Genomic DNA, 144,179 nt, shown 5'->3' on the forward strand with positions numbered 1-144,179 from the left:
GACAACCCCCCCCCAAAAAACCCATAACATAGATCTACCAAAATTAAATTGAATATGTTGAAAGGAATCCAAAACTGAAGATTATATCTAAGACATGTAATTGTAGAAATATGAAACAGTTAAAAACTTAAAAATGCAGAGTTGGTAAAATATTGTAGTGAGGCTGGAAGAGAAAATATATAGGAAATTTTTAACCTGAAAGGTAAACAAATCATAAGGAAAAAGCTTCTAGTTCTGTATACTATTTTCTCTCAGGCCTGGGGCTTTCCAGTGCTGCTTGGTCAGTAAACTTGCTCTTCTGTTCTTCCAGAAGTTCTGGAGGAGGGGCCTGCTGTGCTGATTCTAAGGTGTCTGGGTAGAGATGCCTGTCCTTTGGCAGGTGTCCCAGCTCAGTGTGAAGCTGTTTGTCCTGTCAGGTCTTTGTTCTTTTGAGGCCTTGCCTCTCCCAGATGAAAGGCAAAACAACCAACTGGCAACAGCCAGATATGCAGCCCCAGAACCAAGATCTCCCTGCCTATACTGAGCCACAGTCTGTCATTGCACACCACTGGCTCAGATCCTCCTGGGAGCAAGCACAGCAGCAGAGATCTGTACAAATTGCAGGGAGCCTAGTGGCAGGAGAGCTTTTGCTGTCTTGAGTCCTCCCTGGTTATCAGGGAAAGGAGGATAGCCGGCTTTGTCCACAGTGGCTCCCTGGGACCAAGAGTCCTGCACTGCTGGACTTGCGCTTCCAGGGTCCACGTCTCCTGGAGGGAACAGATAACCTGCCTTGGTCTGTTTCCCAGCTCTGCAGTAAAGAGAGCTCTGGTGCTGGCCTGCAGACCCAGTGCACCTCTTCCAGATGCCCAGGAGGGTTGCAGCATTCTAGCCTTTTACCATGATCCAACCAAAGTTTGTGGTAAGCTTTCCTCCAAGGTGCTCCTATTCTTACTCTGTCTCGGGGGGGAATATTGGGACTTCACAGCCCCTCCTGCAATTCTGCCCTATTTCCCCACTGAGCATTATTCAGTCAGGGAAGACTTTCAGGCACGGATTTCTAAAGTTCCCAGTTTTTTTTTTAATTTATTTTTTATTGGTGTTCAATTTACTAACATACAGAATAACCCCCAGTGCCCGTCACCCATTCACTCCCACCCCCCGCCCTCCTCCCCTTCCACCACCCTTAGTTCGTTTCCCAGAGTTAGCAGTCTTTACGTTCTGTCTCCCTTTCTGATATTTCCCACACATTTCTTCCCCCTTCCAAGTTTTGCGCTGAGATGCTTTCCTACAGCTACCTTCCTGCAGTGGCTTTCCACCTCTCCCCCAGTATATCCACCCCATTCGTCTTCTCCACCCTCCTATCTTGTCAGAAGTAATCACTTTTCCCTCTTTAGTGTTCCAGCTATTCTCTCTGTATATCTTAGATTGATTTCATAGGTGTTTAGGATGTTTTAAGTTATCTACCTAAGTTTGGGGGAACCAGATGTATTGAGGACCCCTACTCTTGTGCCACCTTGCCTCCCTTTCCTGCTTTTTGAAGGCATTTAATCCTAAGTGTTCCAAAGCTATCCTACAAAAGTCCCCAAAACCATAAAGAAAATAATTTATGTAGAAATCCTTTTGTTCAATGAGGCCACATGTTGGCTTAAAGAAAATTTTTTCCAATCCTGTTTATTCAAATATCCAATAATATATGTTTGGGTTGAATAATTTTATTGGGGGGAAATGAACATTTGTAAAAACTTTTCAAACAGACATTTTAAATGTAAATGAATAACAAATACCAGTTTTTATGTAAAATAACATTTTATAAGTGCCTACCAAAAATATACTGGAATTCCTTTCTTAACTGATTTTACAAGTTAAAGGTATTACAATATTTTTATTATTTTTCCATTTGAGGTTGAAGCCATATTATATATAGAAAAGTTTTTCTTTTGTCTTTCTATAATAAAAATGAAGTTTCTGAATATGTTCAAACTTGTATCACTCTCTGCTATCATTTTCATGGAGACCAATCTCCAATACTCATTATCTCCAGGGGTGTACCGATGCTAAAAGAAGAATTCAATCTTTGGATTCTGGGTTCTCTAGTTGAGCTAATGGACCATGTGTGACTTGGTCACACTTTATTATAATGTAGACTACTCACTAGAATTTTGGAGAACAGTTCAAATTCTACCAGCAGTCTAGGATGAGTAACAAGTACATTTTCATAAATCATCACAAAACCACTTGAATTAGATTTAACAGGGTTATTCAATTTACCACTTTTAATTTGGAAACATAAAAGAAAACTTTGAAAAGAAGATACTCTCATGGCACTTCTGTTTTATGACACTTATGCATTTATAGGAGTTAATTTCTTGGCCCAGAAGCACTGAAAGATATATCTATATGGTGCTCTTTTTCTAGGATAGGGAGTTTGTTTTCCTGAGGGATCATAAAAAACACATATACAAAAAAATTTCAATAAATTATTTGTTGCTCTTTCAAAGGCTATATCTAAACAAAAAGGGGTTTCTGATGTTTGATACACTAATGCAATTCATGTAACACTACCTTTGACACAACAATTTTATAAGAAATAACTTCACATTTTGCCATATTAAAGAAAAACAAAACAAAAAGTATAATGTGTTGAGCTTAAAGATAATCTGTTACAAGTTTTTTTTTTTTTTTACAAACACCACAATTGGTTTTCACTCAAAACGACAAAATTCAAGGAAAACTGTTTCCTTAAGGAGGCACCTAAGAGCAATACATTGACATCTCAACAAATTAGTTCCTTCCAATTATACATGCTGAAAAGTGTTCAGAAAAGGGAACATTGGATCAACAATACAATTTCCAATACTTATTACATAAGTTTTAACATTGTAACATATAGAATATGACCACAAAAATAAGTGAAAACAAAGCATCATTAAATGTATTTTCTTTTACAATGGTAAAGCAAATGAATCCTAAAGCACTTTGAAATATTGGGTTTTAGGCCTTTCCAAGATGGTCTTCATAAGACTGCTTATCAAACTTCAAACTGTAGTCCCACAAATTTCCCAATCTTGTTTTAAAGTTAATTTTACAGGCCAATACTTTTCTTTAAAATCTTCTATAAATGGAAATGCCATATTCATAGATCAATATAATTTTGATAATCATTACAGACTTTAAAACTTTAAACGTTTTCTCAATTATAAATTTTAACTCCCTATATTTTCAAAGTTGGATGAATATTTCCAGATAATAGATCTGCTGAATAAAAAGAGTTATAATCATATCTTGGGCATTTTGCATATTGCAGCTGTATAAATGTCTAAAAATAAAATATGGCTAAAGACAAATTTTAAAAACTTCTAATTTGCATACATTTTAATAGAACGCTTCTAAAATGATATTGAAAAATGGAATTTGGGACTAGGTGTTTTCCCAATATTTTTGAGAAGTGCACAACTGTTCTAGCTCTGATATTTTGTCTTTAATAATTCCACTAGCTTTTTGGAGTTAGGGGCACGTGGGTGGCTCAGTTGGTTAAGTGTCTGCCTTCAGCTCAGGTCATAGTCGCAGGGACCTGGGATAAAGCCCCTTGTGGGGCTCCTGCTCAGCAATGAGTCAGCTTCTCCCTCTCCCTCTCTGCTCCTGCCCCAGTTATTGCACATACTCTCTCTCATACTCATTCACTCTCTCTCAAATAAATAAAATCTTTTTTAAAAAATAAATAACTAGTTAAACTTTGTCTTCAATTTTCTTTGACAAACTGGACCTCAGTCACTATGAGAAGAATACCTCTAAATTTAAAAGTTACAAATAGTCTAGAACTTTGATAATAATGTGAAGACATCTGTGAAATGCAGTAATATTTTGGTTTGAAAATATGTAGCTATAACTTACACCAACTGTGTCCCCATGATATGAATGCTAGTACTCTATAAAATGGTTTTCTTTTTCAGTTTTGGTTAGGTTTCTGAGAAGAAAATAAAATAATTCCCAAACTAAGACCCAGTCTTGAACTTGTATAAAATAAAAGAGGAAAAGACAACATAATTTCTCTCTTGCAATGAGATGACATATGCTCTAGAGTCAAATTTAACTAACCTCTATTAACACTTTTCGGCCAAGAAGCTAGCACATTTTTCATAGGAAAACTCTTCCATTTATTATCTCTAATGAACAGAATGAGATAATACTGTCTTTAAGACAACTACCCTAATCCTGGGGAGATACTCATATGCAAAGGATAAATATTTTTGTTTGAAAAATTGATAAATATTTTTGTTTGAAAAAGCAAAATTTTGGGATCCCTGGGTGGCGCAGTGGTTTGACGCCTGCCTTTGGCCCAGGGCGCGATCCTGGAGACCCGGGATCGAATCCCACGTCGGGCTCCCGGTGCATGGAGCCTGCTTCTCTCTGCCTGTGTCTCTGCCTCTCTTTCTCTCTCTGTGACTATCATAAATAAATAAAAATTAAAAAAAATATATTTAAAAAAAAGAAAAAGAAAAAGAAAAATTTTGCTTCTGTTGGAAGCAAAGGACAGCCTCACTTGGTGATGGTATCTATAGAAAGAAAACCATGAAAGATAAACCTATAGCCTTCTCTTAGTGATGGCATTTCCATTCAACAGGTTTGGATTATCTCCCTTGAAAAAACTATATGACAATTCTGAGCTTTTCTACTATAGTGAAAACACATATTTGAAATGTCAGGAGGAAGCTGGTAGCTTTCAGGCTACCAGTGGGACTTAAAGCTTTATGAGAACACCATAGACAATTTGCTTTTTAGGGGAAAAGGTGTTCCAATTCTCAACTGGACCAAAGGAAGCTAAGGGAGCACATGGGGGAGGTTTCCAAGCAGCTTCAGAATTCTGATATTCAGCATAAAATACTATGGAAATACTGAATCTTTACCTATTATTACTATAGTTCTTTTATTCCTAAATACTTCTCCTATATCTCTTTGGAATTGTTTTTTGGTACTGTTAATATGCATGTACTCCTTCAGTTTCATGTGTAAGCACTTATACTAACTTAAAACTAAAGATTGTACTTTACTGCAGAAAGATAAATAATTTTTTAGCCAATACATTCATTGTGTTAATATATTACTGAATTTTCTCCTTAATATATTATTTATAAATCCTTTATTTGTCCCAAGCAAGGAGGTGAATCCACATAATGTTTAAAAGCTTCAGAGTTGTATGCTTGATAAATATGTGCATGTATATATACGCATAAATTTATTTTAAATATAATTCTTTAAAAATATACTGATGGCTAGTGGTGTGGTGGTATAAAATATCTTGGAAATATTGGTTATTTGAAAATACTATATTTTATGTACTTTCTTTGTCCAGTATTGTAATGCAGAGAATAAAGATTAAGCACAGTTTATAAGTGACAAATTCTCAGAATATGCCTCTTGGATCATACGGTGATGAAAAAGTTCTGATTGTCAATGAAAACTGAGATGGTAATAAAAAATCAGAAGCAAGTTAAAATTATGATATTTTCTGATGGTCTTCTATATCCATTCAGAACAGTTCCCCTTCTATCATCTCAGTTAATATTGGTCATGAAATATTTTCTTCCCATAATGAAGAAAATATTTTAATTTCACTGGTAGATTTGCTAGCAGCATATTTGATGTAGTGAGTAAATATTCAGATAACTAATGAACATATGCAATTGCTGGATGAATTATATTATTATGCAAAAACTCATATAAGGAGGCATTTGAGTGGTAAGTTAGAAACTGATGTTCAGTAAGAGCAAAATGAAAAAAAAGTTTCATCTCGCAATAATGAAAATATTTTCACTTACTAACAATGAATGTCTCCAGATATATTTTAAGATTTTAGACAATAGGTCATAAAAATGGTAAATACAACGTATGGCTAAAAGAAACACTACCTATTTTTTGCTATTTGCCATTTAGATAGGAAATATTCACATTCCATTCAGAGTTGGTCATTTTCATTCTTTTCAACTTATTCAGGGGGAAAAATGAAGAAAACTATAAAACTGATGACAGTGTTGGTTTTAGAGCTGGATGCTATTATTCTTCAGATCAACAAATTAATTTATTTGATAGCTGACAAATAGCTAATGTGCAGTGTTTTCCAGAATCAGTTTTTTCAGTGTTCCTTCAAACCATTCTAGGATTTTGTGTCTAACCCAATTTAATTTGAAAACAATAAGTGCTTGTAAAGTCCAGAGTTTTAATCTCTTCTGAATCGTTGTCTTTGAAATTAGGCATTTTTGTTAAGTATTGAAAATTCATTGATGGTGATATTCACTACAAAAAAATGAAGTGAATGAAACAAAGGAGTTGGTTTAATAAAAAAATGTGGCACTTTACCTTTGGATTTTAATACATGAATCTGTTCTTTTATATTTTAATCAAAGATGTAGGCATCTGCAATGTATTTGTCAGAGTAAATATGAAAGTCTTACTTAAGATTGAGTGAGGTTTGAAAATCATTTTAAGTGATCCACAATATTTGAAAATTATTAGAGCTAATAAATAACACTTGAAAATCATATAAAGTAGCCAGTTCATGGATGATATTGTATTTACTATAATGGTGTAAGCTATAATTGATGGAAAATAGTTGGTAACTGCACAAAAATAAAAATAGATCTTATATTTTATGGATTTTGGAAACTTGCTTTATGAGGTGTTTAATTAAAGCAAAGTTTCTGGTGTGTGTGTGTGTGTGTGTGTGTGTGTGTGTGTGTTTGTGTGTGTGTGTGTGTGTGTGTGTTTAAACCATACCATTTGGCACATGAAAGTGCAGTGGGTGGTATGGCTGAAAGAAAATAGGTGGTGGTCCAGATGTCACATAATAAGTAGGGTGCCCTCCCTCAGCAGCAAAGTATGGAGCAGGCTGATAAAAGCAAGTTACATTATCTGTATTGGGTAGGATATTCTGTTCTCCAAGTACTTTTAAAGCCATAAGGGTGATCATATTGAGCGTCTGCCTTCTTTCATGTCCCATGAGACAAACAGTGCTTTCATTCACAACTCCACGCAAGGTCATAAGGTAGTCATACTTGCTCTTTTCTTCACCTATGAAATGGTTACGAAGGTATGATTCAATCTTCATTTGCTGTTCTGCTACATCAGGAAAATCAATAAAGAACCTAGAACACATATAACGTTCCAGTGTCTTGATTTCTGCTTCACAAGCTGGCTTAAAGTCACGAACCAGCAAGTTGCTGTACTTCAGAAGGCCACCACCTCTAATCTCTTCAGGTTTTCTAGTAGATATAAGCTTGAATTGCAAATGTGTCATTGCTTCCCGGAAGTCTCCATACATGCTTTCAGCTACCACAACAGGATAGGATTCTTTGGTTAGTTTAGCATTTTTGTCACTGTAGAATTCTAACATGGGATCCAAAACAATTTGAAAGGAATCAACGCTAAATTCAAATTGTCGTCTGAGTGAATTCACAAATTTTAGCTCTACATTCTTTCCAGTGTTGTTTGAAAGAGAAATGAGACTCCAACGATCGTGCTTATTGCAAACTTTGACCATCTTTTGCACATAAGCCTCTCTCATGGTTTTCAGGGTGATCTTTTCCTTTTTCACACCTTTTGGTAAAAAGTCAAGTAGACAACCAAGAACTGCATCCTTAACAACTTGAAATTCCTGATCACTTGGTAGTTCAACACCAAAAATAACATCTAGATCCTTATAGCTGATTCCATTGTGACTTGCAAGTATATAACTTGCTGTGGAACCATTCAATCGGGTATCTTTAACAATAATTCCTTGCTCTATTAATTGCTCTTTCACAACTTGAATGATATCTTTTGGTTTTACCTCCAATGTGGGGAAATTCCCCCTTCCATGAATTGGAATTACTTCATCTAATACTTGATCCAGTGTTATAAGTTGATCCCAAATGAGATTGCTAAATCTGATTTCAGACATTGTAAAGTCAGTAGAACAACTAAAAAGCAAGCAAAACATTAAAATCAGTGTTAAACCTAAAGCATGTAAAAAGTTAACAGACTTCTCTCAACATAAAGCTAATGTTAGAAAGTTAATTATCACTGTACCTAATTGTGTTTAAATATATTTTTTAGTTTTTATTTAAATTCCAGTTAGCATACAGTGTAATATTAGTTTCAGGTGTACAATATAGTGTACACTTTAATAGTGTACACTTTAATACAACAGCCAGTGTTCATCACAGCAAGTGCACTCCTTAATCCCCATCACCAATTTTATACATCTCCCTACCCACCTCCCCCCCTGGTAACCATCAGTTTGTTGTCTATAGTTAAGCAAGTGAAATAAAACCCATTATGATTCTGTCAGAATTTTTAGATCCATTGGTATATGCAAACAAACATTCTTAGGGAATTCTTATAGTTGCAATTACTTTTTATATAAAATGGTGGTCTTCTCAATCCCCTCCATGTAAATACTATAATGATTATATTTGGTACACATTTTTTCATGAAATTACCATAGCATATCATTGATATTATTTGTCATGAATTTAAAGCGAGGTCAAAGAGCATGTCTATGTGTGTTAGATCCAGCTGACTGAAGGTATAATGTTTAGAAGTATATAGCATCTTTAATACAAAAACTTTAGGGCAATAACCGCTGAGCCACTCAGGTGTCCCAGACTTAACTCATTTTGAATTGACTTTGACAGTCCATACCATATATATATATATATATATATATATATATATATAGTATGGTTTCATATATATTATTGCTCAAATTTTAAAGACTATTCATTAGGCTATGAATTCCCTGAATTTGAGGATAAGGATGGCACCTAATTTATGACCTCTTCTACTATGTGCCCATAACCTTATAAAAAATGTTGAAGGAAATAATATGTAGTCACTTTAAAATGAAAACTAAATGAGGCAACTCCATGTGTCTCCAAAATGAGAGTAAGAATATATAAAACCATAAGATTCCTGAGCTCTAAACACATTTTCTGCAGATGTACAATATGACATGCTCAGAAAATTTTACAGTTTGGAGGTGTTAAGAAATTAAAGTTATAAATACTATGAATTCAATTGTTAAATATATTATTAGGTACAATTACAGTTACTACATGGATCTTCAAATACTCTATTAAGCTGTCTAAGCAAATAAATCTAGGAAAACAAAGTGTTAGTTATGGATGTAGCTTTGGGTTTAGGCTTCCTATCTTGAATTCCAGAAATAAAAAATACCTGAAATTTAAGGCAGATTTGCATAGAGTATTCATATTTTGCCTATATAAGGAGTTATTGGAAAAAATCTCAATATTTAGAATTTTGTGTTATAGAAATAGAGCAAATATCATTATATTTGACATATATAGAATCAACTTTTTTTCTTTTCTTGATTTACTTATTTGCTTGTTTGTTTATTTAATTCCAGTATAACTAGGGGGTACCGGGTGGCTCAGTGGTTGAGCATCTGCCTTTGGCTCAGGTAGTGATCCTAAGGTCCTGGGATCAAGTCCTGCATTGGGCTCCCTGTGGGAAGCCTGCTTATCCCTTTGCCTATGTCTCTGCCTTTCTCTCTGTGTCTCTCATGAATAAATAAATAAAATCTAAAAAAAAATAATTCCAGTATAACTAACATACAGTGTTAGTTTCAGGCACACAATATAGTGATTCAACTATTCTATACATTACTCAGCATCATAAGTGTACTCTTAATCCCCTTAGCTATTTCACCCATCCCTCTCATCCACTTCCCCTCAGGTAACCATCAGTTTGTTCTCTGTATTTTAGAGTGTGTATTTTTTCTTTTTTTCTTTGTTCATTTGTTTCTTATATTCCACTCGTATCTTGGACCTACTTGTTTTTTTTATTCATTCTTATTTTTTAAGACTTTATTTATTTACTCATGAGAGACACGGAGTGAGAGAGGCAGAGACATAGGCAGAGGGAGAGGCAGGCTCCATGCAGGGAGCCTGATGTGGGACTTGATTCCAGGACCCCAGTATCATGCCCTGAGCCAAAGGCAGACACTCAACCGCTGAGCCAGCCACCCAGGCATCCCAGACTTACTCATTTTGAATTGACTTCGACAGTCCAAGCATTTTTGCAAAAGGCCAATTAAGCAATGGCAAATCTATGTCAGTGGAATGATAACACTAAACCTATTCTGTTTCTGCATATGAAATCTCCATATATGTGAATTAAAGAAAACTTATTTTTATTAATTATGGGATAATCTGTCTCACATAAGGTATTCTTTGTTTCATTTTAAACCACTTTAATTACTAATGTTCAGAAAGTTTTATTGGCCGTGTCAATATCCACATCAATTACTTAAAAATGATTAAGTTGAATTGACTATACACCAGGCTGCTGGATTTTAGTTATTCACATATCAAGTGAAATGGTCTGTATATTGACATTAAGATATTGGAAAAAATAAAATGTTACACAAAGAATATAATATATAGCAAGAACTGGCATGCCAATTTCCTAATTTCTCTTCCTGGAATTATCACTGAATTGTTTTAAGCTAACAAACTTTGTTTTTCTCAAATTCTCAATCTAGAACATAACATTGGCTGGTTTCATGTAAAGGCCTAAACAAGATTAATAATTTGCTATTATTTTAGAAATATCACATGTAAACTATACAACTTTGATTGATATAGAAAAAGTTCCCAGGGATGCCTGGATGGCTCAGTGGTTGAGCATCTGCCTTTGGCTCAGGACATGATCCCAGGTCTGGGGATTGAGTCTCACATCGGGCTCCCTGCAGGGAGCCTGCTTCTCCCTCTGTCTATGTCTCTACCTCTCCCTCTGTGTCTGTCATGAACAAATAAAATCTTTAAAAAATAAAGTTCCCACATTTCTTTTTAATATGTAAAATTTTTTTTGCCAGCAGAAGTTTTTCCTTTCCTTATGGCAGATTTCCTTTTTCAATATTAGTTAAAAGTTTAAAATTCACTGGTCAAACACCAGGCCTACAATCCCCCTGTAAAGCTATACCTTTAATCACCAATGATCTGATAATAAAGATAATTTACATTGGTATACTGACATTATTAAAATTACCACATTCTTTCTCATACAAAAGTTTCCAGGATATTTATGTGCAAATAAAACCTCAAAGACATAACTTATCTAATTGTCAATATGTAGGAGTCCTTGATCAAAATGGTGTCCTTTAAATCAAGATATAGGAGGTTTTACTTTATATCTTAAATCTACTCATAGATATAAAAGGAGGAAGGGAAGGGTCAGAATTTTATTTCTCAGACAGAATCATACTGTGATCTTGCAAAGACAAGAAAAGGTCGTCCAAATTTTAACTTCACTATACACTAGAGAAGTGGTGTAGGAAAACTGATCATCATTAAGTAACTATTTAGCTGCTGCTTGATCACCTATGTTAATGATACCCAAACTTCTGTTTTTCAGAATTATCTAGAGAACTTAAAAGATACACATATTGAATATCCATCAATGCTCACCTCTATTAACATGGATAATTAAGATCTGAGAGCAATATTATACTTCTTTGGAAAGTCTACTATTTTCACATAATGCACAATATCAATATAATGTTGTAACTATAGGTTTCATATATGACATTAAAATGATAAGACTTATCTTCATGTGTGGGTTATTGCTCAGCAGTTAACAGTCATACTTCATATAGAAGAGTCAAATACTTATATATCAATAACAAAAACATTAAAAAACTTGGAAATTTTAATTTGAAAGAGCACAGCGAAATATAAACTTTGGATGACTACCATATAAACGATGGGAAAACACCAACAAAATCATTCACATTGCTTACGTTTGTCTTGGCACAATACAGTTCTTAGTTACTGAAAGTGAGTTTATTGAACATGAAATATAAAGCTATATTTTTCACGGACTAAAAGCTCAAATTCAAGGCAGAAATCTTTCACTATTGTGTAACATAAACCCAGACAGAAGTACAAAATCTGAAATTCCTAATTATTTTTCTCAAAGTATGGAAATCAACAGTAGGTCACTATTTTGCAGAGCATATAAATCTTATTCTGACTCTCTGATTTCTCCCAAAATAGTCATCTTTAAAGCTATCACTTTTTCTTTTTTTTATTTTTTATTTTATTTTATTTTGCTATCACTTTTTCTATCTAGCTTAACCAATATTAGTATGCCCATATTGTACCCAACTGTAGTAAACACAGAAAGTAGTTTCCATTATTCAACTGGTTATATTCACTGGAATTCAAGGCAAGATGAATGAGTTGGCAAGACTTCACAAAGAACTGAAAATAGACACCTGCATAATAAAGTATAAGAGTTCTCCCTATCACCATTCTATGGTCCTTCTGACTATAGGAAGAAAAGGAAAGCTTAGCCACTATTTTCATATTTATATTAATACTAGAATAATATTTTCAAAGAATTATAAAAGGCTTAAGACTTACATTGGAAGGATTACTTCAAGAATGCAACACAGTTGAATTAATATGATGATTTAGTGGATCCTTTAATAAGGATAGTAATTTTCATTTTATCACTGAATAAAATAATGAAACTTCCAGGAAAACTACAGGAAGAAAAAAATGCAACAATAGAGTTCTTCGATAAATGTTATATGCAAGCAATCCGGTGATCCCTTTTCAGTAGTCCTACAAGTTACATACACAGAGACACAGATACACAGAGAGATAAAGAGACAGAAAGTCTGACAGAAGAAATTATTTTAGCATACATAAGAATTACATTGACGGCCTGTAAACACACATATTCCTGAGTCATGCCTTCAGAGTTTCTTATCCAGATCAGAGGTAAGGCCTAAATATTTGCATTTTTACTAACTTCCCAGGTGATGTTGATGCTGCTCATCAGGAAACCACACTTTAAGAATCACTAATTTATAGAAAACTGAGAAAGAAGAGTAATCCCAATAGCAGTACATAGTCTCTCATAATTTGGCTAGTTCTATTTAATTTCAAGCATTACTTTGAATAATCTAGCTAATTCTAATAAAAGTAAATGTTCTTTTAGAATATAGGCTTTTTAAAATTTTAACAGTTACATATTATTTTCTCAACTAAATATTTAATAGAAAGTGTTTACAAACTTTGTATCAGGATTCTAAAATACAGGGACAGCTGGATGGCTCAGCGGTTGAGCTTCTGCCTTTGGCTCAGGGTGTGATCCTGGAGTCCCAGGATCGAGTCCCACATCAAGCTTTCAGCATGGAGCCTGCTTCTCCCTCTGCCTATGTCTCTGCCTCTCTCTCTGTGTGTGTGTCTCTCATGAAAAATAAATAAAATATTGTAAAAAAGGATTCTAAAATACAAGTCTAATAGTACCACTATCATAAATGATTGCATACAGAATTGGATTTCTCTGCTTTAGACACTGTCACTACATATATACATATATACCTACATATAGATAAACAGATTTTTTTTTCAAAACTTCAACATTAAATCAGGCCCTGGGCTGAAGGCAGTGCTAAACTGCTGAGCCAGCCGGACTGCCCAAACAGATTTTGATTATAATGTATTTTACTAGTTAAACGAACTGTTATATATTATTTCTCTATTGGAAAGAAGTATTGGATATTTTATCTGGTATACTGCTTTTGTTTCTAAGAGGAAATACTACCATCTGTGAGAAATGGTAAGAAGTGACAATCCAGTAATTTATTAAGCTATATTTTATTCACAACCAACCGTTATCTTTTAAAAAAATACAGATACCCATTTCAGAAAAAAATAGTATTTTGGTATATCAAGAAGAAAATATTATGGTTGCCAATTAATATTACTTTGATGTTTCCATGCTATATTCGGCAACACAGTGGAATACCTTGGATGACATTAATAGTATAATGCACTAAATAGAAAATAAAAAGAAAACAGTATCTATGAACAAAAAGTGTTAGTCATCTCTTAGAAAATTCTTGCACAGTTTTCACCCTGCTAAAAATAAAGAATGAAATATTACATTATCCTAAGAGAAAACTCCTACTGATATTTGAAATCACTTAAATCTGAAAGAATAGTTAATAATATATTGATTGGGACGCCTATGTACCCATAGTCAGGCCAGGATTGGGAAAAAAAAACCCTCACCCCATCATGGTCACTGCTTTGTGTCTGGTTCAGGGATGAAAAATGTAAAACATCTACTGTTTTGTGATTTTGCATTTCAATATTAAAGTTGTAATGTCAATCAAATAGTTGGTTAATCAAACTACACTTTATTTATTTTTTAAATATTTTATTTACTTATTCATGAGACACAGAGAGACAGAGAGAAAGAGAGAGAGGCAGGCGGAGACACAGGCAGAGAGAGAAGCAGGCTCCATGCAGGGAGCGTGACGTAGGACTCAATCCCGGGTCTCCAGGATCACACCCTGGGCTGAAGGCGACGCTAAACCACTGAGCCACCTGAGCTGCCCTCAAACTATAATTTAAAATTTACTGGGGGGAGGAGGGGCAAGATGGCAGAAGAGTAGGGACCCCCAATCACCTGTCCCCACCAAATTACCTAGATAACCATCAAATCATCCTGAAAATCTACGAATTCGGCCTGAGATTTAAAGAGACAACAGCTGGAATGCTACAATGAGAAGAGTTCGCACTTCTATCAAGGTAGGAAGACAGGGGAAAAAAGAATTAAAGAAACAAAAGGCATCCAAGGGGGAGGCGCCCCATGAGGAGCTGGGCTAAGGCCAGGGCGCGTGCCCCCAGGACAGGAGAGCTCTGTCCCAGAGAAGCAGGAGCATCACCAATCTTCCGGGGCAGAAAGGCACTCGCAGGGAGTTAGAGCAGGACCCCAGGAAGGACAGGGATGCCCTCAGGCTCCCTGGGACACTAACAGACACCTGCGCCCCAGGGAGAGTGTGCCAAACTTCCTAAAGGGCTGCAGCCCGCGCTCGCATTAACCTGAGAGCAGCACTGAAGGGCTCCGGTGGCGGGTCTGCGTGGAGGCGGAGGGGGCTGTGCGCCCCGGGAGCAGCTCGGAGGGGCTCCAGCGGCGGCTCCTCAGAGAGGGGGCTGCGCGGCCGGGAGCGCGAATCCAACAGCACAGGCCCGGGAGCACAGTGCAGGGACACAGCCCAGGATCCGGCCTCACCCCAGGACAGGCAGAGGCCAGGAGGGCCCAGGAGAGCAAGGACGCTCCTGCCCGGATCTGGGCAGATCAAGGGCCCCGCCCTCAGAGCATCCAGGCCCTTGCAGACCAAGAGCTCCTTAGTTACTGCAGGAGCTGAATCCAGGGCTCCAAAGCTGGCCGCCACCACTGTGATTGTTTCTCCTGGGGCCTCATGGGGTAAAAATCCCCCACTGAGCCCTGAACCAGGTAGGGGGAAGAGCAGCTCCCCCAAGTGCTACCACCTGAAAATCAGCACAACAAGCCCCTTCCCCAGAAGACCAACTAGACGGACAAGTTTCAGGGGAAGTCAAGGGACTTAAAGTAGACAGAATCAGAAGATACTCCCCCGTGTTTTTTCTTTTTCTTTCTTTCTTTCTTTCTTTCTTTCTTTCTTTCTTTCTTTCTTTCTTTCTTTCTTTCTTTCTTTCTTTCTTTCTTTTCTTTCTTTCTTTCTTTTTCTTTCTTTCTTTCTTCTTTCTTTCTTTCTTTCTTTCTTTCTTTCTTTCTTTCTTTCTTTCTTTTTTTTTTACTTTTTGACTTCTGTTTGCTTCCCCCACCCTTTTTTCCTTTCTTTTTCTTTCTCTTTTTTCTTTTTTTATTCCTTTTTCCTTTTTTTCTCTTTTCTTTCCTTCTTTCTCTCCTCTCTTTTTCACCTTTTCCCAGTACAACTTATTTTTATCCACTCTGCACTGAGCAAAATGAAACGAAGGAAAAATTCACCTCAAAAGAAAGAATCAGAAACAGTCCTCTCTCCCACAGTTACAAAATCTGGATTACGGGATCCCTGGGTGGCGCAGCGGTTTGGCGCCTGCCTTTGGCCCAGGGCGCGATCCTGGAGACCCAGGATCGAGTCCCACATCAGGCTCCCGGTGCATGGAGCCTGCTTCTCCCTCTGCCTATGTCTCTGCCTCTCTCTCTCTCTCTGTGACTATCATAAATAAATAAAAATTAAAAAAAAAAAAAAAAAAAACCAAAATCTGGATTACAATTCAATGTCAGAAAGCCAATTCAGAAGCACTATTATACAGCTACTGGTGGCTCTAGAAAAATCATAAAGGACTCAAGAGACTTCATGACTGCAGAATTTAGATCTAATCAGACAGAAATTAAAAATCAATTGAATGAGATGCAATCCAAACTAGAAGTCCTAACGACAAGGGTTAACGAGGTGGAAGAACGATTGAGTGACATAGAAGACAAATTGATGGCAAAGAGGGAAACTGAGGAAAAAAGAGACAAACAATTAAAAGACCATGAAGATAGATTAAGGGAAATAAACGACAGCCTGAGGAAGAAAAACTTACGTTTAATTGGTGTTCCCGAGGGCGCCGAAAGGGCCAGAGGGCCAGAATATGTATTTGAACAAATTCTAGCTGAAAACGTTCCTAATCTGGGAAGGGAAACAGGCATTCAGATCCAGGAAATAGAGAGATACCCCCCTAAAATCAATAAAACTGTTCAACACCTCGACATTTAATAGTGAAGCTTGCAAATTCCAAAGATAAAGAGAAGATCCTTAAAGCAGCAAGAGACAAGAAATCCCTGACTTTTATGGGGAGGAGTATTAGGGAAACAGCAGACCTCTCCACAGAGACCTAGCAGGCCAGAAAGGGCTAGCAGGATATATTCAGGGTCCTAAATGAGAAAAACATGCAACCAAGAATACTTTATCCAGCAAGGTTCTCATTCAAAATGGAAGGAGAGATAAACAGCTTTCAAGACAGGCAGGAACTGAAAGAATATGTGACCTCCAAACAAGCTCTGCAAGAAATTTTAAGGGGGACTCTTAAAATTCCCCTTTAAGAAGAAGTTCAGTGGAACAATCCACAAAAACAAGGACTGAATAGATATCATGATGACACTAAACTCATATCTTTCAACAGTAACACTGAACGTGAATGGGCTTAATGACCCCATCAAAAGGTGCAGGGTTTCAGACTAGATAAAAAAGCGGGACCCATCTATTTGCTGTCTACAAGAGAATCATTTTAGACTGAAGGACACCTACAGCCTGAAAATAAAAGGTTGGAGAACCATTTACCATTCAAATGGTCCTCAAAAGAAAGCAGGGGTAGCCATCCTTATATCAGATAAACTAAAATTTACCCCGAAGACTGTAGTGAGAGAAGAAGAGGGACACAATATCATACTTAAATGATCTATCCAACAAGAGGACTTAACAATCCTCAATATATATGTCCCGAATGTGGGAGTTGCCAAATATATCAATCAATTAATAACCAAAGTGAAGAAATACTTAGATAATAATACACTTATACTTGGTGACTTCAATCTAGTGCTTTCTATACTCGATAGGATTTCTTTTTTTTTTTTAATTTATGATAGTCACACAGAGAGAGAGAGAGAGACGCAGACACATAGGCAGAAGGAGAAGCAAGCTCCATGCACAGGGAGCCCGACGTGGGATTCGATCCCGAGTCTCCAGGATCGCGCCCTGGGCCAAAGGCAGGCACTAAACCGCTGCGCCACCCAGGGATCCCTCGATAGGTCTTCTAAACACAACATCTCCAAAGAAACGAGAGCTTTAAATGATACACTGGACCAGATGGATTTCACAGATATCCACAGAACTTTACATCCAAACGCAACTGAATACACATTCTTCTCAAGTGCACATGGAACTTTCTCCAGGATAGACCACATACTGGGTCACAAATCGGGTCTGAACCGATACCAAAAGATTGGGATCCTCCCCTGCATATTCTCAGACCATAATGAAATTAGAACTAAATCACAAGAAGTTTGGAAGGACCTCAAACACGTGGAGGTTGAGGACGATCCTGCTAAAAGATGGAAGGGTCAACCAGGATATTAAAGAAGAATTAAAAAGATTCATGGAAACTAATGAGAATGAAGATACAACCACTCAAATCTTTGAGAAGCAGCAAAAGCAGTCCTGAGGGGGAAATACATGGCAATACAAGGATACATTCAAAAACTGGAAAGAACTCAAATACAAAAGCTAACCTTACACGTAAAGGAGCTAGAGAAAAAACATCAAATAGATCCTACACCCAGCAGAAGAAGAGAGTTAATAAAGATTTGAGCAGATCTCAACGAAATCGAGACCAGAAGAACTGTGGAACAGATCAACAAAACCAGGAGTTGGTTCTTTGAACTAATTAATATGATAGATAAACCATTAGCCAGCCTTATTAAAAAGAAGAGAGAGAAGACTCAAATTAATAAAATCATGAATGAAAAAGATCACTACCAACACCAAGGAAATACAAATGATATTAAAAGCATATTATGAACAGCTCTACACCAATAAATTAGGCAATCTAGAAGAAATGGACGCATTCCTGGAAAGCCACAAACTCCCAATACTGAAACAGGAAGAAATAGAAAACCTGAACAGGCCAATAACCAGGGAGGAAATTGAAGCAGTCATCAAAAACCTCCCAAGACACTAAAGTCCAGGGCCAGATGGCTTCCCAGGGGAATTCTATCAAACGTTTAAAGAAGAAACAATACCTACTCCACTAAAGCTGTTTGGAAAGATAGAAAGAGATGGAGTACGTCCAAATTCATTGTATGAGGCCAGCATCACCTTAATTGCAAAACCAGACAAAGACCCCACCAAAAAGGAGAATTACAGACAAGTATCACTGATGAACATGCATGCAAAAATTCTCAACAAGATACTACGCAATAGGATCCAACTGTACATTAAGAAAATTATTCAACATGACCAAGTAGGATTTATCCCCGAGACACAAGGCTGGTTCAACACTCATAAAACAATCAATGTGATTCATCATATCAGCAAGAGACAATCCAACAATCACATGATCCTCTCATTAGATGCAGAGAAAGCATTTGACAAAATACAGCATCCATCTTTGATCAAAACTCTTCAGAGTGTAGGGATAGAGGGAACATTCCTCAACATCTTAAAAGCCATCTACGAAAAGCCCACAGCAAATATCATTCTCAATGGGGAAGCACTAGGATCATTTCCCCTAAGATCAGGAACAAGACAGGGATGTCCACTCTCACTACTGCTATTCAACATAGTACTGGAAGTCCTAGCCTCACCAATCAGACAACTAAAAGACATTAATGCATTCAAATTGGCAAAGAAGAAGGCAAACTCTCCCTCTTCGCCGATGACATGATACTCTACATAGAAAACTCAAAAGCCTCCACCCCAGGATTGCTAGAACTCATACAGCAATTTGGCAGCGTGGCAGGATACAAAATCAATGTGCAGAAGTCAGTGGCATTTCTATACACTAACAATGAGACTGAAGAAAGAGAAATTAAGGAGTCAATCCCATTTCCAATTTCACCCAAAAGCATAAGATACCTAGGAATAAACCTAACCAAGGAGGTAAAGGATCTATACCCTAAAAACTATAGAACACTTCTGAAAGAAATTGAGGAAGACACAAAGAGATGGAAAAATATTCCATGCTCATGGATTGGCAGAATTAATATTGTGAAAATGTCAATGTTACCCAGGGCAATTCACACTTTTAATGCAATCCCTATCCAAATACCATGGACTTTCTTCAGAGAGTTAGAACAAATTATTTTAAGATTTGTGTGGAATCAGAAAAGACCCCAAATAGCCAGGGGAATTTTAAAAAAGAAAACCATAGCTGGGGGCATCACAATGCCAGATTTCAGGTTGTACTACAAAGCTGTGGTCATCAAGATAGTGTGGTCCTGGACAAAACAGACACATAGATCAATGGAACAGAATAGAGAACCCAGAATTTGACCCTGAACTTTATGGTAAACTAATATTCGATAAAGGAGGAAAGACTGACTATCCATTGGAAGAAAGACAGTCTCTTCAATAAGTGGTGCTGGCAAAATTGGACATCCACATGCAGAAGAATGAAACTAGACCACTCCCTTGCACCATAAACAATGATAAACTCAAAATGAATTAAAGATCTAAATGTGAGACAAGATTCCATCAAAATCCTAGAGAAGAACACAGGCAACACCCTTTTTGAACTCAGCCACAGTAACTTCTTTCAAGATACATCCACGAAGGCAAAAGAAAGAAAAGCAAAAATGAACTATTGGGACTTCATCAAGATAAGAAGCTTTTGCACAGCAAAGGATACAGTCAACAAAACTAAAAGACAACCTACAGAATGGGAGAAGATATTTGCAAATGACGTATCAGATAAAGGGCTAGTTTCCAAGATCTATAAAGAACTTATTAAACTCAACACCAAAGAAACAAACAAACGAATCATGAAATGGGCAAAAGACATGAACAGAAATCTCACAGAGGAAGACATAGACGTGGACAACGTGCACATGAGAAAATGCTCTGCATCACTTGCCGTCAGGGAAATACAAATCAAACCCACAATGAGATACCACCTCACACCAGTGAGAATGGGGAAAATTAACAAGTCAGGAAACCACAAATTTTGGAGGGGATGGGGAGAAAAGGGAACCCTCTTACACTGTTGGTGGGAATGTGAGATTTGCAGCCACTCTGGAAAACTGTGTGGAGGTTCCTCAAAGAGTTAAAAATCGACCTGCCCTACGACCCAGCAATCGCACTGTTGGGGATTTACCCCAAAGATACAGATTCAATGAAATGCGGGGACACCTGCACCCCAATGTTTCTAGCAGCAATATCCACAATAGCCAAACTGTGGAAGGAGCCTTGGTGTCCATCCAAAGATGAATGGATAAAGAAGATGTGGTTTATGTGTACAATGGAATATTACTCAGCCATTAGAAATGACAAATACCCAGCATTTGATTCAACGTGGATGGAACTGGAGGGTATTATGCTGATTGAAGTAAGTCAATCGTAGAAGGAGAAATGTATGTTCTCATTCATTTGGGGAATATAAATAATCGTGAAAGGGAAAAGAAGGGAAGGGAGAAGAAGTGTGTGGGAAATATCAGAAAGGGAGACAGAACATAAAGACTCCTAACTCTGGGAAATGAACTAGGGGTGGTGGAAGGGGAGGAGGGCGGGGGGTGGTGGTGAATGGGTGACGGGCATGGGGGGGGCACTTGACGGGATGAGCACTGGGTGTTATTCTGTATGTTGGCAAATTGAACACCAATAAAAAATACATTTATTCTGAAAAAAATAAAATAAAACTTATTGGTTGCTGGGGAGTAGAAGGGTACCTGTAAAAGGAATAAAAGTATTGCAGTAGCTACGTAGTGATAAATAAAATAAACCTTTTAACAAAATTATCTTAAGAGGTTTATTTTTTCCTTTATTCTCAATAACGCAGAAAACTTTTTTCTTGCTTCTTTATTGTGCTATCCCAAAGCACAGAGATACCATCAGAGATGACAAAGCAGTGAAAGGCAAAGTAAGTGAGCTTCTGTAAATGGGATAAAAATCACCTCTGTATCAATAGAGAGTTTGGTGCCTTAGTTTCCTGATTATAGAGAATGCAAATTAGAAGAGGAAGTATCTTTCTAGTAGTCATTGTATTGATAAGAACGAGATTAAAAATTAATGCACTTAAAAAAAAGAAAATTAATGCACTTATAACCTACTTTGCATTATAATCCTAAAGTAATGCTTAAAATGGCCACCAAATCAGAATATATATCCCTTCAAAAAGACAGAGATGACTCCAAAGAATAGTTCAGATTATATACAGTTGAAACTAATAGCTAGATGTAATAAAATATAAGTACATGTACTTAAAGTTGACTGCATGTAGTCTGGTCTATTTTTAAATTAAGATTCTTAGTTATACCTTGAAGCAGACTCCTCCTCTATGGCTGTCATACTAATTTATGCTGATGACAGCTGAGGTTTTTTTTTTTAATTTCAGTATAATTGACACACAATGTTACATTAGTTTTATGTGTACAATAGTTATTCAACATTAGTATTAGGTGTACAAATAGTGATTCAACTTCTCTGTATCTTATGCTATGCTCACCACAAATTTGATGGCTGTAGTTTTTAAAATGGGATAGATGAAATTTTAAATATATATATATGGATTTTGTCTTGTTTTGTTATATCCAAACTGAAACTGTATGTCTTTAGATTGGAGTATTTACTCCATTTACATTTAAAGTAATTATATATATAATTATATTATTATAAATTTTAATATTATAATCATATAAAAATGCATATATATATATATATATATATATATATATATATATATACACAATATATATATCGGACAATGGAAGTTAAAAAAACTCTAAAGAACTAGTTTTTCTTTTCAATTGAATTAATTCCTTGTTCCACTAAAATCAGAATGGGCCTTACCTAAAAGGAAACATAAAAGTAAGTCTGTGTTTAGAATCCAATTGTAGATGCAAAATATTTTAAGGTAAAATTTTTTTTATTTATTTTTATTTTAATTCCAGTATAATTAACATAAAGTGTTATATTAGTTTCAGGTATAACATATAGTGATTCAATAATTCCATACATCACCCAGTGTTTATCTTAACAAGTGCACTCAAACCCCAGCAGCTATTTCACCCAACCCCCTACCCACCTCCCCTCTGGTAACCATCAGTTCTCAATAGTTTAGATTCTATTTCTTGGCTTTTTTCTATTTTTACCCTTTGTTAATTTGTTTTGTTTCATACATTCTAAACATAAGTGAAATCATATGGTATTTATCTTTCTATGACTGACCCATTTCACTTAGCATTATACTCTCTAGCTCCATCTATGTCATTGCAAATAGCAAGATTTCATTCTTTTATATGGCTGAATGATATTCCATTGTACTCTTAATAACTAGTACTAACATTAAGTTTTGTGGAAAATCCTGAAAATTCTTTTTATAAACACCATAATCACAATACATTCATCAATCTAAATAGGTGGCTATTTTATAATCTGTTAAAAATAAACATTCTGACTAAAAGTCAGTTCACCCTTGTGGATTATTCTATTAATCCACATATGGAATTTAAGAAACAAAACAGATGAACATAGGTAAAGGGGGGAAAAAGAGAGGCAAGTAAACCATAAGAGATTCAACTGTAAAGGACAAACTGAACGTTGATGGAGGGGGGGTGAACCGGGGATGGGCTAAGTGGGTGATGAGTATGAAGGAGGGCACTTGTGTTAAGCACTGAATCACTAAATTCAAATCCTGAAACCAATATTACACTATATGTTAACTAACTAGAATTTTATGAAAATTTGAAAAAAAAAGATTTTGATGGGATGAGCACTGGGTACTATACTATATGTTAGCAAATCAAACTTCAATTAAAAATGGATAGGAAATATCAGAAAGGTAGACAGAACATGGAAGACTCCTAACTCTGGGAAACGAACTAGGGGTTGTGGAAGGGGAGGAGGGCAGGGGGTGGGGGTGACTGGTTGGCGGGCAATGAGGGGGGCACCTGACAGGATGAGCACTGGGTGTTATTCTGTATGTTGGCAAATTGAACACCAATAAAAAATAAATTTATTATTAAAAAATTTTAAAAAGCATAAAGAATAAAAAAGAGAAAAAATGATTTAATTTAATTACAAAGAGATCTTAAAACATATTTCAGTTTAAAATCTGGCAAAGGGTGAAATGTTTTAAAAGAAAAAGTGTAAACATTTAAAAAGAAAGTTGCACACTTCCAACATGTTTAATATAGATAAATAGAATGGTCAAACTGTGGAAGGAGCCTTGGTGTCCATTGAAAGATGAATGGATAAAGAAGATGTGGTCTATGTTTACAATGGAATATTACTCAGCCATTAGAAATGACAAATACCCGCTATTTGCTTCGATGTGGAGGGACCTGGAGGGTATTGTGCTGAGTTAAATAAGTCAATCGGAAAAGGACAAACATTATATGGTCTCATTCATTTGGGGAATATAAAAATTAGTGAAAGGGAATAAAGGGAAAGGAGAAAAAAATGAGTGAAAATATCAGTGAGTGTGACAAAACATGACAGATTCCTAACTCTGGGAAATGAACAAGGGGTAGTGGAAAGGGAAGTGAGTGGAGGGTTGGGGTGACTGGGTGATGGGCATTGAGAAGGGCACTTGGCGGGATGAGCACTGGGTGTTATGCTATATGTTGGCAAATTGAACTCCAATAAAAAATAAAAAAATAAAAAAGATAAATAGAATGGAATGTTACCATAATATTTGTTTATAATTTAATTTAAAATGCTTATATGAAGTTTCTGTTATTGTGTGTATGCAATTTTTATATGATTGACCACTGTGCTTAAGTCCTAGAACAATACTTACATCACAAACACTGTATTAATTATCCACAATGCCCTACAGCAAGTTTATAGCATTTAAAGTTTTGAGAGGGACTTCTCAATACCAGTTCACTTTAGCATTAATCATTTTCAAATTTGGTGCTGAAGAATAAATCTCATCATACTGATGTTAAAACAGTTCCTATTTAGATTAATTTATAAATTATTTCATCTGTGATTTTACTAATGAAATAAATGGGTTCATATTCCAAATTTATAGTCTCTTACCAATGAACCTCAGATAATTATGAAATGAGAAAAAAGTATTTATTTTTAAATTTTCTTAATTTTAATGTTTTTAGTTATGTTAAAAACGTGATAATTTCATTTTTAACTACTAGTAGTGGCAAAGTGCTCTCAGAGATGTTATTGTGCTTATTATAATTAGGCTTGGCCCATGGAGGAAGGGGTAAAGAAACATGAATTTCTCCTGTACCAAAAGATGGCAGCAGAAATGTTCATTATTTCTAGTTTCTATTCATATCCACAAAAAGGCAGGCAGATAGATTCTACTTTAGTGTTACTCATATCCTGATCTGCCATTCTCTTTACTTTACGACCATCTCTTTTCGAACACTATGATTAGCTCCAATTTTTGTTCTAACAGTGTTATTACTAAGAATTAACATGAATTCCTGGTTTCCTGCCATTGATGAATAGGGAAATAACTTGTGCTTGAAATTCTTATATATGGATGGACCCATGCAAAAAGAGGGGTTTTCTATGGAAATCATCTCCCAAGTCCTTCCAGGTTTAGTGTCAATCCCTTATAGTGGGAAGTGTGAGAGAGCTCAGTAGCACAACTTTTTTTCTTTCCCACTGCTCCTTACAATGGCTGGTAGAGGCTGATAGCAATGCAAATTCGACAGTCAGATTTATTTTGCTTTAAGATACCTGATGCTTGGGGATCCCTGGGTGGCTCAGCGGTTTGGCGCCTGCCTTCGGCCCAGGGCCTGATCCTGGAGACCCAGGATTGAGTCCCATATCGGGCTCCCTGTATGGAGCCTGCTTCTCCCTCTGCCTCTCTCTCTCTGTCTCTCATGAATAAATAATTAAAATCTTTTTAAAAAATAAGATACCTGATGCCAAGAGTTGCTGCCTCTTCAAACTGCCATTAACCTCAAGGAGGGGATCTGGACAGAGAGAACTCTAGTTCCCTTTGGAGGGAATGACAGGGTAGGGAAATCACTAAGACTGAAGTACAATAGGCTCATAGGCAAGTTGTGAGCTAAAGATACCTACTGAGATCAAAGCTCCACCCCCTCTGCACTAGACTGTTCAGCTCACTATGACTCTCACAATATACTCAGTAACCAGGTAATCATTCTTCAAGTCATTCCAGATCTGTTACCTCTTTGTGGATAACCCTATCAACACACATGGATCAAGGATTCTCTGGAGGCTGAATGGGATTCCAGAATGATAGCCAACAATATATGTACCATCCATATGACTCAGGAACACTACCTGAAGAGGCAGTAAAGTAGGAACCTATCAGAATGCTCCAGGAAAAAGCCTTAGCATTAAAAAAATCTATTAGCTTATTTCCCCTTCTCCCTTCACAGCACCTTCTGGACCATAATAACTCAGTTCACCAACTGTTGCTCTCTTCAAGTCCATTCAGACAACTGCAGTGGGGCAGGGATATGGTGCTAGAATGAGGCTCTGGAGGGGGGCCTGCTGTTAAGCACAGAGGAGAAGGGGAAGGGTGGCCAAAGAAAAAACAAAGAGAAATGCAAAAAAAAAATAAATAAATAAAAGAAGGAATAAAGGCAGAAGGAAGGAAAGAAAGAAATTAAGGAAGGAGGGATGCCTAGGTGGCTCAGCAGTTGAGCATCTGCCTTTGGCTCAGAGCATGATCCCAGGGTTCTCTGCGAGGGGCCTGCTTCTCCCTCTGCCTATGTCTCTGTCTCTCTGTCTCTCTCTCTCTCTCATGAATGAAGAAATAAAATCTTTAAAAAAAGAAATTAAGGAAGTAGGAAAGAAAGCACAGACAGCAAGCACTTGTAACAGCTGCCAGGGCCCTTAAGCCACTGCTGTCCAAGGACAAGTGGGTACTGGCAGTACTTCCCCCAACAGACTCCTCCAGTCCCACTCACCCAGGCTCATGTCCCTTGTAGGGTAAAGCTATTTCCATGGTGACCTATGGGCACACAAATTAAGGTGGTCCATAATAGGAGTCATAGGAGTTCCACATACTCCAGGCCAGTGACCTCTCCATTAATTTCCTTTCTCCCTTAGTGTTGGACTTTGTCCAGTAGAATAATACTACCTTTTCTCTCTCCCCACACAGAAAAACAATCTCCTCTCCTTTCCCAAAATGCTCTGACAAATGTCTTTCCCCAACATACACTCTCCTCCTGCCTATACCTCTTCAATCATTGCCAGCATAAACACTAACTTAAATTCATGCTCAGAGGGCAGTTTTTCTGAAACAGGGGGCTTTTGGTCACTGGTGTCTTTTTTCCCCTTAACAATTTGTGTCATGAGGACTTCCCTCTCTTACTTAATACCTTCTGCTCTTCATTTGGGCTAGAAATATTTAGGTCCTTATGTTTCCTTCCATATGTATAGCCACTTCTAACAAAAGAAAACAGCTGGATGGTATTTTAAAAAGAAAGTTTCAAAATGCCGCCTTTAATAGCTTAAAGTAGAACTGCCTTAATGAAATCCACTAAGTTTATAATTAATAATATTAAATGTATTAATTGGGTTGTTTTTAAACTTTACTTCCATTAAAATTTTCTAACTAGCATAAAGTTCATTTTTAAGGTACCTAAAGACTATCCGAGAGATAACTAATGAGCGCTTTATAGAAGGAAAAATAAATCTTGAAAGGAAGTTTAGGATTACAGAAAAAATATATATGTAAATATTCCTGGTTAGATGGCTATAACATTCTTTCACTGATACATAGGAAACACACTTGATATCTAAAAAAAGTGAGGTACAGACTTTAATACTTCAATTTAGAAATGTGTGAGTTTAAGGTTTTCAAAATCATTCACTATCTGGCTATTTATTTAATTTAGGTGTTTTTATTTTATTTATTTATTTTTTTAAATAATAGATTTATTTTTTATTGGTGTTCAATTAGCCAACATACAGAATAACACCCAGTGCTCATCCAGTCAAGTGCCCCCCTCAGTGCCCGTCACCCATTCACCCCCACCCCCGCCTTCCTCCCCTTCCACCACCCCTAGTTCGTTTCCCAGAGTTAGGAGTCTTTATGTTCTGTCTCCCTTTCTGATATTTCCTACCCATTTATCTGGCTATTTATTGACATGTAAACGTGTTAGTCAATTAATCTGGAGGAGTTATAATTCCCTTACCCTAGAGCCATGAATTAACATAATTCTTGATACCACATCAACGTATCAGTTATATTTTGTTTCTCATGTATAACTGTTGACTTAAGCACAGAAAGTAAAATACAAAAAAATTACTAATGCCTTTTTCATCACACTGAGTTCAATTTTAGTCTTAATTATAGATACAATTATTAACAAAAGAGCTAATTTTCTACGAAATTCAGTGTATATTTTAGTTAAATAAGTTTTTGAAGGAAATTTAATTCTAATGTCAATTTCAATGTCTACTCATAGTTGAAACTAAAAGGAAAAGTAATGAAACTCCCTTTCTATGAGATTTCTCACCGTGTCTTTGGTTGCACACTTTTTTGAATTTAACACTACTATTTGGAAGATTAATTTTCTTCTCCAGAGTTCCCCATCAACTGATCTCCCCACATTCTCTGTACCTCACCTGCCACAACACCATGGATTCTGTTGCCAGGAGACAAAGAATATTACTGTTGCATCATTAATGCTCTTACAGTTAAAAAATATTTTCAAATGAGAAATTTGTATAAGGCAATTCTAAGTATGAAATCTCAAAAAAATCCAGTGCTACACAGGATATATTAAAGATTAAGAATGTATTCATTATGTTACTTTGAATTTAATAAAAAATAGTAACAATAAATAGATACCCATACAAAAGGAGAGAAAATGAGGGGGAAAAATCAGAGAGGGTGACAGAACATGAGAGACTCCTAACTCTGGGAAATGAACAAGGGGTAGTGGAAGGGGAGGTGGGTGGGGGTATGGGGTGACTGGGTGACAGACACTGAGGAGGCACTGGATGGGATGAGCACTGGGTGTTATACTATATGTTGGCAAATCGAACTCCAATAAAAACATATACAAGAAACCTCCCAAAAAGCCAAAACCAAAAACAAACAAACAAACAAAAAAAAAAACAAAACAAAAAACAAAAAGCCAACAGGAAATAACAAGTGTTGGTGAGGATGTGAAGAAATCAGAACCCTCCCCAGGGCGTGATCCTGGAGACCCAGGATAGAGTCCTATGTCAGGCTCCCTGCATGGAGCCTGCTTCTCACTCTGCCTGTCTCTCTCTCTCTCTCTCTCTCTCTCTCTCCCCCTCTCTCTCTGTCTCTCATTAATAAATAAATAAAATCTTTAAAAAATTGGAACCCTTGTACACTGTTGGTGGGAATGTAAACTTGGGTATTTATTATGGCAAATATGATGGCAGTTCCTCAAACATATAATTCCCATATGATCCAGCTACTCCACATCCGAATATATACTCAAAAAATTGAAAGCAAGGTCCTCGAAAGAGAATTGTACACCTGTGTTCATAATAGCATTCTTCACAATAGCCAAGAGGTGGAGGCAACCCGGGATCTATCAGTGGATGAACGGATAAACAAAATATAGCAGATGCATACAATGAAAGATTATTCAGTTATTAAAAAGAAATGAAGTTCTGACACATGGATGAACCTTGAGGACATTATGCTAAGTGAAATAGCGAGTGACAAAAAGACAAATACGGTGTGATTCCCACTTATATGAAATATCTAGAGTGGTCCATTTATAGAGACAGAAAGGGGAATTATGGTTGCCAGGGACTGGGGAGAGGAGGAAATGATATTTTGTTGCTTAATGAGAATAGGGTCTCAGTTTTACAAGATGCAAAGGATCTGGAGATTGATTGCACAACAAATACACTTAACATTACTGAACTGTACACCTACAAATAATTAAGATGGTAAGTATTATATAATGTGTACTTTTCTAGAAATTTTTAAAAGCCTATCAAAAAATACTTAACTATGTTTCCAGAAATGTGAGGTGGTGAGATATTACATCATTTATCATATTTGAGACAATTTTTCTCTGTGAACCTTGACTTCTGTACTTCAACCTCTAACTATGTCTACCTGGTTACCACAAAAATTAACCTGACAGCTATCAAATAAAAAAATGTACACACAGAACCAAATATTATTTTGTAATCGTCTATATGCAAAATCAAAATTAAGTTGTAGTTTTCTGGAATGCAAACTTTGAGGACATACTATTTAATTTTCATCACCCAAATGAACATTGTTTTGAAAATCCTTGAACAGTTACAAAGTATTGTAGTTGTTTAGCATTTGATATTTGTTCTGAATGCCAAAAATTAATATAAAACCATTTTAAGAGAGAGTTCTTTCCAACATAAAGTCATGTTATAGTATGACCAGTTAATAGAAATCATCACATAATTGTTTTTAATAAAAATATCAAAATTGAGAAAATAGGCAAGCAAATAGATTATAGGCAGGAAATTATTTTTCAAAGCCAATGATCCAAAGGACATGTTTTGGATAACCAATGTAGTCATTTTGCTGTGAAATGTAAAAGGTAATTAGTATACACTTTGGAAGGGCCAAAGATGAAATAAGATAGTTTCTCAATTTTCTCTTGGCACTACAACATATATCAAAGGAAGAAGAAAAAATTAACACCATCTAAGAGTATAAATCATGTATATGAAGAGATAATGTTAATCAGAACTTAATTTGAATAGGAAAATATCTCTGTAAAATTTCTAAAGGAAAACATAGAAATTATATGTTCCTGATATATAATAATGATACAGATCTTAAAATTTTACTTTTTGAGTACAGAATTTTTAAACATGTAATTAAACGGTAAAAATTACAAAAATTATACAATGCTCATAATATGTCAGGTACTAAGTGCTTTAATTAACTCACTTAATTCTCACTGAGAAAAATTATAATCAGAAGGCTCGGGATTCATGTAAAAGAAACAGAACGAGTCTTACAAATAATTTAATGAATAGAATAATAGATAAAATAGCCCAGGATTAACTAAGAGACCAATAGGCACAAGTTGGGGGAGGGATTTTAAGTAGAATTAAAAAGTTAAAACAATGTAGTAATAAAAGAAGACAATACATGTAAGAGTGAATAAGATGAAAAGAGTCTTAGGAAAATAAAAATACAAAAGAGAAGTCAAAAGACAACTATCACTAGGTAGCTGTTTAGTGATCCAAATGTCTGATTTAAGTCCCATTGGTTCCAAGCTTAAAATTCCCAATTCAACTAATTGTGCCATATCTCCTTATTAAAAATTTTTATTGGAGTTTAATTTGCCAACATATAGCATAACACCCAGTGCTCATCCAGCCAAGTGCCCCCCTCAGTGCCCATCACTCAGTCACCCCAACACCCTGCCCACCTCCCCTTCCACTACCCCTTGTTCATTTCCCAGAGTTAGGTGTCTCTCATGTTTTGTCACCCTCACTGATATTTTCACTCATTTTCTCTCCTTTCCCTTTATTCCCTTTCACTAATTTTTATATTCCCCAAGCCATATCTCTTTTGACTCAGTTCGATACATTAAAAAATCATTAAAGATCCTTTTCTCAAACAGAAGAGATTTTAAAACTTATTGAGTGAATTGTCACATTTTCGGGCAATTCAATTCCTTCCCTGAGCTCCTAAGAAAAGTGATAGAGGAATCATGCTCTGGAGAGCCAGAAAGGTAGATATCAAGATAATGGACATTGGATGTGGTAGAGAAAGGGAAAAAGCATTCTTATATGGGTTTTGGAAAATGAGCTGCTAGGGAACAAAAAACCCCTCAATATCTGAAGTACATCTTTGACCAGTTATATCTATCCTGAATGAAAACTATCTATTGTCAGCTAAGAGCTAGTTGAATAAAAAGCAGTAACATTTCCCTGGCGGGCATATCAGGATGAACAGTTTGCTTAATATTTTTCATTTCACCTTCTTTTACCAGTAAAATGTTGCTATATTTTGTTTTTTAAAAGCTTTATAATAGGGACACCGGGGTAGCTCAGTGCTTGAGCATCTGTCTTTGGCTCAGGGCATGATCCCAGGGCTCCGGGATTGAGTCCTGCATCCAGCTCCCTGTGAGAAGCCTGCATCTCCCTCTGCATATGTCTGTGTCTCAAAAATAAATAAATAAACAAACAAATATATAAAAAATAAAATCTTTTAAAAAAGCTCTACTATGTTTTAGAGTGGAGAGTTCAGCGTGATTTTAATATTTATTTTTGCCTTTTTGTTTCACACAGATTGACTGGCCTTTTAAAAATATTTTTATTGGAGTTCAATTTGACAACATATAGCATAACACCGAATGCTCATCCTGCCAAATCCCCCCTCAGTGCCCATCAGCCAGTCACCCCAAAACCCCACCCACCTCATCTTCCACTACCCCTTGTTCATTTCCCAGAGTTGGGTGTCTGTCACATTTTGTCACCCTCATTTATATTTTCATTCATTTTCTCTCCTTTCCCTTTATACCTTTTTACTAATTTTTATATTCCCTAAATGAATGAGACCATATAATGTTTGTCCTCTCTGATTGACTTACTTCACTCAGCATAATACTCTCCAGTTCTATGCACATTGAAGCAAATGGTGGGTATTTGTCTTTTCTAATGGATGGGTCATATTCCATTGTACACATATACCACATCTTCTTTATCCATTCATCTTTCGATGGACACCGAGGCTCCTTCCACGGTTTGGCGATTTTGGACATTGCTGCTGTAAACATTGGGGTGCAGGTGTCCTGCCGTTTCACTGCATCTGTATCGTTGGGGTAAATCCTCAGCAGTGCAATTGCTGGGTTGTAGGGCAGATCTATTTTTGACTCTTGGAAGGAACTGCACACAGTTTTCCAGAGCGGCTGTACCAGTTCACAATTCCGCCAACAGTGCAAGAGAGTTCCCCTTTCTCCACATCCTCTCCAACATTTGTTGTTTCCTGTCTTGTTAATTTTTCCCATTCTCACTGGTGTGAGGTGGTATCTCATTGTGGTTTTGATTTGTATTTCCCTGATGGTCAGTGATGCAGAGTATTTTCTCATGTGCTTGTTGGCGATGTCTATGTGTTCCACTGTGAAATTTCTGTTCATGTCTTTTGCCCTTTTCAGATTGGATTGTTTGCTTCTTTGCTGTTGAGTTTCATAAGATCTATATAGATCTTGGATACTAGCCCCATATCTGATATGTCATTTACAATATCTTCTCCCATTAGGTAGGTTGTCTTTGAGTTTTGTTGACTGTTTCTTTGCTGTGCAGCTTTTTATCTTCATGAAGTCCCAATAATTAATTTTTGCTTTTATTTCCCATGCCATCAGGATGTAGCTTGCAAGAAGTTGCTGTGGCCGAGATAAAAAACGGTGTTGCCAGGAAGCCTGGGTGCCTCAGCGGTTTAGTGCTGCCTTCAGCCCAGGGCGTGATCATGGAGACCCAGATCGAGCCCCACGTTGGTCTCTCTGCATGGAACCTGCTTCTCCCTCTGCCTGTGTCTCTGTTTCTCTCTCTCTCTCTCTCCGTCTGTCATGAATAATTTTTTAAAAGGAAAAAAATGGTGTTGCTTGTGTTCTCCTCTAGGATTTTGATGGATTCTGTCTCACATTAAGATCGTTCATCCATTTTAATTTTATCTTTGTGTATGGTGGAAGAGAATGGTCTAGTTTCCTTCTACTGCACGTGGCTGTCCAATTTTCCCAGCACCGTTTATTGAAGAAACTGTCCTTTATCTATGGGATAGTCTTTCCTGCTTTGTCGAATATTAGTTGACCATAGAGTTGAGGAGCCATTTCTGGATTCTCTATTCTGTTCCATTGATGTATGTGTCTATTTTGGTGCCAGTACCACACTGTCTTCATGATCACAGTTTTGTAGTACCACTTGAAATGTGACATTGTGATGTCCTCGGCTCTGGTTCTCTTTTTCAATATTCCCCTGGCTATTAGGGGTCTTTTCTGATTCCACACAAATCTTAAGATGACTTGTTCCAACTCTCTGAAGAAAGTCCATGCTATTTTGATAGTGATTGCATTAAATGTGTAAATTGCTGGATAACATTGGCATTTTCACAACATTAATTGTTCCAATCTATGCGCATGGAATATTTTTCCAACTCTTTGTGTCTTCCTCAATTTGTTTCATAAGTGTTTTGTAGTTTTTAGGGTATTGATCCTTTCCCTCTTTGGTTAGGTTTATTCCTATGTATCTTACGCTGTTCGTGCAATTGTAAATGGGATTGACTCCTTAATTTCTCTTTCTTCAGTCTTATTGTTAGTGTATAAAAATGCCACTGATTTCTGGGCATTGATTTTGTATACTGCCATACGGCCAAATTGCTATAGGAGTTTCTAACAATCTTGGAGTCGAGACTTTTGGGTTTTTGTATGGACAGTATCATGTCATCTGCGAAGAGGGAGATTGTGACTTCTACTTGTCCAATTTGAATGTCTTTTATTTCTTTTTATTGCCTGATTGCTGAGGCAAAGATTCTAGTACTATGGTTAATGGCAGTGGTGAGAGTGAACATCCCTGTCATGTTCCTGATCTTAGGGGAAAGGCTCCCAGTGCTTCCCCGTTGAGAATGATATTTGCTGTGGGCTTTTCGTAGATGACTTTTAAGATGCTGAGGAATGTTCCCTCTATCTCTACACTCTGAAGAGTTTTGATCAGGAATGGATGCAGTATTTTGTCAAATGTTTCCTTTGCATCTATTGAGAGGATCTTGTGGTTCTTGTTTTTTCTCTTGTTGATATGATCTATCACATTGATTGCTTTATGAGTGTTGAACCAGCCTTGCATCCCGGGGATAAATCCTTATTGGTCATGGTGAATAATTTTCTTAATGTATTGTTGGATCCTATTGGCTAGTATGTTGTTGAGAATTTTTGCATCTGTGTTCATCAGGGATATTGGTCTGTAATTCTCCTTTTTGGTGGGGTCTTTGGTTTTGCAATTAAGGTGATGCTGGCCTCATAGAACGAGTTTGGAAGAATTCCATTCCTTTCTATCTTTTTGAACTGCTTTAGTAGAATAGGTATTGATTCTTCTTTAAACGTTTGATAGAATTTCCCTGAGAATCCATCTGGCCTTGTACTTTTGTGTCTTGGGATGTTTTTTTTATGACTGCTTTAATTTCTTCCATGGTTAGTGGCGTGTTTAGGTTTCCTTTTCTTCTGATTCCAGTATTGGCACTTTGTGGTTTTCCAGAAATGCATCCATTTCTTTTAGATTGCCTATTTTATTGGCATATACCTGCTCAGAATACCTGTTTAAAATCGTTTTATTTGCTTGGAATTGTTTGTGATCTATCCTTTTCCTTTTTTTAATTTTTATTTTATTTATTTTTTTATCTCTCCTTTTCCATTCGTGATTATATTAATTAGAGTCTTTTCTCTTTTCCTTTTAATAAGGTTGGCTAATGGTTTATATATCTTATTAATTTTTTAAAGAACCAAGTCCTGGTTTTGGTGATCTGTTCCACAGTTCTTCTGGTCTCTATTTCATTGAGTTCTGCTTGAATCTTTCTCTCTCTTCTGCTTGGCGTTGGTTTTATTTGCTGTTTTTTCTTCAGTTTTTTTAGGTGCGAGGTTAGCTTGTGTATTTGAGTTTTTTTCCAATTGTTTGAGGGATGCTTGTATTGCGATGTATTTCTCTCTCAGGCCTGCTTTTGCTGTATCCAAATATTTTGATCAGTTGTATCTTCATCCTTATTAGTTTCCATAAAACTTTTAATTCTTCTCTAATTTCCTGGTTAACCCTTTCATCTTTTAGCAGGATGCTATTTAACCTACACGTGTTTGTGTTTCTTCCTAATTTCTTCTTGTGATTGAGTTCAAGTTTCTTTTTTTTTTATTTTTTTTTTATTTTTTTTTTAATTTTTATTTATTTATGATAGTCACAGAGAGACAGAGAGAGAGGCAGAGACACAGGCAGAGGGAGAAGCAGGCTCCATGCACCGGGAACCCGATGTGGGATTCGATCCCGGGTCTCCGGGATCGCGCCCTGGGCCAAAGGCAGGCGCCAAACCGCTGCGCCACCCAGGGATCCCTGAGTTCAAGTTTCAAAGCATTATGGCCTGAAAATATGCAGGGGACAATCCCAATCTTTTGGCATCGGTTGAGACCTGATTTGTGACCCAATATGTGGTCTATTCTGAAAAAAGTTCCGTGCACTTGAAAAGAATGTGTATTCAGTTGTGTTTGGATGTAAAGTTCTGTAAATATCTGTGAAATCCATCTGGTCCAATGTATCCTTTAAAGCCCTTGTTTCCTTGGCGATGTCGTGCTTAAAATATCTGTGATTTGCAGAAAGTGCCGTGTTGAAGCCTCCCAGTATTAGTGTATTATTATCTAAGTATGTCCTTACTTTGGTTATTAATTGAATGATATTCATGGCAGCTCCCACATTCAGGGCATCAATATTCATGATTGTTAGATCCTCTTGTTGGATAGATCCTTTAATTATGATATATTTCCCTCTTGATGTCTTACTACAGTCTTTCGGATAAACTTTAATCAATCTGATATGAGGATGGCTACCCCTGCTTTCTTTTGAGGATCATTTGAATGGTACATGGTTCTCCAACCTTTCGTTTTCAGGGTGTAGTTGTCCTTAGGTCTAAAATGTGTCTCTTGTAGACAGCAAAGAGAAGGGTCTTGCTTTTTTTTCCAGTCTGAAACCCTGCATCTTTTGATGGGATCATTAAGCCCATTCGTGTTCAGAGATACTTTGGAAAGATGTGTATCATAATACCTATTCAGTCCCTGTTTTTCTGGAGTATTTCTTTGGGCATCATCTTTCTTTTACAGAGTTCCCCTTAGTATTTATGGCAGAGCTAGTTTGATGTTCACATATTCTTTTAGTTTCTGCCTATCTTGGAAGCTCTTTATCTCTCCTTCTATTCTGAATGAGAGCCTTGCTGGATAAAGTATTCTTGGCTACATGTTCTTCTCATTTAGGACCCTGAATATATCCTGCCAGCCCTTTCTGGCCTGCCAGGTCTCTGTGAAGACATCTTCTGTTATTCTAATATTTCTCCCCATATAATTTAGGGATCTCTTTTTTCTTGCTGCTTTAAGGATTTTCTGTTTACCTTTGGAATTTGCAAGTTTTACTATGAAATGTCGAGGTGTTGAATGGTTTTTCTTGGTTTTACAGGGGGATCTATCTCCTTATTCTGATTGCCTGTTTCCCTCCCAACGTTAGGGAAGTTCTCAGCTATGATTTGTTCAAATATGCTTTCTAGTCCTCTGTCCCTTTTGGCACCCCCTGGAACTCCAATTAAACGTAGATTTTTCCTTCTGAGGCTGTCATTTATTTCCTTTAACCTTTCCTCATGATCTTTTAATTGTTTTTCTCTTTTGTCTTCAGCTTCCTTCCTTGCCATCAACTTGTCTTCCTTCTCACTCTCTTTCTTCTACCTCATTAATCCTCATCGTTTGGACCTTCAGTTTGGATTGTTTCTCATTTAATTGATTTTTAATTTTGGCTTAATTAGATCTAAATTCTGCAGTCGTGAAGTCTCTTGAATCCATTATGCTTTTTTCCAGAGCCACCTGTAGCTTTATAATTTTGCCTCTGAATTGGGTTTCTGACACCAACTTGTAATCCAAATTCTGTAACTCTGTGGCAGAGAATAATGTTTCTGATTCTTTCTTTTGTGGTGAACTCTTCTTTCTAGTCATTTTGCTCAGTGCAGAGTGGGTAAAAATGAGTTGTACTGGAAAAAGGAAGGGAAAAAAAGGAGGGGGATCCTCTTGTTCTTTATAGTGTAAATCGGTGTTTTCCAGTGCTGCTTCGTGAGGAACTTACTCTTCTCCTCTCCTTCCAGCTGTATTCTGGGGGAGGGACCTGCTTTGCTGATTCTCAGGTGTGTGTACATGGGGGAACTGCCCGCCCCCATCTCCCCCCCCCCCGCCAGTTGCACAGCTCAGTGGGAACTCTTTATCCTGTGTGGTCCCTATTTCCTGGTGGCCCAGCTCTGTCCCAGGCACAGGGTGACACCAAGAGGAACAACCACACTGGTGGTGGCCAGCTCTCCAGCCCTGGAATCAGCTCCAGCAGTAACTACTGCAACCTCCCAGTCTGCACTGGCCTAGATGCTCCAGGGGCGGGGGATGCTGATCTGCACAGCTTGAGGGGGCCCAGTTGCAGTAGAGACCTTGCTGTTCTGTGCCCTCCCCACCTCTGCCAGTCCCGTGGGGAGTGCTGGATAGTGGGTTGTTTCCCCCGGTGCCCTAGGATCTGGGACCTGTGCTGCTGGAATCGCACTGCCAGGCCATGGCTCCTGAAAGGAGCAGGGCACAGCCCCCTCTGCCAAGACCCGCCTCCTGATCTCCTGTGGCCCCACGGCAGGCTCGCCCTAGCCCTTTACTGAGCAGGGCTGCGGTGTCTGGCGCTCTCCCCTTGGGTGCACTTCCTCTGTTAGTGACTCTGGGAGACTGGGGGCTCCACTGCCCCTCCTGCAGTTCTTCCTGAGTTCACTGCTAAGTGCCATTCCGTCCGGGATTAATCCAGTGTGGATTTTTAAAGTTCCTGCTTCTCTGGGACTAGACTTTCCTGTCCTGGAGGCTTTTGCCGCCTGGTCCTAGGGTGGCTCCTCGCGGGGCCCCCCCACTTGATTCTTTATTTTTTTCCACCTTTCTACCTTGTTAGAAGCACAAACTCTCTCTCTGTAGTGTTCCAGCTGTTATCTCTTTAAATCTCATGTCAAATTAATAGGTTTTCAGGATGATTTGAAAGTTATCTAGGTAAGTTAGTGAGGATAGCTGACTTGGGGACCCTACTTCTTCACCATCTTGCCCAGCCCCTGATTGACTGGTCCTTAAAAGCAGACACTCCCTGGAGTAAACTCAAAGATCTGAGTTCACACTTGGTCAACAACTTTAATATACAAAATCAGATGCCAATATCCATCTAATATCATTTGGGCAAGGGAAATGAGTAAGAGCAAACTGAAGGTATCAAAATATCTTGGATAAGAAATTAGAACATTTTAAACAACAGGAAGTTATTGTGACGCAGTATAAGGCTCTGCTTTTAGCCTCTAATTTATCTTTGTATACCAACTACTCTCTACTGATTTTTAAAACAACTAGATAGGCACTGGGAGTGAAGATAAAGATGGAACTATATAAATGCTACTATAACCCCTTCTCTGAATCGGTTTGGTGTTGGCAGGGCATCTTTTAAATATCAAAAGTTTTCAGATATTAGAAAGGCAATATGGGAGTACATAGCATATATTATATAACATCTCCACTGGGATCTGGAGTAGCACCTACTAATAAATACTTTTAATATTTTAATGGGAAACATGACTATTCACACCAAAGGGACTAAATAAATATAATAATTAGCATCTCATATTTCTAGGCTTTGCTATCAAACCAGTTCATGCTAAGTCAGACGTTGCCACCAAAATTTTAGATTTTCCAAAATTTAAAAAAAAATTCTCAATTGTGGATAAGGGACTATGGATCCATATATAAAGTCTGATTTTAATTAGGATAGTAGTCTATAGTTGAGAAAAACAGTTAAGAATCCCAATAATTCCAATTCTTATTTATACATCTATTATCCAAAGCCAGAGTTTTGTTTATAATATTTATGATAAATATTTTTTGAATTTTTATAATTACACTCGAATTTCACTGATGGAACCCATATACATAGTCAATACTTTTAAACTGAAATTTTACCTGACTACAATCAGTCATTAATTCATCTTAATCATATTTCCTCATATTTCAACAACTATCCAGTGTTTACAAATTATGTTTACATATATCATAAGCCTGAAAAGTAGGTGGGACTGCTACTATAATGTCATTTCATGGATGGTGGAAATATATTCATAGTTTCAGTGCTAAACACATTGTATAGAAAAACAAAACATTGTGGATAGGTCCAAGAGTTAGAAATCTGTGGAGGAATGGCTAAGGAATGTTTATTCATGTGCTCAGTGCCTTAATGCCCAATGCAAGACCTCTCAGAGTGCCCTCTTCTACTTAAAGATACAGCTTTTCACCTGGCTTTGAGACATAATTCATTACCCTCACAGCAGAAAAAAGATGTAACCAGAACCCTGATTCATTACTTTATTAATTAGTATTTCCAGCATAGACATATACAAGCAATACTATTTGGTACAATTACTTCTCATTATTAAAGAATACAATGCTCTTCATCATGCTTTACTTTTGCACAAGTAATGTCTCATAGCTGACTTTCATCCCATAAAAGAAATTACATTCAGAAATAAAAAGGAAAGATCATTTATAATAAGATCTAAGAGTTGTAAAAGACCTAAAATCCATCTAGTCCAATCATCCAACCAATTATTGAATTCTCCATGCAACAGGCCTGCCTAACATGCATACAAATCCAACTCTAAATATCCCCCAATGACAAGTAATAAACTCTAAAGCAACCCATTACAGCTTTGGATAGCTCTTTCAGAAAGTTCTTATACCTAACTGAAATCTGTCATTCTGTTACTTTTACCCAGTAGTTCTAGTTTTACTGCTTAGGTGGGTAGATGAAAAGTTATTTTTCATTACCACGAACACTCTTCAAATATTTGAAGACTGTATTTTCAGGTCTCCCATGAGGTATCTTTCCATTAAGCAATAAATAACCTAATTTCTCCAACAATGCTTTATATTGCATGGTTTTGAATCTCTTTAACATACTGATCACAATATTCTGAACATGCTCCAGTTCTCCTGCTTTTCTGTTTATGTATTCAATAGATTTTACTAAGTAACATTCACATGTCTATAGACCCCTTAAAAGTACAGCATACATTACAGAGATTCCTATATTAAGTTATGTATTTTACTATACATTATGACTGTTGGTAACCACTGTATTCTATTTTTAAGAGAAGAAGTGCTTAATTAGTAAAAATGTATTCAAGAAAAAGCTGCTGGTAGAAAATGTAAATAAATAAAATGATGCATTTTAGGTATAATTTGTAAGGTAAAACAAGTTACCTATTTGGGTGTTGAGCCTTAATTCAATTTTATAACTTAAAACTCCTGATTGTCAAAAAGTTTAACTATGTAACAGTTTATGAGAGATCTAGATAATGTGATTCATTGTCATAGATATTAAAACTATATCATCATTATAATTATTATTATTATTATTATTATTATTATTATTATTATTTCCTTGTGTGTTCCCATGTGTGCTCCACTCTTTCTCTCACCTCTCCCTGGGACCAGGGTTCCCTCCCTTCCATAGCACCAGTTACCCCTAGTAAGCAGAAGTGTGAAAGAAATTTAAGTGTTTATGTTGCAAAGGAGAAAAGAAAATATCAAGCTGTCATTGACATCAGAGGTATATTTTAAGAGAGAGAAAAACACAGAAAGAAAATAAACTAAGACCTATAAGTCAGCAAAAATCCAGCTAAGCTGGCTGAGATGTATATAATGACTAGTTTAGGATTAATATCAGAGAAAGAAGGTAGGTAGAACATAAATACAAACAATTATGAAAAAATTGATTTATTCTTAACAAGGTAGTCTATGAAGTAGTGAATATAGTAGACCACCAATACTCAAACATTTTGGCCTCAGGACATCGTTACACTCTTAAGAACTGAGGAACCCAAGAGCTTTTGCTTACGTGGATTATATTTATACATATTTACCCATCAGAAATGAAAATAGAGAAATTAATTTTAAAAACCCAAAATTCCAATTTGCACTTGCAAGCTTACATTTCTTCCTTTGGCAATGAATACTGTCAGTTGCCTTGCTTGAAGTGAGAGAGACACCATTCACTTTTGAAAATATGTCTGCCAAAAGTACAAGTCAGAATAACCAAAGTTTGTTGGTAGTTCTTTCAAATAAAAATGATATTCCATGAAAAAAAAGTGACTAGGAAAGTCCCATGGTTCAAACGATCTTATAAGTGCTTTTTCTTATGAAATAAGAAATTAATAATAATAATAATGATAATAATAATAATAATAAGGCTGCTTATATGCTATGACAACCATCATACTTGGTAACTTGGTATGAGGAAGTGCTTTCTGCTCGTTTTCTACTCTGCTGTATAGATTATTAAATAGATGTATACTCAAAGGTCTAATCTAATAAAATTAATAATTTTAGTGCTTCCTCAGGGACATTAAATGAAAATGGCTTCCCCCCAAGTGCATTGTGGTAAAGAATACAAATGGTGGCTCTCTAGTATAGTACCAGTGCTTTGATTCATGCTAAGGCAGTAGTACTTTCCCTCATCATTGCTTTTGCACCACTGTGCAAATGTCAACATAGTGTATAGTGAAAATAATGTTTTAGCACTATGAAAACAGTTTTGATCTCATGGACTCATACAAGTGTCTCAGGGATTCCTTGGATCCTTGGACTACAATTTGAGAATCACTACAAAGGACTATACTTAAAAGCATGAGTTTCTCATTCATTTTTATTTGAACCCAAAACTCATTTTAGGTTACCATATGTATTCTTAATGAAATTGTAAATACTTTTATTTAATTAAAAGCTTTTTGTGGTTGATCTTATGAGAAAAGGGGGAACTACAATCCAGTAGGTATTTTCAATTCCAAAACTTATCTACACTTGAGAACCATAAAATTCTCTACTGCCACTTGGATATAGCAAACCCACATTACAAGGCAGGACAAAGATGAATGGAAAATATATAGTAAATACAAAATACTATTTCACTGGGTATGGTGGTAATTTAAAATGAAACAAACAATTAGAAAGAAAAATCTATAAAACTCAAAAAGAATAATTTTAAATAAGTTTTGATTTTATAAGATTAAAAAAGCAGCAAAGGAGCTAAGATGGCAGAGTAAGAGGAGGACTCCAGACTTGCTTAGTTCCTTGGAACACAGCTAGGTAAATATCAAATCATTCTGAATACCCATGAAATCAATCTGAGGACTGATGGACCAAACTGCACAACTAGAGGGAGAGCAGAGGCCACATTGTGGAAGATAGGAGATACAGAGATGTGGTTTGGGGGGGGTAGGGATGGCTGGTCTATAGAGGGGAGGGAGCCCTGGTCTCAGAGAGAGGTGAGAGAAAGAGAGGAGAGCACAGGGGAACGCAGAAGGAAAACACTTCCCCAAAGCCATTGACTGGAAAAACAAGAGTGGTTGACTTTCATGAGTATTGGAACCAGTGGTGCTCAAAACCTAGAGTTTATTTTTTATTTTTTTAAAGATTTTATTTATTTATTCATGAGAGGCACACAGAGAGAGAGAGAGAGAGAGAGAGAGAGAGGCAGAGACACAGGCAGAGGGAGAAGCAGGCTCCATGCAGGGAGCCTGATGTGGGACTCGATCCCGGGTCTCCAGGATCACGCCCTGGGTTGAAGGCGGCGCTAAACCACTGGACCACCAGGTCTGCCCAAAACCTAGAGTCTAGAGGTCTGTTCCATGGCTGGTATAAAGCCCTAAGGCACTACAGTGCTCCCATAGAGAAACCAAGAAGGTAACTGGGGGCAGAGGACATGATCTGTGGATCACCTGAGACATATCAGTAGACATGTTTCCCCTTCTTGGAATGCATCTGAGAGAGGCGGCATTGCAACTCCAGGGACAAAGGAGCCAGTAGGTGCTATTTCCAGTCCACCCTCAGCATAGGTGCAGAGACACCTGCTGAAGGTGGCTAACCCGGAGACTGGTTCTTTAGTGTACTTTGCTCCAAGCCCCACACTCCTGCACTCTGGTGTGAATGCCCTTCTGAATTAAACCTACATCAATCCCAGTGCAGCAAGACACATCCCCAGAAGACCAGTTGAGGTCCTCACCACACCACATCAAACTAAAGATTGCAGTTTTAAACTCAGCCAGTCTGTCTGGGATAGAGTTCAAAGTGCACTATGCGGGTTCAGGCAGGCAAGCAACCTGGACACAGACACATGAAAAAAAGTGATCAGTAAACACATATGATGAATGAAGGGAAATTATTTGCTGTTCTGGGAGGGCTTCTCTGACAGCAGAGAGAACGAACTCCCCTATCCAGGGACAAAGGAGCTGGTTAGTGCATTCCCCTCCTCCTTTCAGCATAAAATAACTTCAATAAACAGTGTAGTGCCAACACTGGCTGCTTCAGTTGTTCACAACAAATCCCAATGCCCTGTGCTCTGCTGGTATTGTTCTTCCCAAGAAAGTGGGCCTTAGAATCAGTGCAGGAGGTCTCATCCTCTGAAGACCAGCACAAACCCTTGGACACATCACATCTGTCTATTGACCATAGAGTTCTGCAAAGCTTCAGCTCTAGAGATAATAGTTTCAGGTCTCTTTTAATAAGAAGATCAGAGCATACGTAGTTAAAACTCACCACACTCTGGCCAAGGTCCGAACACTCCCCACTACAGGAAAGGAGAAACCCTGCAGAGGACTGACTTGAGGGATAACATAACACAGCCACAGAGTGCATGCAGCATACACCAGAAACAGCAAGAGGCCTTGGAAATATAATTCATATTCCTTCTTCTTCATAAAGCCATTACTCTCAGGAGCAGGAAACATAGCAGGCTTTCCTGACACAGAGAAGTGTCCTACACAAAATGAAAAGACAGAAGAATTCATTGTAAAAGAAAGAACAAGGAAAGCTCATGGTCAGGAATTGAATCAAAACACATATAAGTAATATGCCTGATCCAGAATTTAAAGCAAGAATCAAAAGAGTACTAGTTGGTTGTGAGAAAAGTATAGAAGACAACAAGGAGTCCATTACCACAGAGATAAAAAGAATTTAAAACTAATTAGGCTGAAATGAAAAAATGCAATAACTGAGATTTAAAAAAGACTGGATGGAAGAACAAAAGAATGGAAGAAGTAGAAGAATGAATAAATGATATAGAAGATAGAATTACGGAAAATAATGAAGCTAATAAAAAGAAAGAAAAATATTATATCATGAAAGAGACATAGGGAACTGAGTGCTTTCGTGAAACAATAACATTAATATCATAGGAGTCCCAAGAAAAGAAGAGAAAAGAGAGGGCATAAGGGTTATTTGAGGAAATTATAGATGAAGATTTCCCACTCTGGGGAAGTTCTGTGGTTCTTTGAAAACTCAACAAATCTGATAAGGATTCGAAATCCAGGAAGCACAGAGAACTCCTATCAAAATCAACAAAAGGAGGCCAATGCCAAGACATATTGTAGTTAAATTTGCAAAATATAGAGATAAAGAAAAAAATCCTATAAAGAAGCAAGACAAAAGAAGTCCCCAACTTACCAGGGAGGACAAATAAGGTAAGCAGCAGATATTTCCAAAGAAACCTGGCAGGTCAAAGAGAGTAAGGGACATGATATATTCTGTGTGTGGAATGGAAATATCTACAGCTAAGAATACTCTATACAGCAAACCTATCATACAGACTAGAATAGGTAAAGAATTTTCAAGACAAACAAAAACTAAAGGTATTCATGACCACTAAAGTAGACCTGCAAAAAATATTAAAAGGGACTCTTTGGGGACAAAAGCTAGAAAGGAACAGAGAAAATCTCTAGAAACAACAATAAAACAAGCAATAAAATTACAATATATTCATATATATCAATAATTACTGGGTGGGGCAAGATGAGGAAAAGTAGGGTCCCCAAGTCACCTGTCCCCACCAACTTACCTGGATAACTTTCAAATAATCATGAAAACCTACGAATTCAGTCTGAGATTTAAAGAGAGAATAGCTGGAATGCTACAGTGAGAAGACTTTGCGCATTTATCAAGTACAACTTGTTTTTGGCCACTCTGAACTGAGCAAAATGACTAGAAGGAAAAACTCAGCACAAAAGAAACAGTACTCTCTCCCACAGAGTTACAAAATTTGGATTACAATTCAATGTCATAAAGCTAAATCAGAAGCACAATTATAAAGCTACTGGTGATTCTGGAAAAAAGCATAAAGGATTCAAGAGACTTCATGACTGCAGAATTTAGATTTAATCAGGCTGAAATTAAAAATCAATTAAATAAGATGCAAAAAAACTGGAGGTCCTAACAATGAGGGTTAACGAGGTAGAAGAACGAGTGAGTGACATAGAAGACAAGTTGATGGCAAGGAAGGAAACTGAGGAAAAAAGAAAAACAAAAGATCATGAGGATAGGTTAAGGGAAACAAATGACAGCCTTAGAACGAAAAATCTACGTTTAATTGGAGTTCCAGAGAGCACCAAGAGGGTTCCAGATGTCCAGAAAGTGTATTTGAACAAATAATAGCTGAGAATTTCCCTAACTTGGGAAGGGAAACAGGCATTCAGATTAAGGAGATAGAGAGAACACCTGCCTAAAATCAATAAAAAATGCTCAACACCTCGACATTTAATAGGGAAACTTGCAAATTCCAAAGATAAAGAGAAGATCCTTAAAGCAGCAAGAGACAAGAAACCCCTAAACTTTATGGGGAGAAGTATTGGGATAACAGCAGACCTCTCCAAAGAAACCTGGAAGGCCAGAAAGGGATGGCAAGATATATTCAGGGTCCTAAATGAGAAGAATATGCAGCCAAGAATACTCTATCCAGCAAGGTTCTCATTCAGAATAGAAGGAGAGAAAAGAGCTTCCAAGATAGGCAGGAACTGAAAGAATATGTGACCACCAAACAAGCTCTGCACGAAATATTAAGGGGGACTCTGTAAAAGAAAGAGGAATTCCAAGGAAACAATCCACAAAAACAGGGACTGAATAGGTATTATGATGACACTAAATTCATATCTTTAACATAACTCTGAACATGAATTGGCTTTGTGACCCCCATCAAAAGGCGCAGGGTTCCAGACTGGATAAAAAAACAAGAGCCATCTATTTGCTGTCTACAAGAGACTCATTGTGGACATAAGGACACCTACAGCCTGAATCTTACCATTCAAATGGTCCTAAAAAGAAAGCATGGGTAGCCATCCTTATATGAGATAAATTAAAGTTTATCCCAAAGACTGCCGTAAGAGATGAAGAGGGACACTATACCATACTTAAAGGATCTATCCAACAAGAGAACCTAACAATCATGAATATTTATACCCCGAATCTGGAAACTGCCAAGTATATCAATCAATAAATAACCACAGTTAAGACATACTTAGATAATAATACACTTATACTTGGTGACTTGAAGATAGTGCTTTCTACAATTGACAGGTCTTCTGAGCACAACACCCCCAAAGAAACAAGAGTTTTAAAGGATACACTGGATCGGATGGATTTCACAGGTATTTACAGAACTTTACCTCCAAACACAACTGAATACACATTCTTCTCAAGTGCACCTGGAACTTTCTCCAGAATTGACCACATACTGGGTCACAAATCAGGTCTTAACTGATACCAAAAGATTGGGATAATCCCCTGCATATTTTCAGACCATAATGCTTTGAAACTAGAACGAAATCACAAGAAGACGTTTTGAAGGATTTCAAACACAGGGAGGTTAAAGACCATCCTGCTCAAAGATGAAAGGGTCAACCAGGAAATTAAGGAAGAATTAAAAAGATTGATGGAAACTAATGAGAATGAAGATACAATTGTTCAAAATCTTTGGGATACAGCAAAAGCAGTCCTCAGAGGAAACACATCGCAATTCAAGCATCCATCCAAAAACTGGAAAGAACTCAAATACAAAAGCTAACCTTGCACCTAAAGGAGCTGGAGAAAAAACAGCAAATAGATCCTACACCCATCAGAAGAAGAGAGTTAATAAAGATTCGAGCAGAACTCAATGAAATAAAGACCAGAAGAACTGTGGAACAGGGGGAACTTGGTGGGATGAGCACTGGGTGTTATGCTATATGTTGGCAAAGTAAACTCCAATAAAAAAATTAAAAAATAATTTATCTGAAAGTAAACGGACTAAATGCTCCTATTGGAATAAAAAAACCAAGACCCATCTATAAGCTGCCTCGAAGAGACTCATTTTAGACCTATAGACATCTGCAGTTTGAACATGAGGGGATGGAGAAATATTTATGAGGCAAATGGGCATCAAAAGAAAGCTGGAATAGCAATACTTACATTAGATAAACCAGATATTAAACCAAAGACTCTAAGAAGAGATGAAGAAGGGCATTATATCATAATAAAGGAGTCTCTCCAGAAGAAGAACTAACAATTGTAAATATGCCTCGAACGTGGGAGAATTCAAATCTATAAAACAATCAATAACGAACATAAAGCAACACATCAATAATTATACAATAATAGTAGGCGACTTTAACACCCCATTTACATCAATGGACAGATAATCTATGCAGAGAATCCACAAGGAAACAATGGGTTTGAATGACACCCTGGACTAGCTGGACTTAACAAATATATTCAGAACATTTCATCCTAGAGCAGCAGAATGCCCATCATTTTCAAGTGCACATTGGAGATTCTCCAGAATAAATCAAATATTAGGTCACATATCCAGCCTTAACAGGTACAAAAAGATTGAATGGGTCATTAAGGAAATTTTAAAAAGTAGTTAAAATATAATAGAACAAATGAAAAAAATGAAATCATTACAGTCCAAACCCTTTGGGATGCAGGAAAATTGGTCATAAGAGAGAAGTATATAGCAATACAGGCCTACATCAAGAAGCAAGAGAAATCTCAAATATACAACCTAACCTTGCAGCTAAAGGAGCTACAAAAAGACCAACAATGAAGCCTAAAGCCATCAGAAGAAAGTAAAAAAAAAGATTATAGGAGAAATAAATGATACAGAAACAAACAAACAAAGACTAAGTAGAACATATCAATGAAAGCAGGACCTGGTTGTTTGAAAAATCAACAAATCTGATAAGCCCCTAGCCATACGTACAAAAAATAAAAGGGAAAGGACCCCAAAAAATATAAGCACACATGACAGAGGAGAAATTATAACCAACACCACAGAAATACAAATAACTATAAGAGAGGATTATGAAAAAAAATTGGGTAATCTGGAAGAAATAGATAAATTCCTAGAAAGATTTAACTGCCAAAATTCAAACAGGAAGAAATAAAAACAACTTGAATATAATGATAACCAGCAAAGAAACTAAATCAGTCATCAAAAATATCCCAACAAAGAAACTTCCAGGGTCAGATGGCTTCCCAGCGAAATTCTACAAAACAGTAAAAGTTAATACCTATTTTCTCGAACTGTTCCAAAAAATAGAAATGGAAGAAAAACTTCCAAACTCATTCTAGGAGGCCAGCACTACCTTGATTCTAAAACTAGACAAAGACCTACTAAAAAGAACTACAGGCCAATATCCCAGATGAACATGGATACAAAAATTCTCAACAATGGGGTGACTGGGTGATGGGCACTGAGGACGGTACTTGATGGGATGAGCATTGAGTGTTATACTGTATGTTGGCAAATCGAGCTTCAAGTATATATATATATATGTGTGTGTGTGTGTGTGTGTACTTCTCAACAAAATACTAGCAAATTGAACCCAACAGTACATTAAAAGAATCCTTCACCTTGTTCAAGTGGTATTTATGCCTGGGCCACAGGGCTGTCTCAATATTTGCAAATCAATCATTAGGATAACACCACATTAATAAAAGAAAAGATAACAACCATATGATCCTCTCAATGTGTGCAGAAGAGGTATTTGACAAAGTACAACACCCATTCATGATAAAAACCCTCAAAAAAGTACAGATAGAGGGAACATACCTAAACATCATAAAGACCATATGCAAAAGATCTTGAGCTAATATCATCCACAATAGGGATAAACAGAGCTTTTCCTCTATGGTCAGGAAAGAGATAAGGATGTCCACTCTCATCACATTATTTAACATAGTACTGGAAGTCCTAGCCACAGCAGTCAAACAACAAAAAGAAATAAAAGGCATCCAAATCAGTAAGGAAGAAGTCAACTTTTTATTATTTGCAGATGACATGATAATCTATGTAGAAGACATGAAATATTTCACAAAAAAATTGTTAGAACTATTACACAAATTCAGCAAAGTTGCAGGATACAAATTCAATGTACAGAAATCTGTTGCATTTCTGTACACCAATAATGAAGCAACAGAAAGAGAAATCAAGGAACTGATTCCATTTACAATCACACCAGAAACTATAAGATACCTATTAATAAACCAAAGATGTTGAAGATCTTAAAAGTATAAAATATTGATAAAAGAAACTGAAAAGACACAGAGAAATTGAAAAATATTCCATGCTCATGGATTGGAAGAACAGATATTGTTAATGTCTATAACTACCCAAAACAATCTACACATTTCATTGAATCCCTATTGGAATCCCTATAAAAATAACAAATAGAAATGACAAATACCCACCATTTGCTTCAACGTGGATGGTACTTATTTGTCATTTCTTCTCTAGCTGAGTAATATTCCATTGTATGCATAAACCACATCTTCTTTATCTACTCATCTTTCGATGGACACCGAGGCTCCTTCCACAGTTTGGCTATTGTGGCCATTGCTGCTATAAACATTGGGGTGCAGGTGTCCCGGCGTTTCATTGCATCTGAATCTTTGGGGTAAATCCCCAACAGTGCAATTGCTGGAGGGTATTATACTGAGTGAAGTAAGTCAGTCGGAGAAGGACAAACATTATATGTTCTCATTCATTTGGGGAATATAAATAATAGTGAAAGGGAATATAAGGGAAGGGAGAAGAAATGTGTGGGAAATATCAGAAAGGGAGACAGAACATAAAGACTCCTGACTCTGGGAAACGAACTAGGGGTGGTAGAAGGGGAGGAGGGCGGGGGGTGGGAGTGAATGGGTGACGGGCACTGGGGGTTATTCTGTATGTTGGTAAATTGAACACCAATAAAAAATAAATTAAAAAAATAACAAAAGTATTTTTCACAGACCTAGAACACACAATCCTAAAATTTGTATGGAACCACAAAAGACCCCATATAGCCAAAGCAGTCTTGAAAAAGAAAAGCAAAGCTGGAGGCCTCACAATTCTGGAATTTAAGTTATATTACAAAGCTATCATCAAGACAGTATGGTAGTAGCACAAAAACAAACAGACACATAAATCAATGAAATACAACAGAAAACCCAGAAATGGGCCCACAACTGTATGGTCAACTAAGCTTCAACAAAGCAGGAAATAATATCCAGTGGAAAAAAGACAGTCTCTTCATAAAATGGTGTTTGGAAACCTGCACAGCAACATGCAGAAGAATGAATCTAGACCATTTTGGTACATCATACACAAAAATAAATTCAAAATTGATGAAAGTCCTAAATGTGAGATGGGAAACCATCAAAATCTTAGAGAAGAACACAGGCAGTAATCTCTAACATCAGCCATAGCAATTTCTTACTAGACACGTTTCCTGATACAAGGAAAACAAAAGAAAAAAAGAAATATTAGGACTACTTCAAGACAAAAAGCTTCTGAACAGTGAAGTAAGTAATCAAGAAAACTAAAAGGCAATCTTTGGAATGTGAGAAGATATTTACAAATGGTATATGTGAGAAAGGGTTACTAACTATAATCCATAGAGAATTTATCAAACTCAACTCAAAAAAGAGAAATAATCCAATCATAAAATGGGCAGAAGACACGAATAGACTTTTTTTTAAAGATTTTTAAAAATTTATTTATTCATGAGAGACACACAGAGAGAGGCAGAGACACAGAAAGAAGGAGAAGCAGGCTCCATGCAGGGAGCCCAATGTGGGACTCGATCCTGGTACCCCAGGATCACGCCCTAGGCCAAAGGCAGGCCCTAAACCACTGAGCCATCCAGACATCCCACATAGACATTTTTCTAAAAAAGACATCCAGATGGCTAATGGATACATGAAAAGATCTTCAACATCACTAATCATTAGGGCAATACAAATCAACACTATGATGAGATATCACTTCCCATCTGTCAGAATAGTTAAAATAAACACAGAAAATGAGACATACTGGGGAAGATGTGGAGAAAGGAGAACTAACCCTTTCATGCTGTTGGTGGGAATACCAACAGATGCAGCCACTTTTGAAAACAGTATGGAGTTTCCACTAAATGTTAAATATAGAACTACCCTATGATTCGGCTATTGCACTACTAGGTATTTATCCAAAGATACAAAAATACTGATTTGAAGGGATACTTCCTGATATTTATAGCAGCATTGTCAACAGTAGCCAAATTACAGAAAGAACCCCAATGATGAGTGGATAAATAAGGGGTGAAATATATATATAAATAATGGAATATTAACTATAAAAAAGAATGAAATATTGCCATTTTCAGTGATGTGGATGGAGTTAGAAGGAATTATGCTAAATGAAATAAGTCAGAGAAAGACAATAAAGGGGAAAGGAGAAAAAATGAGTGGGAAATATCAGAAAGGGAGACGGAACATGAGAGACTCCTAACTCTGGGAAACGAACTGGGGGTGGGGGAACGGGAGGTGGGTGGGAGGTGGGAGAAGGGGAGGTGCCTGGGGGGTGGGGGTGACTAGGTGACGGGCACTGAGGGGGGCACTTGATGGAATGAGCACTGGGTGTTATTCTATATGTTGGCAAATTGAATACCAATAAAAAATAAATTTATAAAAAAAGGAAAAAAGAAAGACAAACACCCTATGATTTTACTCATATGTGGAATTTAGGGAAAAAAACAGATGAACATAGTGGGGAAAAAAGAAAGAGGCAAACCATAAAACATACTCTTAACTATGGAGAACAAACTGAGAGATGCTGGAGGGGATGTAGGCAGCAGGCTGAGTTGAAAGGAATGATGGGTATTAAGGAAGGCGCTTGTAATGAGTACTGGATTTTATATGTAAGTTGATGAATCATTACATCCTATTCCTTAAACTAATATTATGCTGTATGTTAACTTGAATTTGCATAAAAATTGAAACTAAAAAAATATGCAGATAATAGATATTTAATAGAAAAAGACTGCCACAAAGAGTCTCTTTGCTTTAATATAATTTCCCAAATATTTACTATACTCAAAATTTCTCACAAATTTACACAGATCCTTTACATAGAACATCATGGTCTCTTTGATGCCAAGGATGTTGTAGTCTGGCAGAAATAAAAAATATAACACAATTTTAATTAAGCAATTTCTAAAGTGTTTTATATTATCAACAGTTTGATATTTCCAGAACATACTTTAGGCTTTTCTGACTCCCAACAATTTGTTCTTCACTCCTCAATACTTCCCTAAAACTATGCCTATAAAAACCCTTTCATACCTTCTGCTCTCCCCAATCTGCCTGACAGCCATCCTTCTGGCCCATTTAATTGTTTGAAAAGATTTTATTGATTCATGAGAGACAGAGACGGGGTGGGGGGTAGAGACAGACACAGGCAGAAGGAGAAGCAGGCTCCACGCAGGGAGCCCGATGTGGGACTCGATCCCGGGACTCCAGGATCACACCCTGGGCCGAAGGCAGGTGCTAAACTGCTGAGCCACCCAGGGATCGCCATTCAGGCCCATTTCAAAAGCCATTTCATCCTTGAATCCTTTCCTATCTCTCTTACATTTGGCATTTTCTGTACCTTTTTAAAATGGCTTTTGGCATATTCCCCCTATTAATGATTTTATATATTTATTTTAGCTCTGTTACTTATGTTTCTTGAAGGAGCAGACTATTCTTTCCCATAATTGTATATTCTTCAAGACCTAGCACAATGCTTTTCTCAAGAAAAATAGGTTGAAGAGAATCTATAAACATTTACTGAACTCATATAATGTGTGAAGTATAAGCTACACAATATATATATGAACTATAAGATCATTCTCAACTTATGAGTTCTTATAATCTATTGGAAGAAAACAAAGGATGAAAATAGCATGATATAATGGTAAACAAAAAGTATATTGATTCAGATGATAATGTCAGAGGAAGATTTTGAGCAAGAATTTATTGAAGTTTTCTCTTAGTTATAGCTGATGATAGGGTCATATAAGAATGAACAGTTCCTCCAAAGTTCTGTTACAGTGGTCCTGAACTAGGAGTAATTTTGCCCTTTAGTGGATATCTAGCAATGTCTCAAGATACATTTGTTTGTTACAGCTTATAGGAGCCATAGGGAGATTGGTATTGGCATCTAGTGGTTAGAGGTTAGGGATATCCTCAACATCTTACAAAGCACAGGAAAACTTTTCACAAGAATTACCCAACCTAAGTGTCTATAGTAGCAAGACTGATAAACCCTGTATTATTAGAAAGTACACAGATATTTACTTATATTCAATAAGAAGTATTTCTATTAAAGGATACTAAGGTCTTTAAAATTGCAAGGTTCCAGGCAGCCTGGATGGTTCAGCGGTTTAGCACTGCTTTCAGCCCTGGGCATGATCCTGGAGACCTGGGATCGAGTCCCACGTCAGGCTCTCTGCATGGAGCCTGCTTCTCCCTCTGCCTCTCTCTCTCTCTCTCTCTCTCTCTCTCTCTCTCTCCTTTCTGTGTCTCTCATGAATAAATAAATAAAATCTTTCAAAAAATTGCAAGGTTCCATTTTATAAAGCTATCAAAAACTCCTGTTTTTTAAGAAGGGAGAATGATAGTCATGATATGAGGTAATTAACAGTATATTAAAAGTATTTCACATTTTCATCTTGCTGATTTTTATGGCAGATTCAATTTTTTAAACTTTAGAAAGCAATCAGATTACGTTTAATTTTCACTTAAAATGCATTTAAATGATATTTTTAACCCTGTGACTTTATTTTAGAGAAATGATACATGTTCACTTAAAACTATTTAAGAACAGGGGCACCTGGGTGGCTCATTGGTTAAGTGCCTGACTTATTTTCTGCTCAGGTTATGATCTCAGTGTTGTGAGACAGAGCCCCATGTCAGGTTCCATGCCCAGTGTGGAGTCTGCTTGAGATCCTCTCCCTCTGCCCCTACCCCCACTCTCTCTCCCTCTCTCTGCCAAATAAGTAAGTAAATAAGAAATTAAAAAAAAATAAAATCAAACTGTTAAAAAAAAGTATAAATAGGATAGAAACAATTTACCTGGAATCTTACCAGGGCCTACATTTGAGGACACACACTCCATAACACTTTGTTCTTTCTGTGCGTATGGAAGGTTAGAAGTAAATAATTTTACACAAAAGGATCATATGATATTATTTTAAATGTTAAATGTAATTTATTTTATTTTTTTAATTTAAAAAAGATATTTATTCATGAAAGAGAGAGGGAGGGAGAGAGAGAGAGAGACAGAGAGAGAGAGAGAGAGAGAGAGAGAGATTGAGAGGCAGAGACACAGGCAGAGGGAGAAGCAGGCTCCATGCAGGGAGCCTGATCTGGGACTTTATCCCGGGACTCCAGGATCACACCCTGGGCTGAAGGCAGGTGCTAAACTGCTGAGCCACCCAGGGATCCTCTAAATGTAATTTTAGTTAACTTTTTAGGCAAGGAAATTGAAATTAAACAGAAGAAATTGCTTAATATAAGACAGATACTCCACAGCAAGATAGATTCATTTTTTCAATATTCCTCTAAAGTTAATATACTTTTGAATTTTTAACTACCTATTTTAACTTTGTCAGAATTTATTGATAATGAAATTAATATAATGACATTTCATCTCTTTCATGATTATTAGCTATGTAATCATTTTCACATCATGGAAGTTCAAAGCATTTACACTTTATAAACCAAAATTTTCTTAATTTCTCTATTTCCTTTCCCTTTTAATTTCCTAATACAGTATGTATCCAAATGTTCTCTGTCTGCTATAGTATGTTTACTCTATTTCCTATGATTCTTACGGTCTGTCCACACATTTTAGATCTTACTAGATCCTATTATACTAAGAAAAAACATTGTAGACGTTGTCATCGCTTCCATCTATGTATAAAGAATGGTGTAGAGTATCATTCCCACCCTAACAACAAGAAAAACTGGATAATACACAAAATCATAAATTTTCACGAACCTATCAAAAAGGCAAGGTCACGGAGCAATAATCTGGCCTGAAACATAAGGAAAGACAGGTGCTTCCAAGAAGAGATGAGACATGAGCACTGGCTAACTTGGGGAATAACATGGAAGGATAACAGGCAGCCATACAGGCAAGAACATGTTTAGATGAATTTTTAAATAAATTGCTGCAGACAGTGTGAGCTATCATGAAAGTACAGAACCACTGAGACCTGTAGATTGTGGAAAGCTCAAACCCACTTGCAAGTTCTTCTCCACAAACTTCTTTGGCTGCTCTATCACCACCAACCTTCCCCCACCCCCAAGAAAAAAAGATTAAAGGAAGATCACAAGACCAGAGAAGGCCTACTTCGTGGTATAGGCCTAGGGAAAGGGAGTGGTTACTGATATGGGAAAAACATGAATTTCTGACCAGATCACTTTCCCCTATAGAACAAATGCCTAAGATGCAGCAAACTTTGCCATTTCCATGGCACATTTGAAGACCCACTGTGGCTAAAGAAAAGCTATAGAAAATAACAACAACAACAACAAAACTCTACCACTAGGTGAAGGGCAGGATCACTGAGGAAGTCTTCTTCAGGAGAACCAGGAGCACATGGTTGGTGGAAGACAGAAGCTAAAGCAAAGACAATAGAGAACATTTTCCCCTTCCTCCTACCAACATCATGTTTCAAGTAAAAATGAGAAGAGACACCTTTCTAAGGTACAGGATCACAGGAAAGACTAAAACTGAGGGTGTAAAAAAAACACTGAAAAAACCCTCCAGGAATGTAGCATTCGCCTAAGTACAAGGTAACCAGTGGGAATTGAAGCTGGTAGTATACTGAGAATAATCACACCTAGAACAAAACCTACACCTGAGTACAATTCCTGATTACATTATCTCAATTTTAATTTCTAAATTATAATAATGTGATACCTCAATTACAATATCTCAACCCACACACTAAAACCCTGACAGAACATACACGCCCCTTTCCAGGCATAAATATTATTCACCCCATCTGTTCTGTTGTATGCATATTATTCAATTATAAAGCAAAAATTGAGTCACAGAAAAGGCAAGAAAAAATACAACAGAAGGAGATTCAAATATAAGTGCTATAAATGGTGAAACTATCAGAGAATTTAAAATAACTTCAGTTAAGTGTCACCTGGGTGGTTCAGTTGGTTAAGCGTCTGACTCTTGATTCCAGCTCAGCTTGTGATCTTGGAGTTGTGGGATTGAGCTCCTCATTGGGCTCTGTGCTCAGTGTTTAGTCTGTCTAAAATAAATAAATAAATAAATCTTGAGATGCCTGGGTGGCTCAGCGGTTGAGTGTCTGCCTTTGGCCCGGGGCATGATCCTGGGATCCGGAATCAAGTCCTGCATTGGGCTTCCTGTGGGGAACCTGCTTCTCTATCTGCCTCTCTCTCTCTCTCTCTCTCTCTCTCTATGTCTCTCATAAATAAATAAATAAATCTTTAAAAAATGAATAAATCTTTAAAAAAAGAACTATGGTTAAATATTCCAGTGAAAATGTGGACAATAGCCTTGGTGTCCATTTAAAGATGAATGGATAAAGAAGATGTGGTATATGTATACAATGGAATATTACTCAGCCATCAGAAAAGACAAATACCCACCATTTGCTTCGACGTGGATGGACCTTGAGGGTATTATGCTGAGTGAAATAAGTCAATCAGAGAAGGACAAACATTATATGGTCTCATTCATTTGGGGAATATAAAAAAATAGTGAAAGGGAATAAAGGGGAAAGGAGAAAAAATGAGTGGGAAATATCAGAGAGGGAGACAGAACACGAGAGACTCCTAACTCTGGGAAACGAACAAGGGGTGGTGGAAAGGGAGGTGGGTGGGGGGGTGGGGGTGACTGGGTGACGGGCACTGAGGGGGGCACTTGATGGGATGAGCACTGGGTGTTATGCTATATGTTGGCAAATTGAACTGCAATACAAAAAAGAAAAAAGAAAATGTGGACAATATTCATAACAGATGGGTGATCTCAGCCAACAGATAGAAACTATAGGCACACCTCATTTCATTGCTTTTTACTGCACTTTGTAGATATTGTCATTTTTATAAACTGAAGGTTTGTGGTAACTGTCAGTCTATTGGCACCATTTTGCTGACAGCATTTATTTACATCATGCATCTCTGTGTCATAGTCTGGTAATTCCAGCAATATTTCAAACTTCTTTATCATTATATTTGTTATGGTAACCTGATCAGTGATTATGACTAACTGAGATCTCATATGATGGTTAGGATTTTTTAGCAATTAAGTATTTTTTAATGAAAGTATGCATATTTTTAGACATAATGCTATTACACAATTAGTAGACTATGGAATAGTGTAAACATAACTTTTATATGCACTAGGAAACCAAAACATTCATTTGACTTGCTTTATTGCAGTATTTGCCTTATTGCAGTGGTCTGGAACTAAACCCACAATATCTCCAAGTATCTGTGTGAGAAAAAATTAAAGTTAAGCTATTAGAAATAAAATCAAGATAATTGGGGTAAAAATGTCTTCAGCAGGATAATCATTAGACTTAATACAATTGAAAAAATATAAGTGAACGTGAAGATAGACCAATAGAAACTATCCAAATTAAACAATTTGGGAGAAGGGATAAGAGGAAGAAAGGGAGGAGGATGGGGAGAGGGAGAGAGAATATGATAGAGAATGGCACATCCAACAGTTGTAGGGCAATATCAAATAATTGAATATACATATAATTTTAACTCCAAAAGAAGATTATAGGGGAGGGAGAAATATTTGAAGAGATAATAGCTGAGAATTTTCCAAAAGTAGGAAAATACAATAAATCACAACTTTAGAAAACTCAAAGAACACAGAGTAAACACACACACACATACACCCATCTAGAAACATTATTTTCAACCAACTAGTTGATTGGTAAACGATTCAGAAAGAACCAAAAATATTTCTCCATATAACATATGCCTCTTGCACCACTGCTCAGTTTTATACATACATAGTTGTAGCCTCTTGAATAGAGTTTATGAAATCTTCCAAAAACGTGCATACTACTGTATGAAATATAGCGTAAATTAGGTTTGGGGAAGTGTAAAGTGAATGAAGATAAGAGTTTTTATCATGTAAATGATAGGCATCATTAAACTTTTAATCACATTGTAAGAGAAAAAATAGCTTAGAATAGACACAGTTTTAGGAATAAAATTAGGATAAAGCATTTAAAAATTCTAAACCACTAAAGACCTTAGGCATTGGCCCATTGATAATGGCCATTAAAAGTATCCCAGGGATCCCTGGGTGGCACAGCAGTTTGGCGCCTGCCTTTGGCCCGGGGCGTGATCCTGGAGACCCGGGATCAAGTCCCACGTCGGGCTCCCTGCATGGAGCCTGCTTCTCCCTCTGCCTGTGTCTCTGCCTCTCTGTCTCTCTCTGTGTGACTATCATGAATAAATAAATAAAATCTTTAAAAAAAATAAATAAAAATAAAAGTATCCTAAATTGATTTATAGAAAAGTATGTTGTTAATTTTAAAGTATTAATTTTAAGCTCCCAAAGATTTATAGATTTTTATGATATTATAAATTAACTAAGTGACCTAGATCTTTCTTAATTTACTACACAGAGTCAAAGAGAAAAGTGAAGTGCATTAACATTTGTCAAGCTCCTATTAAATTACAGTATTAGACCATTTATATTTTTATATCATATAATTCTCATAATCATTTGAGGTGGATAGTCATATTTGAAAGATAAGAAACTTGAGGCTTAAATATATTAATTCATTCCAGGTGACACTGATTTTAAGTGGTAGAAGTGGGATAATATCATAGGCATATTTGGCTACAAATACCACACACTTTCTATGAAAACAACCTGTCTTTCAAGAGATTGCTATAATATTGTATATTTGGAGTACACAAGATTAAGGTTGCTTTATGAGTGAACATGTCTAGTGCCTAGTGATACTTCAATTAAACTTTTCCATATGGGTCTTGGGATATCTCATACATAATAAATACTACTCTATGCCAAACAGCATCATAATTTCTTATTTTATTTCAGCTTACATTTTCTCTTATGATAACACTTTTTTCTTTACCATTACATCTCTTTTAGATTTCAAGGGATGATCAGTACAAAATTCCAGTATTTCATAAACAATGTGTGTATACCTTTTCTATACACTCAGGGTTCCTTTCTTCAGACATAATATATTCTGTACTACCAATATAGACATGAGGTCAATATCATTTATAAATAAGACTGAGGTAGATATCCCAGTAGGATTTTAACAGCAAGATGGCCAGGTTGTGGGGAACTTAAATTGCTGAAATTGTGATCAATTTAGAAAACGTATATTCAAAAATAAGTATGCATAGTAATTTAGAAAGAAGTTTTTATTTAGAGCTGGAATAACAAGCTTTATGTTATTCCATGATTTATAGTGATTAAAATATAGAGAAAAGCCCCAAAATATTATTTAGTTTGAGGTATATGTTTAATTCCTATTTATTTGCTTTTATCTTTTAATAGATATTGATGAAAATAGCATATTCATCTAAATCTTAGACAACCTATAGCTATACATAAACCAAGTTGCTTTAAACACCACAAGCTTATAATTTATATAATAAAAATACTGCCTGACTTGCAATATAAACTTATAAGGTAAGCTACCACAAATGGAGTTCATTATACAGAGATTTGGCTTTTGGGTAATTCTGTAATTAATAAGGGTATTATTTATAGCAAAGAAATAATACTGAAGGCTACTGAAGAGCACCAAAAGGAAATGACATTATTACTTTAACATAGGTTCCATGGAAACTATGTGGATATTTTAACAAGATGTAGAATAAAAAAGTTATTCTATTCTCTATGTAGTTATATACATATGCTCTCAGAGTTTCAAGAATAACACTCAAATAGCTCTTCAAAATTACTTCTATAAGTTGAATATAAGCTAAGGTATCCATTTTTCTTTGACTTATCTAGTCTTAGATACCCCAGAGCTCCAAACGATATAAAATCCTACTCTATTTCAAGGAGGAACCCCCTCACACCTATTTTCAAGCAATCTTTTCCTTCATACAATGACATTCTTGTCAGCAGCTTAATCTTCTAAATTTAATAAGAATAATGCCACCATGGCTCTAGATAGATCCTGACACTTCACATTCTGGGTTAGCTACTAATAATTTAAATATGTTCTTTTGTTTAGTTTATCTCCCAAGTTAGTATGTATATACTGCAGCTATGTACTACTTAAAGCAGGAACTTTGATCATGTCAGTTCTTAACAATGTACTTCTGCTCTCTTATGGTAATTTCTGGATTACTTTATGCTGACAGACTAAAAGCCCTATGTAAATGGAGACCTTGCATGTTTTCTCACTATTATATTCCTATAAAAGTTAACAAATGCCCAGTAAATAGTAGGTGCTCAAAGTTTTTGATTAGTAAATAAATGAATGAATTTTAGGAAATTGAGAGGGTTGGAAGATGATGGTGGAATAGGAGGACCCTAGATTCACCTTCTTCCATAATTACAACTAGATAGCTATCAAATCATCCTAAATACTCCAGAAATTGACCTAAAGACTGTCAGAACAAACTCCACAACAAAAGGTAGAGGAGAGGTACATTGAAAAAAAAGGTGGTAACTATGGAGATGCAGTATGGAAGCAAAAGGTATCCTGGCCACTATGTTGGGGAGGAAGATGCAGTCATGGAGAAGGGCAAGAGAGACCAACACACAGAGGAACACAGGGAAAAAGAATCCTTATAGCAACTTCCCTGAAAGCAAGAGGGGCCAAATTTCATGACTTCTGACTACCAGTGGGGCTTAAACCCTAGAGATTTAAAGGTCAGGAGGTGGGGCACCTGGGTGGCTCAGTGGTTGAGTATCTACCTTCTGCTCAGGTCTTGATTCCAGGGTCCTGGGATCGAGTTCTGAATCAGGCTTTCAGTGGGGAACCTGCTTCTCCCTCTGCCTATGTCTCTGCCTCTCTCTTTCTCTCTCTGTGTCTCTCATGAATAAATAAATAAAATCTTTTAAAAAGGTCAGGAGGCTTAGCTGGTATAGCGCTCTGAGAGCATTGTACCATTCTTGGAAAGAAGGCAGGCAAACAACCTGTGGACATACAGCATGGAAACAGCCATTAGAAGAGCATCTGGGGTACATAGTGGGGAGGTAATTTGCTCATTTCAGAGCATGTTCCAGAGAGGCGGCATTCATAGAGAATCCACTGCTGACAGAAAGGAACTGGCAGGCATCACTTCTCTCCTCTGTTCCTCAGTATAAGCACAGGGCCTCCTATGGGAACCAGTGCAGCTCTGACACTTGCTACCTAATTGCTTACACCAAACTCCACCCCTCTACACTCAATGGAACCACCCTTCCCAGTCTTACTTGCCTCAGTCCCAAGGCAGGAGGCCCCCCTACTCCAGAAGACTGGCCCAAATCCATACTCACACTATGTCTCCCAACTTGAGAGACTTAAAACATGCCACATTCAGGCCAGGGAGGAAAATCTGCCCACAACAGGAAAAGAAAGCCACTGCAGATAACTATCCTGAAGGATAAAGCAGCCAGGACAAAAAGAGCAGAGTACACCCACCACACATTAGAGACACTCCCAGAAGCTCTAGGACCTGGAGAATAGAGAACACTACATGGCAGACCACTACATGACCTCTTCATCTTAAGGACATTCCCCTCAAAAATAGGAGACATAGCTGACTTTCCTAATGGAGAAACAGGCACAGAAACTTAGATAAAATTAGAAGACAGAGAAATTTATCCCAAATGAAAGAATAAGACAAGACCATGGCCAGAGATATAAGCAAAACAGATATAGTAACATGCCTGACAGTATTTAAAGCAATAATCTTAAGGATACTCACTGGACTTGACAAAAGGGTATAATATATGAGTGAGACCCTTAACACTGAGAAAAGGAATAACATAGAAATAAAAGGCCAAAAAGTGAAATGAGAAACACCTTGATAGAATAAATAATAGGTTGGAAGAAGCAAAGGAATGTATTAATGACCTAGAAGACAGACAACTGGAAATTAATCAAGCTGAACAAAAGAGAAAAAAATAATTATGCAAAACAAGAAGAGACTTATGGGACTCAGTGATTCCATCAAATGTAATATTCATTTTAAAGGAGTCTCAGAAGAAGAGAGAAAAGGGAGCAAAACATTTATTTGAAAAAAAAAATAGCTGAAAACTTCCCTGATCAGAGGAAGGAAAGGGATGTTAGCTCCAGAGAACCCCTAACAAAATTTTAAAAGAGCATCTCGACACCAAGAAATATTGTAATTAATTTTGAAAAATACAGTGATAAAGAAAAAATATTTAAAGTAGCAAGACAAAAGAAGAGAATTACATACAAGGGAAATAACATAAGGCAAGTATAGGATTTTCCAGCAGAAACTTCACTAGTCATGAAGAAGTGGCATGATATATTCAAAGTGTTGAATGGAAAAATCTGCAGCCAAGAATACTCTATCCATCAAGGCTATCATTCAGAATAGCAGGAGAGATAAAGAATTCTATATGTTGGCAAATTGAACACCAATAAAAAATAAATTTATATAAAAAAAATTTCCCTGATAAACAAAAGCTAAAGGAATTGGTGGCCACTAAACTAGCTCTGCAAGAAATATTAAAGGTGGCTCTTTCAGTGGAAAGGAGAGACCAAAAGTGATATTATAAAGGTAGGAAACATAAAAGCAATAAAAATGAATATTTCTATAAAAAATCACTTAACTCACAAAATTAAAGGATGTAAAATACAACATATATATAAAATGGGAGGAGAGAATAATGAGTTCAAACTTAAGCAACCATTAACTTAATGTTGACTGCTCTATGCAGAAGAGGTTATATATAAACCTAATGGTATATATATATAAAACATTAATAAATATGCAAAGTATAAAGAAAAAGTAATCTGAATATATCACAAAGAAAATCAGTAAACCATGAAAGAGAAAAATTAAAAAGGATCAGACAATATTTTCAGAAACTGCAAAACAAGTAGTATAATGACAATAAAAACATATCCATCAAAAAATTATTTGAATGTTAATGGACTAAATGCCCCAATCAAAAGACAAAAGGTGACAGAATGGATAAAAATAACACCTATATATATTCTGCCTACAAGAAACTGTTTAGATCAAAATACAGCAGCAGATTGAATATGAAGGGATGGAGAAACATCTATCATACAAATGGACGTCAGAAGAAAGCCAGAATAGCAATACTTGACTGTATCCTTTGCTGTGCAAAAGCTTCTTATCTTGATGAAGTCCCAATAGTTCATTTTTGCTTTTGTTTCTTTTGCCTTCGTGGATGTATCTTGCAAGAAGTTACTATGGCCGAGTTCAAAAAGGGTGTTGCCTGTGTTCTTCTCTAGGATTTTGATGGAATCTTGTCTCACATTTAGATCTTTCATCCATTTTGAGTTTATCTTTGTGTATGGTGAAAGAGAGTGGTCTAGTTTCATTCTTCTGCATGTGGATGTCCAATTTTCCCAGACCCATTGATTGAAGAGACTGTCTTTCTTCCAATGGATAGTCTTTCCTCCTTTATCGAATATTAGTTGCCCATAAAGTTCAGGGTCCACTTCTGGATTCTCTATTCTGTTCCATTGATCTATGTGTCTGTTTTTGTGCCAGTACCACACTGTCTTGATGACCACAGCTTTGTAGTACAACCTGAAATCTGGCATTGTGATGCCCCCAGATATGGTTTTCTTTTTTAAAATTCCCCTGGCTATTCGGGGTCTTTTCTGATTCCACACAAATCTTAAAATAATTTGTTCTAACTCTCTGAAGAAAGTCCATGGTATTTTGATAGGGATTGCATTAAACGTGTATATTGCCCTGGGTAACATTGACATTTTCACAATATTAATTCTGCCAATCCATGAGCATGGAATATTTTTCCATCTCTTTGTGTCTTCCTCAATTTCTTTCAGAAGTGTTCTATAGTTTTGAGGGTATAGATCCTTTACATCTTTGGTTAGGTTTATTCCTAGGTATCTTATGCTTTTGGGTGCAATTGTCAATGGGATTGACTCCTTAATTTCTCTTTCTTCAGTCTCATTGTTAGTGTATAGAAATGCCACCGACTTCTGGGCATTGATTTTGTATCCTGCCACGCTACCAAATTGCTGTATGAGTTCTAGCAATCTTGGGGTGGAGACTTTTGGGTTTTCTATGTAGAGTATCATGTCATCGGCGAAGAGGGAGAGTTTGACTTCTTCTTTGCCAATTTGAATGCCTTTAATGTCTTTTTGTTGTCTGATTGCTGAGGCTAGGACTTCCAGTACTATGTTGAACAGCGGTGGTGAGAGTGGACATCCCTGTCTTGTTCCTGATTTTAGGGGAAAGGCTCCCAGTGCTTCCCCATTGAGAATGATATTTGCTGTGGGCTTTTCATAGATGGCTTTTAAGATGTCGAGGAATGTTCCCTCTATCCCTACACTCTGAAGAGTTTTGATCAGGAATGGATGCTGTATTTTGTCAAATGCTTTCTCTGCATCCAATGAGAGGATCATATGGTTCCAGAATAGCAATACTTATATTTGATAAGATAGACTTTAAAATAAAAACTATAACAAGAGATAAGGAAGGACACTATAATAATAATAAAGGGGACAATCCAACAAGAAGACATAACAACTGTAAACGTATATGCAGCCAACATAGGAGCAACCAAATACATAAAATTGTTAATAGCAAACACAAAGGAACTAATTCACAGCAATACAATAATAGTAGAGGACTTTACACTCAACTTATATTAATGGACAGATCATCAAGACAGAATATCAACAAGAAAATAATAACTTTGACTGACACACTGGAACAGATAGATTTAACAGATATATGCAGAACATTTCATTCTAAAACAGCAGAATACATATGTTTTAAGTGCACATGGAACATTTCCCAGAAAAGATTACATATTAGGCCACAAACCAAGCCTCAATAAATTAGAAAAGATCACAGTCTTCTAAATACTACTCTATGAAATTACAAGTTAACTAGAAGAAAAAAAAAACCTGGAAAGACCACAAATACATGGGGTTAAATGATGCTGCTACCAAACAATGAAAGTATGAATAGGAAATTAAAAAAAGAATAAAAAAGTACATGGAAAAAACAAAAATGAAAACACAATGGTAAAAAAATGTCTGGGATGCAGAAGTGTTTCAAAGAGGGAAGTTTATAGGAATACAGGACTACCTCAAGAATCAAGAAAAATCTCATATAGACAACCTAATCTTACACCTAAATGAACTTGGTGAAGAACAACAAACAAAACCTCAAAACAACAGAAGGAATTAATAAAGATTGGAGCAGAAGTAAATGATACAGAACTAAGAAAACAATATAACAGGTCAATGAAAGCAGGAGCTGGTTTTGACAAAATAAATACAACGTATAAACCTGGGGCTTCTGGGTAGCTCAGTTGTTAAGTGTATGCCTTGGACATAGGTCATGATCCCAGGACCCTGGGATCTAGCCTTGTATCCAGCTCCCTGCTCCATGAGGAGCCTGCTTCTCCCTCTCCTCTGCCCCTACTTGTGCTTTCTCTCTCTCTCAAATAAATAAATAAATAAAATCTTTAAAAAATTAATAAACCTGTAGCCAGACTTATGAAGAAAAAAAGAGAAAACACTAAAAAAAAATCACAACTGGGAGAGGAGCAATAACAAACCATAACACATAAATAATAACAATTATGGGAAAATTATGAAAAAATTATATGCCAACATTGGACAACCTGGAGGAAATGTATAGATTCCTAGAAACATAAATTACTAAAACTGAAGCAAAGAAATATAAAATTGGAACAGACCCATAACCAGCAAGAAATAGAATCAGCAATAACAAAACTCTCAACAAAAAAAAAGTCCAAGACCAGTTGGCCTCACAGGTGAATTCTGCCAAACATTTAAAAAAAGAGTCAATACCTATTCTTCTGAAACTACTACAAAAAAAAAAATAAAAAAGGAGCAAAACTTCCAAATTCATTATATGAAGCAAGCATTACCTAACACCAAAATCAGGTAAATACATCACTAAATAAGAGAACTACCAACCAGTATCCCTTATGAACACGGATGCAAAATCCTCAACAAAATTCTAGCAAAAAGAATCCAACAAATTCATTCACCATGATCAAGTGGGATTTGTTCTTGGATTGCAAAGGTGGTTCAATATTCACAAATAAATCAAGAAGGCACATCACATCAATAAGAAAGGATAAGAACCATATCATCATTTTAATAAATGCAGAAAAAGCAACAAAATATTATATCCATTTATGATGAAATCCCTCAAAAAAGTATGTTTTGAAGGAACATACCTCAATAAAATAAAGGCCATATATGTAAAACCCACAGCTAACACCATCCTTAATGGAAAAAAAAAAGACAGCTTATCCCCTAAGATCAGGAATAAGACAAGTGTATCCACACTTACCACTTTTATTCAACGTAGTACTGTAATTGCTAGCCACAGCAATCAGAAAACAAAAAGAAATAAAAGGAATTCAAAATAGTAAGGAAGAAGTATAACTTTCGCTTTTGGCAGATGATATGATATTATACGTAGAAAACCGATAATACTCCACCAAAAAACTGCTGGAAGTGATAAATGTATTCAGCAAAGTTGCCAGATACAAAATCGATTTCTAGAAATCTGTTGCATTTCCATACATTAATGGTGAAGAAGCAGATGGAGTAATTAAGAAAACAATCCCATTTATAATGGCACCATTTAGGGATGCCTGGGTGGCTCAGCAGTTGAGCATCTGCCTTCTGCCCAGGGCGTGATCCTGAGGTCCTGGAATAGAGTTCCACATCAGGTTCCCTGCATGGAACCCGCTTCTCTCTCTGCCTGTGTCTCTGCCTCTCTCTCTGTGTGTCTCTCATGAATAAATAAATAAAATCTTTAAAATGGCACCATTAATAATAAGACACCTGGGAATAAACCTAACCAAAGAGGTGAAAGGCCCATACTACGGAAACTATAAAACACTGATGTAAGAAACTGAAGAGGACACAAAGAATGGAAAGACATTCCAGGTTCATGGATTAGAAAAAAAATGTTGTTAAAATGTCTATACTACCCAAAGCAATTTACACATTTATTACAATTCCTATCAAAGTTCCAATAGCCTTTTTAATTGAGCTAGAACGAACAATTCTAAATTTTGTGTGGAACCACAAAAGACTCTGAAGAACCAGAACCACGTTGACAGAAATGAAGACAGAGGCATTACAATTCTGGACTTCAAGTTATATTACAAAGCTGCAGTGATCTAAAGAGTATGGTGCTGGCACAAAAATATACACATAGATCAATGGAACAGAGTAAACAACTCAGAAATGAACCCACAACTATATGGTCAATTAATTTGTAATAAAGCAGGAACAAATATCCAATGGGATAAAGAGTGTCTCTTCAACAAATGTTGGGAAAACTGGACAGCAACATGCAACAGAATGAAACTAGGTCACTTTTTCTTTCGCCATACACAGATATAAATTCAAAATGGATTAAAGTCTTAAATGTGAGGCCTGAAACCATAAAAATCCTAGAGAAGAATACAGGTAGTAACTTCTTTTACATGGGCCATAGCAACCTCTTTCTAGATATGTATCCAGGGGCAAGGGAAACAAAAGCAAAAATAAACTATTAGGACTTCATCAAAATAAAATCTGTACAACTAAGGAAACAATCAACAAAACTAAATGGCAACCTATGGAATGGGAGAAAACATTTGCAATGACATATATGATAAAGGGTTAGAATCTAAAATATATAAAGAACTTATAAAACTCAAGACCCTAAAAAATAATAATAGTATAAAAAATGGGCAGGAGAAATAAATAGATATTTTTCCAAATAAGACATCAAGATGGCCAACAGACACATGAAAAAAATGCTCAACATCACTCCCCATCAAGGACATACAAACTGAAACTACAATGAGATATGACCTTACAACTGTCAGAATGGCTACAATCAACATTACAAGAAGCAACAGGTGTTGGGGAGGATATGAAGAAAGGGGGACCCTCTTAACACTGTTGGTGGGAATGCAAACTGGAGCAGCCACTGTGGACAACAGTATGGAGTTTCCTCAAAAAGTTAAAAATAGACATGCCTTATGATTCAGCAATGATATTACTATTTACCCCCCAAATACAAAAACCATAAATCAAAGGGATATATTCACCCTATGTTTATAACATCATTATTTACAATAGATAAAATATGAAAGCAGCCCAAGTGTCCATAAATTGATGAATGGATAAAAAAGCTGTGATATAGATGGATGGATGGATAGATAGATAGATAGAGTGTACCTTTTGTGATGAGTACTGGGTGATGTATAAAACTGTTTAATCATTATATTGTACACATGAAGCTAATATAACACTATGTTGTTCACTTGGAATTAAAAAACAAACTTTAAAAAAATAAATCAACTAAAAATATACAAAGTGAATTTTAAGAAGGTAAAACTGAGAAAGGCTATTAGGGGGCAAGATGGCAGAAGAGTAGGGTCCCCAAGTCACCTGTCCCCACCAAATTACCTAGATAACCTTCAAATCATCCTGAAAATCTACGAATTCGGCCTGAGATTTAAAGAGAGAACAGCTGGAATGCTACAGTGAGAAGAGTTAGGTTTCTATCAAGGTAGGAAGATGAGGGGGAAGAAATAAAGAAACAAAAGACATCCAAGGGGGAGGGGCCCCACGAGGAGCCAGGCTAAGGCCAGGGCGAGTGTCCCCAGGACAGGAAAGCCCCGCCTGGAGAAGCAGGAGTTTCACCAATCTTCCCCGGAAAGGCGCTCACAGGGAGTTAGAGCAGGATCCCAGGAGGGCGGGGATTCCCTCAGGCTCCCTGGGACACTAACAGAGCACCTGTGCCCTGGGGAGAGCGGGCGCCACACCCCGCGGCCAAGCTCCCTAAAGGGCTGGAAGGCGCACAGCTGGAACCGGGAGCAGCTAGAAGGTGGCTCAGGCGGAGGCTCCGTGGAGGGAGCTGCGCGGCCCTGGGAGCAGCTCGGAGAGCTCGGGCAGAGGAAGAGGCTCCGCGTGGAAGGGGCTTCGGGGCCAAGAGCGTGAATCCAACAGCGCAGGCCCAGGAGCACAGGGCGCCGGAGACACAGCCCAAGACCCGGCGCTCCCCCCAGGACAAGGAGAAGCCAGGAGGGCACAGGACAGCAAGGAACTCCTGCGCCAAGCTGAGCAGATCAGCGGCCCGTCCCCGCCCCCCCAGCATCCAGGCCCCTGCAGACTGAGAGCTCCGTAGTTATTGCGGGAGCTGAATCCGGAGCTCTAGAGCCGGCGGCCACCATTGTTGTTATTCCTCCTAGGGCCTCACAGGGTAAACAACCCCCCCTCACAGTGACCTCACCGGATAAACAGCTTAAACATCTTTCACTGAGCCCTGCACCAGGCAGGGGACTGACCAGCTCCCCCAAGTGTTAACACCTGAAAATCAGCACAGCAGGCCCCTCCCACAGAAGACCAGCTAGACTGACAGGGGAAAAACAAATTAATGACCAAGCAGCACTGGAAAGTTCCAGGGGAAGTCGAGAGATTTACAGTACACAGAATCAGAGGATACTCCCCCTTGTTTTTTTTTTTTTTTTTTGATTACTGTTTGCTTCCCCCCATTCTTTTTTTTCTTTTCTTATTTTTTTCTTTTCTTTCTTCCTTTTTTCTTTTTTCCTTTTTCTTTCCTTCCTTCTCTTCTCTATTTTTCCCCTTTTCCCAATACAACTAGTTTTTGCCACTTTGCACTGAGCAAAAAGACTGGAAGGAAAACCTCACCTCAAAAGAAAGAATCAGAAACAGTCCTCTCTCCCACAGAGTTACAAAATCTGGATTACAATTCAATGTCAGAAAGCCAATTCAGAAGCACTATTATAAAGCTACTGGTGGCTCTAGAAAAAAGCATAAAGGACTCAAGAGACTTCATGACTGAAAAATTCAGATCTAATCAGGAAGAAATTAAAAATCAATTGAATGAGATGCAAGCCAAACTAGAGGTCCTAACGACGAGGGTTAATGAGGTGGAAGAATGAGTGAGTGACACAGAAGACAAGTTGATGGCAAAAAGGGAAACTGAGCAATAAAGAGACAAATAATTAAAAGATCATGAGGATAGATTAAGGGAAATAAGTGACAGCCTGAGGAAGAAAAATCTATGTTTAATTGGGGTTCCCGAGGGAGCCGAAAGGGACAGAGGTCCAGAATATGTATTTGAACAAACCATGGCTGAAAACTTTCCTAATCTGGGAAGAGAAACAGGCATTCAGATCCAGGAAATAGAGAGATCCACCCTAAAATTAATAAAAACTGTTCAACAACTTGACATTTAATAATTAAGCTTGCAAATTCCAAAGATAAAGAGAAGATCCTTAAAGCAGCAAGAGACAAGATATCCCTAATTTGTATGGGAAGAAATATCAGATTAACAGGAGACCTTGCCACAGAGACCTGGCAGGCCAGAAAGGGCTGGCAGGATATATTCAGGGTCCTAAATGAGAAAAACATGCAGTTAAGAATACTTTATCCAGCAAGGCTCTCATTCAGAATAGAAGGAGAGATAAAGAGCTTCCAAGACAGGCAGGAACTGAAAGAATATGTGACCTTCAAACCAGCTCTGCAAGAAATTTTAAGGGGGACTCTTAAAATTCCCCTTTAAGAAGACCACCAGTGGAACAATCCACAAAAACAGGGACGGAATAGATATCATGATGACACTAAACTTATATCTTTCAATAGTAACTCTGAATACGAACGGGCTTAATGACCCCATCAAAAGGGGCAGGGTGTCAGACTGGATAGAAAAGCAGGACCCATCTATTTGCTGTCTACAAAAGCCTCATTTTAGACAGAAGGACACCTACAGCCTGGAAATAAAAGGTTGGAGAACCATTTACCATTCAAATGGTCCTCAAAAGAAAGCAGGGGTAGCCATCCTTATATCAGATAAACTAAAATTTACCCCGAAGACTGTGAGAGAGATGAAGAGGGACACTATATCATACTTAAATGATCTATCCAACAAGAGGACTTAACAATCCTCAATATATATGCCCTGAATGTGGGAGCTGCCAAATATATCAATCAATTAATAACCAAAGTTAAGACATACTTAGATAATAATACACTTATACTTCGTGACTTCAATCTAGCGCTTTCTACACTCGATAGGTCTTCTAAGCACAACATCTCCAAAGAAACGAGAGCTTTAAATGATACACTGGACCAGATGGATTTCACAGATATCTACAGAGCTTTACATCCAAACGCAACTGAATACACATTCTTCTCAAGTGCACATGGAACTTTCTCCAGAATAGACTACATACTGGGTCACAAATCAGGTATCAACCAATACCAAAAGATTGGGATTGTCCCCTGCGTATTCTCAGACCATAATGCCTTGAAATTAGAACTAAATCACAACAAGAAGTTTGGAAGGACCTCAAACACGTGGAGGTTAAGGACCATCCTGCTAAAAGATGAAAGGATCAAGCAGGAAATTAAGGAAGAATTAAGAAGATTAATGGAAACTAATGAGAATGAAGATACAACCGTTCAAAATCTTTGGGATGCAGCAAAAGCAGTCCTGAGGGGAAAATACATCGCAATACAAGCATCCATTCAAAAACTGGAAAGAACTCAAATACAAAAGCTAACCTTACACATAAAGGAGCTAGAGACAAAACAGCAGATAGACCCCACACCCAGCAGAAGAGGAGAGTTAATAAAGATTCGAGCTGAACTCAATGAAATCGAGACCAGAAGAACTGTGGAACAGATCAACAAAACCAGGAGTCGGTTCTTTGAAAGAATTAATAAGATAGATAAACTATTAGCCAGATTTATTGAAAAGAAGAGAGAGAAGACTGAAATTAATGAAATCATGAATGAGAAAGGAGAGATCACTACCAACACCAAGGAAATACAAACAATTTTAAAAAACATATTATGAACAGCTATACGCCAACAAATTAGGCAATCTAGAAGAAATGGATGCATTTATGGAAAACCACAAACTACCAAAACTGAAACTGGAAAAAATAGAAAATCTGAACAGGCCAATAACCAGGGAGGAAATTGAAGCAGTCATCAAAAACCTCCCAAGACACAAAAGTACAGGGCCAGATGGCTTCCCAGGGGAATTCTATCAAACGTTTTTAAGAAGAAACAATACCTATTCTACTAAAGCTGACTTAATCAAGATAAAAAGCTTTTGCACAGCAAAGGATATAGTCAACAAAACTAAAAGACAACCTACAGAATGGGAGAAGATTTTGCAAATGACGTATCAGATAAAGGGCTAGTTTCCAAGATCTATAAAGAACTTATTAAACTCAACACCAAAGAAACAAACAATCCAATCATGAAATGAGCAAAAGACATGAACAGAAATCTCACAGAGGAAGACATAGACATGGCCAACACGCACATGAGAAAATGCTGCACATCACTGGCCATCTGGGAAATACAAATCAAAACCACAATGAGATACCACCTCACACCAGTGAGAATGGGGAAAATTAACAAGGCAGGAAACCACAAATGTTGGAAAGGATGCAGAGAAAAGGGAACACTCTTGCAAAGGATGCAGAGAAAAGGGAACACTCTTGCACTGTTAGTGGGAATGTGAAATGGTGCAGCCTCTCTGGAAATCTGTGTGGAGGTTCCTCAAAGAGTTAAAAATAGATCTGCCCTATGACCCAGCAATTGCAGTGCTGGGGATTTACCCCAAAGATACAGATTCAATGAAACGCTGGGACAGCTGCACCCTGATGTTTCTAGCAGCAATGTCCACAATAGCCAAACTGTGGAAGGAGCCTCAGTGCCCATCGAAAGATGAATGGATAAAGAAGATGTGGTATATGTATACAATGGAATATTACTCAGCCATTAGAAATGACAAATACCTACCATTTGCTTCGACATGGATGGAACTGGAGGGTATTATGATGAGTGAAATAAGTCAATCGGAGAAGGACAAACATTATATGGTCTCATTCATTTGGGCAATATAAATAATATTGAAAGAGAATAAAGGGGAAAGGAGGAAAAATAAGTGCAAATATCAGAAAGGGAGATAGAACATGGAAGACTCCTAACTCTGGGAAACGAACTAGGGGTGGTGGAAGGGGAAATGGGCGGGGGGTGGGCGTGACTGGGTGGTGGGCACTGAGGTGGGCACTTGATGGGATGAGCACTGGGTGTTATTCTGTATGTTTGCAAGTTGAACACCAATAAAAAAATAAATTTATTATTAAAAAATAAAAAATTAAAAAATTAAAAAAAGAGAAAGGCTATTAATTTTTCCAAGATTTAGGGCTTCACAGAAAATGACAGAGCCAAGCTAGAATCAATGTTTCTGTCTCAAATCTGCTCTTTTTCTCTGATATAAGAAATAGCAAAAAGGATTATAAGGGGACAGAGTGGAATTCAGTGGGAAAAATTAGAAAGGGAGACAAACTATGAGAGACTCCTAACTCTGGCAAACAAAGAAAAGGTTGTGGAAGGGGAGGTGAGCGAGTGGATGGGGTAACTGGGTATGGGCACTGAGGAGGGCAGGCCAATAAATTAGAAAATAATCAGTTATGCAGTGTCTACATAGGCTATATATTGCTTTACTCTAAGCAATATCTTTCACATAAACTAGGATGCGAATGTGGGAACTCTAAGCATAAGCCCTGAATGTGCGATCTCTATCTTACATTCTTCTACCTTAAATCAAGATTAGGTTGGCTTCCTTAAGACAGGCTGAGCAGATCTTTTTTCTTTTCCTTTCTATTCCCCCTATACTAAATCAGTTTTGTTAAAATAGGACATTCTATTATCTATTACATTTTTCTCATTTTTGCTTCTGCCCACGCCTATCCATGGGGTACTGGTCTAAATTATTCTATTTTGAGGGTAAAGAAGAGCCATCATCTCCCACTGCCCTAAAATCATAATGCTAAACTACATTCTATAGCATAGAATGCAGCATAGCCTTACATTCAGGTATCAGACTCTAGGCCAGCTAATAATGAAGTGAAACTTCGATTCCCATTCTGTTTTGTTGGTTGGTTGCAGAGAAACCCTGCAGAGAGAAGGGGCGATTAGCAAAGTAGGGTATAGGATTATCTGGGTTCCTATCTATTACACCACACAACATAAATGTAAAAATTTAGCAGAAACTATCATTTAGTTTCTCTACAAGGATTCAGGATTAATCATTTCTTTAAAAAATAAACTGGTATTTTTGCATTGTTGCTGTGCAGGATTTAAGTTAAAAAATAAATGATTTTCCTTATAGTTTTCATTAAAGCACACAACACTCTCCTTGAAGGAATAAGGATAATGACTGCCACTTGAATCCTTCCTCATGCCTATCTTTGTACTTAATGAGCACTGTTAATATCTGACTATGTCTCATCATCCAAAAATTTCATTTTTTAAGAGTGATCCAAAATAGAAATAAAGAAGATGGTAATTTAGAGAATAAAATAAGAAAAAAAAATCCCAGAAAGGGTAATAGAAGTAAAATAAGATGAATAGTAGAACATATTTAGGAAGGAAAAAGACAATAAATTCTATGTAGCCCTGTTCAGTGAGAATATTTAAAAACAAAATTATGTTTTGTACATTCTTTTTCACAGAAAGCTAATGAAAGAAAGAGAATTTGATATGAGGGACTTATTTAGAAAAGTAACCATCAGTCACAGGGTTAGTATAGCTTCATCTAAATATTGTATACCTTTCTATACCTTATACATTCAAAGCATCATATACAGTGATTAACATTTTTAATGATGATCCTGAGATTCTACGAAATCTTCAGATGTCTTCTAAATTATACAAGATTAAGTTTAAAACAGTTATGGTGCTAAATATATTTTATTATAACTGATTTCTCTGAGAAATGATAACCCATAAATGGTACCTGTAGCAATTTTAAGTTAATCACAATATTTCATCAAACAAAATATCTCACTGCCCAATATTATAACTATATTGGATTTACTGCATACAAATTAAATATAGATAGCCAGTCTTCAGGTCTCAAATTTCAACTTAAAATACATTTGGTCATTACCAAAATATGAATTCTCCTCACTCACTTATATGATCTGTGGCCACTGTCATGTCATTATCAGAAGGAAAGGAAGCCAGAATTCAGACACATTTGTTAGAAGATATCCCCACTGAATAGAAAATTTGGAGTTCTAGCTGATTTTATTGGAGAACAGAGATCAAAATATCTTACTGGTGTGTCACTGTGTTACTTATTCTGATTTTGTAGCTCACATACTGGTTCTTACTCAAAAACAGCTTGTGAGTCACTGTAAATACCACTCTAATGAACAGAATAAGTACAGGATAGTTAACAAGCCTGAAGGTTCTCTTCAAACAGCCTAGTTTTTAGAAAATAAATGTTTGCAGTTATCTCAATATCTCTGGGGAAAAATAAGTTGTCAAAAACAATTACTTTGTGTAGATTTTTCCAGGATTTTTGTTTGTTTTGCAGTGTTCTGTAGATTCCATAGCCTAAAATGAAGGCACTGACATAATAAGATATAGCCACACAAAATACTAAAAGCATAAACATAAAGACCTAATTTTATAAAATAAAGAATTGACTAGGATTTGATAAAATATTTTCTATTTTTTAAAACAGCAAAAAATATAGCCTATATGTAAAAGATTATATATTGGGAAATATTTAAAATAAAGTCTTTTATCCACCAAATAGTTCCAATATGGTAATTCAATGATAACCAGCAAGGTCTGATTGAACCATGACTAAGGGGGAATCCTGTCTTTAGATTATTCCCAGTTTATATTTTGTACAGTCAAAATGATGATATTGATGGCAGAATTTTGACATCACCAACTTCATTTTTAACATGAAATAAATATGTATGTATTAAGAGGAATTTATTATTGAGTAACTATTATTCACAGGCACCATTCCAAGCGTTTTACACATATAATTTATCTCATGGAAACCCTATGAGATACATATTACTACAACCACTTTACAATGAAAAAACTAAGACTAAAAAATTCTAAGGGCTCCCAGTGATTCTAAGGTGCCAAATCAAGAATGTGAACAACTGTTCTATGTGCTTACTGTATTTTCTAGATCTAGTATTTTATGAGAAAAAAAGGCCATTTCTTTCACTCAAAAAAGATATGATACAATAAATCCAACTACAAGCACAAACTACGTTATGGAAAAATATCCATAGATTAAAGCCAAATACTGTTTACATATCTGCACAAAATATGGTACAAATGAATATATAGTTTGGCTTCTTTTTAAGCAAAAAAATACTTACAAAACAGATGAAATGCTGGTTGATTTTATTAGAAAATGTTCCCCCACTGTGTTTCTTTGGGAGTTCCACTATGAACATAAGTCATGATTTACTCAAATGTTTTTTTCACATTTCTGAAAGCAAGGTACATGAATTGCAAAAAGTCCCCCCCCCAAAAACAAAACAAAACAAAACAAAACACCTGGCAATGATGTAAATTCTATTTATAAGCAATCAAAAATGAGTTAAGAAATAAAGTACTAAGGATGCCTGGGTAGCTCAGTGTTTGGGCGCATCTGCCTTCAGCTCAGGGTGTGATCCTGGAGTACCAGAATTGAGTCCTGCATCAGGTTCTCTGCATGGAGCCTGCTTCTACCTCTGCTTATATCTCTGCCTCTCTCTTTCTGTGTCTCTTATGAATAAATAAATAAAATCTTAAAAAAATAAGGTACTAAAACAGTATACAAATACTTTAAAAAGCAGTATTTAGAATAAGATGATATTTAACAGGGATTACTCCCTAGAATATGGGATTTTTGAATTCGTTTTGTATAGAGTGTGAAACTCAAAACAAAGGAGAGCAGGATGGTCCTTAACCTCCACGTGTTTGAGGTCCTTCCAAACTTCTTGTTGTGATTTAGTTCTAATTTCAAGGCATTATGGTCCGAGAATATGCAGGGGACAATCCCAATCTTTTGGTATCGGTTCAGACCCGATTTGTGACCCAATATGTGGTCTATTCTGGAGAAAGTTCCATGTGCGCTTGAGAAGAATGTGTATTCAGTTGAGTTTGGATGTAAAGTTCTGTAGATATCTGTGAAATCCATCTGGTCCAGTGTATCATTTAAAGCTCTCGTTTCTTTGGAGATGTTGTGCTTAGAAGACCTATCGAGTATAGAAAGAGCTAGATTGAAGTCACCAAGTATAAGTGTATTATTATCTAAGTATTTCTTCACTTTGGTTAATAATTGATTTATATATTTGGCAGCTCCCACATTCGGGGCATATATATTGAGGATTGTTAAGTCATCTTGTTGAATAGATCCTTTAAGTATGATATAGTGTCCCTCTTCATCTCTCACTACAGTCTTTGGAGTAAATTTTAGTTTATCTGATATAAGGATGGCTACCCCTGCTTTCTTTTGAGGACCATTCGAATGGTAAATGGTTCTCCAACCTTTTATTTTCAGGCTGTAGGTGTCCTTCTTTCTAAAATGAGTCTCTTGTAGACAGCAAATAGATGGGTCCTGCTTTTTTATCCAGTCTGAAACCCTGCGCCTTTTGATGGGGTCATTAAGCCCGTTCACATTCAGAGTTACTATTGAGAGATATGAGTTTAGTGTCATCATGATATCTATTCAGTCCTTGTTTTTGTGGAATGTTCCACTGAACTTCTTCTTAAAGGGGAATTTTAAGAGTCCCCCTTAAAATTTCTTGCAGAGCTGGTTTGGAGGTCACATATTCTTTTAGTTGCTGCCTGTCTTGGAAGCTGTTTATCTCTCCTTCCATTTTGAATGAGAGCCTTGCTGGATAAAGTATTCTTGGTTGCATGTTCTTCTCATTTAGGACCCTGAATATATCCTGCCAGCCCTTTCTGGCCTGCCAGGTCTCTGTGGAGAGGTCTGCTGTTACCCTAATACTCCTCCCCATATAAGTCAGGGATTTCTTGTCTCTTGCTGCTTTAAGGATCTTCTCCTTATCTTTGGAATTTGCAAGCTTCACTATTAAATGTCGAGGTGTTGAACGGTTTTTATTGATTTTAGGGGGGGATCTCTCTATTTCCTGGATCTGAATGCCTGTTTCCCTTCCCAGATTAGGAAAGTTTTCAGCTAGAATTTGTTCAAATACATATTCTGGCCCTCTGTCCCTTTTGGCACCCTCGGGAACACCAATTAAATGTAGGTTTTTCTTCCTCAGGCTGTCGTTTATTTCCCTTAATCTATCTTCATGGTCTCCCTCAAGAATTTAAATGTAGAATTACCTTTGATCCACCAATCACACTAATGGGTATTTATCCAGAGAATACAAATACATTAATTCAGAAGGATACACACACCCCTATGTTTATAATAGCATTATTTACAATAATAGTCAATATGTGGAAGAAGCCCAAGTGTCCATCAATTGATGAATGGATAAAGAAGGGTGGCATATATAATGGAATATTATTCAGTCCTGAAAAAAATCTTATCATTTTCAATGACACAGATGGAGCTAAAATATATAATGCTAAGTGAAATAAGTCAGAGAAACACAAACACCATATGATTTCACTCATATGTGCAATTTAAGAAACAAAACAAGTGAGTAAAGGGAAAACAGGAGAGAGACAAATCAAGAAACATACTCTTAATTATACAGAACAAACTGATGGTTACCAGAGGGGGGCATGGGGATATGGGTTTAATAGGTGATGAGGATTAAGGAGTACATTTATCCTGTTGAGCATCAGGTGATGTACAGAATTACTGAATCACAATATTGTACACCAGAAACTAACAAAGCACTGTATTTAAAAAAAAAGAAAATGATGCTGTATTGCACAAAACAAAAGAACTATTTGGCTTCCAAGAATATGTTTATATAGAAAATAATCAATATGTAAAAATCCTGATCACAGCTGTATTTTGTCATAGATTACTGATTACATTATACAAGAGATGATTCCTGAATTAACTAGAAAATGGGCTAAATTAGAGTACCTTTAGGATGCCTTCAAGTCTGGGGACCTTGAGTCTTCTTGTTCCTATTTAAACTGTATGCCATGTATTATCATAATGTGTAACTTGAAATGGTGCCTGTTCAACTAAATAAATTAGGTTCCCACAGAAGCTACAAAGATGAATTGTTTCCTATAAAAATTCCTTTCCAAAGATGTATCAGAGTATACTAAGAGCTAGAAAATAAACAGATTTATTGATATGGCTCATTTCAGTTTTTAGTTTTATATGACATCTCTAAAATTCTGTATCTAATTTCTCTGATTATGAGATGAACTAAACTACATAGTTACTATTACTATGCCTATATTTATGAGCTCTGACCTCAAGATCAAGTTCTTTCATTTTTTATTGACCAATTAACTAGTTGAAATAATTAACCAATAAGTCATTTCACATTTTGTAACTATTTTCTTGTCTCCTCACCTTGGAAATGTGCTTTTCTGGGCCTATCTAGAAAACCAAATCATTCATTTATATTGCATATTATATGCATTTATAATGCATATTATATGCATCTATATCCCTAAAACTTTCAGACTTTTTCACTAAGAACCCTAGATTTTCCACTATCCTTTCTAAATTTAAGACTTTTCATATTTACAATATTATTTGTTTTTTTAGCATGGGTTTTTCCACTTCAATATGTATCTTGTTCCTCATGGGTATAAAGCTCTTCGATACTTCTGAATACTTCTGTTTTCCTGTTAATACATCTTGCTGTTGCTGTTATTCTAATAAATGGATTCTTTGATTTCAATTTGAAATTTTTAAATCCTCGGATTCTCTAGACACTGTCCAATTAATTCTTATTCTTCACTACTCTGAGAATAGTTAAGTACCTGACTTGCCACAAATATGAGTAAAATTCACCTCTCATTACTCTTCTTTATTTTTTTCCTTAAGGGCAATCTTATTTTAGCAATTGTATCCTTCAAATCCTTGCTATCCTCAACCTTTTACTGTCACTCTCTAAAAGCAATCTATTGTAAAGGATAATTATAGCCAACAAAAATACTGTTATAGAAGATTACATTTAGTATAGGAATCCCTTTTGAGCTGCTATTATTGGCTATTATACTTATGTTCATAATTGAGTATTACATTATCTTAGAAATTATCTTAGAAGATACAGGATCTAGGAAATTAGTTTATACCTTAATGACCACCTAACTGAGCAATTTATTATACCTCAAAATTAAATTACTAGGTGGGGAAATGTCAGTGAAATGCAACAACAGCACGTATATTATAAAGTCAGGAAACATGACAGACTAAATATGTATTAGCACACTAGATGTATTTTAGCATTTAAATTAAATTTTAATTAAATGCTAATTGATCTGAAATTCCTTTTGACTTTTTAAAGTTTCAGTAACCTTAAAAAGCATGTTAAAAGAGATTATACTTTTCTTAGATGTTCTTCTAGCCTTTTTTTAAAAAAAATATTTATTCATGAGAGAGAGTCAGAGACATAGGCAGAGAGAGAAGCAGGCTCCTTGCAGAGAGCCCAATTTGGGACTCAATCCCAGCACCCTGGGATCACACCCTGAGACAAACGTAGATGCTCAACTGCTGAGCCACCCATGCATCCCTCTTTTAGCCTTTTTTTATTACATGTCTTTGAAGGATAAAAGATATTAGAAATTCTCTCTTGCACTTTTTTGTAGTTTTATGTTGGATTTACTTAATAGGTATTTCATCATTTGTATACAATGAAGTTTAGACTACTATGCATAACACATTTAGCAACATTGGAAAACACGTGAAAAAATCAAATATTTGGAAATCAAAAGAATTTCTCAGAATATTTTAGAATCCTTCTGGAACCAGCTTTCTTGAGGTATTATTAAGCTCTGTAGTATGTCAAAATGAACTAAGAAATATAAAATCAAAATCAAACTGTTAATATGAGACATATTTAAAAATTCACAAAGTGATCAGCTTACATTATGATTAGCATCAAATAAATAATTATTGTATTTTGGTCATTTTACATTAGCTATCTGGGTGCAAAAGTGTCAAAGGTTTTAGTTTTCGGAATTATTAGACTGAAAGAGATTCAAATTCCAGTTCTGCCACTTAATAACTAAGGAGTCACGGGTAAATTACTTAAGTTTATAAAGTCTCTCTCTCATTTATAAAATTAAAGTCTCATTTTCATTTATAAAATGTATCTAAATTTCTGTATACATGAATGCTATGAAAATTAAAATGAGAGAATGTATTATGTAAAGTGCTCATCACAGTACCCTAAACATTGCAGAGTCCTTAACAAAACACCACTAATTATATATTAAAAAAACAAACAAAAAAAGTACTTTGAGAACCTGGATATATAATTCCTGGTAATCCTTTCCTGATCCTACAAAATTTTTAAGTTATAAAATATATGGTACAATGTCTTGGTAAGAACCAAATTTGAGTCCCAGTATCTAAGTTCCCTTCCCATAAAAATAGCCAAAGGAATATGTAGAAAGGAAAAAAAAACCCGTGTCATCAACTAGAAACTGTGGAGTGATATGTACCTAACAGAGAGAAATTTTGAGTGATTTCTGTTCAGTATAGAGTAAGTGAAGGCAGGCTGACAGAAGGAACCAAAGACTTACTGATAAAGAAAAGTGGTATCAAAAAGTGAGGACCTGGCTCCTGGGTGGCATAGCTGGTGAAGTATCTGCCTTTGGCTCAGGTCATGATCCTAGGATCCCGGATAGAGCCTTGCATCAGGATCCATGCTCAGCGGGGAGTCTGTATCTTCCTCTGCTCTTCCCTCTGCCCCACACTCTGCTGAGGCAGGCATAGGCGCTCTCTCTCTCTCTCTCTCTCTCTCTCTCAAATAGTAAAAAAAGAAGTGAGGATCTTGCCATGGACTTCACACACAGTTTTTAATCATGGGGACAAAAAGAAACCACTCTTAGAGATAAAACATAACTGTATATTTATATTTGCAAACATTCTCTGAAATGATATTTAAAAATAACAAAAGAAATAGGTTGCCTATTTGTGGATTAAGAAACAGAGAAGTTCAGGCAGTAAGGAACAGGGATGAGAGGAAAACCTCAGTGTTTTAGATAGATAAACAGATATATGGTATGTGTGTTTAGACTTTGAGCCTATCTATTCAAACTAAACAAAACAAAGATAAATATACAAAAGCCTTTCTGTATCTAAGCTTGTTGTCTATAATATATTGTTCTCTTTAGGGTATATTATAACAAGATTACATAGGAATCACTAATGAGGAATTTATGGTATAGGAGAGGATGATGATAAGATTTATCAGGGTTAGTATCTTTTTTAACAACACTGTTCAAATCATACCTTGTCTCATATAGGCAATATGTTATAATAAAAACAAAAATACTGGATTTGCAAAAGAGGATATCTGGATTTTAATATTGACTCTAATACTGTGTATAGAACTTGGCAAGTCACCTCATCACTTTGAACTCCAGTCTCCTCTGTGAAATAAAAGGATTGGACTAGGTTATTAAGAAACTTAGCATAGCATCTCTAATTTTATATGATTCTATTCTAAACAGTCGGAATGTCAGCTATTTTAAGGACATTGCACAAAACTACCTTTTTGATTTGGAACCGTTTTTATTATATTTTTAATGTATATTAATTTAATATATATTTATAATTTTTTTGAAGTTTTAGCCTTAGATTTCAAATGATACCATGGGAATTACGGGGTAACAGCTTTGGGGTTTTTATTTTCTTTTCACATTTTAACAATGCGGTTTTTTTTTAAATAATAAATTTATTTTTTAATGGTGTTCAATTTGCCAACATACAGAATAACACCCAGTGCTCATCCCGTCAAGTGCCCCCTCAGTGCCCGTCACCCATTCACCCCCAACCCCTGCCCTCCTCCACTTCCACCACCCCTAGTTCATTTCCCAGAGTTAGGAGTCTTTATGTTCTGTCTCCCTTTCTGATATTTCCTACCCATTTCTTCTCCCTTCCCTTCTATTCCCTTTCACTATTATTTATATTCCCCAAATGAATGAGAACATATAATGTTTGTCCTTCTCCAATTGACTTATTTCACTCAGCATAATACCCTCCAGTTCCATCTATGTTGAAGCAAATGGTGGGTATTTGTAATTTCTAATGGCTGAGTAATATTCCATTGTATACATAAACCACATCTTCTTTATCCATTCATCTTTCGATGGACACCGAGGCCGGGACACCTGCACACCGATGTTTATATATTTATAATTTTGTTCAATATATAGAGTTATTACTGAAGAGTTCCCTTGGTTCTTCTAATATACATGCTTTTATTACAAATATCCAAAGAAGCTGAACTATTGCTCTGTAACCTCCCTGAACACAAACTATCAAATATCAGACACCATTTCTTCTATATCATGTGTAAACAACAATCTGAATTCTTCCTAGTAACTTCCACAGACTAAGAACTTGAACTTTATTTCATACTTTAAGAAAAAGAGTAATATTTGCAAATGACGTATCAGATAAAGGGTTAGTTTCCAAGATCTATAAAGAATTTATTAAACTCAACAGCAAAGAAACAAACAATCCAATTATGAAATGGGCAAAAGACATGAACAGAATTTTCACAGAGGAAGACATAGACATGGCCAACACGCACATGAGAAAATGCTCCACATCACTGGCCACCAGGGAAATACAAATCAAAACCACAATGAGATACCACCTCACACTCGTGAGAATGGTGAAAATTAACAAGACAGGAAACAACAAATGTTGGAGAGGATGTGGAGAAAGGGGAACCCTCTTGCCCTGTTGGTGGGAATGTGAACTGGCGCAGCCACTCTGGAAAACTGTGTGGAGGTTCCGCAAAGAGTTAAAAATAGATCTGCCCAGCAATTGCACTGCTGGGGATTTACCCCAAAGATTCAGATGCAATGAAACGCCCGGGCACCTGTACTCCGATGTTTATAGCAGTAATGTCCACAATAGACAAACTGTGGAAGGAGCCTCGGTGTCCATCAAAAGATGAATGGATAAAGAAGATGTGGTTTATGTATACAATGGAATATTACTCAGCCATTAGAAACGACAAATACCCACTATTTGCTTCGACATGGAGGGACCTGGAGGGTATTATGCTGAGTGAAATAAGTCAATCGGAAAAGGACAAACATTATATGGTCTCATTCATTTGGGGAATATAAAAATTAGTGAAAGGGAATAAAGGGAAAGAGAAAAAATGAGTGAAAATATCAGTGAGGGTGACAAAACATGAGAGACACCTAACTATGGGAAATGAACAAGAGGTAGTGCAAGGGGAAGTGGGCAGGGGGTTGGGGTGACTGGGTGATGGGCAATGAGGGGGGCACTTGGCAGGATGAGCACTGGGTGTTATGGTATATGTTGGCAAATTGAACTCCAATAAAAAAATTAAAACATATATCTCGTAAAAAAAGAAGAGCAATAATTTAATGAAACATATTTTATAGTTAATTTATACCAAATTCAAAATCCATTTTGTTTATACAAAAATTTATCTTTAAATCACATGCAGTTAACCAGTCTGAACAGGAACCAACACTATCAATTTCTAAAATTAATGATTCAAACTATCAAAATATTGTCCAAATCCACTTGAGTCAAAATAGCATTTCTTTTGGTTCAAATGCCTAAATTGGGTTCTTTTTCACTTTTCTATTAGAATTGTATGATATTTGATCTCCCATCCAATAAGATATAAGTTTAAAACTTATTCAAAGGGCCAAATATAAAAGAACACATCTTTCCATACTATAAACCTTAATTTTATTCACAACTTATAAATTGTCACATTATTAATCGCTCATTGAGTTATTTAGCAATAATAAGGCCTTATTGTAGCATCATTGCTATTGTGTAATGTTAAGTGCAATGTAAAAAATAAATAGTCTCACTATATAGGCAGTACAGTAAAAGCTGTACTTTTGTGTTTGTTAATGTGTAAGATAGTGTAATGATGCCATAAACATCAACCAGTAAACAAGGGATAACTGATTTCTCAGTCTCACTCATCTGGTTCTGGAACTTGTAAAACTATTTTAGTATCACACAGCTCTAAACTACCTTTTAAAGAGTAACTCTTTAACTCTACTACTTTGGATAAAGTTAACTAGGAAAATGTTACTAAGATATTATCATTGATATGCTCTTTTGATTGTTAGCACTTCCAGTTAGTGAATATATGCCATGGAATAAACAAGAAATACATTACTTAACTTTATAAACACTAGAGTTTCATAGTCTCCCAATTAGGATTTAAAGTGGGGTTACTGCCTATATCAACACAGGCATAGTCCTGTAATGTAAATATGTATTAATCTTTATTCCATCTCTTTGATCATGTCATACTACCTATCTGGAATTGCTCTCCTTTTGCCTGTGATCTATCCTAAGCTTTTAAGTCTGATGTCTTTCCTGAAACCTTGAGCATTCTAGTCAACACTGGTATTTTCTATGTCAAGCCAGTGATGCAAAGTTAACACTTACTGTTTTCTAATTGCTTAATATATGATGGTTTGATTTCTATAACGGAGTTATAACTTCCTCGAGGACACATTCATGTCTTACATTACTTTTTCACCCACAGTTGTGGGAAAATAGAAGGTATCTAAAAATGTTCATTCATTAATTAGATTCAACAAAAATATCCCCTGTCATGACATTAGCACAAAGACATTAGGATAACCCTCCTGTAATAACAAAATTCCAAGGGTAAGTGAAATCACAAGTCTGCTTCATGAAGAAAAGGAAGCTATTGGTTTCATAAAATCTGTGTCTCCTCTGTGAAGTTTGTGATCTCAACTTGTCCTATGATTACATGCTTAAAGATACTCCTTTGACTATTCCATTTTAGAGAAGGCCAATATTTAAAAGTTCTTACTAAATCTCTATCACTAAAATGCTTCATATACAGTTAAAAAATAATAAACCAGAACTTGCTCCCTGTAACACCTAACTACATGGTATTTTGGCATGGTCTTCATTTTTAGCCATTCACAATGAAAATCATCTTTTATTGTGGGGGTAGATATCTTTTATCTTGAAAGGTATTCTAAGGATATTCCCATATATGTTATTTCATAACTTTAAAATTATAGGACCATCATTCAACTAACTTATACCATTAGATCTTATACCATTTATAAAGATATCAGAGTTATAAAATCAGGAACAACTCTGCTAGCACCAAAATTAGTTAATTTTTATCATTATCAGACCAAAAACACCTGAGGTTCATAAGAGAGTATTTTCCATTGCTGATTCTGTTGGAAGCTAATTCATGCTCAGTTACTGACTGGAATTAAAATAATCTAATATGTTTAAATATAAATAATCTACTAATTGTATTGAACAGTCAGTTCTCAACTTCAGATGTATTCATTTAGAGAGAAATTAACAGGCATTCCTGCCTACTGAAAATAAACTAAGAGTCTCTTTTTCTTCTCTTTTCAGCTAATTAATCTGTTCCAAATCTCTTACTCCTCAAGTATTTGCATATACCTCCCAATCATGAAAATGTAACTAGATATAAAAACAAGAAGCTCTATGAATACAAGAAATTGCTCTAATTTAAAAAGTAATAATAAAACTTCATCAACAATAAAGATGTACTAAGTTTCAATTATATGCAAGGAAATTAGTTGGTTCCAGGGGTCAGAAGTCATATAAGGAATAAGATGACCTGGTCCTAAAAATGCTTCCAAGCTAATTGCAGAGATAAGGCATATAAATAAAAAGATAATAACAATTTATATAGTAACCAAAGTTGTTTACCACAGTGATTACTATAGTGGTTGTACCACTTGAATTATTTGACACCAAATTTCTAAATGGCACCTTTTTAGAGGTTGATAGGCTCCTAGCAAATATTAAGAAACATGAGGTATTAGAACATTTATACACTCATGCACCTGGCATGGCCCCTCTTTGCATAATATGGCATTTTTATTTTATTTTAATTTTTTAAAGATTTTATTTATTTATTCACAAGAAGCAAAGAGAGAGAGGGGACACAGGCAGAGGGAGAAGCAGGCTTCCCGAGGGAAGCCAGATGGGGAACTCTATCCCAGGATCCCAGGATCACAACCTGAGTGGAAGGCAGATGCTCAACTGCTGAGCCTCTCAGGCATCCCAACATGACACTTTGAATTAAAGCTTTACCTTAACTGAACTGTATCCTATCCTAGTAACCTTTCTGAAAATACACATAGAAATCTAGGTTGAGCTTGAGATTCCTTGGTTAAGCATGACTTTAAAAGTATCCAAAAGTATTGGTACCAAGGATGAATATGAAAATTAGTAAGAAAAAAATTAGGGAAAGGCTAATAAGAAAGGAGAAAGGAACACTAACAAAGAACCACTACTAGTGTAAATAAAAAGAATATAAAAGAATAATATAATAGAAAATATATTTATCAAATATATGTAAATAATCTTTCTTTCCCTCCCTCTATCCAAAGTTGAATAACTGCTTAAAACCGTATTTTATTAAAACTATACTTTATTAATGTAATTGACAAAGGGAATTTTCAAGATGAGCCTTTCTACCCTGTTCATAAATATATCTTTAAATGATGAGTTATCTGTAGGGTGAAATAAAAAATGAAAGGCTTAATTCACACTCACTTGATGTATGGTCTTTAGCAAGTTCCAATACCTGTCTTTTTTTCTTCCAATTCATATATTTGTGCCTTTCTAAACTTTGTATCTTACCTCCAGTTAGGGAAACTTCACTTAGATAGACATGGAATGTTGGATGATTTCTTTTTACAAAGAATTAAATCTTAAAAAAAATAGAAATAATCATTAAATTTTATGTAGTCTGGATCACTGCGTAGGTTTCATTAAGCTTCAGTTAGGACCTGACTTAGAAAGAGGTCAACTGAATTTAGTTACCATATAAATTCACTGTTTTGATTTCAGAAAACTGAGTTACATATGGTCTGGAATAATTTGTGAAATGAGATGTTAAGCCTTTTTTTGGCCGAATATGGAATTTGAGACTTGTTGTGGTGAAAGTGATAATCTCAATGAAAAGTTCTATGAAAAATCTAATAAATACCATTTGAATTAGCTCCTCTCAAGAATTTCCATAGGACTAACTTCTCATTGTTCTACATTTTTTTCATTAAATCTTATTTTTTTACATTCTTATCAGAATTTGCCTTTTAATTGACTGTCTCTTTTATTCTAGTTTTATGATAGATCAAGTGATTATATATATCTCCCCTCTATATCTTCACATGCTTTACTCAATACGCATTTTAGGAAAGCATAATATATATGGATACGTTAACTTTAAGTATACCTCAGCAACAACTGATCGACAATGGCCTTTAAAATTGTGAGGTTCAGAGAAGAGGAAAGCATATGACAAACCTTCTAGACCAGGGTTATGCAAATCAAACAGGCAATGAACCTGATATACTCACACTTGGTATACTTTTGTCTGGTACATTGATCTTGTCCTGTAGATAGTCTTTCCTTTTGACTGAATTAAGAGCATAATGAAAGCTATTCTGGATTCATCCATCCAGCTCAGTATCCTGTTTCTGATGATATCACTTGTGCAGTTCTGAGCATACAGTAGGCAATCAATATTTCATTGAACTTTTCTTGAAATAAGTAGGCATATCTGACTTCTAAACTATCCTAAATAAAAGCCATAAATTCCTCCATTAAATGCATATAAATTTAACTCCTTTTTGAATCTTCATTTTCAGTATACAAAACCTTTTTAACATATAAAATGGTACTTTTTCATTTATCTTAATATCTTAATATAGCTATTTCTACCCTATGTCCCAGTAATTCTACTTCCAGCATATACCTTAGAGAACTCTTGCAAATGTGTAGAGTGTTATACATTTAGTACTGCAGCATTTCTTTAATTGGAAAAGAAAATAAAAGCCACCTATAAACGGCCATGAAGAGGGGATGGATAAATGAGCCATATTTATATGATAAATTATTATATATACAAATGTAGAAACAACATGGGTAGATCTCAAAAGTAATACTGAGTAAAAGCTATGGAACCTAGATATATATTAAGTGTAATAATGATATAAATTTAAAAACATGTATAAAATATTGTATATTTTCCATGAATGCATATTTCTTCATGGAAAAGGATACACATAATACTAAGTAGCTGTTTCCAGAAGGGAGAATAGAATAAGACTAGTGAGTGTAGTCAAAGGAGACTTCAACTTCACTATATTGTTTTATTTATTTTATTTTAAAAAGAACTGGAAACAGGTGTGACACAATGTTGACTGTTGTCCTGTTGTCGGGGTACCAGGGTGGTGTAATCTATTAAGTATTCAACTCTTGGTTTTGGCTCAGGTCCTGATCTCAGGGTCCTAAGATCTGTTAGGCTCCATGCTCAGTGAGGAGTCTGTCTTCCTCCCTTTGCTCCTCCTCCCCGTCTCTCAAAAATAAATAAATCCTTAAAAAAATTTCACTGCTGTCAATTCTTGGAGGTAGAAACATGGATGTTTAATATATTATTTTTATATCTTCTATATTTTAAAGTTTCTCATAAAAATAAATTTTCTTAGAAAGCTACAAAGTGACTCATTTAATATTGAGAGCATATACTACAAGCTTATTAAAAACAAGCAAACAAAAGAATACTTCCCTCTATCATTGAGTAGGCTGAGTTGTGGGAAGGTTACCTTCTCTTAGTTGCTCAAGACCTCAGGAACAGGGGTGCCTGGGTGGCTGAGCCAGTTAAGCATCTGCCTTTGGCTTGGGTCATGATCTCAGAGTTCTGGGATCGAGCCCTACATCGGGCTCCCTGCTCATTGTGGAACCTGCCCTTTCCTCTCCCTCTGCTGCTCCCCCTGCTTGTGTGCTCTCTCTCTCTTTCTCTCTCTCTCTCTCTGCCAAATAAATAAACAAAATCTTTTAAAAAATCCTAGGAACAAAATCATATTTACTCTACCTATACACTCCACGATTTTATGCAGATTCAATCAAGCCATTCTTTCTATACAGAAGAATATTAAATATTCTAATAGTATTAAATAGTCTAGTCTGCTCAAAGCCCTTCTGGCACTTTTTGAAACTTCTTCTCTGGCCCCTGTCTTGACATTAATTATTTCTCAAGAAGTGGTGAGCAGAAATGCCACAATTTTTCAAGCACCAAGGTACCATGGTTTTATATCAATATGATTTTCTCTTTTGTTTCAAATACCTTTCTTGATGTTTACATATTTGTTAAGGGTTTTTTGGCTGTAGAATACATTACTAAGCTATCATTTCTGAGAGGCTCTAAGTATTCTAACATTCAAGATAATCTCATTTAATCCTTATCATAAACCTAAGAAATAGATATTATTACCCCTGTTTTTGTGAGTGAGGAAATTGAAATACAAAGAGATTACATAACTTGCCCTTGATAATCACATATTAAATATAGGAACCAGAAATTCAAACCTAGCTCTGTATGACGCTAAATGTCTTGTTCTTTCCAATGGCCTGAAGCAAAAAAATTTATAATGACTTCAAGATACCTTTCCTGGATTCAATTTTACCAATTTCAGTATACCAGTTGAAAACCTAGACATGCTATCATTGCACTGCATTTGCTATGGCTATTCCTAAAAAAGAATAAGCTGAAAGATATTTTGTTGTACATCTGTCAATTTAATATAAAGGCAACACTAGATGATTCTAGACATAGAGTAGTGGTTCGTAAATGGAAGTGATTTTATCTTTCAGAGAATATTTGACAATCTCCGGAGATATTTTTGGTTGTTAAAACTTTGGAAGTGGTAGAAAGCTACTGTATATATAGAGGTGTATATAGAGGGCAGGGATACTGCTAAATGTCCTACAATGTACAGGACAATCCTCCAAAACAAATAAATGATCAGCTCAAAATGTCTACAGTATTAGTTGAAAAATCCTGACACAGAGGGAATAATTGTGGACCACATTATAGCTAATTTTAGGGAAAAATAATATTTGAAAATAACAAAATATATGTTAATTGTACTGGAATTAAAATAAGAGCCTTAATAGAATGTGTGTACTAAAATATAGAGAATTCAAAAAAAATAAAAAAAATAAAATATAGAGAATTCAAATATTTAAAAAGCTTGCTAACTCTGTTCGAACCAGTTACCAGATAAATTTCTAAAATCATGAAAATGACTTTGACAGAATTTTGACTTGAGATTCCACAGTCTATGATGAGAAAGTAATAGTAAATAAAAGCAGTATTTAGAACTAAGTGTGTAGGTGCTGTAGCCATGAAAATGGGATACAGGAGTACAGAGTAGTACACTTTTAAAAGAGCAAGTGTTTTGTTTGTTTTTTACCTTGTCTTCACCTGTCCTTCTGATAAAAGTCTCTTATCTTTGTTCTTTCTTCTCTTAAAGACTTTTCTTCAAATAGCTCCTAGACGGTAAAATAATAGATATAAGGAAACGTTTTATTAAAAATGAGTTTCTATATGAGCACCTACACCTATATTAAAGAAATTCTGAATCATACAACTCTCAAAACTAATTTGGAATCATCCCAAAGTGGGAAAGTATCTCTAATAATAGCAAATGCTTTATTCTTTCTCACCATCTCACCTTCTAAGAATCAATCAACTCATTTAATAACAAGATATAGTTGCATTGATTATTCAAGTTTTACAAAGGTTTTCTGGCAAAGGCAAATTTTAAAGCCTTGAGTGCTCTGTTAAAAATCAACGTAGTCTAGAGAAATTCTCTTTCTGATAATTATGTATTACAATCACTAAATATCACCATTTATTATTAAAATAACAATGAAATCCTAAAAATGGTCACTTATAAAAATGATAAATATGCAGATGTATTTTTCCTAAGACTTTTTTCTATTCAGTTGAATCTTATATTCAACTTATCTTGTCTCCTTGTGCTCCTCCCCCACTTGCTAATTATAAACTGGATATTTTTCATATCATCTACTGCAGCCACTCAAACCCATTCTTCTTGTCTTTAAACTTCTATTCCTGCTTCATCTTCTATTTGCCTTAGCTAATAGAGTTTTACCTCTTTTATTTTTATTTTTTTTTAAACTTTTATTTATTTATGATAGGCACACAGTGAGAGAGAGAGAGAGGCAGAGACACAGGCAGAGGGAGAAGCAGGCTCCATGCACCGGGAGCCCGACGTGGGATTTGATCCCGGGTCTCCAGGACCGCGCCCTGGGCCAAAGGCAGGCGCCAAACCGCTGCGCCACCCAGGGATCCCGTTTTACCTCTTTTATAGCTCTCATCTTTGTCCTGTCACTTGAACAGTTCTAGGCTAGGAAATTCTGCAAATTAAAACCACAGAAAAATGAAACCAGCTAGGTGTTTGTTGCCTGCTAGGGAAAAACTTTTCCCATTATGAGCAAGAAAGACCCTACAAAGAAACAAAACAGAGGATCATAGGGAAAGGAATGGAAAAATAAAATAAGATGAAATCAGAGAGGAAGACAAATACTAAGAGACTCTTAACTGTAGGAAACAGAGTGAAGGTTGCTGGAGGGGAAGTGGAGGGGGGATGGTGTAACTGGATGATGGGCATTAAGGAGACTAAGTGATGTAATGAGCACTGGGTCTTATATGCAATGGATGAATAACTGAAATCTACATTTGAAATTAATGACTATGGTAAATAATTTAATTATATAAGTTTAAAAAAGATCCTATGATATGGATGGAGCTAGAGAGTATTACGATAAGCAAACTAAGTCAATCAATCAGAGAAAGACAAATAACATATGATTTCACTCATAGGTAGAATTTAAAAAACAAAACAAATGATCATGGGATGAAAAAAGAGAAAGGCAAACCAAGAAATAGGCCCTTAATATAGAGAAAAAAACTGATGGTTACCAGAGGCTACCAGAGGCTACCTGATGGCTACCTCAGATTAGAAGCATTTTGTAAACTGTGAAGGGTGTGTGGGGAGATGGGTTAAATAAGTGATGGGGATTAGAGAGTGCACTTGTGATGAGCACCAGGTGTTGTATGTTAAGTGTTGAACCACTAAATTGTCCACTCAAAACTGATATTACACTGTATGTTAACTGGAATTTAAATAAAAACTTAAAAAGTAAGAAAGACCCTTAGTTTCTACCTCTCTAGGGATTCTAGAAAACTGAATCTTCTGGAATCCCTGGGTGGTGCAGCGGTTTGGCGCCTGCCTTTGGCCCAGGGTGCGATCCTGGAGACCCAGGATCGAATCCCACGTCGGGCTCCCGGTGCATGGAGCCTGCTTCTCCCTCTGCCTGTGTCTCTGCCTCTCTCTCTCTCTCTCTCTCTCTCTGTGACTATCATAAATAAATAAAAATTAAAAAAAAGAAAACTGAATCTTCTTAAACTATAGAAAGAAGGAAGCAGAAGTAGTCTAATGAGTCCTCCTTGTCAATCTGCTATAAGCATTCAAAAGTATTGGATTACAAGTCAATGAGTCCTGAATTGAATACTGACTCCATTTACTCAAACTTCGCTTGGGCAGGGACACATGGCTGGCTCAATTAGTTCAGCATTTGACTTTTAATCTTGGGGCTGTGAGTTCAACCCCCATTTGGGTATAGAGCTTACTTAAAACTTGCTTGGGCAAATTATATGATCTCTCTGAGTCTTTTTTTTAATTAGTAAAAAGAGGATGATAATGCCTTTTCAGGTTGCCTCAGATTAGAAGCATTTTGTAAAGTATGAAGTTCCATCCAAATTGAGCTACTAGACAATATAGTATATTAACCTATATTAAGTTATTCATTTCAATTACACAAACAGAGACAAAATATAGACTTCTGGGACCAATTCCAAGTTTATTCTATCAGAATCTATAGAGGGGAGTCCCAATCATCTGTATTTTTAACAAGAACACCAAAGTTTGATTAAGACTACACACACTATGCCATTCTAATTTCTGGTGTCCTTTCTCTTACTTCAATGAAAGTTTAATTATATGTACCATTTAATTTTCTGATCATCTTGAAATCATTTGGTAAAATGTAAGAAAAATGCCATGTTGTCAAAAAAACAACTGAAATCAAATCTTAAAAATTATATAATTTAGACTTTAACAGATATTTTTAAATAAATATTTTAAAATGTAAAAAGCAAAGCTTGTTTTTTATAACACAGTAGATTGTAAAATATTTACAGAACTAAGAATGATTAAACATGAAAATAATTCAATTTACTGAAGGAATTATTATGATTTCCCACATTAGCTTTATTTGAATAATGTCAAATTTTAATACATTCAATAATGCTGAGTTAACTTAAGATACTGTATTGGTTCTTCAAATCTACATTATCTTAGTGAAAATTCTCAGATATTTTAAAACACATCTTTCTAAGTATCTATAATTGAAATTTTCCACATCTGGGTTTATCAACTGATAAACTGATGCTACTTCTGTTAAATCTTCATACTTAGAGTTAACTAAGTTCCAAAAGAACAATTTGGGAGGTCCTATACATGTTATTTTTATCATTAAAATAACAATTTGGGAGGTCCAAATTAAAATAACAATCATTAAAATAACAAGTGGGAGGTCCTATACATGTTATTTTTATAATTAGCCCTTTTCAAAGGCTGAAAGGAGCAAAAGGTAGCTGCCTATTTAGGTGAGACAGGGTTAGAGGTATTACTAAATCTGGAAGAGTGGAAGAAACAAAGCCATGATCTAAGATAACCCAAAACAATAAGAAATATAAATACAATAAACAATAAATGAATAATAGTTCCTTGGGGGAGAGAGTAAAATGATATTGGTAAAGAATAAATCTAACTTTAAGGGATCCCTGGGTGGAGCAGCGGTTTAGCGCCTGCCTTTGGCCCAGGGCGCGATCCTGGAGACCCAGGATCAAATCCCGCGTGGGGCTCCTGGTGCATGGAGCCTGCTTCTCCCTCTGCCTGTGTCTCTGCCTCTCTCTCTGTGTGTGTGTGTGTGTGTGTGTGTGTGTGAGACTATCATAAATTTAAAAAAATAATAAAATAAATAAATCTAGCTTTAAAATGCTTAACATTAACTATAACTATAATAGAATAAACATTTCCAGAATTCATCATAATGTTTAAGAGACTTAAGTTATTGATTTTAATTAACTGTTTAGAATATGTGTTAATATAACACTGGTATATTCTTACAGGCTATATTAACCTGGAAACAACACAAATATTAATCATTAGGACAATGAATGAAAATTAACAAAATGTTCATACAGTGGAATACAACAGTGAAAAAGAATGAACTACAGTTATAAGCAATAATGCAGGCAGACAAGGAACATTATGAGTTACAAAAGCATGTCAAAGAAGAAAAAACACTGATTTATGCAGAGTTTAGAAATATACAACAGTAAATAATACTGTTTAGGAATTCAAATACTATGATAAAACTGTAAATTAAATCAGGGAAATTATATATAAATTTGAGACAGCAGTTGCCTCTAAGGAGGGAAGGAAAGAAATGTGATTAGGGAAAGGGTACACAAGGGAATTTAAAAGGAATGGTACTTTTCTTAAATTAGGTCATATGGATTTCCTGTATTGCTTTTTATTCTGTACTCCTGTTTTACAAATATTTTATAGGTATTCAATTATTAATAAAAACAATTAAAAGTTGATGACTTTCCTTTGAGTACTTTTTTATAATAAAAGCAGCTTATGATTTTAATATCTTTTAATTCCTTGTTTCAACAGCAGCAATAATATACATATACTTCAAATATTTCTATTACTGTGCCTAAGATTAAAAAATAAATTCTAAATCTAACTTTAAAAGATAAGATGCCCAAGATAAAAACATGAGGGCAATTTTTGGAGTCAATATTAGTTCACAACTCATATAAATAACAATTTCTGAATCTTCTAAGTAGTTTGTCAATCAAAGATATAGGTTATGCATTTTATTTCCTAGCATGGACAATAACAAACTTCCTAACTGAACAAATATTTTTAGATCTTAATTCTACTAAAAACCCTGTTCTATCCTAAAGATCCCTATCTTAAGAAGTTCAACAATATGCAAAACAATTTAAAAAACAGTTCAAAAAAGGCTTAATTTATAGGTTACCGATATATAACTAGAAATAACATAAGACATGGAAATTCTTAAGTTTTAGCGGATTGTTCTAGTCTATATGTGGATTTATTGAAGGCACTTTGTTAATACATATTAAGCATCTAAGGAAGAACTTCTAAAAATATTTTTCACTTTCACACCAAAAAAAAATTCTCAGTGAAATACAATTATCTATTGTGGAAAGTGATGAAACAATCATTACATGTGCCAAGTTTTTTCTGTCTCTATAAAGGTAAATCTTGCATCTGAAACATATATAGCAAGATTAAAAAAATAAATATAATCTTTATACAGTTCCGTTTATGTAAAGTCTTTTCTATCGTACTCTCCCTGAGCTTTTAGGGGAAAAATAAAAGGTTTTCCAGGATCAAGGGCTCATAATTAGTTAACAGCCTGAAGCCTACCAAACGTCATTAACACAAAAGTCTAAAACAGTACCTTTTTTTTAGAACCATTTTGGTGCAACAGGAAACAATCCTGAAGATAAAAAGGCCATTATATATTCATTATTTCCCCCACATATTGAAACTTTAAAGATGAGAAAAAACTTAAAGCCAAATATAAAATTCCTCAGCAAGAGCATAATTACTCTATTTTTTTTCCAAAGCATTTCTTGGAATTTCCAAGTGTTGAATTAAATGCAGTGATTTCATCAAAGATCCCCCTTCTTTCCACAAATCTAGAGATGGTGTCTAATAAATTTCCTTGGATATCTTGGTGTTACATAAAAGGCACCAAGTGTTTCAATAAACCCTCCCGTCAATTATAATTTGGAGCGATTTTATGGTAATTTTCGTATTTTACCCATCCACTCCAAAAAATAATAATTTATTACAACTTCGTATTTCACAACAACTTCGCCTCTTAAACCTGGGCTTACTCTTTTGTCTTCCCCTTCTAACTTAAAACTTTAAAGATCATGACCTTTTTAAAAACTTAAACTGAACCTCGCAACTGAAAATTCCCACCCCCGCTAACCCTGAAGGTTCTCATTTCATAGGGTTATATATATGTTTAAAGTACTGTAGAAACCCTATACCTTTTCCTTCATCCGTAAGACAAACTCTGAGAACAGAAGGAGAGGCCAAGGATAGTGTGAAATCTGAGGAAAGAGTTTGGGGCGGAAGTTTAAGAAGAGCTCAGAGTACGACAAAAGAACTAGGCGGTTAGCAGAGTGACGAAAACCGTTAGGCGCTGGCTTAAAGACACTAGGGGGAGGGGCATAACCCCTAGAGCCCGCCAACGCCCCCAGGCGACTACTGCCCACCCTAACAGCTACTCCGAGCAGCAGCCATTTTGGCGTTACACCAGCCCCGCCCCTCGGTCGTAGGCGGCTCCACCCCCGGCCAACTGTGAGCGGAAACAGGAAGTGGGATTGTAAACCTATAGGAGCGAGGCAGGCAGCTAGTCAGAAATAGGGCGGTACTCTGAGTACCCTATCAAGTTCGTGCTATTGCTCTGGGCTGTCGCCTCACCAAAAAAGTTGTGGGACCACGTTGAATATGGAGAGTATCCTTTCCCGTCTGAAAAGCTGCTGCTGGAGTTTAGGAAAGGGGAGAAGGGCAAAGGCTGGGGCCCTGTGAGGCGCATGTAGGTGACCTTTTAGGTCTAATTATGGGAAGATGAGGGCACTGATGCTGATTGGTAGGTGTCTGTAACTCTGTTGTGGTTTCCTGGTAGCCGCCGCTGCCTGGGAAGTGGGACTGCTTTGGCGAGTGTGGGAGGAGTTGGGGGACTGAGATGATTTTTGAGTGTGAACCCTTGTTCAGGGCTCCTGTCACGTGTCCTTTCAGTTATTTTATCCACTTCTTAGAAATTGAGGGGGGGGGGTTGTATGGTTAAAAGCAGCGGGAGTTTGCCAGAGGTTTTTGGAGCAGAGGTATAGGTTTTGAATACAGAACGAGGCCAGATGGCTTGTTTGTTTGTTTTTGTTTTTCCAGATGGTTTTTGTGGAACTTCATTTTTCTGGATGTAGGTGACTGATAATGAGGTGAAGTCCTTAATACCACACTGGCAAACTAAATTGAGAGCTTGCTTGATAATCTGATTTAGCATATAAGGAAACTCATGGTTTCCTAAAGCTGTAAAAATCCATCAGTTGCACCTGTTTTTCTACTTGAGCACTAAGGTCAAGGTTAGGAAACAAGCTGTGTGATTCCCTGAATTGGGGGATGAAATAATTTTTTCACTACTGAAATACCTTTACAAAATTTCCATTTCTTTGTAATTCGTCTTTCTTACAGGAGTTGGCATTATAGAAAATAGAGTAGCTTGGTATTTTGCTACTGAATAAAATTTGGCAAAATACCAATATGAGGATAACAGTTATTGTTTGATAGTTCATTTTATAGCTGTTTTGTCTTCATTAGTTTGTAAATCTGAAAAATAGGATTTCTGGTGGGAGGATAAGATTATATAAGCCATACTGAGAATATTGATCCTGAATCATTTCCTATCCTGTGCTGAACTGACCAAGATAAACCAAGAATAAAATGAACCTTTGAAGAGGCATGAAATATGTCATTTCATGAACAGAGTAGATGACTAAAAAGTCCAATTATTGCAGCAGTTTAAAGGATATAATTTACGGAAATGTAGTTGTGTTAGATGATTTTTAAAAAGCAATTAGACTATGAATCAGATGATTCTAATCCCAGTTCTGCCTCTTAAGAAATGAGTTAGGGAAAGTCATAAAGTCTCTGTCAGGCAACTTTTATTCATTTGTAAACATACTAACTGACCTGCCAACCTTATACAGCTTTTGATAAAGATAAAATAAAATGGAAGAGCTTACTAAATTATAAAGTTTTGAACATATTGTTAAGTATTACCAAATAGAGTACAAATTGCTATCTCTTTCCCAAGAACTTTTGGAAGGATTTGAGGTAACAGCTCTAAAATTGCTTTTGTTTCCTACTCTAATCAAGTTATTTTTGCTATACCTAAGCATACCATTTGTGATTTACAATAACATGATAGTTACTAATTTTATTTACTGAAAAGCATGTATGCCTAATTATAATTAAAATTAATAATACTGTTATCAATAGTTTCATACTTAAAATGAAGTATTACCCTTCATTCTATCAAAAGAAGTGTAAAATCCAGATTTTTTCCTTGGAATATAGAGGAAGAAAATGACATGGACTCAGACCTGTCTTCCATAAATAAATAACATCATTTGAAACTTGAGTAACACTTATTTGTCGCCTATATAAAATGCAAAAAAAAAAAATAGGCATGCCTGGGTGGCTCAGTGGTTGAGCATCTGCCTTTGGCTCATGGCGTGATCCTGGGATTCTGGGATCGAGTCCTGCATTGGGTTCCCCACAGGGAGCCTGCTTCTCCCTCTGCCTATGTCTCTCCCTCTTTCTCTGTGTCTCTCATAAATAAATAAATAAAATCTTTTTTTAAATGCAAAAAAATATCATTGTTACAGTATGTAAGACCTAAGTGTGCTAATAGTTAGAATTGTAATTGTGACTTCTGTCTTCTATTAAACATAATCAATTTATCGTGGTGGATTAGGATAAATTTCACTTTATTTTTTTAAGATTTTATTTATTTATTCATAAGAGATACACAAAAAATTGAGAGGCAGAGGGAGAAACAGGCTCCATGCAGGGAGCCTGGTACAGGACTCGATCCCAGGACTCCAGGATCACACCCTGGGCCCAAGGCAGGTGCTTAACCGCTGAGCCACCCAGGGATACCTAAATTTCACTTTCAAGAGCTTGATTGGATGGCCAACTTTATTTGTTGTAGTGTGTTTTACAAGTGCAGAACTAAGAGCAATATGTGTGCAATATTAATACAGTGTATTTCAGTAATGTTTGATTTACTTGCAGGAATGAAACAATAGAAGAGGTATTATTAAGAGATACTTCACTACTCCACAGGTCTTTTTCTTTGTCCTTCATTTTCCATGTTTCTACTCCTCTTCTGGTATTTTGTTGTTTTTGTTGGACTTGGCTCAAGCATGCTTCATATCCAGGAAGCTTTGCATGTCATTTTAATCTCCTAATCCACCATCTCCAACAAACCTAGAAATCTGAGAGCTCCAGCTCCTACTCTGTGCTTATTTCCCCACCTGTTTTCCCCTCCAGTTTAGACTTTTTTCCTAATACTGTAATTATATGTTTACTTGTCTCCCTCTTACATTAGGTTGTGAGTTCCTTGAGGATCATATCCTTATCTTTCACCTTTAATCTTCATTTCCTTGCACAGCATTTGCCCCATAATAGATGCAAAATGGGTAAATGACCTTCTGTTAAAAATTATTAACATATATTGAGTCTCTACTGTGCGCTGAGGAATGCACTCAAGCTTTTGATACAGAGGGTTATAAGACCTATTCTGAACCTTGAACACCTTTTGATCTGAGTCAGGACACATATAGTTGGGGATAAATATCAATACTAGGTAACACATACTAACTGAGGTGAATGCTTGAACACATTCTTGATTACATGTGTGGATTTACTAAACTTAAAATTGCATGTAAAATTTTTATGTTAGAATGTGCCTTTACCTGGGGTAAAACATATGTAGCTGACATGTTTTTCCAAAGGATTCTAACATGAAAAAAGCTGATAAATAATGAAGTAGATAATAGGTACTATAGATATTCTGAGAGTAGAGAAAAGGATGTCATAAACTGGACTGGTGTCATTGTATTCTTTTGTAGATGCCCAGACAGATGAGACTGTTACAGGCGATGATTGCCACCTACCTTAGAAATGGCTGTATGCCATTATGAATGACTTTATATCCTAAGCAGAACTAATTACATATCAGAGTCTCTGAGGTTTTTATATTATTGACAAATATACTGTGATATTTTTGGACCAAATATTAATGATATCTTAAATGTGCTTTTTAAATATTGTTACCTGTCATGTGTCTTATAAGTTATGGCCTGGCCTGGCTAGCTAGTAGAATGCTGGGTCTTATAAGAAGTATTGCATGTGTAAGGATTACTTCTGGTTCATAATTTAAGGCCAATTAAGGACCAATTCTGAGCAATTCACTCTGAAAGCTAAAATGCAAAGAGGAAAATATGAGATGTGCTGGATTTGAATTTCTTCTTTTTTTATGTAGCAATTACTGCTCAATTATCTCTCTCTAGGCTTCAGTCTTCACATCTATAAAATGAGTGAAGTTGACAAGTAATTTCTAGGGTTCCTTTCAATTCTAATGATCCCAAACTCTACCTACCAGAAATACACAAGAGATGATCAAGAGCATAGGAGATGAAAAAGAGTTGATTCATAATGTCACTTCTTCTCATCAAATGTATGAATAAAAAATCTATGATATTGGTATTATTGCTTTATTCTGGGACAGGCAATTGCTAGTGGAAAATTTTTATTTCCTTCCTCTTACCTCCATTTTTTTCCCATCCTCTACTTCTGTGTGCCCAAAGGACTGCATAATCCTTTAGCACTTGGAATCGAATAGCTTTCTGCTCTACTGTATTTGGAAAATACATTAGCACTTGGAATCAAATAGCTTTCTGCTCTACTGTATTTGGAAAACTTTCACTTGGTGTTACTCCACCACTTCACATAGGCAGACAGGACATGAGATTTCTACTATGAAATTCTTCTAGTAAACTGAGTATAACAATTTTTCTTGAGGTAGCAGACTGAAATCTTAAAGCAAGACTTCATTATGCATGCATAATATGTTGAACCCTAATGACTTGCTTAAATTTATTGAAATTTTAAAGCAATAATATATTAGCGCATAGCTGATTTTCATCCCTTGCCTGTGTAATTGCAAAAAGTTAATTCAAATAAAATATTTTAAAGAGGCAATGGTGCTTTTTATTCCCTGGTGAACTATATTGTCCAATTAAGATATGTGGCTTAGTGAGTCATGAGGTGGTAATTAAAATTTATAGAATATCTATATGTGCTAAACTTTCTGCTAGGTATTTTGTATATATTATCACAGACTCTCAAAACAACTGGGAAGACAGGTGATAGTATCATTTTTTTGTGATAGTATCATTTTATAGAAGAGGAAACTAAAGCTAAGAAAGCCACATTGCTTATAAGCACAGAGTAAAGGATCTAGGCTGGGCTCCAGTATCTGTTGTATTCACCTTAACATAGTACCTTCACATACAGCATAATTCATTTGTGTTTGATGGAATCCTAGGGTTACACAGAGATACTTCTTCTATATATTAATATTCAACTTGGGATTTTGCTTTAAAAAGGTTTGAGAAACCATGAATCTACACAATCACTTTAGGGAGCCTAGCCTATGTTCTCTTGAAGACATTTCCTTGTAAAAGGTACACCTTAGATGAGGTATTTTATAGAATTGGAAAGGTGGGAGTTACTACCTTCTGAAAATATGAAATAATTGAAATGTTGAGATTAAATTCATTTATCTTATTTATTGTTTGTTTCCTTATTTATCAATCCCAAGGGCCAAGTGAGGTTTTTTTTTTGCTTTTTGTTTGTTTGTTTGTTTTGTTTTTTGTTTTTTGCTTTTACATGGATTTGGGTAGGAGGAGGGTCAGCTATCGCCATTAATGGAGCTCTTTGAGAACAGTTTCTCAGAGTCAGTGTTATTGTTTATGTTAGCCGAAAAGCAAGCATGATGGTGTATCCTAAACCTCACAGGAGTTAAGATGAAGGTGGTAGAAATGGGAGAAAGAAGGGCAAACTAGGTAAAGGAATTGTATGTAAAGGCATAGAGGAGAGGCCAGAATCTTGAAGTACAAGGTGTTGGAGGCTGGGATTACCCAAAACCTTTTAAGGGCCTTCTGCATCATTCTATACATGTTAATAGACATTGCTGTTCAGTTGTTTTAAACTTTAAGTCCATTAAAAATAGAGTATTTCAGCCATTGTCTTTCCAGTGGGCAAAGAAATACAAATTCTGTCTTAATAGCAACCACTTTGCCAAATTGAATTTATGATTAGCCAGTGAAGGAGATTATTCTGCCAATGTTATTTCTCCAAATAGAAAAATACTCCAGGGATTTATCATCAACTAAAATATCACAGAAGGTCAACTCTGGTTCATAGCTCAATTTAGTAGTTGAATTGATACCATTACTTTCCATTCCCCAACTTCAATATAGAGGATAGTCACTTATTGTAGTATACACAGAGGGTGACTATTTGAGTAACAGATACTTGAATTTAAGGATCTCATACCCTGGTTATAGAAATTACCCAAGAGTTAGAGGTAAGGGATGATACGGGGATGTTTTGATTTCTGGTATTGGGAAAAAGATTCATCATCAGGAAAACACTGGTATTACTAGTTGCCTGGGCTAAGTAGACATATACAAATATATTTAATAGTGATTGTAGTTTAAGATATATAGCCCTTCCCTGTGGATTCATGGCTTATGCTTATGTATATTAAACTGTACTACAACTGTTGGTAATCTTGTCTGTCATATTCTAGTGTAAGGTTGAAGTTAGAGAATTCATCTCCTTATTCATTTCTGAACATACAGAATTATTTGGAATAGGAACTGGTAAAACTTTACATGCCCTTAATGTACATCTAGCCTCATGGTAGTTAATTATTTTTTAACTTAAAAAGAACTTGACAAAAAGAAAATAACTTGACTGTAGAAGGTGTGTGTGTGTGTGATGAGTGTGTGTGTATATACACACATATACTTTGTGCTTTTATGGGACAGAATTGTTATTCTGAATTTATTAAAATAAGTAATAAAATAATAAGTGATAGTAATTATTTATGTAATAGTCTTATGCTTTCTTTCACTGGTCATTGTTGATTTGTATGAAGTACTTTTCATAGTTAAAATATACCTCCTGGCAGGGATCCCTGGGTGGCGCAGCGGTTTGGCGCCTGCCTTTGGCCCAGGGCGTGATCCTGGAGATCTGGGATCAAATCCCACGTCGGGCTCCCGGTGCATGGAGCCTGCTTCTCCCTCTGCCTATGTCTCTGCCTCTCTCTCTCTCTCTGTGTGACTATCATAAATAAATAAAAATTAAAAAATATACCTCCTGGCAAATAAAATTACTTTTTAAATTATTTGAGTGACTTTAAAACTTAATTTATAACTACTCAAGTTACAGATGTTTTACTAAGCCCCATATTCTTTTCCAAAGAAAATATTCCTGATAAAATTTAAAAATAATTCGATTATGCAGGAAAGTAGTATCTTCATGGCTTAAGGGAGCACCTCCTAATCATGTACACTAATATTTCTACACTGAAATATATGAACCTTAAATGGGATAAGTCAAAGACTATACATAACCTGCTTTTTTAAAGATTTTATTCATTTATTCATGAGAGACACAGAGAAAGAGAGAGACAGAGACACAGGCAGAGGGAGAAGCAGGCTCCATGCAGGGAGCCCAACGTGGAACTTGATCCCAGGTCTCCAGGATCACGCCCTGGGCTGAAGGCAGTGCTAAACCGCTGAGCCACCCAGGCTGCCATATACATAACCTGTTAGTTGAGATCAGACTTCGTCATCAAATTTGTTTTGGTCAGGATGCTTTTTTGTTTGTTTGTTTAACTTGAGTGTAGTTGCCATACAATGTTACTTAGTTTCAAGTGTATAACATAGTGATTGGACAAGTTTATACATTATGCAATGTGCACACAAGTGTGGTTACCACCTGTTTCCATCACTTTTACATCACTGTTACATTATAATTGATTATATTTTTATGCCATGCCTTTTATTCCCAGGACTTATTCATTCTGTAACTGGAAGCCTGTATCTCTTAGTCCACTTTACAATTTTACCCCCCCCCCACTTCCCTCTGGCAGCTATCAGTTTGTTCTCTGTATTTATAGGTCGGATTTTTTTCCGATATATCGAAATGCTTTTTTCCCAATATATCATGTGCCACTGTAAGATGCTTCTGTACTATACATTTATATAAAATGCTTTGAGTATTTCCGTTAAGCACTACACTAGGCTGATAATAAAAGGATAATTAAGACTCATCCTTATTCACAAGGTGTCCATAGTCTAGTTGAAGAATCAGACATATAAACAAGCAATTATTGAGAGCTACAGAAAAATACATACCCAGATATATAAAGGAACATGGGAATATAGAGTAAGTAGCTACTGACACTGTAAACTTCAAATCAGTATTTCTTTAGGGTATACTTAAAGTTTAGAAACAGATTGTGTGAAAAGAGTCACAGAAGCTATTTTATACTGAATTTATATGAAGCACAAAAAAGGTTTAGCTTTCTGAGTTACAATATTACTACACTTTCATATGTGTTGTCCATATACCTGTATTGTTTAATACATGATAATTGTTTTCTTATCATTTCATTTTCAAATAATCATCCTTTTAAAAATTGAAAGATACCATCTTATGGATCAAGTATTATAAACTCTTAATGAATCAAACCTTTTATTTCAAATGACTTTTTTACAAAAACAATGTAGATTTAATCCTCATTCCACCCTAAAAATAGTACAAAAAAGAACAAAATACCAGTTACCTACTACTGAGTTAAAAAACAAAACATTACCAACTTAGCTCCCTTCTCCCACCAAAGGCAACGACTGTCTAAAATTTCATATTTATCATTTCCATGTACTTTATATTTTACTACATAAATGTACATTCTTATGATATTATATATTCCATATTTCCCAGTTTTGTATGTATGGTGTCATATTGCCATATTCTTTTTATTCAAGGTGATGTTTTGGATTCATTATGTCATTTCATTTCCATATTGTTTTTCGTTGCAGAATATCCCACAGTTTATCCATTATATCTGTGATGATCACTTAAGATATTTCCACTTTTTTTGTCATTACAAATAATACTGCTATGATCATTATTGCACATATTTCCTATGTTGACTGGGCATGATTTCTCTAGGATGTATACCTCAGATGGAATTTCTGTGTTGAAGAATATGTGCACTTTGGATTTTCTGTGTAGACATTTGTAATATTTGAAAGTAATGATGCTTTGATGAATTTCAATGTAATCTGTATGCAATTTTAAATTTTCATATTTTTTATTTTATCTTATCGTAATTAGTTTCTTATCATGCTTCCTAGGAATCCAGAACAATGCTTAAAAAACAATAGCAGAAAAAAATATAGCAGGCAAATTTTCTAGTTATTGATTTTATTTTTTTTTACTTTTTGTTATTCTAGGTTTTTTTATATTTTATTTAAATTCAATTTGCGAACATAAGGTATATAACACCCAGTGCCGATCTCATCATGTGCTATCTTTAATGCCTGCCACACAGTTACACCATCCCCCCCACCCATCTCTCCTTCTGAAACCCTTTGTTTGTTTCCTAGACATAGGAGTCCTTCATGGTTTATCTTCCTTTCATTTTTCCCCATTCGGTTTTCCTCATTTCCCTTATGGTCCCTTGCACTATTCCTTATATTACACATATGAGTGAAACCATATGATAATTGACTTTCTCTGATTGACCTATTTCACTCAAAATAATACCATCCAGTTCCATATACATCAATGTAAATGGTAGGTAGTCATTTTTTCTGATGGCTGAGTAATACTCCATTGTATGATATATACCACATCTTCTTTATCCATTCATCTGTGAAGGATATCGTGGCTCCTTCCACAATTTGGCTATTGTGGACATTGCTGCTATGAACATAATGGTGCTGGTGTCCCATGGTTTCACAACATCTATATCTGGGGTAAATACCCAGTAGTACAATTGCTGGGTATAGGATAACCTCTGTCTTTAACTTCTTAAGGTACCTCCACACTTTATTCCAGAATGGCTACATCAACTTGCATTCCCACCAAAAGTTCAAGAGGGCTCCCCTTTCTCCACATCCTCTCTGACATTTGTTGTTTTCTGTCCTGTCAATTTTCACCATTCTCATTAGTGTTTGGTGGTATCTCATTGTGGTTTTGATTTGTATTTCCCTGATGGCCAGTGATGCGGAGCATTTTCTCAAGTGCTTGTTGGCCACGTCTGTGTCTTCCTCTGAAATTTCTGTTCATGTCTTTTGCCCATTTTATGATTGGATTGTTTGTGTCTTTGCTGTTGAGTTTAATAGGATCTTTACAGATCTTGGATACCAGCCCTTTATCTGATATGTCATTTGCAAAATCTTCTCCCATTTTGTAGGTTGTCTTTTAGTTTTGTGGACTGTTTCTTGTGCTGTGCAGAAGCTTTTTATCTTGATGAAGTCCCAATAGTTCATTTTTGCTTTTTCCCTTGCCTTCCTGGATGTATCTTGCAAGAAGTTGCTGTGGCCAAGTTCAAAAAGGGTGCTGCCTGGGTTCTCCTCTAGGAATTTGATGGATTCTTGTCTTACATTTAGATCTTTCATCCATTTTGAGTTTACCTTTGTGTGTGATGTAAGAGAATGGTCCAGTTTTATTCTCCTGCACATGGCTGTCCAATTTTACCAACACTATTTATTGAAGAGACTTTCTTTTTTTCCAGTGGATATGCTTTCCTGCTTTGTTGAAGACTAGTTGACTGTAGAGTTGAGGGCCCATTTCTGGGTTCTCTATTCTGTTCCATGATCTATATGTCTGTTTTTGTGCCAGTACCATACTGTCTTGATGATCACAGCTTTGTAATACAGCTTGAAGTCAGGCATTGTGATACCCCTAGCTTTGGTTTTCTTTTTCAACATTCCTATTGCTATTTAGAGTCTTGTATGTTTCCATACAAATCTTAGGATTATCTGTTCCAACTCTGTGAAGAAAGTCCATGATATTTTTATAGGGGTTGCATTGAATATGTAAACCGTTCTGGATAGCATAGACCTTTTCACAATATTTATTCTTACAATCCATGAGCATGAGATTTTTTTTCCATCTCTTTGCGTCTTCTGAAGTTTCTTTCATAAGTTTTCTGTAGCTTTTAGAGTATAGACCCTTTACTTCTTTGGTTAGGTTTATTCCTAGGTATCTTTTGGTTTTGGGTTCAATTGTAAATAGGACTGATTCCGGGATCCCTGGGTGGCGCAGCGGTTTGGCGCCTGCCTTTGGCCCAGGGCATGATCCTGGAGACCCGGGATCGAATCCCACATCGGGCTCCCAGTGCATGGAGCCTGCTTCTCCCTCTGCCTGTGTCTCTGCCTCTCTCTCTCGCTCTCTCTGTGACTATCATAAATAAATAAAAATTTAAAAAAATAGGACTGATTCCTTAATTTCTCTTTATTCAGTATAATTGTTAGTACATAGAAAGCAACTGAATTCTGTGCATTGTTTTTGTATCCTGCCACATTGACCAATTGTTTTATGAGCCCTGGCAATTTTTTGGTTCAGTCTTTTGTTTTTTCTCTATATAGTGCCATGTCATCCATCTGCAAAAGGGAAAGTTTGATTTCTTCTTTGCCATTTGAATGCCTTTTATTTCTTTATGTTGTCTGATTCCTGAGGCTAGGACTTCTAATACTATGTTGAACAAAAGTGGTGAGAGTAGGCATCCTTGCCATGTTCCTGACTTTAGGGAAATGCTCTCAGTTTTTCCCCATTGAAAATGATATTTGCTGTGGGCTTTTCATAGATAGCTTTTATTATATTGTGATATATTCCATCTATCCCTACACTTTGAAGAGTTTTAATCAGGAATCGATGCTGTATATTGTCAAATGCTTTCTTTGCATCTATTGAGATGATCATGTGGTCCTTTTCCTTTATTGACATGATCTATCACGTTGATTGTTTTATGAATGTTGAACCAACCTTGCATCACAGGGATATTGGTCTGTAATTCTCCACTTTGGTGGGGTCTTTGTCTGGCTTTGGGCTCAAGGTAATGCTGGCCTCATAGAATGAGTTTGGAAGTATTCCTTCTATTTCTTTTTTTTTATTCCTTCTATTTCTAGACTTTGAAATAGCTTTAGTAGAATAGCTATTATTTCTTCTTTATTTTTTTTAAATTTTTATTTATTTATGATAGGCACATAGAGAGAGAGAGAGAGAGGCGGAGACACAGGCAGAGGGAAAAGCAGGCTTCATGCAGAAGCCTGATGTGGGACTCGATCCCAGGACTCCAGGATCATGTCCTGGGCTGAAGGCAGGCACTAAACCACTGAGTCACAGAGGAATCCCTATTTATTTAAATGTTTGTTAGAATTCCCCTCAGAACTCATCTGGCTCTGGACTTCTTTTCTTGGGAGTTTTTTGATGACTGCTTCAATTCCCTCGCTGGTTACTGGCCTGTATGTACATGTATTCCATTTTTTCCTGTTTCAGTTTTGGTAATTTGTAGGTTTTGAGGAATGCATCCATTTCTTCCAGACTGCCTCATTTAGGCCTAATATCATTGCTCATGTTACATTTTTATTTTTTTTATTTTAAAAAAGATTTTATTTATTTAATCATGAGAGACACGTTGTGAGAGAGAGGCAGAGGGAGAAGCAGGCTCCCTGCAAGGAGCCTGATGTGGTACTCAATCCCAGGACTCTCTGGGATCATGCCCTGAGCTGAAGGCAGGTGCTCAACAGCTGAGCCACTCAGGCATCCCTCATATTACATTTTTAAAATACTTTGTATTTCCTACATATTGCTTGTGATTTCTTTAATTCATGATTTTATTAATTTGAGTCTTTTTTCTTTTTCTTTTTTTTAATTTTTATTTATTTATGATAGTCACAGAGAGAGAGAGAGAGAGAGAGAGAGAGAGAGAGAGGCAGAGACACAGGCAGAGGAAGAAGCAGGCTCCATGCACCGGGAGCCCGACGTGGGATTCGATCCCAGGTCTCCAGGATCGCGCCCTGGGCCAAAGGCAGGCACCAAACCGCTGCGCCACCCAGGGATCCCTCTTTTTTCTTTTTAATAAGTCTGCTTATTATCTATCTATCTTATCTATCTAATTCTTTTGAAGAACCATCTCCCAGTCTCAGTGATCTGCTCTACAGTTCTTCTGGTCTCTGTTTCATTGACTTCTGCTCTAATCTTTACTCTTTCCCTTTTTCTGCTTGGTTTAGGCTTTATTTGCTATTCTTTCTCTAGTTCCTTTAGGTGTAACATTAGCTTGTGTACTTGAGTTTTTTCGAGTTTTTTAAGGAAGCTTATGTCAAGATGTATTTCCCCCTTAGGAAATACTGCCTTTGCTGTATCCCAAAGATTCTGAACGTTTGTGGTTTCATTTTTATTAGTTTCCATGAATCTTTTCAATTCTTCTCTAATTTCCGGGCTGACCCATTCATCTTTTAGTAGGATGCTCTTTAACATCCATCTGTTTGAGTTTCTTCCAAATTTCTTCTTGTGATTTAGTTCTAGTTTCAAAGCATTATGGTCTGAAAATATGTAGGGAAAAATCCCAATTCTTGCTATCAGTTGAGACCTGATTTGTGATCTAGTATGCGGTCTTTTCTGGAGAAAGTTCCTTGTGCACTTGCGAAGAATGTGTCTTTAGTTGCATTAGGATGGAATGTTCTGTATTATCTGTGAAATTCATTTGGTCCAGTGTGTCATTCAAGGCCCTTGTTTCTTTGGTGATCCAGATATGTCCTTTGCTGAGAGTGCATTCACATATTCTTCCAGTTTCTGTGTATCCTGGAAGCTCTTTATTTCTCCATCTATTCTGGATGACAGCCATACTGAATAAAGTATACTTGACTACATGTTTTTTTCATTTAGTACCCTGAATATATCATGCCAGCCTTTTCTACCCTGTCAGGTCTCTGTCAATAGATCTGCTGTTAACCTGATATTTCTCCCCATATAAGTTAGGAATCTCTTGTCTCAAGCTGCTTTTAGGATTTTGTCTATATCTCTGAAATCTGCAAGATTCACTATAATATGCCAGGTTATTGATTGGTTTTTGTTGATTTGGGGAGTGGTCCTCTCTAGCTCTTGGGTATGAATGCCTGTTTCCTTCCCCAGATTAGGGAAGTTCTCAGCTATGATTTTTTCAAACATACTTTCTGGTCCTGTCTCTCTCTCTCTCCACACCCTCTGGAATCACAATAAGATGGATTTTATTTTTCTCAACATATCACTTTATTCCTGGAGTCTTTCCTCATGGGTTTTAATTGTTTCTCTCTTTTCTCCTCAGCTTCCTTCCTTTCCATCAACTTGTCTTGTATAGCACTCTCTCTTCTGCCTCATTAACCATAGCTGTTAGAGCATCCAGTTTAGACTGCATATCAGTTAAAATATTTTTAATTTCAGCCTGATTAGCTCTCAGATATGCAGTAAGAGAATCTCGAGAGTGTTTTGTATTTGTTCAAGAGCCACCGGTAATTTTATAATTGTAATTCTTAATTCTATTTCTGACATGTTACTTAAATCCATATCCTTTATATCTGTAGCAGATTATATTACTTCAAGTTCTTTCTTTTGTGGTGAATTCTTCCTTCTAGTCATTTAGTCCAGTTCAGAATGGCTGTATGAGTAGAGTAAAAAATATCAACCATGACCTAAGCAAAATTACACCCTAGACAATTCCAAAGAGGTCAGAGACCAGAAAATTAAAGAAAAGGAAAAATTTAAAAGACCACAAAAGTGAAAAGGGAATTTAAAAAATAGTAAAAATTGTAAAAAGTGTGTGTGGGGAGAGAATATAGTCTTACAGAGTGGACCAGGATGGTGATCTTGGTTCTGAGTGTATTTTGGTTCATATGTTAGAAGGTGCTAAATTCCATATTTATATAAACAAGCAAAACTTATTTAGAGAAACAACAACAAACCCCCCCAAAAAAACACAAGTAGACAAAAGAAGGGGGTGGAATGGGTAGTAAAAGAGTATATAATCTCATAGAATGGACCATCACTTTGCTCCACTTGGTTTTGAGTGTATTTTTGTCCATGTTAGAAGGTACTAAATTCCAAAATTATAAAACAAAAGAAGAAAAACAAAAAAAAATCCAAAACTTACATATCTACAAAAGTTAAATTGAATACATTGAAAGGAAGCCAAAAATAGAGAATATATCTATGACAGGTAATTGTAAAAATATGAAAGTCAAAAAGCAAAAAAAACTTAATAAATAGTTGATAAAATATTTTAGTTAAGGAAGGAAAAAAGAAAGAATATTGGAAATTTTTAACCTGAAATAGAAATAAATCATAAGGAAATTCTTTATGTTCTATATACTATTTTCCCTCAGTCCTGGAGATTTCCAGTGCTGCTTAGTCAATAAACTTGATGTTTCCCTGTTCTTTCTGCTTTTCTTTTCGGGGAGGGGCCTGTTGCACTAATTCTTGGTGTCTTTGCCTGGGTCAAGATGCCCAGTACCTTGCCAGGTGGATGGCCTCAGTGTAAGGTGTTTACCCAGTGAGACCTTTGTTCCCTAGAGGCTGCACCTCTCCAGGGTGAGGTAGAGGGAAAAAGAAACAAAAAAATGATGGCAGCCAGATCTTCAATCCCCGAGCCAAGAGCTCCTAGCATGTACCAAACTGCAATCTCTTATTGTGCACTGACTTAGATATTCCTCTGTACAGGCATGGGGGCACTGATTCATATAATTTGAAGGGCAATGGGCAGTGGGAAAGATTTTTCTGTCTTGTGCACTCAGTGGCTCTGCCTCTCCTGGAGGGAATGGAGGATAGCCCGTTTTTCTCTGCTGCTGAGCCCTTGGTGGTTCACCCGCTAGAGTCTGTACCCACTTGGCCTCTCATTTGGAAGGGAAAATATCCCATTTCTCTCTGCTGCTGGTCCCTGGGGCTTTCACCAGCATGAGTGCACACCTGCTCCACCTCTCCCAGGTACCTGCAGAAGGGTGCTGCATTCCAGTCCTTTATCAGGACCTAGCCCAGCATCAGTCCTCCGATCGGATCACAGTTTGCAGTCTATGGCACAAGTTAAGCTTTCTTCTGACCACCTCTATTCTTTCTGTCTCTGGGAGTATTAAGACTTCACTGCCGTTCCTGTGATTCTGTCCTACTTCACCACTGAGCATATTTCAGGCAGCAAAGACTCTTAGGAGGAGATTTCTAAAGGTCCCAATTGTGTGCTGTATCACTTTCCAGCAGCCAACTTACAAAGGCTCCCTCCCCCTGCCATTTATTTTCCAACATATCCCCTCCGTTTCTCTTCACCACACTTCTACTTTGTAAGATGCAATCACTTTGCTCTATAGCATTCCAGCTGTTCTTTCTTTACATCTCATAGGTTTTTAGGATGGTTTGAAAGTTATCTAGCAGCTAAATTAAGGGGACCAGATAAAATGAGAACCCCTACTCTTCTGCCATTTTGCCTCTGCCTCCTAAACTTAGGTTAAAAACAAATTTGAGCCCTGAAAGTATACAATTATTAGAAGAAAACATAGGCAGTGATCTCTTTATTATCTGCTCGGGCAAGGGAAACAAAAGCAAAATTAAACTATTGGGAATACACCAAACTAAAAAGTTCTTTTTGCAGCAAAGAAACCATCAACAAAGCACAAAGCATCCTACTGGAGAAAATATTTCCAAATAATATATCCAATAAGGAGTTAATAACTAAAATATGTAAAGAATTCATACAGCTCAACAGCAAAATTATCATCGTCATCATCATCATCCAATTAAACAATAAGAACACCTGAATAAACATTTTCCAACGACCTACAGGTGGCTAAAGGATAAAAAGATGCTAATAACCACTAATCAAATGCAAATCAAAACCACGATAGGAGAACCTCATACTTGTCAGAATGAGTAAGGTCAAAAATACAAGAAATAATGTGTCAGTGAGAACATGAAAAAAATGGGGCACTCTTCCACCATTGATACTAACACAAATTTGTGCAGCTGCTGTGAAAAGCATGGCAGTTCCTCAAAAAATAAAAAAAAAAACTCCACATAATCCAGTAATTCCACTACTGGGCATTAACCCAAAGAAGGTAAAAATGCTTTTTCAAAAACAGCTGCACCCCTTTGTTTATTGCATTATTATTTAAAATAATATGTTTTTAATATTAAAGTAGCAGTATTAAAAATAGCCATGATTTGGTAGGAAATCAAGTGTCCATCAATAGATGAATGGATGCAGAAGGTGTGCAGATACACACACACACACACACACACACACACACTGCAATATTGTTCACATATCAAAGAATGAAATCTTGCCTTTTGCAACAATGTGGATAGATCTAGAAAGTATAATACCAAGCGAAATAAGTCACAGGAAGACAAATATATTATTTTACTCATATGCAGAATTTAAGAAACAAAGGATCAAACAAAAAATAGACAAATACATTTAAATACAAAAAAAAAGTTAAGAGGGAAGATGGTGGAAGAATAGGGGACCCACCTTTCCTCTGGTCCACTGAATTCAGCTAATCATCTATCAAATCATTCTGTAAACCTGTGAATGCAACCTGAGATCTAAGAAAAGAATCTACAAATAGAAAAGCCACCACTTTTTGCAAAGTAGGAGATGCAGAGATGAATCTGAGGGGACAGATCTGAAAATAAGCCATGGGGGAGGGAGCCTCCATAAGCTGGTTACTGGAAAGTGATATAGCAGCAGAGTGCAGAACTGGAACTTTTAGAAGTCTGCTCTAGTGAGAGACATCCCTGCCTGAAATGTTCTCAGGTGGTGAAATGGAATTCTAGTTCAGACAGTGAGGTCTCATCCCCAGGGTCACAGAGAACAGGAGTGCGTGAGTGTAGCAGAGTTCCCAAGCATTGGAGTGGGGAAACTGGCTACAATTACCCATCCTAGAGTGGCCTCTAAGCTAGATATTGCCATAAACCCCAAATAGCAGCCCCAATGCCCCCATCAGATGACAGCTCTCCAAGCAAGAGCCCAGCAAGGAACAACCACCGAGAGATGATGCTCCTTACCCAGGGGGAGTGCTGTGGGTGCATTCAAATCAGGTAACTGCTCCTATAGCAGGGGCCAGAAAGCTGGGGGTGGTCTTAGTGAGACCCTCCTCCCTTCCCTGAGAGGATTGGTGTGGAATGAGTGAAAATATCAGTGAGGGTGACAGAACATGAGAGACACCTAAATCTGGGAAATGAACAAGGGGTAGTGGAAAGGGAGGTGGCCGGGGGGTTGGGGTGACTGGGTGATGGCCAATGAGGGGGGCACTTGGTGTGATGAGCACTGGGTATTATGCTATATGTTGGCAAATTGAAATCCAATAAAAAAATTAATAAATAAAGAGGGGATGGGAGGGGCAGGATGGCAAAAGAGTAGGGTCCCCAAGTCACCTGTCCCCACCAAATTACCTAGATAACCTTCAAATCATCCTGAAAATCTATGAATTCGGCCTAAGATTTAAAGAGAGAACAGTTGGAATGCTACAGTGAAAAGAGTTCACGCTTCTATCAAGGTAGGAATACGGGAAAAAAGATATAAAGAAACAAAAGGCATCCAAGGGGGAGGGGCCCCACAAGGAGCCTGGCTAAAGCCAGGGCGAGTGCCCTCATGACAGGAATGCACCGTCCTGGAGAAGCAGGAGCTTCACCAATCTTCCCAGACTGAAAGGCGCTCGCAAGGAGTTGGAGCAGGAGCCCAGGAGGGCCGGGATGCCCTCAGGCTCCCTGGGACACTAACAGACACCTGCTCCCTGGGGACAGGGCACCAAGCTCCCTAAAGGGCTGCAGCGTGCACACACGGCTTGACCCGGGAGCAGCTCGGAGGGGCTCGGGCGGAGGCTCCACTGAGAGGGGGCTGCCTGGAGGGGCTCAGGCACAGGCTCCGCGAGAGGGGGCTGCCCCCCGGAGCGCGAATCCAACACCACAGGCCCAGGAGCACAGGACACCGGGGACACAGCCCAGGATCCGACCACCCCGCGGGACAGGCAGAGGCCAGGAGGGCCCAGGACAGCAAGGACGCTCCTGCCCCGAGCTGAGCAGATCAGCGGCCCCGCCACCGGAGCATCCAGGCACCTGCAGACTAAGAGCTCTGTAGCTACTGCAGGAGCTGAATCCAGGGCTCCAGAGCTGGCCACCGCCAATGTGGTTATTCCTCCTGGGGCCTCACGGGGTAAACAACCCCCACTGAGCCCTGCACCAGGCAGAGGGCAGAGCAGCTCCCCCAAGCGCTAACATCTGAAAATCAGCACAACAGGCCCCTCCCCCAGAAGACCAGCTAGACGGACAAGTTCCAGGGGAAGTCAAGGGAATTAAAGTATACAGAATCAGAAGATACACCCCTTGGGGTTTTTTTTCTCTTTTTCTTCTCTTTTTTTTTCTTTTTTTCTTCCTTTTTTCTTTTTTCTTTTTCTTTTCTTTCCTTCTCTCTCTCCTCTCTTTTTCTCCTTTTCCCAATACAACTTGCTTTTGGCCACTCTGCACTGAGCAAAATGACGAGAAGGAAAACCACACCTCAAAAGAAAGAATCAGAAACAGTCCTCTCTCCCACAGAGTTACAAAATCTGGATTACAATTCAATGTCAGAAAGCCAATTCAGAAGCACTATTATAAAGCTACTGGTGGCTCTAGAAAAAAGCATAAAGGACTCAAGTGACTTCATGACTGCAGAATTTAGATCTAATCAGGCAGAAATTAAAAATCAATTGAAGGAGATGCAATCCAAACTAGAAGTCCTAACGATGAGGGTTAACAAGATGGAAGAATGAGTGAGTGACATAGAAGACAAGTTGATGGCAAAGAGGGAAACTGAGGAGAAAAGAGACAAACAATGAAAAGACCATGAGGGTAGATTAAGGGAAATAAATGACAGCCTGAGGAAGAAAAATATACGTTTAATTGGGATGCCCGAGGGTGCCAAAAGGGACAGAGGTCCAGAATACGTATTTGAATGAATCATAGCTGAAAACTTTCCTACTCTGGGAAGGGAAACAGGCATTCAGATCCAGGAAATAGAGACATTCCCCCCTAAAATCAATAAAAACCGTTCAACACCTCGACATTTAATAGTGAAGCTTGCAAATTCCAAAGATAAAGATAAGATCCTTAAAGCAGCAAGAGACAAGAAATCCCTGAAGTTTATGGGGAGGAGAATTAGGGTAACAGCAGACCTCTCCACAGAGACCTGGCAGGCCAGAAAGGGCTGGGAAGATATATTCAGGGTCCTAGATGAGAAGAACATGCAACCAAGAATACTTTATCCAGCAAGGCTCTCCTTCAGAATGGAAGGAGAGATGAAGAGCTTCCAAGACAGGCAGGAACTGAAAGAATATGTGACCTCCAAACCAGCTCTGCAAGAAATTTTAAGGGGGACTCTTAAAATTCACCTTTAAGAAGAAGTCCAGTGGAACAATCCACAAAAACAAGGACTGAATAGATATCATGATGACACTAAACTCATATCTTTTAATACTAACTCTGAACGTGAACGGGCTTAATGACCCCATCAAAAGGCGCAGGGTTTCAGACTGGATAAAAAAGCAGGACCCATCTATTTGCTGTCTACAAGAGACTCATTTTAGACAGAAGGACACCTATAGCCTGAAAATAAAATGTTAGAGAACCATTTACAATTCAAATGGTTCACAAAAGAAAGTAGGGGTAGCCATCCATATATCAGATAAACCAAAATTTACCCCGAAGACTGTAGTGAGAGATGAAGAGGGTCACTGTATCATACTTAAAGGATCTATCCAACAAGAGGACTTAACAGTCCTCAATATATATGCCCCGAATGTGGGAGCTGCCAAATATATCAAGCAATTAATAACCAAAGTTAAGATATACTTAGATAATAATACATTTATACTTGGTGACTTCAATCTAGCACTTTCTACACTCTATAGGTCTTCTAAACACAACATCTCCAAAGAAACGAGAGTTTTAAATGATACACTGGACCAGATGGATTTCACAGATATCTACAGAACTTTAGAACCAAATGCAACTGAATACACATTCTTCTCAAGTGCACATGGAACTTTCAACAGAATAGACCACATACTGGGTCACAAATCGGGTCTGAACCGATACCAAAAGTTTGGGCTTGACCCCTGCATATTCTCAGACCATAATGCCTTGAAATTAGAACTAAATCACAACAAGAAGTTTGGAAGGACCTCAGACATGTGGAGGTTAAGGACCATCCTGCTAAAAGATGAAAGGGTCAACCTGGAAATTAAGGAAGAATTAAAAAGATTCATGGAAACTCTTGAGAATGAAGATACAACCGTTCAAAATCTTTGGGATGCAGCAAAAGCAGTCCTGAGGGGGAAAAACATCACAATACAAGCATCCATTCAAAAACTGGAAAGAACTCAAATACAAAAGCTAACCTTACACATAAAGGAGCTAGAGAAAAAACAGCAAATAGATCCTACACCCAGCAGAAGAAGAGAGTTAATTGAAATTCGAGCAGAACTCAACAAAATTGAGACCAGAAGAACTGTGGAACAGATCAACAAAACCAGGAGTTGGTTCTTTGAAAAAATTAATAAGATAGTTAAACCATTAGCCAGCCTTATTAAAAAGAAGAGAGAGAAGACTCAAATTAATAAAATCATGAATGAGAAAGGAGAGATCACTACCAACACCAAGGAAATACAAACGATTTTAAAAACATATTATGAACAGGAATATGCCAATAAATTAGGCAATCTAGAAGAAATGGACGCATTTCTGGAAAGTCACAAACTATCAAACCTGGAACAGGAAGAAATAGAAAACCTGAACAGGCACTAACCAGGGAGGAAATTGAAGCAGTCATCAAAAACCTCCCAAGACACAAAAGTCCAGGGCCAGATGGCTTCCCAGGGGAATTCTATCAAACGTTTAAAGAAGAAACTATACCTATTCTACTAAAGCTGTTTGGAAAGATAGAAAGAGATGGAGTACTTCCAAATTCGTTCTATGAGGCCAGCATCACCTTAATTCCAAAACCAGACAAAGACCCCACCAAAAAGGAGAATTGAAGACCAATATCCCTGATGGACATGGATGCAAAAATTCTCAACAAGATACTAGCCAATAGGATCCAACAGTACATTAAGAAAATTATTCACCAAGACCAAGTAGGATTTATTCCCGGGACACAAGGCAGGTTCAACACTCGTAAAACAATCAATGTGATTCATCATATCAGCAAAATAAAACCAAGAACCATATGATCCTCTCATTAGATGCAGAGAAAGCATTTGACAAAATCCAGCATCCATTCCTGATCAAAACTCTTCAGAGTGTAGGGATAGAGGGAACATTCCTCAACATCTTATTTTTTTTATTTATGATAGTCACACACACAGAGAGAGAGAGAGGCAGAGACACAGGCAGAGAGAGAAGCAGGCTCCATGCACCGGGAGCCTGACGTGGGATTCAATCCCGGGTCTCCAAGATCGCGCCCTGGGCCAAAGGCAGGCGCTAAACCGCTGCGCCACCCAGGGATCTTAAAAGCCATCTATGAAAAGCCCACAGCAAATATTCTCAATGCGGAAGCACTGGGAGCCTTTCCCCTAAGATCAGGAACAGGACAGGAATGTCCACTCTCATAGCTGCTCTTCAGCATAGTACTAGAAGTCCTATCCTCAGCAGTCAGACAACAAAAAGACATTAAAGGCATTCGAATTGGCAAAGAAGTCAAACTCTCCATCTTTGCTGATGACATGATACTCTACATAGAAAACCCAAAAGCCTCCACCCCAAGATTGCTAGAACTCATACAGCAATTTGGCAGCGTGGCAGGATACAAAATCAATGCCCAGAAGTCAGTGACATTTCTATACCCTAACAATGAGACTGAAGAAAGAGAAATTAAGGAGTCAATCCTATTTACAATTGCACCCAAAAGCATAAGGCACCTAGGAATAAACCGAACCAAAGATGTAAAGGATCTATACCCTCAAAACTATAGAACACTTCTGAAAGAAATTGAGGAAGACACAAAGAGATGGAAAAATATTCCATGCTCATGGATTGGCAGAATTAATATTGTGAAAATGTTAATGTTACCCAGGGCAATTTACACGTTTAATGCAATCCCTATCAAAATACCATGGACTTTCTTCAGAGAGTTAGAACAAATTATTTTAAGATTTATGTGGAATCAGAAAAGACTCCGAATAGCCAGGGGGGTTTTAAAAAAGAAAACTATAGCTGGGGGCATAACAATGCCAGATTTCAGGTTGTACTACAAAGCTGTGGTCATCAAGACAGTGTGGTCCTGGCACAAAAACAGACACATAGATCAATGGAACAGAATAGAGAATGCAGAAGTGGACACTGAAATTTATGGTCAACTAATATTCGGTAAAGGAGGAAAGACTATCCACTGGAAAAAAGACAGTCTCTTCAATAAATGGTGCTGGGAAAATTGGACATCCACCTACAGAAGAATGAAACTAGATCACTCTCTTGCACGATACGCAAAGATAAACTCAAAATGGATGAAAGATCTAAATGTGAGACAAGATTCCATCAAAATCCTAGAGGAGAACACAGGCAACACCCTTTTTGAACTCGGCCACAGTCACTTCTTGCAAGATACATCCACGAAAAAAAACATTTAAAAAAAAAAGATACATCCATGAAGGCCAAAGAAACAAAAGCGAAAATGAACTATTGGAACTTCATCACGATAAGAAGCTCTTGCACAGCAAAGGATAGTCAACAAAACTAAAAGACAACCTACAGAATAGAAGATATTTGCAAATGACATATCAGATAAAGGGCTAGTTTCCAAGATCTATAAAGAACTTATTAAACTCAAAAGCAAAGAAACAAATGGTCGAATCATGAAATGGGCAAAAGACATGAACAGAAATCTCACAGCGGAAGACATAGACATGGCCAACACGCACATGAGAAAATGCTCTGCATCACTTGCCATCAGGGAAATACAAATCAAAACCACAGTGAGATACCACCTGACACCAGTGAGAATGGGGAACATTAACAAGGCAGGAAACCACAAATGTTGGAGAGGATGCGGAGAAAAGGGAACACTCTTGCTCTGTTGGTGGGAATGTGAACTGGTGCAGGCACTCTGGAAAACTGTGTGGAGGCTCCTCAAAGAATTAAAAATACACCTGCCCTATGACCCAGCAATTGCAGTGTTGGGGATTTACCCCAAAGATACAGATGCAATGAAACGCCGGGGCACCTGCACCCCGATGTTTATAGCAGCAATGTCCACAATAGCCAAACTGTGGAAGGAGCCTCAGTGTCCATCAAAAGATGAATGGATAAAGAAGATGTGGTTTATGTATCAATGGAATATTACTCAGCCATTAGAAATGACAAATACCCACCATTTGCTTCAACGTGGATGGAACTGGAAGGTATTATGCTGAGTGAAATAAGTCAGTTGGAGAACGACAAACATTATATGTTCTCATTCATTTAGGGAATATAAATATTAGTGAAAGGGAATATATAAGGGAAGGGAGAAGAAATGGGTAGGAAATATCAGAAAGGGAGACAGAACATAAAGACTCCTAAATCTGGGAACTTCACTAGGGCTGGTGGAAGGGTAGGAGGGCGGGGGGTGGGGGTGAATGTGTGACGGGTACTGAGGGGGGCAGTTGATGGGATGAGCACTGGGTGTCATTCTGTATGTTGGCAAATTGAACACCAATATAAAAATAAATTTATTATTAAAAAATAAGTAAATTCTTTTGGCAGCTAACAAAATGTTTGAAAAATGTTGACCAATATTCATATACACATTATTTAGTCCATGATTTGGTAATTATGTGGTGTTCACTAAATTGTTTTCAGAGTTTGCTTTTGCTTCAAATAAGAGCTCAGTATTTTCTCCATTTGATCATATTAATATATGTCTCTCAGATGCACAATTTGAGCCATTTTCCAACTGACTGGTGAATAAAGGAAATTGAGGGAAAGAGACCAAAAGATAAAGCGAAACAGCTTGGATGAGTTTTTCTTGGGCCTTCCATAATAGTCAAGTAATATATAGTCCAGAAACCTCAAGACAGCTGGTGTCTACATCGAACATTGGATAGTTTGTTACACTTATGATGTGTTAATTGATTTCCTTTTTACAGTGAACAACAAACTGGTAGGCTCCTATACAGAACTGAAGAATTAGCTCCTGCAAATCAGTTATCATCTCCATGCTGGTGAACAGGAGTATATCTTGCAGGTCTGTGGGGAAAGGCACCAGGATGTACTGATAGCAACAAATGGGAGCTCCTAGAATGAATGAACTCTCTACCCCAAGTGGAGATCAAGTGAGGCCAATAGGAGCTGAAAGAATCAGTAAATCACAGAGCGGAATTATGCAGTATTGCTATAGGATGCTTCCAAATGCTTGATTAATGTTGGGTAGTATATCAAAGTGAGATGCAGTGAAATGGAAGGATAGCCATGGGTTCATCTAGCATGTATTTATGAAGATTCCTCCAAAGAATCTAGAAAGTACTGTGCTTGACCCATTGAATGAAATAATAGCAGTGATATTAAAGACCTTGCAGTACTGAAGTAAGTGAAGTAAATAAGTTATGGCAGGGCCTCCTTCAAATCATACCTTCTGGATGACTGCCTCCTTTGCATACATTTAAAAATGTTCTTAACTTTTTAGTACATTAGTAGCAATGCTTGCATAATTTTCTAGGGTGTAGCACACACACCTGAGTTTGAATCCTGCTCTGGCTCTTACCAGTTGCAAGGACCTTCAAAGGATATTTAATTTTCTTGAATTTAGGCCTTTCCATCTGCAAAAAAAAAATTATCTCACAAAGTTGTTCTGAGGATTAAATGAAACAGTGTATGTCAAAGTGTCAGTTTCATAGTATTGTCCCAATAAAATAATAATAATAATAATAATAATAAACAACTAACATCTATATAGTATTTACTGTATTGCAAGCATTGTTAAAAGCATTTATTCATCTTAACTTATATAATCATAATGACTCAATGAGGTAGGTACCATTATTACCTTCATTTTATAGATGAGAAAACTGAAGCATGGAGGAGTTGACCTGCTCAAGGTCATACAACTATGAAGTGGCAACACCAGGATTCAAGCAAGCAGAGTGGCTCTCTGTTGCCTACATGTAAGTATTTTCATAGGAAGATAAATCCATAGAAAAAAAGAAACATGTTTTGAATGATGAAAGAAGAACTGGATTGTTTACGACTTTGAAGGCGAATATTTTTGAAAGAGCAGTCAGTAAATTTAGGAGATATTTATTTAAAAATTATCAACAACTATAATAACATTAATGATAAGTAACATTTTTTTCAGCCTTTACTACTTACTGGACTTTATATTACCTCTCAGGAATCCTGACCTGTAAGCATTCAATAAGCATTAATATTTTCTATCATGAATATGAAGCTCAGAGCCTATTAGGAGGAATACAAGATATACACAATAGTTAGAATACAAAATAGAAAATGCAAAATGACAAGAAACATGAAGGTAAAGTGATCTGGGAGTTCAGAAGCAAGAGAGGGCACTTATAGGGGTGGGAACATATATGGCACTGATAATCAAAAAGGCTTAAAGGAGACAGCCATTTACAAGAAGGAACTTGAGAGGATAAGGGCTGCAAAATGTGGAGCAGGAAAAGAATAAAATTAGACTAAAATTCTAATAGAAGGGACAGAGACAGTGAATTGCACAGTATATTTTGTGAATTACAGGTAATTAATTTTGGTTGTGAAAGGACTGTAGAAGATGAGCTCAGCTAATTGGGATGAGGTCAGATTTGACTCATAGATATGGATCATAGTCAAGCATGCATATGCTCATGAAAGCCACAACCTGTACTTGAATCCTCTAAGCAGTAGATGGCGATTATAAGTCATCTATTGGCTTCCAGGAAAATATTGAAGGTGATTTTCCTATTCCATAATCTCTCCAACTGGTTTTAGTAAAAAGAAATAGTAGCTTTTCTTGAAAAGGGCTACACAGACTTTTTAACCCTTGTAGTAGGGAATGTGACTTGAAAAATCTTATAAATGCTTTGCTCCCTGTGTGTACCTTTCTTTTTAGTTTAGCTGAAAATTCTACCAGAAGAGCAGAGTTTTGAAATCCAGGTGGAGAGCATCTCCAAAGGAAGGAATGTGCATAAAAATACCCAAAGTTGGATGATGGTTGTGGTCTAGTAATGGATTGGGAATTATAAGTCTAAAGATAAATAAGGGAAGGAAGCAGAAGGTGGGATAAAATCTTGCCTCTTTCTTTGAGAATATAAATCCATTCTACTTCCTTTTGAGTATTCAGAATATCTTGAGGTAGACTTTAGATCTATATCCCTGGATAGAGATGGGGAGATCAGAACTTCAGAGAGGTTGAGGGCAATTAACCATTCTTCAATCATATTCCCTTCTGACCACAGTCTATGAAGATTCTCCCAATTTAAAGAATAGATGTGATTAGATTTGACCCATTCAGACAACCCAAGATAATCACTTCATTGTTTGTGACCTTAATCAAATTAATCACAAAGTCCCTTTTCTCATGTAAATGTAAGGTAACATATTCACAGGTTCCAAGGATTAGGGAGGAAGAGAGGGAAAGGAAGAGCAGGAGAGGGAGAGGGAAAGAGAGGAATGAAGTTCACATATCAAGTGGGCAATACTTGTCTGAGATTATTCAACTGAACTGCTAAGAAATGGGTATTGTGGGTCAATCAGACATATACTTTGATTGTCTCTAATAAGAAGAGCATGATTTTTGGTGGTATGAATTTGACAGTCACAGAGAAATGGTAAGAGAAATTTAAAAAAAATTAAAAGAGTAGTCCTGCTTCATGCTATACTAAATAGCATGATACCTATGTTAATATAATAATAATTGTTATTATAAATATATTATTATTATTATCATTAACTTGATATGTCTCAGGCATTATTGGTTTCCCACAAACACTAGTAAAGGATAAATGACACAAACAATTTCTAGACAATTATTTTTCTTCCATCAAGATAGAATTAGTTCTTAAAATTGTTTAAATTCACTTACATTATTTATTTAAATAACCATTAGTCATTGCTAAAAGAAATATGAAATCAATACGATATTATTCTTTGTATATATCTTCCCAGATTTTTATTTTATTTTTTCCCTTTGTTTGCAAAACAGATGAAGATGGAAAAAATATTTGTTCATTTTTCAGTTTCAACAATGCATATCTTTCCTAGTCATTTGTTGAAGAGCAAGAAATCTAATTCAGAGTATTTGAATTTCAGCCTAGTGTTTTATTTTATTTTTTTCAGTTCTATTTCTAAAATGAAAGGAAGAGTTAATATGGTGGAGTAGTAGAGGAACCCTGAGCTTGCCTAATCCCTCAAACACAGCTAAATCATCATCCAACTATTTTGAACAACTAGAAATATGATCTGAGGATTAAGAAAACAATGTGCTAAGTTGGAGGGAGAGAACATAGTAGATACCAGATTCAGAACCAAGAACCGAAGGAGAGGAAAAACACAGGGCCCTGAAGGGGAGGGAACACTTTCTGCAGAACAAAGTCAGGGAGAGGGAGGGAGAGTGAGAGAGAGCACAGTGGGTAGGAATTGCACAATAAGCCACAGGAAAAAGATCCCCTGGGTCCTATTGGGAGAGATTGCACCTCAGTTTATTTGGAAGAGTGTATTTTGTCTCTCCAAAGACAAAAAGCCAACTGGGAGCCACTGAGTGGTGCTCAACAGCAGGAACAGAGATGTGCACAGAGGGAATAAAACCTCATAGCAGCTTTTTAAAAAATATTTTTATTTATCTATTCATGATAAACAGAAAGACAGAGAGAGAGAGAGGCAGAGATGTAGGCAGAGACATAGACAGAGACAGAGGCAGACTCCGTGCAGGGAGCCTGATGTGAGACTCCATCCTGGGACTCCATCCTGGGACTCCAGGATCATGCCCTGGGCCAAAGGCAGGCGCCCAGTTGTAGCAGTTTTTTGTTGTGAGCCACAATAGGTTTAAACCGTCATGTGCATGCCAAGTGGCCACTTTTCTGGGACAGAACTGAAAAGAGAGTAGTAGACAGGCAGACTGCAGATAACCTACCTGCTGCTTTTTGCTATCTGCCACAATAGATTCAATCCTCTTTGTGACTGCTTCTCTGGGACAGAACACAGTAGGAGACTGAGTCACATGTAGATGACAGATAACCTTGTTGCAGCTTTTCACTGTACATCACAATCAACTCTAGCCACCATGCACACACTGTGCAAACTGCTTTTCTGGGACAAGATGGTGATAGGCACACTCCAAGGCTCTCCTCCAGGGTAAGAGAGTGAGTCCACACCTTGCCAGGCCCTTTAAAACTTGAGTTTTGAATCCCACTGCTGGATAGAGATAAAATACAGGAAATCTGTGGAGCCTGGGCACATGCTGACAGCCTGAAAACAGACAGGTTAAGGGCAGGGATCTGAGGAAAGCTTGGGATATAGGAGATTGTTAGCTTTTCTGAGAAGGCCTACTGAACAGCAGTGGCCAGGAACTCCCCTCTCTGGGGACCAGAGAGGAGAATGACACCACATTTCTCCTCCATCACACCTCTCATCCACCCCAACACACACACACACACACACACACACACACACACACACACACACACACACCAGCACAGTTGGGACTTTAGAGAGAAACACAGCACCTCTAGTGGAAGCTGTAGTACCTTACACCAAACCCCATCCCCTACTCTTGTGCCTGGCAGGGACATCTTTAGGAGGGCAGCACTGTTTGTGAGCCAGCCAAGTAGGGTTCCCTCAGAAGACCAACACAGCTCCCCCACCACTCCGCCACATGTACCAAGTGCTCCAAAGCATCACCTTTATGACACACTGGACCAGATAGATTTAACAAATATTTTCAGAACATTTCATCCTAAAACAGCAGAATACAATTCTTTTCAAGTGCACACAGAACATTCTTCATAATAGATCACATATTAGCCCATAAAACAAGCTTCAGAAAATTAAAAAAAATACTGAAGTCATACCATGCATCTTTTCTGACAAAAGAGCTATGAAATGAGAAGTCAACCACAAGAACAAATCTGGAAAGCCAATAAATATATAAAGATTAAATAACATGTTAATTGGGGGCACTTGGAGGGCTCAGTTGGTTAAGGGTCTGCCTCCAGCTCAGGCCATGATCCCAGGACCACAGAATCAAGCCCCACATAAAGCTCTCTGCCTCAGGAGGGAGTCTGTTTGTCTCTCTCCTTCTGCCCTTCCCCTCTGCTCCTGTGCTCCCTCTCTCTCATTCTGCTTTCTTTCTCTCTCAAATAAATAAAAACTTAAAGAATAAATCACATACTATTAAATACTGAATGGGTCAATGGAGAAGAAATCAGAAAGCACATGGAAACAAATAAAAATGAATAGATAATGGCCCAAAAACTTTGGGATGCAAAGCAAAAGATGTTTTGAGAGAAAAGTGTATAGCAATACAGGCCTACCTCAAGAAGCAAGAAAAATCTCTAATTAACAACCTAACCTTATACCTAAATAAGATAGAAAAAAACATAAACAATACCCAAACCACTATAAGGAAGGCAATCATAAAGATTAGAGTGGAAATAAATGATAATAGAAGCTACAAAGACAATAGCACATATCAATGAAGCCAGGATGTAGTTCTTTGAAAAGATAAACAAAATTTATGAATATCTAGCCAAATTTATCAAAAAATGACTCAAATAAAGAAAATCACCAATGTAAGATTAGATATACCAACCAACAGCACAGAATATAAACAATTATAAGTGAATATTATGAAAAATTATATGTCAAAAATTTGATATCCTAGAAGAGATGGATAAATTACTAGACAAATGTAATCTGCCAAACTTAACCAGAAAGAAACAGAACATTTGAACTGACTAATTACTAGGAAGGAGATTGAATCATTTATCAAAAAATCCCCAACAAACGAAAGTCCAGGACCAGATGGCCATGGAGGCGAATTCTACCAAACATTTAAAGAAGAATTAATACCAATTCTTCTCAAAGTATTCCAAAGAAGTAGAAGACAAAGGAACTTCAAAATTTGTTTTATGAGGCCAGTTATCACCATATACCAAAAGAAGATAAAGACACCACATAAAAAGAGAACTACAATTCAATATCTCTGATGAACGTACAAGCAAAAATCATCAAAAAAATACTAGCAAACAGAATTGAACAATACATTAAACAAAATTATTCACCACAATAAAGTGAGGTTTATTCCTGGGAAGCAAGGGTGGTTCAGTAATCACAGATCAATTGAGATTATATATTACAACAATAAGAGAAAGGATAAAAACCACACGATCATTTCAATAGATGCAGAAAAATCATTTGACAAAGTACAACATCCATTCATGATAAAAGCCCTCAATAGGTGAAGCTTAGAGGGAACATAACTCAACATAATAAAGACCAAATATGAAAAACTCACAGGAAATATCATACTCAATGGGGGATAGATGAGAACTTTTCCCCTAAGATCAGGGAAAATACAAGTATATCCACTCCCACCACTTTTATTCAACATAGTATTGGAAATCCTAGACAGAACAATTAGAAATCAAAAATCAAAAAAGAATCCAAATTGATGAGGAAGAAGTCTTTCACTATTTGTGGATGACATGATGCTGTATGTGGAAACCCTACAGAATCAACCAAAATATACTACAACTGATAACTGTATTCAGTAAAGTCTCAGAATATAAGTCAATGTGCAGAAATCCACTGCATAATTATGCACTAATAATGAAGCAATAGAAATTGAAATTAAGTAAAGAATCCCATTTAAATTGCAATATATGCAATAAAATATCTAGTGATAAACAACCAAAGAGGTGAAAGAACTGTACTCTGAAAACTATAAAACATTGATGAAAGAAATTCAAGAAAACACAAAGAAATGGAAAAAAATTATATGAGATGTAATAACAAGTATTGTTCAAATGTCCATACTATCCAAAGCAATACACAGATTTAATACAATCTCTATAAAACTACAAACAGCGGGCAGCCCGGGTGGCTCAGTGGTTTAGCGCGACCTTCAGCCCAGGGCCTGATCCTGGAGACCCAGGATCAAGTCCCATATCAGGCTTCCTCCATGGAGCCTACTTCTCCCTCTGCCTGTGTCTCTGCCTCTCTCTCTCTCTCTCTCTCTCTCTTTGTATGTCTCTCATGAATAAATAAATAAAATCTTTAAAAAAAACTACAAACAGCATTTTCCCTCACAGAAGTAGAACACAAAAAAATCATAAAATTTATATGGAACCAAAATAGACCCTGAAAAGCTAAAGCAACTTTGAAAAAGTAAAGCAAAGCTGGCGGTGTCACAATTCCAGACCTCAAGTTATATTACAAAGTTGTAATAAACAAAACAGTATGGCACTGACACAAAAATACACACATAGATCAATAGTACAGAAGAGAAACTCCAGAGATTAACTCACAGTTATATGGTCAATTAATTTGTGACAAATCAGGAAAGAATATTCAATAGGAAAAAGACCATCTCTTTAACCAGTGGTGTTGGAAAACTGATGAACTCTATGCAAAATAATGAACCTGGACCACTTTCATTCACCATAAACAAAAATAAACTCAACATTGTTTAAAGATCTAAATGTAAGGCCTGAAACCATAAAAATTGTAAATGAAAGAACAGATTCTAATCTATCCAATATTGGCCTTAACAATTATTTTCTAGATATGTCTCATCAGGCAAGAGAAATAAAAGCAAAAATAAACTATTGGGATATCATCAAAATAAAAAGCTTCTTCACAGTGAAGGAAACAATCAACAAAACTTAAAAGATAATCTATGGAATGGGAGAAGATATTTGCAAATGTCATGTCTAATAAAGGGAGAGTATCCAGAACGTATAAAGAACTTATTAAACTCAACATGCAAAAAAACGAATAATCCAATTTTAAAATTGGCAAAATACACAAATAGATATTTTTCCAAAGAAGACAGACAGATGGCCAGACATGTGAATAGATGCTCAACGTCACTTATCATTCAGAAAATGCAAATCAAAATTTCAATGAGGTATCACCTCAAACCTGTCAGAATGGCTAAAAGCAATAATACAAGAAACACGTGTTGGCAAGGATGTGGAGTAAAAGGTACACTTAGGCACTGTTGGTGTGAATGCAAACTGATGCAGCTACTCTGGGAAACAGTATGAAGTTTCTTGCATATGTTTGCCTGTGGACAGGTGTAAACCTTTTTTTCATAGTAATTATGTGTCTTCCTTGTGTAAGGAAGAAGTACAGCTGTCACTCTTTACAGATGAAATGATACCACATGTAAAGAGTCCCAAAGATTCCTCCAAAAAACTACTAGAATTAATAAGTGCATTCAGTAAAGTTAAGTATACAAAATTAATATGCTCAAATCTGTTCCATTTCTACACATTAATAACAAAATATGAGAATCATAAATTAAGAAAATAATCACATTTCAAATTGTATTAAAACACTAAACTACCAGGAAATAAATTTAACCAAGGTGGTGAAATTTCAACACTTTGAAAACTAAGACACATTGGTGAAAGAAATTTAAGACATAAATAAACAGAAAGATACAACATGCAAATGGATTGAAAGAATTAATACTATTAAAATGTTTATACAACCCAAAGCAATTACAGATTCCATACAATCCCAATAAAAATACCAATGGTATTTTGACACAAATGAAACAAATAATACTAAAATTTGATATAACAACAAAAGACCCTTTATACTCAGGGAAGTCTTTTTTTTTAGATTTTATTTATTTATTATGAAAGATACACAGAGAGAGGCAGAGACATAGGCAGAGGGAGAAACAGTCTCTCTGTGGGGAGTCAAATGCAGGACTTGATCCCAGGCCCCAGAACCACACCCTGAGCCAAAGGCAGATGCTCAACGACTGAGACACCCAGGCATCCTACTCAAGGCAATATTGAGAAAGAAAAACAAAGCTGTAAGTACCACATTCTAAGATTTCAAATTGTACTGCAAAACTTTACTAATCTAAATAGTGCAATACTGGCACAAACATAAACATAGAAATAATTGAAACAGAAGCGAGAGCCCAGAAATAAATTCACACTTATATGGTCAATTAACCCATGACAAAGGAAGCAAGAATAAGTAGTGCTTGGAAAATTGGACAACTACTTGCAAAAGAATGAAACTGAACCACTTTCTTGCACCACACACAGAAATAAACTCAAAGTAGATTAAAGACCTAATTGTGAGACCTGAATCCATAAAACATCTAGGAGGAAACATAAGCAGTATGTCTTGGACATTGGCCTGAGCAACACTTTTCTACATGTCTCCTAAGGCAAAGGAAACAAAAGCAATAATAAACCATTAGGACTACATCAAAATGAAAAGCTTTTCAGCAGTGAAGGAAACCATCAACAAAATGGACGGGAACCTAGAAAGAGTGAAAATATTTGCAAATTATATATCTGTTTATGGGATTAATACCTTAATTATATATAGAACTGATAAAACTCAACACCCCAAAACCAAATAATTCAATTTAAAAATGGGGATAAGACATGGACATTTTGTCAGAAAAGACATAGAGATGGCCAACAGATACTTGAAAAGATGCTCAACATTACTAATCATCAGGGGAATTCAAATAAAAATGACAATCAGATATACCATTACGCCTGTCTGTCAGAATGCTGGAATCAAAAAAGACAATAAATAACAAGCACTGGCAAATATGTGGAGAAAAAGGATCTTTGTGCACTGTTGGTATAATGCAAAATGGTGCAGCCACTGTGAAGAAAAGTATGGAAGTTTATCAAGAAATTAAAAATAGAAATTCCATGTGATTCAATAATTCCACTACCAGGTATTTACCTACTAAAATTAGAACACTATATGTATTTCCCTCTATGTTGACTGCAACATTATTTACAATAGCCAATATATGAAAGTAACCTGTGTGTGCGTGTGTGTGTTAGAAATTAGTTATAAAATGAGATATTGTCATTTGCAACAAAATCCATGAACTAGGTGATGGGCACTGAGGGGGTCACTTGATGGGATGAGCACTGGGTGTTATGCTATATGTTGGCAAATTGAACTCCAAAAAAATCCATGGACTTAGTGGGTAAAATGCTAAGTAAAATAAGATAGCAAGATACTACATTAATTCACTTATGTGTGGAATCTAAAACACAAAACAGGAAGCGCTTGGAAAGATAGCAGAATACAAGGACCCTGAGGTCACCTTGTCCCACATTTACAGCAAGATATTATCCCTGTCCAAGTCAATAAAATACTGATCCAAAGACTGGCAAAACAAACTCAGCAACTAAATATAAAGAAGAAGCTGCATCTAAAAGGTCAGAAAGGTTGAGTAAGGCTACCTGCAAGAGGGAGGGAACTGCACATGGAAAAAGCAGAGAAATGAGAGACCTTGCACCAGGAAACTCACACAGGGAAGACTAATCCCCATGATATTTGGCTTTGAAAATCAGAGGGGCTGAATTCCTTGACTTTGTATAACCAATGGGACTTGGAGCTTGGAGTTTCAAAAGTTAGCTGACTCAGCAGTAGGCTAGCCAAAAGGTTAGTGATAGCTGGGTCACTGCCCTTAAAGAGAAGGCAGCCTAGGGATGCCTGGGTGGCTCAGTGGTTGAGCGTCTTCCTCTGGCTCAGGGCATGATCCTGGGTTCCTGGAATCGAGTCCCACATTAGGATCCCTTCAGGGAGGCTGCTTCTCCCTCTCCCTCTGTCTCTGCCCCTCTCTGTGTGTCTCTCATGAATAAATCTTAAAAATCTTTTAAAAAAAAGAGATGACAGCCTGCTAGAAGAGACAACATAAAAACAGCTATGTACACAACCACAGGGGCAAAGAGAAGATAGATTTGTTCACACTGATTTCAGAGCAAGTTGGGGGACTTCAGAAACATGGGGACTGGCAGACTATTTTTCTTCCCCATTCCTAGCATAAACACAGGTATCAGAGAGAGGTGAGACTACACAGACACATGCTACATAACTTGCTAAATGTACACCACACCCATTCGTTCTGAGGACCCACCCACTCCAAACCAGGTACCTTGATGCTGGGCTCAGGGAATTTTTTGTTAAAGCCCTGCATGGGTATCCCACAGCCATCTCTGCACAGCAGCCAAATTGTTCTATGAGATGATTTTGTGCCACACTAAGCCAACATCACCATGAACCATGCCCAGCTTCTCTGAGCCATTGCAGCCCACCATGCCCAGCCTGGTGACCCTGGCTCTCTAAGCACACAACCTCCAAGACCTGAAGCGATTTGGGGCATCTGGCATGGTACTAATGACCGAATGCAAATTTTGCTAGCACCATCATCCTGCTCCCAAGTTCCCTGGTGGTCATACCCACTTAGAGATGGCCTGCCATGGTCTCACTAACATCATTGAAGGCAAGCACAACCCATAACAGTCAGTGAAAATGACTGGACTGAAAGGAAAAGTGACTCAGACAAAACAGTAGGGTTAGCAATGCACATAGAGTACTCTTCTAAAGTACCAGGTTCTGGTGAATAGGGGACACTGTACTAGAAGGCCTTCTAGGACCTCTTCATAAAGTCACTACTTTCAAGAGCATAAGGGATAGCCGACTTTCTTGGCAGAGGGAAACAGAGAAGCAGATAAAATGAGGAGACAGAGAAATTTATCCCAAATGAAAGAACAGGCTTGAGCCACATTGAATGATCTAAGCAAAACAGATAAAAGTAACATGACTGATAGACAATTTAAACAATGATCATAAGGATACTCACTGAACTTGAGAAAAGAGTGGAAGCCATGAATGAAATCCTTAACACAGAGATAAAGAATAACATCTCTGAGATATAGATCTCAATGAATGAAATGAGAAAAATGCTTGATGGAATGAACAGTAGGATACAAGAAGCAGAGGAACAAATTAGTGGCCTTGAAGACAGAGTAAAGCAAATTAATCAAGCTGAATAAAAGAAGGAAAAGAGAATTATGCAAAATGAGAATAGACTTATGGAACCCAGTAACTCCATCAAACGTTATAACATTCATATTATATAAGTCTGAGTAGAAGAGATATAAAGGGGGGCATAAAAGGTATTTTAAGAAATAACAGTGGGAAAAAAAAAAAAGAAATAACAGTGGAAAATTTCCCTAATCTGGGGAATGAAACAGATTTCCAGATCCAGCAGGCACAAATAACTCCCATCAAAATCAAGAAAATAAGAAACAAACAAAAAAAATAAAAGAATCAGAAACACACCAAGACATGTTATAATTAAATTGCCAAAATATAGTAATAAAGGAAAAAATTATAAAGCACAAAGATAAAAGAAGACATAAAAAGGAAGATATAAAATGAGCAGGAGAGTTTACAGCAAAAACTTTTCAGGCCAGAGAGAGAGGCATGATATCAAAGTGCTGCATGTAAAAAAATCTGCAAAGAAGAATACCCTATCCAGCAAGGATCAAGTCCTGCATCAGGCTCCCTGCATGGAGCCTGCTTCTCCCTCTGTCTGTGTCTCTGTATCTCTCTGTCTCTCTCTATGTCTATCAGGAATAAATAAATAAAATATTTTAAAAAAATAAGACCCACTTATAGTTGCCCTCAAGACACTCATTTTAAACCTATAGACACCTGAATTTTGAAAGTGAGGGTTTAGAAAAATAACAATCATGAAAATATATGTGAAAAGAAAACTGGAGTAGCATTACTTGTATTGGACAAAACAGACCTTAAAATGAAGATTGTAGCAAGAGACAAAGGACAATATATATATTAAAAAAGGACAATATATATTAATAAAATATTAATAAAGGGAAAATCATGAGAGAGGCTGTAATAAGGTATATATTTATGCATTGAACATGGAAGGACCCTAATATATAAAACAATTAATAAGAAACACAAAGGAACTAATCAATAACACAAGACTAGTAAGGATCTTTAACACCACACTTATATCAATGGACAGATCATCTAAACAGAAAATCAATAAAGAAACTGGTACAGCCACTCTGGAAAACTGCATGGAGGTTCCTCAAAGAGTTAAAAAATAGAGCTACCCTATGACCCAGCAATTATAGTACTGGGGCTTTACCCCAAAGATAAAGATGCAGTGAAAAACTGAGACACCTGCATCCCAATGTTTATAGCAGTAATGTCCACAATAGCCAAACTGGAAGGAGCCTCGGTGTCCATCAAAAGATGAATGGATAAAGGAGATGTGGTGCTTAGACACTAGAAACGATGAATACCCACCATTTGCTTCAGTGTGGATGGTACTGGTAGGTATTATGCTGAGTGAAGTAAATCAATCGGAGAAGGACAAACATTATACAATTTCACTCATACAGGGATTATGAAAAATAATGAAAGGGATTACAGGGGAAAGGAGAGAAAATGAGTGGGAAAAACCAGAGAGGATGACAGAACAGGAGAAACTCCTAACTCTGGGAAATGAACAAGGGGTAGTGGAAGGAGAGGTGGGCAGGGGGATGGGGTGACTGGGTGATGGGCACTGAGGGGGGCACTTGATGGGATGAGCACTGGGTGTTGTACTATATGTTGGCAAATCGAACTCCATTAAAAAATAGACCAAAAAAAGGAAACATTGGCTTTGAATGACACACTGGACCAGATATATAACAGGTATATTCAGAAAATTCCATTGTAAAACAGCAGGATACACATTCTTTTGAAGTGCACATGGGGCATTCTCCAGAATAGATCACATATCAGCTTACAAAACAAGCCTCAATACATTCAAGATCAAAGTCATACCATACATCTTTTCTGAACATAATAAAATAAGAAGTCAACCACAAGAACAAATCTGGAAAGGCCAAATACATGGAGGTTAAATAACATGTTACTAAACAAAAATGGCTCAACCAGGAAACAAAAGAAGAAATTTTAAAAAGCACATGGAAACAAATGAAAATTAAAACACAATGGTCAAACCTTTTGGGATACAGAAAATGTGGTTCTAAGAGAGAGGACTATAGCAATACATGCCTACCTCATGAAGCAAGAAGAATATCAAATAAGCAATCTAAACTTACAACTGAAGGAGCTAGACACAACAAAAACAAAACCTAAAACCAACAGAAGAAAGGAAATAATTAAGATTACATCAGGAATAAATAACGTAGAAACTAAAAAAATTCAGATCAAGGACAGCAGGAGACGTTTCTTTGACAAAAAAATCATTAAAATTGATAAACAAAAAATAATTGATAAAGAGCTAGCCAGAAGTACCAAGAAAAAACAGAAAGGATTCTAATAAATGAAATCACGAATTTGGAGAATAAAACCTGACACTACAGAAATACAATCATAAGAGAGTATTATAAAAAACTATATGCCTTCATATTGGAAAATCTAGAAGAAATCAGAGGCAAGGAAGATGGTGGAAGAGTAGGGTCCCCAAGTCACCTGTCCCCACCAAATTACTTAAATAACCTTCAAATCATCCTAAAAACCTACGAATTGGGCTTGAGAAATAAATAGAGAACAGCTGAATGCTACAGTGAGAAGAGTTCACACTTCTATCAAGGTAGGAAGACGGTGGGGGGGAGAAATAAAGAAACAAAAGGCATCCAAGGGGGAGGGGCCCTGCAAGGAGCCGGGTTAAGGCCGGGGCGAGTGCCTCCAGTACAGGAAAGCCCCTTTCTGGAGAAGCAGGAGTTTCACCAATATTTCCGGACGGAAAGGCCCTCACAGGGAGTTGGAGCAGGATCCCAGGGGGAGGGGGGATGCCCTCAGCTTCCCTGGGACACAAACAGAGCACCTGCACCTCGGGGAGAGTGCGCCAAACCCCGCGGCCCGTGCGCCAAACCCCGCGGCCGAGCTCCCTAAAGGGCTGCAGCATGGGCCCACTCAACCCGGGAGCAGCTTGGAGGTGGCTCCGGCAGAGGCTCTGCACAGAGGAAGATGCACAGCTGGGACCAGGATTCCAACAGCAGAGGCCCTGGAGCACAGGGCGCTGGGGACACAGCCCAAGATCCGGCAGTCCCTGTGGGACAGGCAGAAGCCAGGAGAGCACAGGACAGCAAGGATGCTCCAGCCTCCAGGCGGCCCGAGCTGAGCAGATCAGTGGCCCCTGTCCCCGAAGCATCCAGGCCCCTGCAGACTGAGAGCTCTGTAGTTATTGCAGGAGCTGACTCCAGCGCTGGAGAGCTGGCTGCTGCTACTGTTGTTCTTCATCCTGGGGCCTCACAGAATAAACAACCCCCACTGAGCTTTACAGTGGCCTCACAGGATAAACAGGTTAAACAACTTTCACTGAGCCCTGCACCAGGCAGGGGGCTGAGCCGCTCCTCCAAGTGTTAACACCTGAATCAGCACAGAAGGCCCTCCCACAGAAGACCAGCTAGACGCACAGGGGAAAAACAAATTATTGACCAAGCAGCACTGTAAAGTCCCAGGGGAAGTCGAGGGACTTACAGTATACAGAATCAGATGATATTCTCCCTTGTTTTTCGTTTTTTTGATTTCTGTTTGCTACCCCGGCTTTTTTTCTTTTCTTCTCTTCTATTTTTTTTCTTTTCCTTCTCTTTTTCCTTCTTTTTCTTTTTCTTTTCTTCTTTCTCTTCTCTCTTCTTCTCCTTTTCCCAATACAACTTGTTCCTGGCCACTCTGCACTGAGCAAAATGACTAGAAGGAAAACCTCACCTCAAAAGAAAGAATCAGAAATAGTCCTCTCTCCCACAGAGTTACAAAATTTGGATTACAATTCAATGTCAGAAAGCCAATTCAGAAGCACTATTATAAAGCTACTGGTGGCTCTAAAAAAAGCATAAAGGACTCAAAAGACTTCATGACTGCAGAATTTAGATCTAATCAGGCAGAAAATAAAAATCAATTGAATGAGATGCAATCCAAACTGGAGGTCCTAACGACAAGGGTTAACGAGGTAGAAGAACGAGTGAGGGACACAGAAGACAAGTTGATGGCAAAGAGGGAAACTGAGGAAAAAAGAGACAAACAAAAGATCATGGGGATAGACTCAGGGAAACAAATGACAGCCTGAGGAAGAAAAAATCTACATTTAATTGGTGTTTCCGAGGGCGCCGAAAGGGACAGACGTCCAGATTACGTATTTGAACAAATCATAGATGAAAACTTCCCTAATCTGGGAAGGGAAACAGGCATTCAGATCCAGGAAATAGAGAGATCCCCCGCTAAAATCAATAAAAACCACTCAATACATGGACATTTAATGGTAAAGCTTGCAAAATCCAAAGAAAAAGAGAAGATCCTTAAAGCAGCAAGAGAAAAGAAATCTCTAATTTTTATGGGGAAAAATATTAGATTAACAACAGACCTCTCCACAGAGACCTGGCAGGCCAGAAAGGGCTGGCAGGATATATCCAGGGTCCTAAATGAGAAGAACATGCAGCCAAGAATACTTTATCCAGCAAGGCTCTCATTCAGAATAGATGGAGATAGAGAGCTTCCAAGATAGGCAGGAACTGAAAGAATATGTGAACCTCAAACCAGCTCTGCAAGAAATTTTAAGGGGGACTCTTAAAATTCCCCTTTAAGAAGAGTTCACTGGAACAATCCACAAAAACAAGGACTGAATAGGTATCATGATGACCATAAATTCATATCTTTCAATAGAAACTCAACGTGAATGGCCTTAATGACCCCATCAAAAGGCGTAACATCAGACTAGATAAAAAAGCATGACCCATCTATTTGCTATCTACAATAGACTCATTTTATTTATTTTTTTAAAGTAATAAATTTATTATTTAATGGTGTTCAATTTGCCAACCTACAGAATAACACCCACTGCTGATCAGGTCAAGTACCCCTTTAGTGCCCATCACCCATTTGCTCCCACCCCCCGGCCTCCTCCCCTTCCACCACCACTAGTTCATTTCCCAGAGTTAGGAGTCTTTACGTTCTGTCTTCCTTTCTCATATTTCCTACCCATTTCTTCTCCTTTCCCTTCTATTCCCTTTCACTAATTTTTATATTCCACAAATGAGTGAGAACATAAAATGTTTGTCCTTCCCAGATTGACTTATTTCACTCAGCATAATACCCTCCAGTTCCATCCACTTCGAAGCAAATGGTGGGTATTTGTCACTTGAAATGGCTGAAAATATTCCATTTAATATATAAACCACATCTTCTTTATCCATTCATCTTTCAATGGACACCGAAGCTCCTTCCACAGTTTGGCTATTGTGGACATTGCTGCTATAAGCATCGGGGTGTAGGTGTCCTGGCGTTTCATTGCATCTGTATCTTTAGGGTAAATCCCCAAAAGTGCAATTGCTGGGTCGTAGGGCAGGTATATTTTTAACTCTTTGAGGAACCTCCACACAGTTTTCCAGAGTGGCTGCACCATTTCATATTCCCACCAACAGGGTAAGATGGTTCCCTTTTCTCCACATCCTCTCCAACATTTGTAGTTTCCTGCCATGTTAATTTTCCGCATTCACACTGGTGGGAGGTGGTATCTCATTGTGGTTTTGATTTGTATTTCCCTGATGGCAAGTGATGCAGGGCATTTTCTCATGTGCATGTTGGCCATGTCTATGTCTTCCTCTGTGAGATTTCTGTTCATGTCTTTTGCCCATTTCATGATTCGATTGTTTGTTTCTTTAGTGTTGAGTTTACCAAATTATTTTAAGATTTGTGTGGAATCAGAAAAGACCCTGAATAGCCAGGGGAATTATAAGAAAGAAAACCATAGCTGGGGGCAACACAATGCCAGATTTCAGGTTGTACTACAAAGCTGTGTTCATCAACACAGTGTGGTACTGGCACAAAAAGAGACAATAGACCAATGGAACAGAATAGAGAATCCAGAAGTGGACCCTCAACTTTATGGTCAACTAATTTTCGATAAAGGAGGAAAGATTATACACTGGAAGATAGACAGTCTCTTCATTAAATGGTGCTGGGATTTTGGACATCCACATGCAGAAGAATGAAACTAGATCACTCTCTTTCACCATACACAAAGATCAACTCAAAATGGATGAAAGATCTAAATGTGAGACAAGATTCCATCAAAATCCGAGAGGAGAACACAGGCAACACCCTTTTTGAACTCGGCCACAGTAACTTCTTGCAAGATACATCCACAAAGGCAAAAGAAACAAAAGCAAAAATGAAGTATTGGGACTTCATCAAGATAAGAAGCATTTGCACAGCAAAGGATACAGTCAACAAAACTGAAAGACAACCTACAGAATGGGAGAAGATATTTGCAAATGACGTATCAGATAAAGGGCTAGTTTCCAAGATCAATCAAGAGACTCATTTTAGACATAAGGACAGAGCCTAAAAATGAAAGGTTGGAGTACTATCTACCATTCAAATGGTCCTCAAAAGAAAGCAGGGGTAGCCATCCTTGTATCAGATAAACTAAAATTTACTTCAAAGACTGTAGTGAGAGATGAAGAGGGACACTATATCATATTTAAATATCAGAAAGAGAGACAGAACATGAAGACACCTAACTCTGGGAAATGAAATAGGGGTGGTGGAAGGGGAGGACGGCGGGGGGTGAGGGTAAATGGGTGACAGGCACTGAGGGGGACACTTGACAGGAAGAGCACTGGGTGTGATTCTGTATGTTGGCAAATTGAACACCAATAAAAAATAAATTTATTTTTAAAGAAAATTTAAAAATAAAGGAACTATCCAAGAAGAGGACTTAAGAATCATGAATATATATGCCCTGAATGTGGGAGCTGCCAAAAATATCAATGAATTAATAACCAAAGTTAAGACATACTTAGATAATAATACACTTATACTTGGTGACTTCAATGCAGCACTTTCTACACTCAATAGGTCTTCTAAGCACAAAATCTCCAAAGAAACAAGAGCTTTATGATACACTGGACCAGATGGATTTCACAGATATCTACAGAACTTTACCACCAAACGCAACTGAATACACATTCTTCTCAAGTGCAAATGGAACTGTCTCCAAAATAGACCACATACTGCGTCACAAATAGGGTCTGAACCGATACCAAAAGATTGGGATCGTCCCCTGCATATTTTCAGACCATAATGCCTTGAAATTAGAACTAAAACACAAGAAGAAGTTTGGAAGGATTTCAAACACGTGGAGGTTTAGGACCATCCTGCTAAAAGATGAAAAGGTCAAACAGGAAATTAAGGAATAATTAAAAAGATTCAGGGAACCTAATGAGAATGAAGATCCAACCGTTCAAAATCTTTGGGATACAGCAAAAGCAGTCCTGAGGGGGGAAATACATTGCAATACAAGCTGCCATCCAAAAACTGGAAAGAACACAAATACAAAAGCTAACCTTACACCTAAAGGAGCTAGAGAAACAACAGCAAATAGATCCTACACCCAGCAGAAGAAGAGAGTTAATGAAGATTCGAGCATAATTCAATGAAATCGAGACCAAGAAAACTGTGGAACAGATCAACAAAACCAGAAGTTGGTTCTTTGAAAGAATTAATAAGATAGATGAACCATTAGCCAGCCTTATTAAAAAGAAGAGAGAGGAGACTCAAATTAATAAAATCATGATGAGAAGGGGAGATCACTACCAACACCAAGGAAATACATACGATTTTAAAAACATATTATGAGCTGCTATACGGCAATAATTAGGCAATCTAGAAGAAATGGACGCATTTCTGGGAAACCACAAACTACTAAAACTGGAACAGGAAGAAATAGAAAACCTGAACAGGCCAATAACCAGGGAGGAAATTGAAGCAGTCATCAAAAACCTCCCAAGACACAAAAGTCCAGGGCCAGATGGCTTCCCAGTGGAATTCTATCAAACGTTTAAAGAGGAAATCATACCTTTTCTACTAAAGCTGTTCAGAAAGATAGAAAGAGATGGAATACTTCCAAACTCTTTCTACGAGGCCAGGATCACCTTAATTCCAAAACCAGACAAAGACCCCACCAAAAAGGAGAATTAATAGACCAATATCCCTGATGAACATGGATGCAAAAGTTCTCAACACGATACTAGCCAATAGGATACAACAATACATTAAGAAGATTATTCATCATGACCACGTGGGATTTATCCCCGGGATGCAAGGTGGTTCAACACTCGTAAAACAATCAATATGTTTGATCATATCAGCAAGAGAAAAAACTAGAACCATATGATCCTTTCAATAGATGCAGAGAAAGCATTTGACAAAATACAGCATCCATTCCTCATCAAAACTATTCAGAGTGTAGGGATAGAGGGAACATTCCTCAACATCTTATAAGCCATCTACAAAAGCCCATAGCAAATATCATTCTCAATGGGAAAGCACTGGGAGCCTTTTCCCTAAGATCAGGAACAAGACAGGGATGTCCACTCTCACCACTGCTATTCAACATAGTACTGGAAGTCCTAACATCAGCAGACAACAAAAACTAATAAAAGGCATTCAAATGGGTATAAAAGAAGTCAAACTCTCCCTCTTCGCAGATGACATGATACTCTACATAGAAAAACCAAAAGCCTCCACCCCAAGATTGCTAGAACTCATACAGCAATTTGGCAGTGTGACAGGGTACAAAATCAATGCCCAGAAATCAGTGGCATTTCTATACCCTAACAATGAGAGTGAAGAAAGAGAAATTAAGGAGTCAATCCCATTTACAATTGCACCCAAAAGCATAAGATACCTAGGAATAAACCTCACCAAAGAGGTAAAGGATCTATACCCTAAAAACTATAGAACACTTCTGAAAGAAATTGAGGAAGACACAAAGAGATGGAAAAATATTCTATGCTCCTGGATTGGCAGAATTAATGTTATTATGTCAATGTTACCCAGGGCAATTTACACGTTTAAAGCAATCCCTATCAAAATACCATGAACTTTCTTCCGAGATTTGGAACAAATTATTTTAAGATTTGTGTGGAATCAGGAAAGACCCAAAATAGCCAGGGGAATTTTAAAAAGAAAATCATAGCTGGGGGCATCACAATGCTAGATTTCAGGTTGTACTACAAAGCTGTGGTCATCAAGACAGTGTGGTACTGGCACAAAAATAGACACAGAGATGAATGGAACAGAATAGGGAATCCAGAAGTGGACCCTCAACTTTATGGTGAACTAATATTCGACAAAGGAGGAAAGACTATCCCACTGGAAAAAAGACAGTCTCTTCAATAAATGGTGCTGGGAAAATTGGACATCCACATGCAGAGGAATGAAACTAGACCACTCTCTTTCACCATACACAAAGATCAACTCAAAATGGATGAAAGATCTAAATGTGAGATAAGATTCCGTCAAAATCCTAGAGGAGAACACCGGCAACATCCTTTTTGAACTCGGCCACAGTAACTTCTTGCAAGATACATCCCCCAAGGCAAGAGAAACAAAAGCAAAAATGAACTATTGGGACTTAATCAAGATGAGAAGCTTTTGCTCAGCAAAAGATACCGTCAACAAAACTCAAGACAACCTACAGAATGGGATAAGATATTTGCAGATGACGTATCAGATAAAGGGCTATTTTCCAAGATCTATAAAGAACTTATTAAACTCAACACCAAGGAAACAAACAATCCAATCATGAAATGGGCAAAAGACGTGAACAGAAATCTCACAGAGGAAGACATAGACATGTCCAACAAGTACATGAGAAAATGCCCCGCATCACTTGCCATCAGGGAAATACAAATCAAAACCACAATGAGATACCACCTCATGCCAGTGAGAATGGGGAAAATTAACAAGGCAGGAAACAACAAATGTTGGAGAGGATGCGGAGAAAGGGAAACCCTCTTGCACTGTAAGTGGGAATGTGAACTGGTGCAGTCACTCTGGAAAACTGTGTGGAGGTTCCTCAAAGAGTTAAAAATAGAT

General features: G+C 36.9%; 1 protein-coding gene across 6 annotated transcripts; it reads right to left on the reverse strand.

The window, feature by feature from the left end:
- Positions 1-2,584: 2,584 nt before the first annotated feature.
- On the reverse strand, positions 2,585-97,890 carry TENT5D (terminal nucleotidyltransferase 5D). Of its 6 annotated transcripts, none has more exons than XM_072815417.1 (3): positions 97,616-97,761; positions 91,833-91,911; positions 2,585-7,931 (listed from the first exon to the last, which is right to left on the reverse strand). In XM_072815417.1, exon 3 carries the CDS (start codon positions 7,910-7,912, stop codon positions 6,740-6,742), a length of 1,173 nt encoding a protein of 390 aa, XP_072671518.1. In that variant the 5' UTR covers positions 7,913-7,931; positions 91,833-91,911; positions 97,616-97,761; the 3' UTR covers positions 2,585-6,739. The 6 variants fall into 6 exon arrangements, 5 of the variants coding, with proteins under 5 accessions (XP_072671518.1, XP_072671517.1, XP_072671516.1 ...); XM_072815416.1 differs by lacking the exons at positions 91,833-91,911; positions 97,616-97,761 and adding exons at positions 12,399-12,520; positions 27,970-28,079; XR_012026104.1 differs by lacking the exon at positions 2,585-7,931 and adding an exon at positions 88,941-89,154 and having other exon boundaries at positions 97,616-97,890.
- Positions 97,891-144,179: the final 46,289 nt, after the last annotated feature.

Source organism: Canis lupus, chromosome X, assembly GCF_048164855.1.
Source record: "Canis lupus baileyi chromosome X, mCanLup2.hap1, whole genome shotgun sequence".
In the NCBI taxonomy this organism is placed as follows: Eukaryota; Metazoa; Chordata; class Mammalia; order Carnivora; family Canidae; genus Canis; species Canis lupus.